The sequence below is a fragment of the Emydura macquarii genome, unplaced genomic scaffold (assembly GCF_026122565.2).
Source record: "Emydura macquarii macquarii isolate MOO-44397 ecotype Brisbane River unplaced genomic scaffold, CSIRO-AGI_Emac_v2 contig_1790, whole genome shotgun sequence".
Taxonomy (NCBI): domain Eukaryota; kingdom Metazoa; phylum Chordata; order Testudines; family Chelidae; genus Emydura; species Emydura macquarii.
In genome coordinates, this window is record NW_027131927.1 from 30906660 (window position 1) to 31050838 (window position 144179).

Here is a 144179-nt window from a genome sequence, read left to right on the forward strand (position 1 = left end):
TAGCTCTCCAATCACCATAGTGGAAAGTAGACAAAACCTGATTTTCTAATGTAAAAAACAAACAGAAAAATAAATTAAAAACCCAAACATCCACCACCACCAGCACCGTTTCAGACCTTATTTACACATCATAAAGAAGCAAAAAAGGGATCCCGTCCACTTTAGTTATTCCTTTGTAGGTCACCTTTAAAGGAAAGAGTCATCTGTATGTGCCTCAAGTCCCGGTGAAGTTCCTTTATTGTGGAGGTTGATTTTGAACTCAGGAAGAAAGCACTATTACAAGTAAATATGAATACACCCAGGAAACAGCCCCCACAGAAGTATTCATCCTGCTTCAAAGGAAACCTGACTAACATCTATGAGACTGACCTGCGGGTTGGTAGATTTTCCAGATTGAGAAGCCAAAGAACAGAGCTGTATCTGAGGTTCTCTGGAAGAGTCAGAGCAGCATAATTAGTTTACAGGGTAATTTCTGTCTCATCTAATATTTCTTCCGTGTTTGGTAACAAAGTTGAGCAGGTTAGCACTGACTTTTCAGAGCCATAAGAATAGCATGAAGAACTTTAATTTGCTCTTCTTTCATGGCTGCACTCAATTTGTCATGATGCCATCATAGCAATGCTCTCAAGAGTTTGCCTGACCACTTAAAAGTATCTTATCCTTTCCCTTATCATAGGTGTAAGCAGGGAAATGGGGGAAAGAGTGATGGCCCGTGCCCCTTTGCAAATATATATTTATTTATATGGCGTTCTTTCTTAAATGGGACTTGCAAAAGGGAAAAAAATTGGATGCAAGCCCTTCCTTGAGTTTCTGCAGTACAAAGAAGGAATGAAATGTTCTTCCCATTAGTGAAGTTGGAGAGAACTAGTAAATATGACACCACAAGAGTAAAGATAACAGAAGTAGAACAACAGTGGGGAGGTAATATTTTTTAGTCAGGCTGTTTAAAACTCTGTTGTTTGCATTCTGGTAACATATTTATAATGTAAATGTATAATGTAATGAACTCTGGAGAAAGGACATCTTTGTTAAGGATTCAACATACACTCCCCCGCAACCCACTAATGAAGTTAGAAAGCACCAATAAACATAAGAGGTCAGGAAAGACCAGACTTGATAGTCTTACTATTTCTAAGGGAAAAATGAGAAAAACTAAAAAATAATTAGGTTTTTATGTATCATAAAGAAGCAAAAAGGGCAAATTTCCAATTAAAAAAAAATCCTTTGCAGAAGTAACATGAGTTTTCAGAGGAGAATTGCTCTTTCTAATCCCAAACTGGCTGTTCTGATTCTCCAAATCTGGCCCAAGTGGCCCGACTGTCTGCCAATCTTCTATTTAAAAATTTTTGAGTGGCACACTTATCTTTTTATGGAATGAGAAATTAAGCCCTTCAACTGAATGCCAGACCACTGAGTGAAAATGCCACAAGATGGGGGGGGAGACAATCATTGGAGCAGGTCATAAACAGGATTGATAGAGAAAGAGGTGGAACAAACTCAAAGCCCTTTAACTAAAAATTGCTTGACGCTTACAAAAAAAATAAAAATAACACCACTTACAAATAAATAAAATAAAAAGATCTAAAGTGAGGAACCAATTTCCCACCTCCTTCTATACAGTGTCGTGTCAACATACTAGAACCGCAGGGCTTTGGTGATCCTGCCCCAGCTGCACGATATTACCCCCCGAGGGATTTAATATCATGGGAGGACAGGTACACCATGTGGATGGCACAGAACGTGTATGGCTAACGCAGGAATAGAACACAGATATCCTGATTCCCAGTTCTGTAATTGAATCACAAGGTTCCCTCTCTTAGTATCCCTGTAATAAAATATTGTTTTTTTAGAAACAGCAGTATCAGCATAGCTGGTTATTATTTTTTAATGTACTTTGTCCTAAACAATTCAGGTACTGTTGGGGAAGGGGTGAGAGCACAGGTTCACTCTCCTGAGAAATGCCACGGTGGAGTCTAAGACTGTGGGCCCAGTGGGAGAAAACGCCTGTCAACATGGTCCACTGGGATATAATCAAACAATGTATTTTAACCCAGTTGGACTTAAACCAATAGCAATTGTTAATAATTAGTGACAGGACTAAAGCGATTTCACTTTTGCCCCCAACACAATGAAGGGGAATTATATGACCATGACAAGCATGGAATAAACGCATCTAGCTATGGCACTCCCCACCTGCTGTGGGCACACACTTTGACAACAAAAAGGAACAGGGACGTTTTCCATGGTGTGGGTAATTATGCTTCTCTTGAACTGTACTGCATACCTCAGGCAAAGATATAAAAAGGAGGCGGCTTTTGGCTGACAATTTTCTGTAAGGGCCCCCCCTTCCCATGGGAAGTTACTGGTTTGGGAGGTATGCTGCGAAGTCCATCTAGTTGAGTCAGATGAAGATAGGATTTGTCGAGGGGAGAAGTGTGATGGGGTTTTAAAATTGCACTGGACACAAGACTAGTGATTAAATTATGTATGATCAGGCAAGGCCGTTTTAAGACCTTCGTAGGCCCTAAAATAACTAATTTGATTTTAAGCTATTAATTTAAGTACATTAATTGCGAGGTTCTGTGGCCCCTAGTTATGCCACTCTGAGCAAAATGTCAAATAAAAATGGTTTAAAATTGAAACCTGCATTGCTAATATTGTAACCATATTCCTTAAAAGCTTATAAAATGTTAAATCTTGTCACAGAATTAAATTTATAATGGATATATGTAATAATATAATAGTAATTTGTACCTTAGATAAATATATTTAATTTAAGAAGATATGAATTTTGATTTTATCGTTTGCTTTTCAAATTTTCGGATAAATTTTATTTTAGTTCACAACATTTTTCGTAGGCCCTGAAAGTTTCGTAGGCTCTAGGCACTGTGCCTATTGTGCCTAATGGATAATACGGCCCTGTGATCAGGTGGGGGGAAGAAGAGCTGTTGTATTATTTGGTTTTTACTTTGTATCGCCTGTGTTCTTTTCACTGGAAATACATTTCAGAGGCAGCTAGAGGTTAGGTCAGAGGGGCTCAATTTGATGTGGAGTCTGTGTAAGACTGAAATCTACATAGTGCCTTTTACTGTGAGGTAGAATTTCATCCTCTGTGTTCGTAACTTTAAACTTCTTAGCAAAATTTTAGCTAAAATGAGAGTGTCTATATGCAAGTGGTGTCCAGAGGCCAGCAACAGGAAAATGGGTTCCCATGCTATTATTTCTATTAGAGTCTGAATATTTAGGTCAGGAAGTGGGTGGGGACTAAGTCCAGCTGTTAAGGCTTTTAGGCATATATCCAGAAGTGTTATGTGCACCTGGTGCAGTTCTCAAATATTCCTTTAACATGTGGTCCCAGGCATGCTGCATGGAAATGTTGGGTGAGATTCTCTCCTGCATTTCAGCTGTGCTTAGTGCAGGGAAGGCAGGGTGATCCTAGTGTCAGACTGTGCCAACCTAGCTGCAGCTGTGCTAAGGCGGGCCCCAACTCATGGCAGTTTCACAGGGTCTCTAACGGACGCTGTGCCAGTGGATAAGTGTCATTCCACTCAGCACAGATCTCTGGGCTCTGCCAGCTTCACATCAGTGGGGAGTTCCCCACTTTCCACTTAAGACCAGAATTGAGGCCCTTTGCCTAGCATGAGCAACACAAAAAGTCTGGCTCCCAAGAGAGAACTGGCCCACATCGTTTAATAATGCAATAGCATTACTGAATGGCAGAAGGGACTCCTTCCCCAGCGTGTGCTGATCAGCAGCCTACATTTATTAGGTTGGTTCAGAAAACAGCTGGAAGACGGGCTAAAGTTTGAAAAGATGCTAAGTGTGGATGGTGCCTGGGAAGAGATTAATACTTATTACTAAGGTGAAAGAAAAACACATATCCATCTACCCTTCTTCAGCAGAGAGGGGGAGCAGGCACAGATGAGGTGAACTTAAGCCACTGGGTTGAACTGAAACGCAGAAGACACTTGTCAATATTTTCAGTTCTAATACTGGGCTCTTACTATTGATATTTGCAAGGAGAGAACACCCCTTTGTGTTTTGCTCATCTATGGGGACCTGTTATGGACTTTGTCCTGATTTCTTTCGACCCTGAATAACACAATCTTAAAAATGCTAACAATCCTTTCACTAAGACGACCAAGAATAGCGGGCTGTTTCTCTCACTACTCCGCTGCCACAGAGGCATGCAGAATGGGAGGAACTTGAGCAGCCTTTCTTCAGGAGGGAGTAGAACCTTACATCTCCCTGTTTTCCTCCCTCCATCTCACCTGAGATTCCTCTGGCAACCTCTGACGAGCAGATCACAGTGCTAGGACTCCAGTGTAGCTTGCGACTGGGAATGGGAAAGCTAGGTGGAGCGTTGCCCATGTGTGTCCTGGCTGTGTGCTGGTATTCCTCGGTATAACAGACTGCAAAAAGGGCATCCTTCTGTTGACCTACTTGATTCAAGCACTGGTCAGCTTAGACATGTGAGCTCTTTTCGGTTTCCGCTCAACGGTCAGTAGTGGGAAGTGACTACACATAAATGATCTCAGATGAAGGAGGAACTTGGATGACTAAGTATGGACCGACGGTAAAGAATGGCATCTGCTACTTTACAAAAGCCAACACACCAGCTTCTTGGGCCGGCTCCTATAAAGGGGGGAAAAATCATTTGGAAAACGGAGAATGCTGCATGAGGATAGAACGAGTGATAGGACTGTGCTGTGTTAAAAGACGTAATCAGTGGTCAGACATTATTTGAGCCAGATCAATAATAAAAAGCTTCACAACTCTCAAATCTTTATCATTCCTGAGTCCAGGGCCAGCATCTCCACAACACTCTGGGAAACACTTTGGCCCAACTGCCTTTTCTCTGTCTTCGTCACCCCATTAACAACCATTTCCTCATGGGGGATAACATTAGCATTATACTCATTTTCTGAATTCCCTGGCACAGGATGATTCTATGAGTCATACCCTAATGCCGTTACAAGGTCTGGAACAGCTACAGCACTGATGTGCCTCTGAGCCATTTTGAAATGTTACTCCCCATAAAGAACTATCTATTACTTATAGCCTAGCAACCATAACTTAACTACCAAACAAGCTACAGAATTATGCTCTCTGCCTACAGAGTGCACATATTGGGATTGTGGGAAAGAGCCGTTCTCGGAGAGTTCCTGTTAGAGAAGTTGGCACTGAGGCAGGAGTTGGCATTAATGCATGTTTCTTGCAGAATTCCCTTCATGCACAAGAGGACACTTCAGTGATATCCACTGTCAAACATCAAACAGCTGTTCCCCCTGCTTTAGCACAGCGGGAGCTATCACAAACGCACAGCTAGTACGGTCATGGAAGCACACATTACAAGGGATGAGAGAGATTCTGCAATGGAGGATAGTTCTATATGTCTCTGATATTTAGATACACACACAACAGGAGGAAGTATGATATTTAAAATAGCATCGCAAGTTAAGGGCCATTTGTGCTTCCTCTATTTACCTTTGGCTATGAATTAATAAATCCTGCAGGAGATCTTCTGCAGTTCAGGCTGTTCATTTAGTGCTGAGTCATGGTTTCATATTGCTCTGGCATGCTCCTGCATGCCTCCACTTCTGCCATATCTGCTGCTTTTCTGTCACTCCTAAGATTTGCCCAAGCTCAGACAGTTAAAAAAAACCCAAAAATTTGCAATTGTTTTCAGGCTTAATTGAAATGCTGCTTAAGAGAATCTACTTTAGCGCTCCCAATGTTGCCACCACAGATAGAGCTGGATCAGGGTTAGCAGTGGTGGGAAATTTTTCCAAATTCCTTTCATATAGAAAAGAGTGAAAAGTCTCTTTCTTAAGATTAAAGGGTGTTATAAAAGACATTAAGAAGGGTGATTCTGTGGCCAAGACACACAATTTGGACTCAGGAGGCCTGGGATCAGAATAAGATTTATTATTTTTAATACCTTGATCCTGCAAAAGATTTACCTGCGTGTAATTTCACAGAGTTAAGTTAAACACATGTATCAGTCTTCACAGAATCAGGGCCCAATGATGTAAGATACTTTACGCAGCCAATAAGTGGGGAACCCAATGAGTGTCTTCAGAGCACACAAATTACAATTACTCACTCTGGCTGCCAGAGGTTTTAAAACACACTAATTCTGCTGCAAAATCAGGGGCATACCCTCCCTTCTGAACAGAAAAGGAGAACTCCTCCCCCTTTGGATGCAGGAGACAATCTAGGCCATCATTAGGTTTCAACTACTTTGCTATATAGAACGAGGTCTTATTGCTGTGGTTCTCAACCAGAGGTACATGTACTCCTGGAGGTACACAGAGGTCTTCCGGGGGTAATTCAACTCAACTAGATATTTGCTTATTTTTACAACAGGCTACATAAAAAGGACCAGTGAAGTCAGTACCAACTAAAATTTCAGAGAGAAAATGACTTGTTTATACTGCTCCATACACTATTAAATACAATATTTATTTTCCAATTGATTTTATAATTATATGGTAAAAATGAGAAAGCAAGCAATTTTTCAGTAATAGTGTGCTGTGACACGTGTGTGTGTTTTAGGTCTGATTTTGTAAGCAAGTAGTTTTTAAGTCAGGTGAAACATGAGGGTACACAAGATAAATCAGACTCCTGAAAGGGATACAGTAGTCTGGAAAGGTAGAGAGCCACTGTCTTATTGGTTTCAGGGAAACCAAGTTATAGCTGGGTCCCTCTGGGTAAAGAAGCTTTAAGGATCTACTGCTATTATGCAAAGTGGCAGAACTGACACCTGTAGTTGATCCAAAGTACATCTGTGCTGAGCTAGAGAAGGGCGTAAAACAGAACATTTTAAACATGTACTTTGCTTAATAAACGTTATCATACGTTCCAAGTAAATTAAACCACAATCTTGCAAGCGTGGAGGAGGTAGGGGAGATCAGGGGCTACGTTTTCCCAGAATATGGTTAATAACGAACCTAATATGTCATGTCCTACAATCCAGAAAGCACTTTTATGTCAAGATTCTAAAAAACCTTCAAGGAATTGAGTACATTTTCTAATATACGCAGTATATTGGACCTGAAAAATAGGGTTTTACTCTACAATACAGATACAGTTGAAGGGTATGATATTTTGGTTGTAGACAAAAGAAAACCTACTGTTTCAATCCTGAATCTTAATGTGAAAGGACACAGCAAAGTACAGCATCCATAACAAGAGCTTACAAAAATTACTTCGGTGCACAGCTGCAGCCAGCTGATTTCTTAATCAGAGCAATCCCTCTGCTATCATCAGGGAGTGAGTCACACCATATACTGCCACAGAACAGCTGAACAAAAGGGAGAACAGTGCTACAGTATTTCTATTCACAGACATAAGTGAAGACAAAACCCCAAAACCCCCATAAAACACCCCGTTCCTACTTCTCTCTCCAGATCCTCACTATTCACTTATAAATGGCATCAAAGGATTTTGAATCTGCTGCCTGGAATATTTTCCAGTTAAAATCATATTTGATATTGTCTAATATACAGGGCAGTTATAAAGTACAGCATACAAGTTACTTTTTGCTCTTTTACTACAAAATCCCACTAAGTAAAATACATATCCAGTTCAATAAAAATAGTATATGTGAACCAAATTAATCCCTGGAGTCACGCCACTGGCATCAGTGAATGTTAATTTAGGGATACGAATTTGACCCTGTCTTTTAGAATTGCTTTTGCAATACATAGCCAAATTGGGGAGAGGAGCAGGGTGAGAATTAAATGGAATTTGAAAAAAGGGAAGTCGTTGGAGTTAAAAGCACTGGGATTCTGAATGTAAGGTAACTGGGATGAAGACAGGAATGGAAACTGATTATAAAGGAGTATTTACTTACACTACCATCAACTAAATTGGAATTGAAGGTGCTACCAGGAAGCATCTTTCAGGGTCAGACTAATATACAGGGAAACCCGTTCAAAAGAAAAATTGGGTTTTTTTTAAATAAACCAATCATTGCCCTTACCTGGACCTGGTACTGCAAAGAACATTATCTCCAATTTACAATCTCTTACATTGCTAAGGAAAAGCTCTGGGTTCATGTACTGAGAAAACCCCCAAACTTCCATTTACCTTCTCTTGTATATACAGGAAGGAGTTGCCTTAGCATAAGACTATACCATAATTATCAACTGGTCTTTCAGGAAGCTTCACTCTTCTTTCCTTACCCATTGATTTAGAGCACACCTGCTACCAGACTGGCTGGGGATGTTCCTCAGATTAATTAGGTAGCCAGTTCTGAAATGGACTCTAGGATAGATGTTGCAGTTCCAAAGAATGCTAACACCAGCATCTCTGTCACTTTGGGACCCTGTGAGATTATTATTCCTGGTTACACAGATTTTCCAGCTGGAAAACCTCTCATAACGGCATAAAAAATGTCACTGTTAAAAGATGCTAACCATTGGCTAAAAGACCATTAAAATTAAACAGTTGGAGTGCAGTAAATGTCTAGTCTACTATCTTACCTCTGCCAGCTACAGAGCAGGGCACACATCCTCCACAATGGCCAGTTATACAATATCATGCTGATGGGAGATGACCAAAGGGAATGGTGGATAGAACAGCCCATCCCCTCATTATTTTGTCCACCAATTAGGCCTAAATCCAACACACCAGCTTTGGTTCATTAATTTCCAGTTTCACATCTTCTGTGTTTAACCAAGCATGATTTCAACATAGTCCTTGAATTATATCAGCATGGCCTTCTTGTTTGGACTACTTTAATCTCTGCCTGGTTGTCTTGCACCTGTTTATAACCTTAGTTATAGAAAACAACTTGACCCATTTTCCAAAACATTTGTTATCACAGATTATTGTATCATCTTATATATTTTCCACACACTTTTTACAACTGAGATCACAGTTAGGACAAATCTGTCAGCCCAGTTATCACAGCAACGATTGAGGGAGACCTCTCTTCAAATCCTTTCTCCCCCATCAGGCAGAGAAGTAAACTGAACCCAGGTCTCTCACATCCCAGGTGAGTGCGCTAACTACTGGGCAAAAAGTGATAAGGTGATCATCACCTCCTCCTCTGATTTGTGTAAATGAGGCAAGTGCCTAAGCCTCCTGGACTCCAGTTGTGGACCACTAGCAGAGATAGGCACCTTCCTGCAGCCTGGTTTTAGGCACCTGACACTGTGAGAGGGGCAGGACTTAGACCCTCCCATCTGATTGACATCTCCCATTGGCTACCTGAGGGGGCTTGCTGCCTAGTATTCTGGCTTTTGTAGATCGTATTCTAAGGTGCCTCTCTTCTCCCCCCCTTCCCCCCCCAATTCATTTTTTAGGGAGACTAAGTCTTCAAATTGGGCTTTGTGAATCACTACACTGTTCTTGTGATTTTCTAGGCATTACGATGCTGAGTATTGCAACAACAGTTTGTGGATCTGGGCCAGCACCACTAATGATCCAGAATCCTCCCTCACATCCTTTACTGCAGTGTGAACACCGAATAGATATGAAACCACAGCTTCCCAACCGAAAGACAAGAGTTCTATCCAATCAGTTACATTGACAAACTGTTCTGCCAGAGAGGAGAAAAAGGGAATAATATAACTGCTTCTATTGAACAACTTCCACAGTCTTCAATTAATAACAAGGACAGGGAATTAGCTCATGGCAGGAACTGGAGCAGAGACACTGGCTTCAATGGAGCTATGCTGATTTCCATTAGTGAGAAATCTGGCCTTTTTGCTTTGAAGCTCCAAAGCAATAGTTTGAAATGTGTTTTAAACTGTTTTCTTGCTTTTGGTTTCATTTTGGGCCTGTTCTTCAGGTCAAGATTGGTGCCTGAGACATTCGGTGTAAAGAAAATAGACCTAAAAGGAAAAGAAATGCGAATAAACAATGTTTTTACTACAGCATCACAGACCACAAACCATCTTGCCAGACATCAAAAGTAATATACCCTTCAGTCAACTCTAAGCCCTCATTTAGAAGCTTATTAGAATCTAGCCACTCAAAAATTGATAACTTGCAGGCAGCAGTGACTCCTGTTGAAAACAAAGTAGAGAACATGAATTAACATCAAAGCATCTAAAATCTGAGTCAGTAGGGAAAGCAGGCTGAGAACAACATGGATTTAACTGAAGCTTAAGTGCAGCTGTTTAGATAATTTAGTCCCCAAAAATGAAGGAGGGACTTAAATATTTTGTTACATATAGTCCTGGATTTAGTGCTTAAAGTGGTCTGGAAAAAGTGGCAATTCTATCATAATCTGGGAACAGCAATTTGGTAAAACAGTACTTAGAGTGACCTTCAGCAGCACAGCTAAATTTTTTTCCTGTGTTTGTGACCCCTTGTAAAGCCTCCCCTCAACAAAATATACACACTCTCAACTTTAAACACCACCCAGATTACAGCTTAAAATTTCTTGAAAACCAGGTGAGGTCACACACGGTGTTTGAGTTCTTAGAATTCGCCAGGAGACGATCATGTCACTTTACTATGGTGAAATGCAATTGCTATTTTGCTCAGTAATAGGATTGTCTTACAGAATTGGAAATCAAGAGAGCTGAGCTCTAGCCTGTTTTGCTACAAACTACGATTCAATGTAAAATTTCCAGTATTGGGTGCATTGTCTCATAAAAAGAACATCAGTCTGTTTTCTGAGCTAAAGCCTGCCACAATGATCTGAGACACTCAAAGGAAGCAGATGTGCGGTTGGAGAAGATGCCCCAAGGACAGAATATTAAGCATTGTGTAGTCTGGGTTCCTGGGCTTATAACGTTTATGGGATCATCTGTTATGTGATCTCTGCTGTGGTCTTTATCTCCCTTTCTCCTTCCTCACGGATGATAATGTTCTGACATTTATGTGGTGATGGATATGCTCCCCGAAGCTGCTTCTTGTATGTACGTTTGAGAGCAATAATGTGTTTCTGCTATGTTCTGTTGCTGTATTTTGTTCTGTGCCATTTTAAACATTGCATGAAGTAGAATTTCAAATGTCTATTACATTTTTATTTTATTCTATTTTGCTCAGGCTTACTAGAATAAGGCAGCACTATATTTCATGCTGGATAACAATTTAGATGCGTTTATTGTTTGGAAATGATATGTAAATGCGTTTAATTCTTTTAATTAAGGTTGGGGAATTCAGAAGCAATTTTAAATTTAAAAAATATTGCATTACTTTTCTCCTTTCAGAATTGATATGGTTGTTTTATTGATCAGATGTTGCAGGGCAAGCATTCAAAGACTTCTGTTTACTAGTAATGGACTTTTGGGGGGTATATTACCGTTTTTAATGGTCACTTTTAGTTATATATTGTTAGGAGGCCAAAGGCCTTTCACTACACATAAATTAGGTCTACTAGGGGGAGAAATATCCTTCAGCTATGTGCTCTCAATCACCCTCCCCTCCTGCTCATATAGTGGACATATATATGCCACACACGTGCTTCTGCACATACCTGACTTAGCCACGTGCCCATGGGCAAAGGGCCGTCTATCTGCAGCCTCGACTTGCCACCCCACCACAGATGTTTATAGTGTGTGTGTAGCCAGGCATATTGCCAATTGAAAATATGCGACAGTGATATGCTTTAGTTACTCCACCCATCACTGTTCAAATACACAGTTATAGTAACTTGCCTTTGGAAGTAATTTACATGAATTAATTAGAGATGTGTCCAAGCAGCATACTTGTGTGCTACAGCTGAACTTTCTGCCTGTCTCACTGAATACACGGACTAATCAAGCCATCAACCACTTTGTTATATGGCACGTGAGAGGCGTTCAGTGAGACAGATTGACACTCACCTAAACAAACTTTATTGAATTAAATTAAACGTTATCGAATGAGGACTAATACCTTGGGGGTAACATTGTATTAAAATGCACTTATGTATGTGTTATTGTTGTGCCTTCTCTAGTAAAGTGGGGATGGTAATGTACTTCCTCTGTTATCAGCCCCTTCAAGCCAACTCTCTGGAGAGGAAGAAGTGTATTCGTTCAAGTGGATTCTGCAGGGACCATCAGACAAAAAAAAAAGTTTTCTTTTAACTAGCCTCATTTTAAACTGACTCAGGGCCTTCTTCCTGAGCTAGCAAACAGATACAAGCCCATGTCAGCACAGGGCCCCAATCCTTTAGGAAGGGTTGGAACAACTGGGCCTACAGAGGCTCCATAAGACTGTGCTTATTCTGAGCTGAAGCTGTGATGAACTTGTGGCCACAAAGAAAACATCATGAGTAGGATGTTGAAAGACTGCTTCTGCCAGAGGCCCTGTTGGAGTTGGGATAGTGTCTGATAAGCTTATTAACATGCATGTAGGTTTTTATTGTTTTTTCTGCAGTATTTTTTACCTGAAGAATAAAATAGGCTTGCACAGAAAGAACCGTGTGGTACTTTACTGTTGACAACCACTCGACTAACACTCTTTGAAGAGAAAGCAAGCAAGTGTACTCAGGCAGTTGCTCTTTTCTAGGAATAAAACAGTGAAAGCAGGAGGAAATGGTGCAGCCTGGAAATAGGATTGTCAGAAGGGAATGAAATGCGGGTCTCCACCCAAGAAAGGCAATGCGTGAGGAGATAGGAGCCTGAGAGTAAGTGCCCTTGCTGGCCCATTGACAGGTGCAGTTGACCTGAACTGAGACATTCAGCATCAGGATTTTGATTCAGGCCTTTGTAGACACACACTTAAGTTGCAATTTTTTTTTATTTTTCACCCTTTTAAAATCCAAATTCCAAGCTACTTCCCTCCCACCAAAAACTGCCCTTATTTACAAGTAGTTATGTTGAGGAATAGTGGTCAGTTTTCAAATGCTAACAACTAGATTGCTTTAAACAATAAATAAAATGGCACTTTTTGTATTCTATACTAATGCCCTGAAAATTTACATTTGAAAATGATTTGTTAGGACAGAAAGTCCAAAAGCATGATGCATCTGTGGGTGTGTTTTTTCTCTACATGATCATAAAAAGAAGGCTAAGTGGATTTTTTTTCTGTTTTAAAATGATTGCCCTCCGACTGCCCAGAATTTATAACTATGTTATATACCTCTGAAAAGAGAGGTTTGTAATAGAAAAGCTGAAAGACTTTTCTATAGATGTAGAAGGCAGCAGTGATATTTAATACTTTATTAATTTAATGGATATTAAAAGCTACAGCATTTCCTTATAGAATGATCCTAATGCTGTTACAAACTCCTAAAAACCATCAGCTGAAAGCTTTTAGTTTCTTCTCTGCTCTAAAATATTTTAAATTTGTTAAAGAAAATGGAGTTATAAAAAAAAAATAAAATCAGTCAACAAGAAGAGAATGGATGGCTCAAAGGTCTGGTAATGGAAGCCTTTCATCCCTAGGTCACTGGTTCAAATGTACCCCACATCAGGAGAGGGAGAAGGTGCTCTCTGCTGATGTTCTGTGATGAAATGAGACAGGATCTCAGCCCACTTCCTAGTGAATAAGTGCCAACTTACAAAACCACTTTCACATTCCATAACCATTGGCAACCTGTTTGCCCGTGAGACCAAGGTTTGAATGATCATCCAGGGTGAACTCTTTCCCCAGACCCGAGATAGTTGCTACAGAACAGTATTAAGTCAGATTGGTGAGCCGAGGAAGCTTGTGTTACCATTGCCTCCTGGTTACCTGATCAAAAGAGAAATGGAGGGTTCCACTTACCTTTTTTTTTTTTTTTAAATAGTCAACAAAATTGTCAGTGCTTTATAACTGGTATATAAATGTAGTTTTTGTTCATGGGTTTGCTTATTTTTCCTTATTGTATGGCCCTTCCTCTGTACTTTTGTTCACTTTACCCTAAGAAAAAATTGAAGTCAACTGCATTTGACAGCAGCTGGGCGTGAGCATGTGATAGTGTAGCTAAAAGAATGCTAAGTGAGACAGAGAGAGAGAACCAGATAGAATAGAAGGTGCTCAGAGTGGATTTCCATGGAGCTAGGAAGACAAACTTCACTGGCTCTCAGAAGATAATTTACAGAGAATCTTGCAATGAGGGCGTGGTAGAAATGTTAAATATAACAACTTGCATTTACAGTGTATAAAGATATTGCAGCTATTACCAATCACATAAAAGTGCTCATGGAATTAAACAGAGATTGTGAAAAATGGTGTATGGTGGGATTAGCCATGAGTGATCCCATCACATTCACCCTTTTGGTCAAAGAATTTTTGTGGAAAGGTAGGAGAGAGTTTCAAATGGTGGTCTGGTGAGCATTGACAGGATGAGATTGAGGCCCCATTGAGGTGTAGGCTTGACCACTGGCACAGAGGTCCTGACCAAGCCCTTCATGAATCTAACTTGCTGTTGGGTAGTCTACTAGAAGAAAGAAGACAGTGATTTCTGTGAGACGGACCAATAGTAAGCTAATGGAAAGACCCGAGTTCTTTAATGACAGGAGATAATCTAAAATTACTGGGCTATCTGCAGAGTCTGAGGAAGGCCGATTGCACTGTGTACAAAGTACAGAAACATCTCCATTTAGCTAAGTAGCAGCTCATAGTTGAATCTTTCTCACTTTGGGTAAGAATAGATTGGATGGCTTCTAAATTGAGTGTTCTAGATCTGATGCCCACCAAAACGTCAGGCAGTGAGGTAAAGAGGGTCAGGACTGGGTGTTTGATTTTGCCATCTTCCTGAGTTAGAAGGGATGGCTCCTGATAGGAGGATGGGTTGACATTCTCAGAAGTTCTGGGGACCAAAAAACTGTGTGGGTCAGTTGGATGCTATGAACATGACTCTGGCCCTGATGTATAGGATCTTTCTCAAGACCTACTGTAGCAGGGGACTGGGCAGAAAGGCATATCTGAGTTGGTCTGTCTATGACAGCAGGAAAGTGTCACCTTGAGAGTCATGGCCCATAGCTGCTTGGGAGCAGTACAAGGGAAGTTTCTTGTTTGTTTGGGACATAAAATGATTCCACTGAGGCGTTCTCCACGAAGTGACTACTTCACTCGGGACAGAGCTGTGTATTTCCCACTCATGGTCTGCACAGAAGTGCCTGTTTAGGTTGTCTGCGACAGAATTCTGAATAGGTGGTAAGTATATGGCTTGGATAGTGATGTGATCTCTGATGCACCATTTCCAAAGGCTGACTGCATCCAGACAGAGGGGAAGGGATCTTGCTGCACCCTGCTTGTTTTATGCTGAACATGGTCCAGCATTACTTAGATCTGGAGTGAATGTATGAGCAGGAGAAAGGCTCTGCATTCCAGGTGGACTGCTCTTAATTCCAGCAGGTAGATGTGCAGTCTGGCCTTGTGTGGAGTCATGTGGTCATACAAGTGAGTGGCCCAACCTAGAAGGGATGTGCTGTTACGATGGTGGCACTGGGGGTAGAAGTACTGAAGGAGACTCCCACTTGCACTCGTTCCAGGTTCGACCACCAGGTAAGAGAGGCAAATGTCGCTAGCAGGAGTGGCCACTCTGGTGTTCATGTGGTCATTGTCTGGCGAGTAGACAGATCGGAACCAGGCTTGTAGTCAGCGAAGATGAAGTCTAGTGAATGGTGTCACATATGTACACAAGCCCATGTGGCTTGGTAGAGAAAGATATACTTTGACTATAGTCTTTGGTCTGTGAATAACCTGTGTTATCTTGCTCATTAACTGAAATCTTTCTGTGGGGAGGAAAGCTCTTGCTAAAGTTGAGTCGAGTGTTGTGCCAATAAAGTTCATCCTCTGTGGGGGTCAAAACAGATTCTTCTTTGTTCACACAGACGCCCAGCACTGCCAGAAGATGGAGCAGGGACAAAGTCACCAACCTGACCTCAAGATTAGAGTGACCCACCAAGAGCCAATTATCCAAGTCTGGGAAAACTGTATCAGTGACACCTCATGTGGACTGTCACCATAGAGAAGGCCTTTGTGAATACCGTGGGCACTAATCTAGAAGGGAAGGACCCTGTACTGGTAGTGTTCCTGACCAACCAGAAACCAAAGGAACTTTCTGTGGGACAGATAGTCGAGAGCCACAAGCCACGCTTCCTCCTGTAGGGAGGGGATTATTGATGTTAGGGTAACCATCCTGCATTTTGACTTTTGAATAAAAACGTTCAGTTGTCAAAGGTCCAGAAAGGGTCTCCACCCCCCGTATTTCTTGGAGACTAAGAAGCACAGAGACTAGAATCCTCTCCTCCCTTGATATTGAGGTGGTACTTGTTCTATTGCCCTTCCCTGGAGAAAAGAATCTGCCTCCTGGCAAAGAATGGTCTCATGAGAGCAGTCCCTGAAGAGGAACTGGGAAGAGGATTTGTGAGAAGGGAGAGTAATTTGGTAGAGTAACCATGGTGAATAATTTCTAGAACCCAATTTTCTGATATGATAGAGTCCCAATTGTGGGCAAAAAGTGAGACACGGCCTCCAAAAATGTGGGGAGATAGAAGTACTTGTCATCAATAACCATGGTTGATTCTTGACAGAGGCATCAAAAGTATCCCTTAGTGGGTAGGTAGGAATGGATAGAGGTCATGGTAGTAGAGAGGGCTGAAATATTGAGGCTGCTGAATCCTCTGCCACCTGTGTGGATGCTTGGCTGGATGCTAATGGTAGAACATTTGTGGAGGAGATAATCTTGGCTTATATAACTGCCTGTGTGTTTTCTCTTTAGGGCTGGGATGTAAATTGCCAGGAAGCAGAAGCTTGATCTAGAGTCTTTCAATGAGGGTAGAGACTAATCAGTTCTCATTAAATAAAGTTGACTCTTGATTCTATGGTGTTCTGCACCTTCCTGGGGGACCCTGAAGTGTGAAACCAAGACTCAACTCATCTCTATATCAGTCACTAACCCTCCAGATGCCATGTCTGCTGCATCCTCTGCAGCTTGTAGGGATATTTTTGCCACTAATTTGCCTTCCTCAATGAAGGATTGAAATTGGGCTCTGTCCTCAAGGGGAAGTTTGTCCTTAAAGTCCGGCAGTCTAGAGAAGTTAAAATTGTATTTCACTAACAAGGCCTGATAGTTAGCAATATGCAATTGTAGAGGAGAATACCTTTCTTCCCAGAAGGTCCAACCTCTTCAAACCCTTGTCAGTTGGGAAGATCTTTGGACGTTGTAACCTTGCTCTCTCCACGGCTGCCTGCATCACAAGTGAGTCGGGCACTGGGTGGGTGAAAAGAAACTCAGCTCCTTTGACTGGGACAAAATAGCATCTCAGCAATTTAGGTTTAGGGGTGCAGGGGAGTGGGTTATGCCAGACCAATCCATAATGGCATCATTTACCAGGAGCACCACTTTGCTTGGACCCGTGGGTTGCAGAGCGTCAAAGAGCCTGTGTTGGGAATCCTAGATCTCCTCCAGTGGGATCTGAAGGTCATTCGTTATCCTCTGCAGTAGCTCCTTCTGGTACTGCCTATGATCATCTAGCAGAAAGGGTGAGGACAGAGTGATTGCTTCATCTGGAGACAAGGATGTCAGTACCTGTGGATCTGGATCAAATTCCTCCTCCTTATACTCCAATGGATCCAGCAGATGCCAAGTGGGAGAGGTGCGGTAGGACTTGTGGACACATCCAGAATGTCTGCCATATAGGTCCCATGGGCCCAAGGAGGGCCAATACGAGAGGTGGAATGGTTGAGGGGGATACCATGGCATCAGGTACCAGTAGTCCCTGCAAAGTCATATCTGGGTGGAGGGTAGCTGGATCTCCTCAACTCTTTCTCAGGACTCATCTTTCTGCAAGGAAATGAAGGACTGGTTGGAGCATCTGACTCATCCGAGTCAGAGACTTGCTCTCATTTCACTGGTGGGGTTTACAGTACCAGAGGGTGAACACCTCTGCCTCAGCATAAGAGAGGAGGGGGTTCCTGTGTTACTAAAACAGTTTCATCCTTCACCGTGGCAATGCCTCTCAGGAGGACCGGGCCTGAGAGGGAAGGGACAGAGGATAAGGCAGGAAGATATCTTCCAGCAAGACATAAGTGTCCATACAGCCTGGTATTTGTGGCATTCTGGTGGTTCAGACTGACTGTTCCAATGCATCCTGACACACTGCAGGTGGATGGTGTTTCAAATGATGGGCTGGTACCATGGATTATGGAGAGATTGTTGAGGATCATCTGGCCCTCTGACTATTACTCCATGCTACTCATCCATGTGGGCACGAATGATACTGCAAGGTATGACCCTGAGCAGATCAGAAGTGACTACAGGCCTCTGGGAATAAGGGTGAAAGAGTTGGGGGGCGCAGGTGGTAGTCTCTTTGATCTCTCCTGACAAGGGTAGGGGCCCGGGCAGAGACAGATGCATTCTGGAGGAGAATGCCTGGCTGTGAGAATTGTGTCACCATGAAATGCTGTTCCAGGAAGAAGCATTGCTAAGCAGAGAGGACCTATCGAGGAAGCACCTATCGAGGAAGGGGAAGAGCATATCTGGATACAGACTGGCTAACCTAGTAAGAAGGGCTTTAAATTAGGTTCGATGGGACAGGAGACAAAAGCTCACATGTAAGTAAAAAACATGAAGACCTGACAGAAGGGTTGGAATCTGGGGGGGAACATGGGTCATTATAGTAGGGATAAGGGAAAGATAAGAGAACATAAGGGGGAAATAAAATCAGTATCTTAGATATCTGTATACTAATGCGTGAAATATGGGAAGTAAGCAGAAAACTCTTGAAATGCCAGCTAATAATCACAACTATGGCATAGTTGGCATCACAGAGACTTGGTGGGATAAAATGCATGATTGGAATATTGGTATGGAAGGGTACAGCTTGCTCAGGAAGGACAGGCAGGGAAAAGGGGAGGTGTTGCCTTATATATTAAAAATGTATACACTTGGATGGGGGTTGAGATGGAAATCGGAGACAGACTTATTGAAAGTCTCTGGGTAAGAATACAAAGGGTAAAAAAATAAGGGTGCTGTCATGATAGGGGTCTAACTAGACCACCTAACTAGGAAAAAGAGGTAGATGAGGCAGTTTTTTAAAAACGAAAACAAAATCATTCAAAGCACAGGACCTGTGTCGTGATGGGAGACTTCAAATATACAGACATCTGTTGGAAAATAATACAACAGGGTACAGATTAGCCAACAATTTTTTAAAATGTATTGGAGACAATTTTTTATTTCAGAAGATGGAGAAAGCTAGTAAGGGAGAGGTTGTTCTAGATTTTATTTTGACAAATAGGGAGGAACTGGTTGAGAATCTGAAAGCGGAAGGTAGAGTGGGTGAAAGTGATAATGAAATGGTAGAGTTCATGATGCTAAGGAATGGGAGGAGGGAAAACAGCACAAAAAGATAACGGATTTCAAGAAGGCAGACTTTAGCAAACTCAGGAAGTTAGTAGGTAAGATCCCTTGGAAACCAAGTCTAAGGTGAGAAACAGTTCAAGAGAGTTGGCGGTTTTCCAAGGAGACATTACTAAGGGTACAAAAGCAAACTTCCCACTGCGTAGGAAAGATAGGAAGTATGGCAAGAGACCACCTTGGCTTAAATCAGGAGAGCTTCAATGATCTGAAATGCAAAAAAGAGCCCTACCAAAAGTGGAAACTAGGCCAAATTACAAAGGATGAATATAAACAAACACCAGAAATATGTAGGGACAAAATTAGAAAGACCAAGGTGCAAAATGAGATTCAACTAGCTAGAGACATAATGGGTAACAAGAAAACATTCTACAAATACATTAGATGCAAAAGGAAGACCTAAGACAGGATAGACCCATTACTCAATGAAAGGGGGGAACAGTAATAGAAAATGTTGAAATGGCAGAAGTGCTTATTGACTTTTTTGTTTCCGTTTTCACTGAAAAGGTTAGTAGCGATTGGATGTCTAACATAATGAATGTCCGTGAAAATAATGTAGGATATGAGCCTGAATTGGGGAAGAGGTTAGAAATGACTTAGACAAGTTAGATGTCAAGTCACCAGGGCCTGGTGAAATACATCTTAGAATACTCAAGGAGCGGACTGAGGAGCTATCGGAGTCATTAGTGATTATCTTTGAAAAGTCATGGAAGATGGGAGAGATTCCAGAAAACTGGAAAAGGACAAGTATACTGCCAATCTATAAAAAGGGAAATAAGGACAACCCGGGGATTACAGACCAGTCAGCTTAACTTCAGCACCCAGAAAGATAATGCAGCAAATAATTAAACAATCAATTTGCAAATACCTAGAACAGGGGTGGCCAACCAGTGAGAGACAAAGAGCCACAGTTACCTTGCCCTCAGGCAACATGTCAATTTCACTCCCCCTCCTCTCTCTACCCTGGACAGTTCGCACTGATCTGTCAATTTTGGCAGCAGCTCATCAATTTCACTCCCCCTCTTCTCCCGAGAGCCGCATTTGTCTGAGCAAAGAGCCACATGTGGTGGCCACCCCTGACCTAGAAGATAATAAGTTGATAAGTAACAGTCAGCATGGATTTAATCAAGAACAAATCATGTCAAACTAACCTGATAGCTTTCTCTGACAAGCTAACAAGCCTTGTGGATGTGGGGGGAGGGAGGAAGCGGTAGGTGAAATATAACTTGACTTTAGTAAGGCTTTTGATAGTGTCACATGACCACATAAACAAACTATGGAAATAAAACCTAGATGGAGCTACTGTAAAGTGGGTGTATAAATGGTTGAAAAACCATTCTCAGAGAGTTGGAAGGGCATACAGAGTGGGTCCCACAGGGAGCAGTTCTGGGTCTTGTTCTGTACAATATCTTCATCAATGATTTAGATAATGGCGTAGAGAGTACACTTATAAAGTTTGCAGATGATACCAAACTGGGAGGGGTTGCAAGTACTTTGGAGGATAGGATTAAAATTTAAAAATGATCTGGACAAACTGGAGAAATGATTTGAAGTAAATAGGATGAAATTAAAAAAGGACAAATTCAAAGTACTCCACTTAGGAAGGAACAAATCAGTTGCATACATACAAAATGGAAAATGACTCCGTAGAAAAGAGTACTGACTAGGGAAGTTGTTGAATCTCCATCACTGGAGATTTTTAAATGCAGACAAACATCTGTCAGGGATAATCTACATAATCCTTGGTCCTGCCATAAGTGTAGGGGACTGGACTAGAAGACCTCATGAGATCCCTTCCAGTCCTATGATTCTATGACCCTGAACTTAAAAATCAGATCAACCTAGCTATGTCGCTCAGGGCTGTGAAAAATTTTGCGGCTGCGTGCTGTAGTTATGTTGACCAACCTTTGGTGCAGATGCAGGTAGGTCGACTGAAGAATTCTTCCATCGACCTAGCTACCACATATCGGAGAGGCGGATTACCTATGTAGTTGGAAAAACCACTATAGTTTAGATAGACCCTAGAGCAATGGGCATGATTTAGGATAGATTGTGGTACACTTACACATGCAGAGTAATAATTTACTATGCATATAGTCCCGTTGATTTCAGTTAGACTACTTTCAGAGCAAGGTACTACTCAGTATGAATAGGAGTGGCAGAATTAGGACTCTAATGAGAAGCAAATTTGGGCACCACTAGCTATTAATGTAATTCTATTACTATATGCTTTAAGGTCCAGAAACCTTCAGAATTTGGGGAGTTTTAACGGAGTTGAGATTCAGGAATTAGAATCCGGCACAAATGGTATCATTAGTGAACACAATATTTTCATAATTAAATTTGATAGTTCATACTAATGTAAAATTACTTAACAGGGTTGCAGGATTGAAATTTTACAAAAAAGGTGAAACCATAAAACAAGGTTACTTACCAGTTCTTACCAGTAACTGATGTTCTTCGAGATGTGTTGCTCATGTCCATTCCACGATAGCTGAGTGCACGCCTCCATGTACAGTTCCCGGAACTTTTTTCTCTTTAGCAGGATCCTGTAGGGCCAGGCCCGGCGTCCCCTGGAGCCCTGCGCACATGCTGTGGTATATGTGGCACTTCCAGCCCTACACCCCCTCAATCCCTTCTTTCTGCCAACTCCGGCAGTAGAGAGGGGGGTGGGTTGTGGAATGGACACGAGCAACGCATCTTGAAGAATATCAGTTACTGGTAAGTAACCTTGTTTCATTCTTCAAGTGCTTGCTCATGTCCATTCCACTATAGGTGACTAACAAGCAATACACTTTGGAGGTGGGTAGGAGTTACTGGTGAGCTGCCCTCAACACCGCTCTGCCGAATCCTGCGTCCTCTCTCGCCTGCTGAACGATGGCGTAGTGGAACATGAAGGTATGCATCGACGACCAGGTGGCACCTTTGCAGATGTCCTGCAGGGGCACTCTCTCCAGAAAGGCTGTAGACGAGGCTTGAGCTCTGGTTGAGTGCGCTGTGATGGTTCCCGAAAGCGGCACCTTTGCCTGCTCGTAGCAGAACTTGATGCAAGATGTAATCCATGAGGAGATGTGCTCAGTGGAGACAGGTGAGCCTTTCATCTGGTCAGACACTGCAACGAAGAGCTGCGTTGATTTCCGGAATGGCTTTGTACACTCGATGTAGAAGGCCAGGGCTCGTCTCACATCCAGCAAATGCCATCTCCTCTCCTCCTCCAAATTGGGCGGTTTGGGAAAAAACACAGGGAGAAAAATATCTTGATTACAATGAAATTGGGAAACCACCTTGGGCAGGAAGGCTAGATGCAGCCTCAACTGCTCCTTATCCTTATAGAATACTCTATAAGGGGGCTCTGAGATCAAGGCCCTAATCTCGGAGACCCTCCTAACTGAGGTAATGGCCACCAGAAAGGCTACCTTACATGAAAGCATGAGCTGAGGGCATGAAGCCATGGGTTCAAAGCGGGGCACCTATGAGTCTCGAGAGAACCAGGCTGAGATCCCAGGGAGGCACCAGGTCATGGACCTGTGGATAAAGTCTCTCCACCCCCTTGATGAACCTGACCGACATGGGATGGGAGAACAGGGATCTCCCCTCTAGCTGCTGATGGAAGGCCGAAATGGCCGCCAGGTGGACCTTCAGCAAGGCCAACGCCAGACCCTGAAATTTTAGCTGAAGTACGTACTCCAGGATTGCCTGTACAGGCGAAAGGCTGGGCAGGATGCCCTGGGACTCCGCCCACGAGGTAAACCGTTTCCACTTAGCCCTGTACACGACCTGTATGGAAGGTTTCTTGCTACCAAGCAGGCCTGTTGGACCTACACCAAACAGGCTCTCTATCCCTTCATCAGCCACAGTACCTCCAGGCCTTGAGGTGCAGGGAGTCCAGGTCCGGGTGCAACAGGTGACCATGGTCCTCGGAGAGAAGGTCGTGTCGCCTCAGGAGCTCCATAGGTGGGGTGATCGAAAGGTCCAGCAGTATGCTGAACCAGTGCTGTCTCAGCCAGGCCAGAGCAATAAGTGCAACATCCGCCCTGTTCCTCTTTATTTTCAGCAGGACCTTGGGCAGGAGCGAAATGGGCAGGAACATGAGGGTCCAGTTGATAAGGAACGTGTCGGAAATCGACCCGGTCTCGCAACTCCGGAGCGAGCAGAACCTCGGGCACTTCATGTTCCAGGTCGACGTGAATAGGTCCAGTTGGGGAACGCCCCACTTCTAGAAGATCATAGCCACCATCTCTGGGTGCAGCGACCAGTCGTGGTGGGGTAGAAACGACCTGCTGAGGCGATCCACCTCGTCGTTCCTCACTCCCGTGAGGTGAGAAGCAGTCAAGTGGAAATCGTGCCTCATGGCAAAGTCCCACAAATGGATAACCTCCTTGCGGCAGGCTGAGGAGCATGCTCCCCGCTGCATGTTTATGTAAAGCATTTCTGTGGTGTTCTCTGTCAGCAGCTGCACCACTCTGCCTGTCAGGAATCAGAGGAACACCTTGCACGCTAGGCGAATGGCCCTCAACTCCTTCACGTTGATGTGCAGTAGTCTCTCCTTCCCCGACCAGAACCCCTAGGTTGGCATTGATGTGGACTTCCCATCCAATGGCCGAGGCGTTGGAAGTTAGGGTGACCGACGGGACCAGTTCCCTGAACGGAACGCCCTTCATCATTGCTCTGGGAGTCCACCACCAGTTTAGGGAGGCTAGGACAGGCAAGGGAACTGTGACCACCCAGTCCAATGGGTGTCTGCTCGGAACATATACCGAGGCCAACCATGCCTGAAGCGGTCTGAGCCTCAGGTGAACTAGTCTCACTACGTACATGCAGGCCGCCATGTGGCCTAACAGCTGTGGGCAGTGTCTGGCTGTTGTCGTGGGGCATTGGTGCAGCTGGGAAATGATAGAGACCATCGCCTCGAAACGTGGCTGAGGCAGGAAGGCTCTAGCATGGGAAGTGTCCAGGGTAGCCCCAATGAACTCTATTAGTTGCACGGGGGTTAGTGCGGACTTCTGTTCGTTTATGAGTAGTCCCAGCCTCCTGCACATGGAGCAAGTGAGGGTCACACTTTCCAGCACTTGGGACCTGGATGTGCCCCTAATCAGCCAATCGTCTAGGTAAGGAAAAATTTGTACACCCTTTCGTCTCAGGTGGGCAGCCACTACCGCCATGCACTTGGTAAGCACCCTTGGAGCCGAAGATAGGCCAAAGGTCAGGACTGTAAACTCGTAGTAGGAGTCAGCCACCGTGAAACAGAGAAAACGCCTGTGGCTGGGGAGGATAGACACATGAACATATGCGTCCTTGAGGTCGAGGGCGGCATACCAGTCTCCTGGATCCAGGGAAGGGATTATGGAGGCTAGGGAGACCATGCGAAACCAGAGTCATTTGACATATTTGTTTCAACGAGGCAGGTCTAATATGGGTCTCAGACTCCCCTTCGCCTTGGGGATGAGGAAGTATCTTGAATAGAACCACTTCCCCCCCTTCTGCCTTGAGGGACTGTTTCCACCGCTCCCAGGCTGAGGAGGATGTCCACTTCCTGCAAGAGAAGTTGCTCATGAGAGGGGTCCCTGAAGATGGATGTAGGGGGAGGGTTGTTGCAGGGAATAGATGTAAACTGTAGGGCATAGCCCCTGAGACTATCCCTAGGACCCAACGGTCCAAAGTGATCTTTGCCCATTCGGGATAGAAGGGCCTTAACCTGTTTAGGAAGGGGCAGGGCGGGTCAGATCTAGGAGAGCAGTCAGGGTGCCACCCTTGGGCACACCATCAAAACTGTCTCCTCTGGTTGCCCGACCCCCTAGGAGACCCCTTCTTGAGGGCTGAGAACAAGCTGGGGGTCTGATTTCTCATTCTAAACCCCCTATTCTTGTCCCTAATCCTATAGGTTGAAAAGGCCTGGGCAGCCTGCTACTGTGCCTGGGCCCGTGACTGATGCCTTGAAAACTGGGGCGTGTCCAGGCCTAGGGAGTAAAGCGTTGTCCTGGAATCCTTCAGACCATGCAACTTCTGGTCGGAGACTAGGGCTGACCCATCAAAGGGGAGGTCCTGAATAGACTGCTGCACCTCTTGAGACAGGCCCAAGGATTGCAGCCACGAGCACCTTCTCATACAGATGGCAGAGGCTAAGGCCCTGCCCGCCGAGTCAGCAGCATCACAGAAAGCTGGAGCACTGCCCTAGCTACTGTGGTTCCTTCCTCCACGATGGCGCTGAAGTCTGCAGCCTGGTCCTGGGGCAGGGCCTCAGCGAACCACCTGAGGGAGTCCCACAGGTTGAAGTTATACCTGCCCAGGAGGGCCTGATGGTTGGCAATCCTGAACTGCAGGCTTGCTGTGGAATAAACCTTTCTCCCATACAAGTCAAGCTTCTTATTGTCCTTATTCAGAGTGGACCCTGGCTGACCTTACCTTGACACTTAGCAACTACTTAACTAAAACTAACTAATATCAAACAAGTTCAAAGAAGGGGAATGGCACTTGTTGCAAGCAAGGCTAGTTCCAGCAACCGTCACGGGCGGAAAGAAGGAACTGAGGGGACGTAGGGCTGGCAGCGCCTCATATTCCGCAGCATGTGCGCAGGACTCCAGGGGGCACCGGAGCCGGCCCTATGGGATCTGCTAAGGGGAAAAATGTTCTGGGAACCGTGCATGGAGGCGTGCGCACACCTACAGTGGAATGGACATGAGCAAGCACTCGAAGAAAAACTGATAGTATCAAATGATGCTTGTATAGCTGTAATCTGCAGCATCTACCCTGTGCATCATCTCTATGTTTGAGCAATTCCCTTGCTTCAAAATCACTTACAGAATTCCTACTGCAGTAGCAAGTGCCAGATGGATGCAGTATTATTAGCAAAGCAGATTAGTGTGGGGGAGGGAAGTTAACACTACAGATATGTATAGAAAGTGTTAAATTGCATAGGAGCCATTCTCTCCCCATCTCATATTGTATCATACAACCATGCAGACCAAATCAGATTTTCTGTCCAAGAGCCAATAGCTGCATGTATCTTTGCAGATGGAACTGACCTGTAAATTACATGCGTACCTTTAAAATCCGTTTTGCACTTATCTTAAAACATAGCATAATCACATACAAACAATGGCATTTAGAAGCTACAATCTTTTGAAACAAGATTTCATAATCAGCTACCTCATCCGGTCAGGTGGGTATTCAAACTGCATAATTAAATTAGGTGTCGACAAGCCCTAACAAGGTAAGAGTTATGAAAAAAATTGAAAGGGAGGGCGAGTTTAAGGATTTGCAATATAAAGCAAGCCCTCTTCACATTGAGCTTACTGGGAGTTTGATTCACGGCTTGCAGAATAAGGCCCCATCTTCAAAGGACTATTAAAAGGCCATTCTTTCTTAACCAAGCCAATATTCTATTGAAAGATTTTGTCTCTCCCATCTATTCTTCCTAATGTTACTCTCCCTCTTCCCAGCATGTCATTAAGGAAGTGCAATATAATCTGGGCTCCTTATGAAAGCGTGAACACAAAAAGGCTATCATTTCCTGCAAGAAATATTTATTCCAACAGAAGGAAACTGAGGCTATGTCTACACTGACAGCGGCAAATTTGCTGCTGTCAGATCGATTTTTCTGATTCAACTGAGCGGCAGTGAAGTCACGCTCAGTTGATCCGGAAGTTGATTTAATAAAACCACCTCCCCAAAAAGCATAGCGCTGCATCAACAGGTCCACATTTCCCATCAGTGCAGCGGGGACAGTGCACTAAACAGAAGTTACAAAGTCGACGGGAGTTACACAAGCTACTCTGTGTAGCCTGCGTAACAACTCCCGTCAACTGCCGCTGAATTTCGCCAGCAGTATAGACCAGGCCTGAATAACCAGCTCCGCAGGAGCAATTAAATGGTGGAAGTTATTTGCTCTTGTGAGATAAGTCAGAATTGGCCTGAGATCTAGCCTTCACCTGTTTAAGTCAAGCCTTTAAAATTCAGCTGTCCTTTTTCTTCCAGGAAGAGGCTCCAAGAAAACAAACCACCCACTTCCATACATTCTTCTTCTCATTTCTTCCCTTACAGCTGCTCTCCCTTTCCCTTCCCTAAACCTTCACTTTGGATATCAAGTGCCAGCTGCTCAAGTCCACTATCATTGCTTTGAGCTTCTGCAATGTGACCTTAGATCCCCCTATCTATGTAATGCAAGTAAGTGAGCCATCACAGAGAGCACAATGATACTGCAGACACACAAAGCAAATAAAGAAGCAGAAAAGAGGAAAGATAAGATGAAGTAGACTAAAAGTAGTGTCATCTCTTTCTCCACTCACTAAAAATAAAACATTTGTTTTCAGGTCATAAAATGAACCCAATACATCCTCTGTGGGGATAAACAAAAAAACAAGGTTACTTACCAGTACTGATGTTCTTCGAGATGTGTTGCTCATGTCCATTCCATTATAGGTGAGTGCACACCACTGTGCATGGTTCCCAGAACTTTTTTCCCCTTAGCAGATCCCATAAGGCCGGCTCTGCTGCACCCTGGAGACCCACGCGTATGCCGCGGTATCTGAGGCACTGCCAGCCCTATGCCCCCTCACTCCCTTCTTTCTGCCAACTCCAGCAGCGGGGACAGGGGGTGGGATGTGGAATGGACATGAGCAACACATCTCAAAGACCATCAGTTACTGGTAAGTAACCTTGTTTTCTTCTTCGAGTGATCGTTCATGTGCATCCCATTTTAGGTGACTAACAAGCAATATCTTGGAGGTGGGTAGGAGTTACCGGTGAGCTGCCGTCAGCACGGCTCTGCTGAATCCCACGTCCTCTGTCGCCTGCCGGGCGATGGCACTTGAGCTCTAGTTGAGTGCTCTGTGATGGTTCCTGGAAGGGACACCCTTGCCTTCTGGTCACAGAATTTGATGTATGATGTAATCCGTGAGGAGATGACATCTCCTCTCCTCCTCCGAACTGTGCAGTTTGGGAAAAACATGGGAAGAAAATTATCTTGGTTACAATGAAATTGGGAAGCCACCTGGGGCAGGAATGCTGGATGCGGCCTCAACTGCACCTTACCCTTATAGAATACTGTATAAGGGGGCTCCGAGGTCAAGGCCCTAATCTCAGAAACCCTCCTAGCTAAGGTAATGGCCACCAGGAAGGCTTCTTTCCCTGAAGGCATGAGCAGAGGGCATGAAGCCATGGGTTCAAAGGGGGGCCCAGTGTGTCTCAAGAGGATCTGGTTGAGATCCCAGGGAGGCCTCGGGTCACAGACCTGTGGGTAAAGCCTCTCCACTCCCTTGAGGAACCTGACCGACATGGGATGGGAGAACAGCGGTCTCCCCTCTAGCGGCTGATGGAAGGCCGAAATGGCCACCAGGTGAATCTTCATCAAAGCCAGCACCAGACCCTGGAGCTGTAGCTGGAGCAGGTACTCCAGGGTTGCCTGTTAAGGCGATAGGCTGGGCAGACTGCCCCAGACTCCACCTAAGAGGTAAACCGTTTCCACTTAGCCTGATACACAACCTGTGTACAAGGTTTCCAGCTGCCAAGAAGGAATTGTTGGGCCTGCACTGAGCAGGCTCTCTCCCCCTCCCGCAGTCCCAGGGTCTCCAGGCCGTGAGGTGCAAGGAGTCGAGGTCCGGGTGCAACAGTTCATGAGGAACAAGTCGGAAATTGACCCAGTTATGCAACCCCAGATCGAACAGAACCTCGGACACTTCGCTTTCCAGGCCAACATGAATAGGTTCCAGTTCTGGAACATCATCGCTGCTGCCACCACCTCCTGGTGCAATGGCCAGTCATGGCGGAGTAGAAACGACTTGCTGAGGCTATCTGCCTCTTCGTTTCTCACTCCTAGGTCCTTGCAGTGGGCAAAGGGGTGCTCTCCCCCCTGCCTGTCTATGTAAACCATGGATGCAGTGTTGTCTGTCAGCACCTGCACCACTCTGGCTGCCAGGAATTAGAGGGACACCTTATACGCTAGGCGAAGGCCCTCAGCTCCTTCACGTTGCTGTGCAGGAGCTTCTCCTCCCCTGACCAGAGCCCCTGATTGCCTGTGTTGGCTCCCCATCCTACATCGGAAGCGTCAGAAATTAGGGTGACTGACTGGACCAGTTCCTCGAACAGAATACCTTTCATCACTGCCCGGGGAGTCCGCCACCAGCAGGTAGGCCAAAGAGCGGGGCTGTGAGCTGGTGGTGGGAGCCAGCCACCGTGAGATGGAGAAATACCTGTGGCTGGGGAGGATAGACACCTGAAGTGAGAGGGGTCCCTGAAGAGGGACGTAGAGAGAGGATTGTTGGGTGGGATAGATGCAAATCATTTAACTGTTTTCTGACCCACTGGGGGGCCCCTGTTGGGGGGCTAAGGATGAGCTGGGGTGTTGATTTCTACTTCTGAACCCTCCATTCCTGTCCCTATTTCTATAGGGTTGAAAGGGCCTAGATAGAGGCCTTGGCTGCTGCTGCGCCTGGGGCCATGCCTGCCGCCTGGAAGCCTGGGGCGTGTACAGGCCCAGGGAGCTAAGTATGGCCCTGGAGTCCTTCAGACCATGCAGCTTTGCATCAGTCTGATTGGAGAATAGGGCCGACCCATCGAAGGGAAGGTCCTGAATTGATTGCTGCACTTCCTGGGACAGGCCTGAGGATTGCAGCCATGAGCACCTTCTCATGGCAATGGCAGAGGCTATGGCCCTACCCACCGAGTCATCAGCATCACTGGATTCCTTCATCCAGGATGGTGGTAAGGTCTGTGGCCTGGTCCTTGGGCAGGGCCTCAGCAAACCACCTAAGGGAGTCCCACAAGTTACAATTGTATCTCCCCAGGAGGGCCTGATGGTTGGCATTCCTGAACTGCAGGACTGCCATTGAATAAATTTTTCTCCCAAACAAATCCAGCTTTTTACTGTCTTTGTTCTTGGGAGTAGAACCTGGCTGACCTTGCCCGTCCCGCTGGTTGGCCGCATCTACCACCAGGGTTCCTGGGGCCGGGTGAGTGAACAGCCGGGACATAATACTTCAGCCAGGACATAATACTTTTTCTCAGCCACCTTTGACGTAGGGGCGACCGAGGAAGGGGTTTGCCATCGGGCCTTTACAATTTTGAGGACCCTAGCGTGGACTGGTAACGCCACCCTCACTGGGGCAGCCACCGCCAGCACATTGAAGAGGGTCTCATCGGCCTCCTCTAAGTCCTTCACCTCCAGCCCCAAGTTAGAGGCCACCCTCTTGAACAGCTCCTATTCCACCATGAAATCATCCAGTGGCGCCATATGATCCCGAGAGATTGCCTCATCCGGTGAGGAGGAAGAGGACTGTTGAGGCGCATCCTGCAGGTGTTCTCTCACCTGACAAAGGGATGCACCCATAGAGGGTCCCTTCATCGGGTCCAACTCCTCGTCCGAGGAGTGGTTTCTATGGGCCTTCTCCTAAGCCAGAGGCACGGACTGAACCCCCAATCCATGGATTGTGTCCCCCTGTCCCATTTGGATGCCCCACGGGGCCTAATAAGGCCATTGCTGAGGCCATTGACCCTGGTGCCAACCTGGGGCTGACTGCGCTGCTGGCTGTGGCGCCTTGTGGGGGCATTAGCTGTCCCAACGACATTCCCCCCGTGAGACCCCGAGCCACTAGACCTGCGGTGCCGTGCACGGCCTCGGTCCCAGGTGCTGTCCGGTGCTGGGGACCGTCCTCTCAACACATCCGATGTGGAGGATGACAAGGACCGCCTCCGTTGCTGCGAACGGTGCCTGAAAATAGAAGTGCGCTCCGAGGAGCTTGAGGTACCAGAGCATTGTCTCGGCACCGACGACTTGCGGTGCTGCTTACCTTTTGGTAATCAAGACCGGCGCCGCTTTGAACTCCGCGGTGCCAAGCCTGTCTCCGGCTACTGGGTTCCGCGTCGGGGACTGTGCAATGCGACGTGTTCGTGTAGCGACTGGGTTCCACGCCGCTTCGGTGCAGGCGAACCCCTTGGTGCTGAGTCCTCCGACTGTGACTGGGTTCTGCAAAGCCTCGGTGCGGGCAAACTCGGTGCCGGGTATGCAGAGCAGGAGGTGTCTGAGCACTGCCTGGCAGACCTCGACCGGTGCCGCCTGTTGGCCTGTGCTGCCTCTGATGCCGGGAACTGACGTCGGCACCGAGAGGGAGACTCTGCATCCTGAGTGGAAGCAGGCTGGCTTAACGACGCCAACCTGGAGCGACTGCTAGGGGAGCGTCCTCGCTCTATCCCCGGTGGTCATCTGGCGGGAGATCTTCCTCCCTGTACCAGAGATCTCCACTGCCCTTCGGGGGGACCCAACATGGGCTTGCCCCGGGACACCACCCCCTTCTCCCTCGGCGGAGGGGGCAGAGGTGGCGTAGGCAAGGCCAACAAGGCTCTTGCCGCCTGAAAAGCCTCTGGTGTCGACGGTGTCAGCAGGGGCACTCTCCCACCTCCAAGAGTCGGGGGAGGCTCCCTGCTTGGAGATACAGGCACTGGAGAATACTCGACAGGCCGTGGCCGGTGCATCTCCGCACTCAACCTTGCCCGTACCGACGCTGCAAGGGAGTATCCATGCTCCGCGCGCGCTCTCTCTTTTTCGGCACTGGGGGATGTTGCTCGGTGCCAAGTTGAGCCTGGTGCCAGCAGTGCACTCTGCCCTGAGGAGACGCTCGGTGCCAAGGTGGAGTGGGACGGCTTGGATGCTGGGTGAAGCGCTGCCTCCATGAGCAGGGCTTTTAACCGGATTTCTCAGTCCTTCTGAGTCCACGGTTTAAAAGCCCTGCATATCTTACACTTGTCTTTCCTGTGCTCTTCCTCCAAGCACTTAAGGCACCAATCGTGAGGGTCGCTGAGTAGCGAAAACCTTCCCACAGAAGGCACACAGCTTAAATCCAGGTGATCAGGGCATGGCCCGGCCGCTCTAAGTCCCTCAGGGACTTCTTTATCTAACTATACTTAACAACTAACTAAAGTACTTTGAACAACAAAGAGTTCAAAGAAGGGGAATGGTACTTGCGGAGAGCAAGGCTAGTTCCAGCAACCGTCACGGGCAGAAAGGAGGAACTGGGGGGGGAAGGGGGGCGTAGGGCTGGCAGTGCCTTATATACTGCGGCATGCGCGTGGGACTCCAGGGGGCACCAGAGCCGGCCCTACGGGATCTGCTAAGGGGAAAAAGTTCCAGGAACCATGCACAGTGGCGTGCACTCACCTATAGTGGAATGGACATGAGCAAGCACTCGAAGAAGAACAGTCCATTTCCCTGAGAAAAGTGATGAGTCCTCCATTATGCCCTACAGATAGGACTTCTGTTTCAATGTGACCAGTGGGGGAAGAAAATCCAAGGTAGAGAGCTCTCCACTGAGAACACTCTGTCCCCCAAACATTTAAAGCTCTAGGCTCAAGTGTCCTACGTGATCTCAACTGACATGGCTGTTCAGATTCTCTGGTAACCAGGACCCAAATCGGCATATAGGCCTTGATTAGATCAACATTACTGATCTAAACATAAGAAAGTCTTTTCAATCTGACTGGTAAAAGCATAACAAGATCCAATAGGTGGAAGATGAAGTTAGATTAATTCAACCTTGAAATAAAATCAGTTTCTAGTAGTCAGGGCAATTAAACATTTAAACAGTTTACAAGGGGAGGTGGTGGACTCCCCATCCCTTGGAGTCTTTAAAATGACAATTGTTATCTTTCAGTCCAGCTTCAAGGAGAAATTCTACAGCCTGTGAGAGCAGAGGCCAGGCTGAATGGTCATGGTGGTCTCTTCTGGCCTTGGAATCGGTAAAGGAAGTGGGGGATTTGTGCGCCACAGGGAGAACAGTATTACTTACATTGCCCTCAACACGTTAATAACACCTCTCTACATTAAGACATGTATTACAATCATATCTTATGCTTCATGGCCTTAGTCAGTCACCTGCATCCTCCCATTGCTCCCTTCCCTCCAATGCACAATTGGTGAGATGTATTCTGGGTTTGATTTTTTTCTCCTTTTTCCAACTTCCTCTGAAGCATCAGATATTGGTCACAGCTCATGGAGTGGACCAAAGATCGGAGGCGGTACAGCTTTTTCTTAGATGCCTAACTTGCTCACATACTCTGGGTCAAACTGATGGCTAGATTTGGGATTGGAAAGGACATTTCCCCTAGGTCTCACACACTGGCAGGGACCTTGTTTTTCTTCATCTTCCTCTGCATGGATTGCCTAGTTTACCCAATCAATTCCCAGTCATTGCAGGGCTTGTGGCACCTCGGACTTTGTTCTCTGCCTATGGCAAATAGCAGCTGATAGTCTCCTAAAGACTGAACTGCTTTAATCAAATCAGTCATTGAACTTAACAGAGAGGTATCTGGGTGACACATAATGGCTTGTGATATACAGGAAGTCAGACTAGAGGATCTAATGGGTCCTTCTAGCCTTCAAGGCTATGAAAAAAGACTAACTTACCTAGTGCCATTGTTCTTTGAGATGTGTTGCTTGTGTCCATTCCATTCTAGGTTCGTACGCGCCTCCCATGCACAGTTATCAGAATTTTTTTCTCTTTAGCAGTAGCCATAGGGCTGGTTTCAGTACCCCCTGGAGTCCTGTGCACATGCTGTGGTATAACAAGTGCCACCAGCCCTATGCCCTGTTAGTTCCTTCTTGCCATCAACTCCGACAGTGGGGACGGGGGGTGAGGGAGTGTAATGGGATGGACATGAGAAACATCTCGAAGAACAACAGTTACAAGGTAAGTAACCATCTTTTCTTCTTTGAGTGCTTGCTCATGTCAATTCCATTCTAGGTGACTCACAAGCAATACCTTGGAGGTGGGCACAGAGTTCACAGATGAGCTGCGTGCAACACTGCTCTGCCGAAGTCAGCGTCATCCTGTGCCTGCTGGACAATAGCATAATGGGACGTGAAGGTGTGCACCAATGATCAAGTGGCTGCCCCACAGAAGTCTGCTTGCACTCTGGTGGAGTGGGCTGTGATGACACCCGGTAGAGGCACCTTTCGCCTGCTCGTAACAAAACTTCCAGCATCAAGTTATCCAGGAGGAAATGTGCTGGGCGGAGACAGGTAAGCCTTTCATCCTATCCACCACTGTAACAAAAAGTTGTGTAGTCTTCTGGAACGACTTAACTTTCTACATTGAATACGCTAATGCCTGCCTAATGTCAAGTGTGTGCCACCTCTGTTCTTTCTCCGAGCCATGGGGCTTGGGAAAGCACATTGGAAGAAATATATCCTGGTTACAGCTAAATTGAGATACTACCTTGGGTAAGAAAGCGGTAAGAGGCCACAACTGGATCTTGTCCTTATAGAAGGTTGTGTTTGGCAGTTCTGAGGGAAATGCCCTAATCTCAGAGACTGTTTTTGCTGAGGTAATCGCTACTAGGAAGGATACCTTCCAGGAGAGCAACAGCAAAGGACAGGTAGCCAGAGGCTTGAAGGGGGGACCCATGAGCCAGGACAACTAGGTTTAGATCCCAAGAGGGCACCAAGTCTTGAACCTGAGGGTAGAGCCTCTCTATACCTTTCAGGAACCTGACAGTCATGGAATGGGAAAAAAACAATTTCCCATCTATTGGAGAGTGAAAGACTGAGATGGCTGCCGGGTGAACCTTCAATGAGGCAATAGCTAGGTCTTGAAGTTTAAGGTGCAATAAGTAATCTAGAATAGCCTGAATGAATGAGTGCTTGGGCAGAATTTCATGGGAAGTTGCTCAGCAGGTGAACCGTTTCCACTTGGCTAGGTATGCAGCACGAGTGGAAGGCTTCCTTCTTCCCTAAAGAATCTGCTGAACCTGTGACAAACAGGCCTGTTCCCCCGTGTTCAGCCATGAAGTCTCCACATCATCAGATGTAGGGACTCTAAATCTGGGCGCAGCAAACAACCTTGGTCCTGGGAGAGAAGATCGTCCACTGCAGCAACTCCAGTGGGGGAAAGGGGTGACTCTCAGTTCTAGCAGCATGCTGAACCAATGCTAGCAGGGCCATGCCAGCATGACCAGGATAATATTCGCTCTGTCCCTCTTGATTTTCAGGAGGACTCTGTGCAGCAGTGGAATGGGTGGGAATGCGTACATCAGCACCCCCTTCCACTATAAGAGAAAGGCTTTGGACAGCAACCCCTCTTCGAGACCGCGGAGAGAACAGAACTAGACACACTTCTTGTTCTGTCTGGATGCAAACAGGTCCACTTGGGAAGAGCCCCACCTCTGGAAGACCAGAGCAGCTACCTTCAGGTGGAGCAACCACTCATGGCAGAGTAAAAAGGACCTGCTGAGGTGGTCTGTTGTTTTATTCTTGATGCCCGGAAGGTGAGAGGCTATAAAGGTGAAAGTCGTGGCTCACTGCAAAGTTCCAGAAAGACATACTGCCTCCCTGCAAGGGGATGAGGAGTGGGCTTCTCCTGTTGATATAGTACATGGTAGCAGTGTTGTCAGAACCTGCACTACACCTTGCCTGAGATGAAAGAAAGGAACACCCCCACAAGCTAGGCATATTGCCCATAGTTCCCACACATATATGTGCATCTCTCACTCCTCCCACAATCAAACCCCTTGAGTACTGTGACTGGAGCTGATATAGGCCCTCCTACCCCAAATCCGAAGCGTCCAACATCAACATGATCGAGGGGACTAGTTCCTTGAATGGCATGCCCTGTAGTACTGAGCAAGGGTCCTGCCGCCATCCCAGTGAGGCCAGGATGTCGGGGGGGAGGGGACGGGGGAAACCGTGACGTCTCAGTCCACGGAGTACCTGTTTGGGGTGTACACCGAGGCCAGCCACACCTGGAGCGGCTTGAGCCCTAGGCATGCAAACATTACTACATACTTGCAAGCCATCATATGGCCCAGCAGCTGTGGACAAGATCTGGCTGTTGTGATGGGGCATTCGTGAAAGCGAGTAATAATGTCTGATGTGGCTTCGAAACGAGGCTGGGGCAGAAACGCCTTGGCTTGTGTGGAGTCCAGAACTGCTCCAATGAATTCTATCCGCTGCACCAGCGTTAATGTTGATTTCTGTTTGTTTATTAACAGACCCAGACAGTGAGAGGTGATACATACAAGGTCTAGGCTGTTTCAGACCTGAGACTGAGACCCGCCCTTGATCAGCGGGTCATCCAGGTATGGGTAAATCTGCACACCTTGGCATCTTAAGTGCACAGCCACTACCGCCATGCATTATGTAAACACCCTCAGGGCAGAAGAGAGGCCAAAGGATAACGCCATGAACTGGTGGTGGGAGCAGGCCACAATGAATTGGAGAAATCATCTGTGGCCAGGGAAGATCGCGATGTGAAAGTATGCATCCTTTAGGCTGAGGGCAGCATACCAGCCTCCTGGATCCAAGAAAGGGATGACGGAGGCCAGGGAGACCATGCGGAACTTCAGTCTCTTGAGATATTTGTTGAGACGACGCAGGTCTGGAATGGGCCTTAGACCCCCTTTTGCCTTGGGAAAGAGGAAGCACTAGGAGTAAAATCCTTTACCCTTCATATCTAGTGGAGCTGCCTTTATAGCTCCTAGACTGAGAAAGTTCTCCACCTCTCGTATGAGAAGTTATTCATGAAAGAGTTCCTTGAAGAGGAACGGGGGAGAGAGGGTTGTGAGGAAGAAAACTGCAGGACATATCCCACCGAGATTATGCCAAGGACCCAACGGTCTGATGTTATCTTGGCCCATTCGGACAGGAAGGGAACAAACTGGTTGAGGAATGGACGGGAGGGAAGATTCTGTCCCAAGATTGGAATGCCATCCTCGGGTGCACCTTCAAAAGGATTGGTGCTGGCTGTTAAAGTGCCTGAAAGGCCCTGGCTGGGGAGCTGGGGCGGAACCCACGGTTGTCTGGAGCCTTCTAGACCCCCTATCTCTGTCCCTTTGTCTATAGGGGGCGAAACAAGGAGGCTGGTATCTCTGCAGTTGCTGTTGGGAGTTGAACTGCCACCTCGAGGCCTGTGGTGTAAAGGCCCAAGGAGCGTAGCATGGTCCTCAAATCCTTCAGACCATGCAACTTGGTATTGGTTTGATTGGAGAAAAGAGCAGACCCATCAAAAGGAAGGTCCTAAATGGACTGCTGCACCTCCTGTGACAGCCCAGAAAACTGCAGCCAAGAGCACCGATGTGTACAAATCTCCTGGCTGAGTCCGCCACATCGGAAGCCACCTGCAGGGCCGCTTTAGCCACTGATCTCTCCTCCTTGAGGATGGTAGTAAAGTCCGGTGTCTGTTGCTGGGGCAAGGTCTCCCCAAAACACTTGAGAGAGTGTCACAGGTTGTAATTACATCTGCCCAGGAGCGCCTGCTGATTTGCAATGTGAAACTGCAGGCTTGCTGTTGAATAAATTTTCTTCTTAAAAAGGTCCAGTTTTTTGTTATCTTTATTTTTGGGTGACGAGCTAGGTTGGCCCTGCCTATCATGCTCATTTGCAGCCGCCACCACCAGGGAACCTGTGGAGGGAAGAGTGAACAAATATTCAAATCCCTTGGCAGGAACGTAGTACTTTTTCTCAGCCCTTTTAGATAGGGGAGGCCATGGACGATGGCATCTGCCATAGGACCTTCACTACTTTGAGCACCCCTTCGTGTACAGGCAGAATGCCCCAGGTGGGTGCCCACCACTATGAGCGCATCAAAGAGGCCTCCTTGAGCTCCTCTGCCTCCAAACCTAAATTCGAGGCCACCCTTTTAAGGAACTCCTTGTGGGCCCAAAAATCATTCAGGGGCAGAGACGGCCCCGAAGCGATTGCCTCGTCTAAGACCACAGCCTTCTCTATGGACGGCACTGGGGGCATTGGAGAAGGCAGCAAAGGCAGGGCCATCAGGTTCCTCGCTGCCTAGAATGCCTCCGGCATCGATGGCACTGAAATCTGAAGAGGCCCCATTCCGCTCCCAGGAGTCAGGGGTGGCTCTCTTATGGGGGTCATACTTCTGGGCAGGGATCCCCTCTCCTGCTGACCCTCAGCTGGTCTGGGCCGGTCTGGATCCCATGTTCGACCCTGCTTCCTGGGGTTCCCTCGGTGCGGGGGAGTGGTCTCTATCCGGACGCTGCTTTCTCTGTTTCTTCCTTGATGAGGGGGAAGAAGAGGTCCAGTGCCGTGGCAGGGCCAGTGCCAACTGAGCGCTTTGCCCCAATGCGATGCTCAGCACTGAGGTAGACCATGCCGGCTCAGAAACTGGTCTTAGTGATGCCTCCATCAGCAAGGCCTTCAGGCGGATTTCCCTCTCTTTTTGGGTCCACGGCCTGAAGGCCTTACAGATCTTGCACTCCTCCTTTCTATGAGCTTCCCCCAGGCACTTTAGACAACTATCATGGAGGTCACTAAGCAAGAAGGACTTGCTGCAGGAGACACAGGGCTTGAAACCCAGATACCAGGACATGTTCTGCTCCCAGGCAAAGGTCCTAGCAGGGACTATTCCTAACTTAACTATTAACTATTTCAACTAGTTAGTTAGTTTATCATTCTTTGTTAGTTAAGTAACACTGCTGTAGGGTACTAAAGGAGCACTTTTGAAAGCAAACAGAAGAGTTTCAGCAACCGTCATGGGTGGAAAGAAGCAACTGGGGGGGCCAGCCCTACAGGTACTGCTAAAGGAAAAAAAATTCAGGTAACCATGCACGGAGGCGAGGATGCACCTAGAATGGAATCGACATGAGCAAGCACTCGAAGAAAACAAGGTTACTTACCAGTAACTGATGTTCTTCGAGATGTATTGCTCATGTCCATTCCACTATAGATGTGTGCACACTTCCGTGCAGTTACCCGGAACTTTTTTCCCCTTAGCAGATCCCATAGGGCCGGCTCCGGCGCCCCCTGGAGCTCCATGCACATGCCGTGATATATGAAGCGCTGCTGGACCTATGCCCTCTCAGTCCCTTCTTCCTGCCAACTCCAGCAGCGAGGACAGAGGTGCATTGTGGAATAGACATGAGCAACACATCTCGAAGAACATCAATTACTGGTAAGTAAATCTTCAAGTGCTTGCTCATGTCCATTCCGCTATAGGTGACTAACAAGCAATACTTTTGGAGGTGGGTCGGAGTTAACGGTGAGCTGCCCTCAGCACTGCTCTGCCGAATCGCGCATCCTCTTGCCTGCTGGACGATGGCGTAGTGGGACGAGCAGGCATGCACTGACGACCAAGTGGCAGCTCTGCAGAGGTTCTGCAGGGGCACTCTCTCCAGGAAGGCCATAGATGAGGCTTGAGCTCTGGTTGAGTGCGCTGTGATGGTTCCTGGAAGCGGCAACCTTGCCTGCTCGTAGCAAAACTTAATGCATGATGTAATCCACAAGGAGATGCGCTGGGTGGAGAAAGGTGAGCCTTTCATCCAGTCAGTCACTGTGACGAAGAGCTGCATTGATTTTTGGAACAGCTTTGTACGCTCAATGTAGAAGGCCAGGGCTCGTCTCACGTCCAGCGAATGCCATCTCCTCTCCTTTTCCGAACCGTGCGGTTTGGGAAAAAACACAGGGAGAAAAGTATCTCGACTACAATGAAACTGGGAAATCACCTTGGGCAGGAAGGCTGGATGCTGCCTCAACTGTACCTTATCCTTATAGAATACTGTATAAGGGGGCTCCAAGATCAAAGCCCTAATCTCGGAGACCCTCCTAGCTGAGGTAATGGCCACCAGAAAGGCTACCTTCCATGAAAGCATGAGCAGAGAGCATGAAGCCATGAGTTCAAAGGGGTGCCCCGTGAGTCTCGAGAGGACCAGGTTGAGATCCCAGGGAGGCACCAGATCATGGACCTGTGGATAAAGCCTCTCCACCCCCTTGACGAACCTGACTGACATGGGATGGGAGAACAGGGATCTCCCCTCTAGCAGCTGATGGAAGGCAGAAATGGCTGCCAGGTGAACCTTCAGAAAGGCCAGCACCAGACCCTGGAGCTTTAGCTGGAGCAGGTACTGCAGGATTGCCTGTGTAAGCAAGAGGCTGGGTGAAATACCCCGGGACTCCGCCCAACAGGTAAACCATCTCCACTTAGCCTGATCTACACAGGTTGTGTAGAAGGCTTCCTGCTGCCAAGCAGGACTTGTTGGACCTAGACCAAACAGGCTCTCTCCCCTTCCTTCAGGCACAGAGCCTCCAGGCCATGAGGTGCGGGGAGTCCAGGTCCAAGTACAACAGGCAATCATGGTCCTGGGATAGAAGGCTGTGCCGCCTCGGGAGCTCCAGGGTGGGGCAATAGAAAGGTTCAACAGCATGCTGAACCAGTGCTGTCTCGGCCAGGCCAGAGTAATAAGTGCAACGTCCGCCCTGTCCCTCTATTTTCAGCAGGACCTTGGGCAGGAGCGGAATGGACGGAAACACGTACAGGAGAGTCTCCATCCTATCGATGAGGAACTCATCGGAAATCAACCCGTCACGCGACCCCGGAGCAAGCAGAACCTCGGACACTTTGTGTTCCGGGCCAACGTGAACAGGTCCAGTTGGGGAACTCCCCACTTCTAGAAGATCATGGCCGCCACCTCTGGGTATAGCAACCAGCCAAGGCAGGGTAGAAACGACTTGCTGAGGTGATCCGCCTCATCGTTCCTCACTCCCGGGAGGTGAGAGGCCGTCAGGTGGAAATCGTGCCTCACAGCAAAGTCCCACAGACAGATAGCTTCCTTGCAGAGGGCTGAGGAGCATGCTCCCCCCTGCATGTTTATGCAAAGCATTTCTGCGGTGCTCTCTGTCAGCAGCTGCACTACTCTGCCGGTCAGGAATCGGAGGAACACCTTGCATGCTAGGCGAATGGCCCTCAGCTCCTTCACGTTGATGTGTAGGAGCCTCTGCTCCCCTGACCAGAGCCCCTAGGTTGGCGCTGATGTGGACTTCCCATCCAATGGCCGAGGCGTTGGAAGTTAGGGTGACCGACGGGACCAGTTCCCTGAACGGAACGCCCTTCATCATTGCTCTGGGAGTCCACCACCAGTTTAGGGAGGCTAGGACAGGCAAGGGAACTGTGACCACGCAGTCCAATGGGTGTCTGCTTGGAACATATACCGAGGCCAACCATGCCTGAAGTGGTCTGAGCCTCAGGCAAACTAGTCTCACTACGTACATGCAGGCCGCCATGTAGCCTAACAGCTGTGGGCAGTGCCTGGCTGTTGTTGTGGGGCATCGGTGCAGCTGGGAGATGATAGAGACCATTGCCTCAAAATGTGGCTGAAACTGTAAGGCTCTGGCTTAGGAAGCATCCAGGGTAGCCCCAATGAACTCTAATCATTGCACTAGGGTTAGTATGGACTTCTGTTCGTTTATGAGTAGTCCCAGCCTGCTGCACATGGAGCGAGGGTCATGCTCCCCTGCACTTGGGACCGGGACCTGCCCCTGATTAGCCAGTCGTCTAGGTAAGGAAAAATTTGCACACCCTTTAGTCTCAGGTAGGCTGTCACTACCACCATGCACTTGGTAAACACCCTTGTAGCTGAAGATAGACCAAAGGTCAGGGCTGTAAACTCATAGTGGGGGCCAGCCACCGTGAAATGGAGAAAACGCCTGTGGCTGGGGAAGATAGACACATGAAAGTATGCATCCTTAAGGTCGAGGGCAGCATACCAGTCTCCTGGATCCAGGGAAGGGATTATGGAGGCTAGGGTGACCATGCGAAACCTGAGTCGTTTGACATTTGTTTAGACAATGCAGGTATGATATGAGTCTCAGACCCCCCTTCGCCTTGGGGATGAGGAAGTACCTTGAATGAACCTCTTCCCCCGTCTGCCTGGAGGGACCGTTTACACCACTCCCAGATTGAGGAGGGTCTCCACCTCATGTAAGAGGAGTTGCTCGTAAGAGTGGTCCCTGAAGAGGGACGGAGGGGGAGAGTTGCGGGGAGGGGGTAGATGTAAACTATAGGGCATAGCCCTCAGAGACTATCCCAAGGACTCAATGATCCGAAGTGATTTTTGCCCATTTCGGATAGAAGGGCCTTAACCTGTTTAGGAACGGGCGGGTCGGATCAGGAAAGCAGTCAGGGTGCCACCCTCGGGCGCCCCATCAAAATTGTCTCCTTTCGTTGCCTGACCTCCTGGGGGGCCCCTGCTGGGGAGCTGAGGACGACCTAGGGGGTTGATTTCTTCTCGTAAGTTCCCTATTCCTATCCCTATTTTTATAGGGTTGAAAAGGCCTAGGCAGAGACTTTGGCTGCTGCTGTGCCTGGTGCCGTGACTGACACCTGGAAAACTGGGGCGTGTACAGGCCCAGGGAGCACAGCATGGCCCTGGAGTCCTTCAGACCATGAAGCTTCGCATCGGTCTGGTCTGAGAATAGGGTCAACCCATCAAAGCGGAGATCCTAAATAGCTTGCTGCACCTCCTGGGACAGGCCCGAGGATTGCAGCCACGAGCACCGTCTCATACACGTGGCAGAGGCTAGAGGTACTGGAGCGTCGTCTCGGTACCAATGATTTCCGGTGCTGCTTGCCTTGTGGCCCTGCAAACATCTTTGGTGACCAAGGTCGGCGCCACGCCGAACTCCTTGGTGCCAAGCCAGACTCCGGCAACCAGGTTCCGCGCCGCAAACTCTGAGGTGCCGGGTCTTCCTCCAGCAATGAGGTTCCACGCCACCTCAGTGCAGGCGAACTCATTGGTGCCGGGTCCTCCGACGGCGACCGGATTCTGTGCCGTCTGGGTACAGGTGACATCCTCGGTACTGGGGATCTGCAACGGGCGCTGTCCGAGCACCGCCTAGCAGACCTCGACTGGTGCCGCCTCCTGGTGTTCACTGCCTCCAGTGCTGGGGAGTGGCGTCGGCGCCGAGAGGGAGACTCCATGTACTGCGTCGGTGCAGGTCGGCTCGATGCCGCTGACCTGGAGCAACTACTAGGGGAGCGGCTCTGCTCTATCCTTGAAGACCATCCGGCGAGAGAGCTTCCTCCCAGTACTGGGAATCTCCTCCGCCATTCAGGAGGACCCAACGCAGGTTTCCCCTGTGACACCGGCCCCTTCTCCCTCAGCGGAGGGGGAGGAGGAGGTGGCGTAAGCAAGGCCAACAAGGCTCTTGCTGCCTGAAAAGCCTTCGGCGTCGGCAAGGGCACTCTCCCACTTCCAGGAGTTGGGGGAGGCTTTCTGACCAGAGCTGCAGGCACCGGAGAAGTCTTGACAGGCCGAGTCCGGTGCATCTCCATACTTGACGCTGCCCGTGCCGTCAACACAGGGGAGCATCCACGTTCCACGCGCTGCTTCTTCCTCTTCATTGCCGGCGATGTTGCATGGTGCCAAGTCGAGGGCAGTGTCGACGGTGCGCTCTGTACCAAGGTCATGCTTGGTACCGAGGTGGAATGGGTCAGCTCAGATGGCGGGCGGAGTGCTGCCTCCATCAACAGGGCTTTCAACCGGATTTCTTGATCCTTTTGAGTCCTCGGTTTGAAAGCCCTGCAGATCTTGCACTTCTCTTTTCTGTGGGCTTCCCCCAAGCACTTAAGGCAGCAGTCATGGGGGTCACTGAGCAGGAAGGCCTTCCTGCAGGAGGAGCATGGCTTGAAGCCTGGGACTTGCCTTATCTGTAACTACTCCTAAGAACTACTTAACTAAATAAAACTATACTTAGAATATCAAACAAGTCCAAACAAGGGGAATAGTATTTGTTGAAAGCAAGGCTAGTTCCAGCAACCATCACAGGCGGAAAGAAGGAACTGAGGGGGCATAAGGCCGGCTGCACATCATATACCCCGGCATGTGTGCAGGGCTCCAGGGGCCACCGGAGCCGGCCCTATGGGATCTGCTAAAGGGAAAAAAGTTCCGGGTAACCGTGCACAGAGGTGTGCACACACCTATAGTGAAATGGACATGAGCAAGCGCTCGAAGAACTATGCATTGCACTTAACAAGGAATCAGTTGAAGGAGTGGGGTAGTGTGATCCCTGCAGCAGGATTTTACACCAAACTAATTTCCAAATGATCTCTAGAAAAGGGCTCCACTATGCAGGCATGGGTTACACTTCAGTAATTCGATTTAGAGGTGTCTCACCTCACCCAAGTCACCACCTCCCCCACTTTGGAAAGATCAAATATTAAGAAAGCCTGCAGTCACCTGATCATTTCTAAAAGGGGGCAAGGGAAAGGGAGTGCTTTTTTGTCACCGTCACCTGAGAACCCAGGAACAACCACAGGTCCAAAAGCATCCACCCATTCTGTAGACCTCAAATGTAACACTGCACTGAAGGCCATGCAGCTTCTCTGAATATCTCAAGACACTGGAATGTTTTTACGTAACACTATGGAAGTTGTAAGAGATCTGGAAGAGCACTATAATCCTTTTGGGGAGGCAAAACACCAGCTGCATCCTAGCAAGCAGTAATACACCTAGTGAACCATCTCAACAGTCTCTGTGAAGAGATTGCAGACCCCTTTGATCTTTCTGTGATGGAGACAGCCTAGATGATTTCTGAAATTGCTTGGTCCTATCCACATAAAAGGCCAATGCCTGTCATACATCTAACATATGAAGGGAAGTCTCCTGTTGACATTTATGTGGTTTAAGAAAAAATACAAGCAGATGAATAGACTAGTTAAATTTATTGGAAATCAGACAGCACCTTAGGTAAACACTTTGGGTGCAGTTGTAGGGAGACCTTGACCTTGAAAAATATTCTAAGTAGGAGGTCTGCCATCAAGGCTCCAATTTCTCCAATCCCTTGGGCTGACATGATAGGTATTAGAAAGGACATCTTCACAGATAAGCGAAGCAAGAAGCAGGTTGTCATGGGTTCAAATGGAGGTAGCTAAGTACCAGGTTGAAATGCCCAAGTTGCAGTAGGATCCTTAACCCGGGGGGTAAAGATTCACCAGACCCTTAATAAATCTGGAGAAGACAGGGTGTGCAAAATAGAAAACCCTTCTAGTTGAGAATGAAAAGCTCATATCACACAGCAAGATGAACCTTAATGGAGCTAATTAATAAACCCTGTTTTTTTTAAATCCAGCAAATAATCCAAGATGGCTGAAAGCAGAGATGATTCAGGCACAAGGTGATGCTGGTGACACCAGCGGCTGAACCTCTTCAATTTTTGAAGGTCAATAATTCAAATTGACTCCTTTCTACAGTTTAATAATAGTCGAGCAGATGGATTCTAATCCTGTGAATGATCTAGGAGCCGGAGGCATGCTTAGAGATGGAGAACCCATAGGTTGGGGTGAAGCACACCACCTGCGTTCTGGGAGAGGAAATAAGGGATAGTTGGAAGCTTGAGCCCTGGTTGGACACCCAGGTGAAGTAGGTAAAGATACAACGCTTGCCTCGCTCAGGTTAATACTACGAATATAATTCTGGCCTTGTCCTGGCTGCTCTTGTTCATCACTTAAAATGGTGGTGTTAGAGGGAATGTGTAGAACAGGTCCTTTGTCCAAGGAAGGAGAAAGGCATCTCCCAAAGAGAGTCAACCTAGGCCTCCTTTTGAGCACAATGAGAGACACTTTGTGTTGCTGGATGTGGTGAATACTTCTACCTGTGAAAGTCCCCACCTCTAGAACACCCCATGAAAGATTTGAGAGTCCAACTCTCATTTATTGTCCTGTGAGGAGTGCCAACTGAGCATGTTGACAGACATTCTGGATTTGAAGGTTAACGACTAAAATCTGAATCTGATGGGCTAACACACCAGTTCCACAACTTTACAGCTTTGGCACACAAAGGGGGCTCTTGCTCCTCCCTCTCTGTTAATACAGAACATGCAAGCCACTTTGTCAGTCATAATTCTGATTGATTTGCCCTTGATGAGGGGTAGGAACTAATAGCAAGCATTCCTGATTACCCTGAGTTCCAACCAGTTGATAAGGAGACCGCTTTCCAAGCTGTAAGAGTGTGGGATGCTCTTTTCCTCTGGAAGCGGTCTTTTTCTAGTGGGTTCTGTGAAAACCAGAGAACTGAGCCAGGCGGGATCTCCGAGATGTTTGAGACCTGTTAAATATTCTCATTTTCTAGGGGTGTATATACCAAAAGAAGAGCTTCTGACCATCAAATGGGAGGTCCTCAACCGTATTCTGAACCTCTCGTGGGAATCCTGACAACCGAAGCCACAACACTCTGAGCATAACAATTGCTGTGGAGATGGCCCTAGCAGAAGTGTCTATGGCATCCAAAGATGCTTGGAGAAAAGGAGGGGCAATTATTAGCCAGAACCTATCAATGGCCGGGAAGTGTTATCTGTGCTCATGTGGAAGATATTCAATAAAGGATGCAAACTTGTAATTCGTGTAGTCATACTTGACCATGATCATTTACAATCTGAAGTTGGAGGGTCGCAGATAAGTAGGCCTTCTCTCCTAAAAGGTCTAACCATGTCATAAGGAGCAGACCTCGAGTAATGCTATCTACCCTGCTGGTTTATGGCATTCGCCAACAGAGAATGTCCATTCCATTCCATTATAGGTGACTAACAAGCAATACCATGGAGGTGGGCCGGAGTTACCGATGAGCTGCCTACAGCACAGCTCTGCTGAAGCACGCGTCTTCCCATGCCTGTTGGATAATGGCGTAGTGGGATGTGAAGTTATGTACCACCAACCAGGCGGCTGCTCTGCAGATGTCCTGCACTGGTACTCTCGCTAGGAAGGCTGTAGATGGGGCTTGGGGTCTGGTTGAGTGCACTGTGATGGTTCCCGGAAGCGGCACCTTCATCTGCTCGTAGCAGAACTTAATGCAGGAAGTTATCCACAAGGAAATGCACTGGGCAGAGACCGGTGAGTCTTTCATCTGGTCAGCCATTGCAACAAAGAGCTGCGTCGATCTGCACAATGGCTTTGTGCGCTTGATATAGAAAGCCAGGTCCATCTTACATCTAGCGAGTGACACCTTCTCTCCTCCTCCAACCCATGTGGTTTGGGAAAAAACATGGGGAGAAAAATATCTTGGTTATAATGAAATTGGGTAACTCCCCTGGGTGGGAAGGCCGGTGCAGCATCAACTTTATAGAATACAGTACATGGGGGGGCTCCGAAGTCAGTGCTCTAATCTTGGAGACCGTCCTTGCTGAGGTAGTAGCCACCAGGAAGGCCACCTTCCAGGAAGGAAGGAGTAGAGAGCATGATGCCATGGGTTCAAAGGGGGGCCCCGTGAGTTGTGAAAGGACCAGGTTGAGATTTCAGGAAGGCACCGGGTCACGGACCTATGGATAGAGCCTCTCCAGCCCTTTCAGGAACCTAATAGTCATCAGGAGGAGAAGGCGATCTCCCCTCCAGCGGCTGATGGAAAGCCGATATGGCTGCTAGCTGGGCCTTCAGGGAGGCCACAGCCAGTCCCTGGAGCTTTAGCTGTAGCAAGTACTCCAGGATTGCCTGCATTGGTGAGAGACTGGGCGGAATACCCCAGGACTCCGCCCAGCAGACAAAACCGCTTCCACTTCGCCCGGTATGTGAGCTGTGTGGAGGGCTTCCTGCTATCCAACAGGACTCGGACTTGTGCTGAACAGGCTCGCTCAACATCGCTCAGCCACCAAGCCTCCATGCCATGACATGTAGGGAGTCCAAGTCCGGGTGCCACAGGCGACTGATCTTGGGATCTGAGATCGTGCCATATTGGAGGCTCCAGAGGTCCAGCAGCATGCTGAATCCATGCTGGCACAGCCAGGCTGCAGTGATCGAGATGGCGTCTGCTTTGTCCCTCTTGATCTTTATCAGGACTCTATGCAGGAGGGGAATGAGCGGGAATGCAAAAATGAAGATCCCTGACTGCTACAGGAGGAAGACATTGACCACCAAGAGAGCAGTACTGTGGACACTTCCTGTTCCACACTAATGCGGACAGGTCCACCTGAGGAAAGCCCCTCCTCTGGAAAATTGTAGACACCCTTTGTGGGTGCAGCGACCCGTTGAGGCGGTCCACCTCATTGTTCCTCACTCCCGAAAGGTGAGAGACCATCAAATGAAAATCATGCCTCACTGCAAGGCCCCATGTACAGTTAGCTTCTCTTCATAAGGCTGAAGAATGGGCTCCCCCCTGCCTGTTGTAGTACATGGCCGCTGAATTGTCTGTCAGCACCTGCACCACCTTGCCCACAATAAAGCAGCTCGCAGGTCTTTCACATTGGTGTGCTAGCGCATCTCTTCCCTTGACCAGACCCTTTGGGTGCCGAGGTCAATGCTGATATGGCATTTCATCCTATGTCCGAGGCGTCTGATATCAGGGTAACTGAGGGAGCCAGCTCCTCAAACAGAACGCCCCCCTAACACTGCCTGAGGAGTCCTCCACCAGTCTAGGGAGGCTAGAGGAGGACCGTGGCCACCTGGTCCAAATGTTGCCTGCTCAGACATTACACCGAGGCCAGCAGTGATTGAAGCGGCCTGAGCTTCAGGCGAGCCAGCCTCATCACATAGGTGCAGGCTGCCATGTGACCTAACAGTTATAGGCAATGTTTGGCTGTTGTCATCGGGCATTGGTGCAGGTGGGCCATCCTGGGGGATGCTGTCCCAAAGTGCGGCTACGGCAGGAAGGCCTGGCCTGGGAAGCAACCAGGGTTGCGCCGATTAATTTCATACGCTGCATCGGAGTGACCGTAAACTTTTGTTTGTTTACCAGCACGCCCAGCCCACAGCAAGCAGTGCATTTCAGGCTCACACTGCTCTGGACTTGGGACCTGGACCTGCCTCTGATTATCCAATCATCCAGGTTGGGCAAAATTTGCACCCCCTTTCACCTCCGGTGCGCAGCTACCACCGCTGGGCATTTGGTAAACACCCTCGGGGCTGAGGACAGACCAAAGGGTAAAGCCATAAACTGTTAGTGGGAGTCGGCCACTATGAAGCGAAGGAAGCATCTGTGGTTGAGGTAGAATAGAGATACGAAAATGTGTCCTTGAGATCAAGGGCAGCATACTAGTCTCCTGGATCCAGGGATGGGATCATGGAAGTTAGGGAGACCATGCAAAACTAGAGTCTCTGAGGTATTTGTTGAGATGACAGGTCTAATATGGGCCTTAGACCCCCTTTTTTTTTGGGAATGAGGAAGTACCTCGAGTAGAACCCTCTTCATGCCATCTTCTGAGAGACCTTTTCCATTGCTCCCAGGCTGAGGAGGGCCTCTACCTCTAGAATGCAGAGTTGCCACTGAGAGGGGTCCCTGAAGAGGGACGGAGAGGGAGGGTTGCTGGGAGGGAAAGAAATTAACTGGAGGACATAGCCCGCCACAACTATGCCAAGGACCCAGTGGTCTGAAGTTATTTTGGCCCACACAGACCAGAAGGGAACTAAGCGGTTTAAAAAGGGTGGCTGAGATCCAGAATACAGGCTGGGACACCGCCCTTGGGTGCACCATCAAAAAGGGCCTCTGACTGCCCGACCGCCGAGATGACCCGTGCTGAGGGGCTGAGGAGGAACTCGGGGGCAGATGGCGTCACCTAGACTCACTATTTCTGTCTCATTGCCCGTAGGTCATGAACAGCCGTGGCTGATACCTCTGCTGCTGCTGTCCCTGGAAACATGTCTGACGCCTAGAGGTCTGTGGCATGTAAAGGCCCAGGGTGCGGAGCGTGGTCCTGGAGTCCTTCAGACCATGCAGCTTTGCATCTGTGTGATCCGAGGACAAGGCCCACCCATCAAAGGGAAGGTCCTGGCTGGAGTGTTGGACCTTTTGGGACAGCCCGGAGGATTGAAGCCACAAATATCTGAGCATGTCGATGGCAGGGGCTATGGCTCTACCTGCCAAATCAGCAGCATCTAGGGATGCCTGGAACGCTGCTCTAGCCCCCGGGGTACCCTCTTCCACATTGGTCTAAAAATTCAGTGCCTGATGCTGGGGCAGAGCCTCAGCAAAGCATCTCAGTGAGTCCCCAAGCGCTCAAATTATACGCTGGTTGGCCATCCTAAACTGTAGGCTTGGTGTTGAATAAATTTTCCTCCCAAACAAGTCTGGCTATTTAATTGCCCTTGATTTTTGGAGTAGAGCCCAGCTGCCCAGCCTATCCCTGTGGTTGGCAGCATCCACCACCAGGGACCCAGGGGAGAGGTGGGTGAACAAGTATTCAAACCCCTTGGGTGGAACGGTCGGGGCTAGAGTAGGGGGTTTGCCACGAGGCCCTCACTATCTTCAGCATTCCTTTGTAGACGGGGAAGGCTACCCATTCTGTGCGGCTTGCCGCTAGTACATTAAAGAGGCTGTCCAATGCCCCTTTAGCTCCTTTGCCTCCAGTCCCAAGTCAGGGGCCACCCTCTCAAGCAGCTCCTGATTCACCCTAAATTCATTCAGGGCGCTGAGTGGCCCTGGGAGAGTGCTTCATCCAGTGAAGAAGAGGATTGGAGAGGTGCAGCAGAAGGCAGCACCTCTTCCCATCGACAGAAGTCCCTTCCTGTGGGACAGAGTCATTGTCCGAGGGCAAATGGTGGCCCTTCCCCAGTACCGGTGGCAATGATAGCACACCTGAGGATGGACTGTGGTCCCAGCCCCCCCGGGATACCCCAGGGGTCCCAATACAGCCATTAGGGTGACGCCTGCCCTTGAGGCCATCCACGGGCTACCTGCACTGGGGCCTCTGGCACCTTCCGCTGATGGTGACTCACCCAGCGACTACCCCCAAAGGGAACACCAAGGCACCGTCAAAAGACCATGGCGGGGCTGTCTCAGAGGCTCCCGCTGTGTGGTACTGAGCGGGGGAGGGGGGGGGGGGAAGAATGGTGCTCCGATCCATGGATGCTCCGTTGCTCTGGAGAGCATCTTCTTGACATCGATGACCTCGACTACCAGATTCGACGCCGGTTTGGGCGTGTGGAAGCATGCTCCGATGAGCTGGGCCATCTGGAGCATGGCCTCAGTACCGAGGACTTTGTGGCACCATATGCCTCTCGGGGCCAAGGGGCCAAGTCGAACTCTGGCAACAGGGTTTGGCGCTGCCTCGGTGCTGGGGAACTCCTCAGTGCTGAGTCTGTCTCCAGTGACCGGGTGCAGCACCGCCTGGGCAAACTCCTCGGTGCCGAGTCTCTCTCCGCTGACTGGGTGTGTTGCCATGTCCGTGTGCCTCGGTGCTGGGGAACTCCTCAGTGCTGAGTCTGTCTCCAGTGACCGGGTGCAGCACCGCCTGGGCAAACTCCTCGGTGCCGAGTCTCTCTCCGCTGACTGGGTGTGTTGCCATGTCCGTGTGGGTGAACTCTTCCTGTGCCAGAGAGCAGGAATGGCGAGTTCCCTTTGGGGAACGGTGACCCTGCTGGCGACCAGGATCAGTGCCGCCTCTTGGGGTGGACCTCTTCCGGTGCCGGGGGTCGAGATAGGTGTCGGGAGGGTGAATTCGATCCCCGCCTCGATGCAGGTCTGTCTGGTGACCATGACCTGGAACGACTTCTAGGGGAGCAGCTCTGCTCCACCCTACGTAATCAAGTACTTGCGCTGCAAGCACAGGCAGTTACAGCAACCGTCAGAGACAGAAAGAAGGAAGTGAGGGGGTGTAGGGCCGGCAGCAACTTATATAACGTGGCATGCACGCAGGGCTCCAGGGGGCACTGGGGCCAGTCCTACGGGATCTGTTGGGGGTGGGGGAAGGGAAGAGTTCTGGTAACCGTGCACAAGGACATGCGCACACCTATAATGGAGTGGACATGAGTAAGCACTCTAAGAAGAAATAGTTAATAGTGTACTGACAGTGTTTATTAGTGTATTTTCACTAATTGCTCCAAGTTACACATTCAGAGGACAGTGATGTAATAAAACTATGTTTAGTCTGAAATATTCAGCTGAACTGCTAGTATCAAAAGAAATGACTGAGCCAGTATCCATATCTTTTTCCAAACTGTTCTTTGGAAATTGACATATATATCAATATGTTTTTAATTCCAAGTTCATGAAAGTGCCTGTGGATAAGAGATATATATATATATATATATATATATATATATATATATATATATATATATATATATATATAACACTCTCTCAAAACACACACAAGAGTCTTGCATCAGGATGTTATGAACACATGCCATATACACATCCTAAGCATTCATTTGACTGGCAGCCAGAAAGAATGCCAATATAATCCAAGGGTTGCAGTTCATCTTTTGTAAAAAGGACCAAACGTGCTGCAAAAGAGATCCTGCATTTATCACCATCATCAGGGGAGACTGTTCTAGTCACCAACAGAAAGTGACACACCTTGTGCAAACTATTTCCTAACCAACTCCAGAGACTGCAAAGATTAAACCATATTCTGTTCTGCTATGTTGACATGTAGGTGGAGCGGCCAGCCTGCTTTAAGATCAGAAACCAGACTTGGGTGACAGTCAGATAGGTCAAAGTCGCAGAAATTGCCTTCAACTAAGAAATCTCAGCAAAAAACCTCTTGGCCAATTTGGGGTATACCTCAGGCCAGCTCTTATCTGAAATTACAGCAAGTTGAACAGCTGATACTTTCCCCCTCTCCTGGTATTGGGGATACCAAAGTGTTCTGTCTTGCTTTGCTGATCAAGCAGCAAGCGAAGCAGCAAAACTTTTCCCACATTTTCTCATTTTTTAGCAGATGTTTCCAGATAGTAGATGTTTTGGGCCTCTGAAAAGTCTTCTGCTCTTTGTTCAGAGATTATCGGATAAATCAATCTTTTAACCACTAGCACAGTTACAACTTTATAACTGGTATACTGTTCTTTCAGCCATTCAGGAAAGAATCAGAAGGATTCTTCAAAGGTTATGTTTTTAGATCAATATTAATGCATTAGTGTTGTGATAGTAAGTCTGCATAATGGACTGGAATCTCTCCTGCCCTGCTGTGTCCCAGATTTGCAGCTTCACTTTTCTACCATTTATCTCCACAGTCTTAATCATAAAGTCAACCCTGAAAGTGGCTCCTTGACCTAGTGGGAAAAGCCCAAGTGCATTGTCAGACTAAGTAGGTTTTCCCCATACCAGCACTGCCAATTAAAACAATTTTGAACAGAAAATTATGATCTTCCATATCATTTACACAGCTGGGTTCAGTAATTTTTTCCCTCCATGCCCTGCAAGACCATAAAACAAGCCAATGCAGGATTTCAATCACCAGCAGGCTGTTTTTTTATTTTCAAAATGTACTTATTGGCAGCTTTTTTTTTTGTCAATACAAAAGGCCTGTCATCATCTTCGACAAATAATACAAAATATTGAGCTGATTAATGCCAAGTTACAATGTGTCACAGCCACAAAGTTAACAATTAACTTTGGGAAAAGAAAAAAATCTGAGTCCGCGGGATGGAACATAATATTTACAATGTAAATATTTACTTGTTATGTTTACAAGTTGGCCATATGGTGGTAGGAGTTTACCACAGAGGCTTTGGCACTTCATTAATGCAACCCTGGTAGATGTCATTGACTGCATGATGTCCAAGAGCTTGTGACGTGAGTCTTTAGCCTCAAAAGGTATCTGGTGGGCTTCCATCATCCTCTTCACAAGGTCCTGAAATTGACAAAAATAGTCAGCCATTGATGGTGGCAGAGGCATGACTGCCTCAGAGACGAAGATGAAATAGGGGTTTGAGAGGTAGCCCTTTTGTCCACCATAGCCTCCAGTTCCTCAAATGTCTCATTGAGTTCGGGGTTTGGTGGAAAACTGAGACCCTAGTTTCCTGGTGCAGTGAAGCTGGATGTCTAGCAAAATTGCTGCTAACGCCACCCAAGGAACCCAGGATGGCCATTGGGGAGGCCTATAAAGTAGACGGTGGTACCAGGACTGACCCCACCAACCCTAATGTAGGTGAGGGTCTCTGTCAAAGTATGGGTTCCTATAAGGATGTGAAGGGGAACCCCTCACTAACAAGGAGACTGATTGAATGTCTTCTTGATCCTCCTATGAGAAAGTCCCAGTAGAAAAGGGTGGAGAACCCTGTTGTACCCAGAAGCAATAGTAATCTGGAGAATGTGGTCTCAGTACCAAGAGATGTTGGGTACCCATAAGTAGTGTGGACTCTGGGTCATCTAACACTGACAAGTCTCTGGAGTAATGGAATTCTTGTGGTACCAAGGGGGATGGTATTTACACAGCAGTTGACTTGGGTTGTACCACTGGTTTGGGGCATGTAGGCACCAAGGCCAAAGGTATACGCTTTGATTTTGCTGGCACTGATGGAATAAAGTGGGAGGGGCTGTTGGTAAGTCTGAAGCAGATGATGCCTATCTGGATGTGGACGGTACTGGGGCCCTGCTGGCTCCATGTTTCTCCAAAGTGCTCTGGGATCTCCCAGTTCCGCCAGTACCGGAGGAAATGTCTTTTGCCTCTATGATACTGAGTGAAGAGGTTGAAGTCTCAGACACTGTAGATCTAGCAGGAGACTGAGACTTCTCAGGTGCTAGCTCCTTGTGGTTGGAGACTGAGCTTTTCTTCAAAGCCTTCCCTAAATCCTTCAAGACCTTCCCCTTCTTAGATGAGACCTTAAAAGTTGAAGGGAAGAAAGCTCTGTCTGGACACAGAAATACAGGGGGGAAGGGTCTCTTTACCTGATTTAGAAGTGGGTCAAAGGAAGCACTCCATCAGCAGCTATAATTTGATCTCCCAATTCTTCCAAGCTCCCGATTTTAAAGTCAGGCAAAAAGTTAAACTTCTGGGAGATATCTGACTCTCCCAAGCAATGGATAAAACTTAAAATGGCTGCTACTGATCACGATAGCATCCTGACAAGGAGCATTTGGAGTCTGGCAAGTCAGATTCGACATGCCCAGTCATGCCAAATAAGCTCTCCAGAAAAAAGTGGGTGAGAAGAAAGAAAAAACTGAACTACACAGTCTGACCTACACAGTCTGACTTCACAGACGAGAGGCAAAAGCACATGGCTTAGAATTTTAGAATCTGCAACTCTCAGTAGTTTCTGTTAAAGACACAAACCTTTTCTCCATATACTTCCTTTGTCACAGGGCATCTATGCATCAGGCTGATCTGGGAGGAGGCTGTGATACTGGGCCTCTCTAACCCCCGGCTCATAGCAGTGCTGCTTGACTTTCTCAACTGCTAGTCTGCCTGATGAATTGGCTCAGCCATCATAGCTCCATATTGAGGACCTCCATGAATGGATGCAAAAATCTGTCTGCAAAAGAATGCCTCTATCCCTCTACAAGTCAGAAGACCTTCTCCCCTCCCCTTCCTGAAATTGATGAGATCCACCAACTGCAAATCGCTCCCCTTCATCATACCCATTATTCTCAGCCCCGAAGCCACTGAAAACAGGAATATCCTCCACAGCATAAAGAAAACCTTAAGATTCGGTAGTGTCTGAAAAGTTGTGTTCTTATCCAGACCTTGCGATCAGACCATGTCAAGAGAGCTTTTAAAACAACTGCTTGCTTTCAATACTGATAAACAGATGTGTAATAAAGTGCAAGACAAATGTAACAATTCACAGAAGCAAATATACGCTCCAGGGAGACTGCAATGAATACCACATATCAATAAGTCAGATAAAACATCAGGGACCCTCTTTTTGCAGCACACATTAAGGCTTTGCTGTCAAATGATGACATTTGCAAACAGCCTCTTTTGAAGAGACGAAGTTCTCCTCCCATGAGGAAGAAGAGCATTTTAGAGTTTCTTGCAACCTAACATACAATTTCAGATGTAGTTCTTCAAACAATCCTGATATTTGGTGACTAGGGACAATTTTACTGTTTACTTTAATCAAGCTGCTTTCAATGTGGTAAACGCTCTTGATACTTTCATAAATTAAATGTTATTCCAACAACATTAAACATACATCTTAGACAAAACACAAGTCATGTCATACAGAGAAGGCAAAATACAAATTACAGTGCTGGATTTTCTCTTAGCATAGAATAGGATAGGCACTTAAAAAAAAATCATTCAGCTCTTTAAGGTAGATAATGAAAATCCAACATTCCTATCATTCACTTTGCCTCTCCCCTTCACTTTTAAATGAGACCTCCAAGCACCACATGTATATATCCTCCAGAAGAATACTGTAATTTCCCCTCTCACCCCCTACTTTTTAGGTCATCTTAATCATCTCTTCACATCCACAGATTCTTTTCTATGAAGGTATTCTTTCAATTTGTGATTAGTTTATGTTGTGATCAATTTTTCAAGTTAAAAACTGTAATCCCCAAATTTATCTTCTCACAAAAGATTTCACAAAGGGAGAAGAAAGTCTGAAGAGGCTGCTTCTTTTAGTGACATTCTGCAAGAAGCCTATAAAGAAGGAAGTAACAATTCAGAAGCACTCTACCACTCTTAAAAAGATGGTGCAAAGCCAGAATAGGTGTCATTGTTAATCTTACATTACAATATTGGAAAGCAAATATGTAAGTGACAAACTACAATGTTTTTCATCGCTAGTAGTTTAAAAGTAATTTTTTTCAAATGAAAGTTAAAATCAGATTTACTTTAAATTAAGTTGATTAAGTTCTTAATTACCTCACATCTTTTGTTCACAAAACAGCCACCATCAGGATATCTGACAAACTTTACATGTTACAGAAACACTTAAAGAGAAAAAAATGATTATTGCAGAAGGGCTCGGTTAAGTAGTCCTTGGCCTGAACTCCTTGGTGAAGGCACTGCTCTCTTTTGTTTGGAAAGCATGTATTATATCATGGATACTAACAGAAATTAAAAAGAAGAGTTTTACATTCCCAATTGGAGATAACCAGGTTCATGGTCACTTGTTTCTTCAGGCAGCAAGTTCAACCCATGGAATAATTGAGGAAAATATCTTTCTTGCATTCGTAAGTTTCATTCTTAAGGAGGAAGTTCAGTTGTTCAAGGTGAGTTTAACGGTTGTGCAAGATCAAGATCACAGGGTAAAGAAGTGCCTTTAGAATACTCATGGAAATTTCATTGAGGGTTTTGAAGATTAGGATGGAAATCTTTTCAGTCTGCTAGAACAATGCTGAAGGTATGAATTATAAAAACTGCTGGTAATATTTAAGACCCAATAATTTTCTGTGAGGACTTTAATTACATTTTGGGACTAAACTCTCTAATTTACTGACTAATCCTACTCAACATTAAGGATTTATGAGATAGCTACTGCTCAACTATTGAGGAAAAAGCACAGCATCTTATTTACACATCTTATTTACAAACGTAAGCTTTGCTCATCCTTTAACAGTCTTGAAAGATTCCCATGGTAACACACTCCCGACAGCTATAGTGATACCTTTCAGCACTCCTGTCCCCATCCAACATACAAATTGAAACACCAAATTAGGAAATTTTACATAGTCTGCATTGACTAAAAACAGTACATAATCACTATCCTGGGTTGTGCACCATAATGTCACACGTTTTAGAAGCTTTTAAAACACTTAACAAGTAATACTACCCAACTCTTGTACAGCATTTATCAGACTTCAAAGCACTCTACAAAGGTGATTCAGATTATCTACATTTTCACATTTACCTTCCTTACTTTAGTAAACCTGGCTCTGATGCCTCAAACTTAACTGCATGTTTTCTAAAATAAGATTAAATACATTTCTAACTAGGGAAGGATACATTGGGGTGGGGAGTTTTTATGTTACAACTATTCTCTAAATATATGCTTTTACTAGGCTCAGGATGCATAATTAAAATGACAAAGCACATTTAGTAAAAAGCACAATTAACCATCTATGACAGTTTATGGTCAAACCAGCATTAAACAGTATCCATTTTAAACATCATAAACAAAGGAAACTTGAAGGAGTAGCAAAACTTACTTTCATAAGCAGACCTGAATAACTGAGCAGATAAGTTGAATATGAAGTGGCCTGTATGATAATAAAACCTTGTCAGAGAAAAAAGGAACAACAATTTAAATACAAGGAGCTCCACAAAAAAAGGTTAATGTCAATCTCCCCTCTTAAAATGTGTACTATAGAATCAAATTATGAATTTGCAGTCACACTGCAGTCCTTGTATAGCCCTGCACAAATGCGAGTGGATTGTCTTTCCCACTCAAGACGTTTTCTCTGCTTAGTGACATTACAGGTAGAATGTCACTAAACTGACAGTTCAGGATTTCATTAGAGAGGTGTCTGCTCCGTTAAAGGTACATTAAGTTTTTATTGCCATAACACTAAAATAAATCAAATTGTTTCCAGTCATTGATTTTAATATAAGTAATGATTCTATCATTTCCACTTAAGAGAAAAATTGTCCAGATTATAAAGACATGATCCCATTTATTGTAAATTATGTAGGGAGTTTGAGTTCACCCTAAGTGTAAGTGTGGGTAAGCATTGTTTACTTTAGGGTAACCAGATAGTAAGTGGGAGAAATTGGGACACGGATGGAAGGTAACAAGCATCTATATAAAACAGAGCACCAAATATTGGAACTGTCCCTATAAAATTGGGATATCTGCTCACACTAGCATTGTTCCCCATTCTGACAGTATTTTGTCAGAAGGAGGCAGATTTCAATATTAATATAACAAGTTCTACAAAACAAAAATGAAAAGAACCCCTTAGTGAAAACTTGAGACAAACTGCAGAATAAAAGTTTGCCTCATTTTCAATTCACTTACAAGTATCACATACATAGGCCAGCAGGATCTTCACGTGTTTATTAAATGGTAAGAATTTAAGGGACTAATCTAACTGCACAGCACTCATTAAACTTAAGTTATGTTGTATTTTGGGAATGGTAAGAAGAGAGATTTGTTACGACGTATCCCTTCCCCCCCTTTAAATGGTTGTAGAAGTTTACATTCTAGCCACCTCTAAGATTCTCTCTCACCAGCCCATAAAGTCAGTTCAACCTCCAGCATCCCTGCCCAGACATCTGCACCAACTTTTCCCCAGGCAAAAGGAAATTTACCATTGGTATGGAAGGCATAACAACAGATTGTTTAGTAGATACATTTTACTCCCTTATAGCAATTTCTCTTTAGTGAGTTTTATTGGTACTTCTCATGTACCTACAGTACAGTAGCGACGTGATTTTAAGCAGAATCATTCACTTCAGTGCTCTTGAAAGGCACAACATGGCCTAATGGATAGAACACCAGAGTGGGACTCAGGAAACCTGGGATCAATTCTTGGCTCTGCCACTGGCCTGCTGAGTGACCTTGAGCAAGTCACCTTCCCCCTCCATGGCTCATTATCCTCATCTGTAAAATGTGGAGAATACCACCATCAACCTTTGGTAGCATGTTCTTAGATCTATTGAGGAAAAGTGCTATATCAGAGGTAGGTATGTTGCTGTAGCTGCCACCTAAATCCAAATGGCTTTCACCTTGTGTCCCTTCCAACTTTTCCCTTGAATTCTGTGCACAGTGACCAAGAAGCTGCACCACACACTATGATCAGTTAGACTGACCATTTTTAAGAAAAACAATAGCCACATCAATATAATTCCACTTTGGAATATGGTGCTATCTATTAGATTTATTAAAATTTTTAATAACCATAGTAATAAACTATAGCTCCAGACTTAATCTCTCTTGGAAGACACACTACAATAGAAGCCACAGTAGAGACTGCCTTGTCACAAGAAGTACAAATATATGCTGTAAAGATGGAGGAAATAAAAGGACAAATCTAGTTGTCTAAAAGACAATTCACTGTACACATTTTATTTACAGTTTTGTACACTGTCTTAATATGAATGGGACTGCTTGTCTACTTGAGCCATTTTTAACCAAATATAACCTAAGTAATACAAAGTGTTAAAATACAGCATAAGATACAAAAACAGACATACTATTTCTAGTAAGGAATGTAAATTTATGGTGTTACATTTAAAAAAATCCACAATTATGTTTAGGAAATCACACAAACATAGATCACTGATTTGACTGAAATGCATAAATCTGTAGCAAAGCTTTGATATTACAAAAAACAAAAAGTTACCAAAGAATGCACAAAATTAATGTTTATTCCACCTTTGTCATATTCCGAGATCCTTCACCAATGTTACATGAGCAAAAACAACTGAAATCAGAATATCACTAATGTTATCAATTAGGGAAACAAATAAATTAAGTCTAGCAGCCATCAGCATAGGTTACAGCAAAGACAATGCTGTATTAAGAAAATTGCTAGAAAACTATGCACCATACTTTTTTTCAAACCAGCAAAATATGTTACTGCATACAATGCAAATGTAAAACAGAAGTAAATTTTCTGTAACGTATAGAGATGCAGTGTCTTTTCTGAATATTGTGGATAAACAAATGTTTTTGTAATAGTAATGTCCTACTAAGCTATTACAGAGTGGGCCAGGAAAACATTTATGGATTCTGGGGGTACTTGAAATCCTTTGATTGAATAATGGTTACCTTCAGCCAAAATAGAAAAAAAAATTGAACACAGAAGTACAAGACAAAGGTGAATGAGACTTCTCACAAATCTTAGCAACATTTAGATGGAAATCAAATTTAAATGCAGTCCACTCTGCTTTTGAAGAGGCTTTGGTTCAGCTCCCAAATCTCGATTGCTTGACGCAGTCTCCTATGAAAGAATACTCAGAAGGTGTCTTCTTAAACAACAAACCTATTTTTAGTGGTGGAGCCGCTCTTAGTAGCTGTGTCTGCATGGGACTGATAGCCAATCACTATCTTTGGAGGAAGTCCTAATCTTTCTTTGTATACTCTCCTGAAGAAACAAAACAAAAAAATCCAAAACACCAACAGTTTTTAAATAACACTCTTTAGAAGGGTAATAGTATGTCAAGCTATTTCCTTTCAGACCTGCTGATATCTTAATGTACAAAGACAACTTTATATTTAGAAACAATTCTGCCTAAAGATTTCTGTACTTACGTATACTTGTAGAAAAGTAGGATTTTTTTTTAAATCAAAATTCAAATGCTCCTACTAGTTACATTTCTCACTTCAAGTCATAAATCTAAATTATATAATTTTTTTTGCAGAGACAAGTTATCTTAGCCAGGATACGGAGGACTTGGAAAAATAAGCAGGAGGATCAGATTCATTTTAGAAACCAAAGATCCACCTATCATGTGGATATGCAGGCAAAAATATACATAAGCAGGTTTTTTTTTGTTTTTTTAAAGTTTAAGATTTCTATGAAGCACATATCAGCATTTCTGTTATTGGTTTCAGAATGGATCGATTATATGATTTGATATAATCTGAATGATTAAAATATTGATCAGAATATGATAAAGCTCAAGAAACAAACTATATCAGCAAGTACACACTATTCATTATCACAGGAACTCTATGTATTATCTTTTGAACGGGTTTTCTAAAAGCTATAATGTTATGGCAAAACTAGTCAATGAGCCTACTGACGACAGTTTTGGGGGCACAAGGGAAGATGCTGATCCTAGAACTTTGGTTCACTTCTAGCCAAAAGGGATGATCACAATCTAAATATACTCCCTTAAATTTTCCTTGACAGGAAGTACTCAATTCAAACATTAACTGCCTTTAACTTGTGAGCTCTGACCAAATCATAGAACAAAGTAGTATAACTATACGCCATTATCAGAAACTATATGAAATTCTATTGATATAAATTGCAATTTAATTGATATTTAGAGTAAGTGATTTATGGAATCATAACTAGCCAATTTTATTCTGACTTCTTTACGTTTGAGTGAAATATATTTTCAGTGGCAGCAATGACAGAGCACAATGATAGTATGCTATTACTGGATGGGAAATATAGGCAATGTAAATGAGGTCACATAAAATCATTGGGGGTACATTGCGCCATCTTCCCTGCTACCTTGTGTCTGGTTTTCCATTTTGGTGATCTTAAGCTATGTCCAGACTGACGGCGGCAAAATAGCCACCACCAGATCGATCTTTCTTGATCGATTGAGCGATCAGTGAGACCTGCTCAATCAATCAGGAAGTCGACTAAGTCCACCCCCTCAAGTAGCGTAGCGCTCAGCGCAGTGAGAACAGCATGCAGAAGGGAAGCAGAGCAGTCGAAGTCAGTTACACAAACTACTCTGCGCAGTTTGGGTAACTCCCGTCGACTACCGCCAAATCGCGTGGTAAGTGTGAACCAGACCTTAGACATTCTTCAAATTTAAGTTCATGTTTGTTAATACCATTCTGATGCATACTTTTGTTTTAGTTACTCTGGGGTGAAGTCCTGGACAACCAAAACATCTGCACCAAAGTTCAGTAAATCACTGAAGGCTTGCCTCCAACATCAGAGAAAGAGATGAAACTGTGCATCATTAGAAGTTAGAAAAAAATCTAGCCAGGAAAAAGAAATGCTTGTCCATCAAGGCAACACAAGTGGAGCACTGAAAAATATTCAAGTAGCCTCAATTATTTTGACTAACAGCAAGAGTGTCAATTCTATTTGTGACACTGTCTGCAATATAAGTGATCATTTATAATATTATTGGTATCAACATTGCAAAATTACAATGAATCTTTCCAATGGTACTGACACAGCATATTTTGTAAGGTTACACTTTGATAAATATAATATTGTTTATATCTCTGTATCAGTTTAGTATTGAGTTCTTCTAAATATGTATGGTATATTTGTATTTCAAACTTGTGCTGTGTTTCTGGGTGACACCCCCAGATGGAAGGCACCAGCACTAAGTCTGCTTAAGGGCCAATCAAGGGAACTCAAATGTACAATGAATCCAGAGAAAGATTCATGAATCCAGAGTCTACACCTTATGAGTCACTAGGACAATTAAGAACATGCTTCTGGATAGGGGACTCTGAGGCTTTTCCTTTCCATGCCATGTGCTGTATGGCTGTGTTTGGGACAAAGGAAGTACAAGTCTCATAGCAGAAACTATAAAATGCAGCTGCACCATCTCCATCTTGTCTTCATCCCTGTTTCCTATCTCTGGATCAACTCATCTACAACTGAAACTGTGAAACAAAGGATTGAGACCCATCCAGGTACTGGATGTACACCAGAGGAACTGTACAAGCCTGCAAACTCCACCATTCTGCTTAGAATCTGATATAGATGGACTTTAAAGTCATTTGTATATATCTGATTTCTTTGATCATTTAACATCTCTCTTCTTGTTTGTTTCTTTCCTTTTATAATAAACCTTTAGTATTAGTTACTAAAGGATTGGCTGGTATTTTGGGTAAGATCCAAACATATTCTGATCTGGTATGTGGCTGGCCCTTTGGTGATCAGAACATTTTGGTAAAGGGAATAGAGTTTTAAATAATTTCTCTCTTTACTGGACCCAGTTGCTAATTGGGAGCCAGAGACTGAAACGCAATTAAGGGGGCCATGTATTTCTTGTTGTAGATTCTTGACAACCAGTGAGGAAAATCAGAAGCACTGTTTGTGACTGGTTGGGGAATCTAACTTCAGTGTTACCCACCAGTTCTGGGAGAATCTGCTCTCTTTTTGCAGCCTGCCCTGCCCTTAGCATTTTCAGGTGGGCTACCCTAGGCAAGGACAGGTCACACCATTATTCTAAGACCATGACTCAATTTGAGTTTTCTTGAATCCACTAAAGAGTTCCATGACTAATCAGATTGGAAAAATATGCAATTTCCTTTTCTGAAAATATTGCAATTAGTTTTCTTTCAGAAGAGAATTTTTTTTTTATTTAAGTCTAGTTTTTTTTAAGCTAACCAGTGATAAAAACAATTTGTATTTTAAATGTAAACTGCAAGAAGTTATAAGAATTTCACCCATGTCAGCAATATTTTCTAATAAGATGAGGACAACATTCTGTGTATTACTTAAAAATCAACTCTTTGAGCTCCAGGACATTTATTCCTGCCATGGCTTCAGCTCCCAGCCTGCTGTGATGTCCCTTGCCCAGAACCATGCATGGTAGATGACATTACATCTGCCATGGAAACCCACTGAAACACATCAGTGATTTTCTCTTTTGAGTTGTGTGTATAGGGTGAGACAGGATGGGGGAAGAAGCTTTAAAGTAATATATGAAGTTTTTCAGTGTGTGTTTTTTAAAAACGCATACCCCTTCACCCCCTGTCCCCCAAGGGCATCAGATGATGTACATTTTTTCATTTTACTGAAAGTGACCCTTAGACCTCTGCTTCAGAAAAGCTCTGTGGTGGCTGGGACATCATCAACCTAGTGCATGCCACTGTACTGTAGTGGAGCTTGAGTTAGTGAGCTACAGTGCCCCACTCAGAAGAGCTAATGAAGCTTTCACCACATATCTGCTTCCCACTCATTAAATACTTATTTCCAAAAGGCACAAGGAAGGACAGTCAAGTAGTTCAGACAACGTATTGTAAGTCTATCCTTCAAATCTGTGCAAGATTCATGCTCTGTAAGTGCAAGTGACAATGTATGCACAACTTATTTTGTATTGAATTTCTTTAACTTCAGACCAATTTATGAGTAGGCCATACCACAAAAATACATTTTGCAGACTGTACACACTGATCTCAAAATAAAGATCAGCATTAGCGTGACATCTACTGAATTACCGAAATTTAAAAATGGTATTTAGTGTTAGACTTGATACATGTCCATAATCTCTAAGGCATTGAATAGCAAACATCACTTACCCTATATGCGTAACAGCATCCTTGTTTTCACATTCAGTTGTCCATATTGCTATTTTGTCACCTTTAGCTCTAACATTAACAACAGCACCACATACATCATCACTGTAGTCATCAAAGGACTCCCCGATAAGGCACAGCAACTACAAAATAAGGACTGAATATTAAAGGGAGGTAAATAATATGAAATAAAAAATTCTGTTTTATACTGAAATCTTCAATTTTTATAATGGAGTTTTATATTAGACAATATAGTATTAAATTTTTGGTACACTGAAAACCTCAAACATGGAGACAAACCATTTTCATTCTGAATGATCAGAACACTAAATATCAATGACTAAATATATGCTACGTCAACTAAATATGCACTAAAAATTAACATAAAAAAGGTTTAGTTGCATAGCAATGGATTTCACTTATTTCTTTTCAGATGGGAAGTTTTGTTTTAGGTTTTCCATCTCTCTACGGACTTGATAGTTGAAACCTTTAAAGTACAAATCTCTTTCATTAAAAGAAATGTGCTCCTCTCTGCCATGCCCTCCACCCATACCACAATCACACTCTTCATCTCCTCCAAATCTTTTGTACTGTTTCTCCACATAGCTGCCAGATGAACCTTCAGTGAACTAATAGAGTCCCAGTTTCTTTAAAGTCAACAGGTAGTCTAGGGTAACTGGTAGGGGTGACACTTGGGCTGGCACCAGATCTGGAACCTCATCTATATCTGAAGGTAGGTATGATTCTCTACTGTGTAACCCCTCCTGTACCTCCTCAGAGCAAGATGTCTCTATGTGTGAGAACCATGGAGCCATGCTTTGAGTTGCAGAATTTGCAAATTGAAATATACAGTCTCTCGTTCTGCGACAGGAGGTAAGGAGTGATTGGGAGTCATTGGTGGACATAACATGAGCTGTGACAGGTAGGGGTGCCACGTCTGTCTGAGCCAGGTGGGAGAAATCAGTGTGCTTTCTCTCTTCTTATTTTCAACAGAACCTTCAGTAATAGAGGGAATGGGGGGAAAGGCATAAGGCAGTCCTTGTCCCAAAAAAGGATGAGAGCATGTCCCATGGAGTATCCTCTGATCCCTGCTCTGGACCAGTATTGTGGACATTTCTTGTTCTGGTAAATAGTGGAGAGGACTATTACCAGTGTCCCCTCTTGTCGGAATATGTCATGTAATATCACTGACTATCTTCCATTCCTGGTCATGTGGGAATTTGCAGCTGAGACTGTCAGCCATCGTGTTGTGTGTTTCCGGTATGTAGGCTGCTGATATTAGGACGTTGTGGGACATGCACAAGTTCCATAGTTTTAGTGCTTCTACGCACAGGGAATGAAATCTGGCACCTCACTGTCAGCTAATGTAATACATACAGGCCATACTGTCTGTCATGACCCTTTTGTTCGTATCTGATCAGTGGGAGGAAGTGAGCACTCACATTTCTGACCACTCTGAGCTCAAACAGGTTGATGTGAAGGCATGTCTGTTGGGGACCATTTGCCCTGTGTTGTGCAACCATTGAGATGAGGGCCCCATATTATGGGGGATACATCGATAGTCAGGAGTAGAGATGGGAAAGCCACAGCAAACGGGATTCCCATACAGACGTTTGCTGGGTCCTTCCACCAGTCCAAGGATCACTTGAGCCTGGTGGGTATCGATGGAAGTTTATGTTGACTTTGTTTGGCCTGTAATCTGGCATGAGCAATAACTGATGTGCCAGTGACCATGTGCCCCAGAAGCTGGAGGCAATGTCTGGCTGAAATCTGTGGGCTGAATTGTACTGTATCTACGAGGCGAGACTGAGAAATCTATGATGAGGCAACAGCGCATGTGCCTGAATGGTGTTGAGATCAGCTCCTATGAATTCTAGCCTCTCTTGCCAGTGTTAAGGTAGAATTTTGTTAATTCATCTGTAGACCTAGATTCAGAAGCAGGTCCCATGTGGCCTGAGTGACTCATTGGGCCTCTGTGAAGGACCATGCCTTGAGAAGGCAATTGTCTGGATAAGGATAGACTATGATGCCTTAAGAGCGTTAAATGGGCCGTCACTACCAAAAGGGCCTTAAAAAATACGTGGGGGCCTATGAGAGGCCAAAAGGGAGTAATCTGTTACTAGTACTGGTCCTGGTCCAGTGTAAATTTGAGGTAACACCTGTGCTTTGGTATGATGGAAATATGGAAGTATGCATCTTGAAGGTCAAGGGCAGAGAAGAAATCTCCTTCCTCTAATGCAGGAATGATCGTTGATGGGGTACCATCTTGAATTTCTGCACACTGAGGTATCTATTGAGTGTTCTGAGGTCCAGTGTGGGTCCCAACCTCCCTTTATCTTTGGTATCAGGAAGTAGCAAGAGTAGAAGCCTTTGCGTCTGAGATGTACGGGAACAGGTTCTATAGTTCCGATGCCGAGGAGACGGTTTACCTCTTGACATAGTGGACTCTCGTGAGAAGAGTCGGGGAAAGGTGTTTGGGAGGCAGGAAGAAGAAATGGATGGCATGTCTATTCTGGATAATTTCCAATACCCACTTATTTACAGGTGCTGCAGAATGGGGTAAGACGGTCTCTGAAAGGATTGTCAAGGTCTTCTAGTGTGAGGTTGCAAAGAGTGTTCTATCAGTGCCTTGCCCACCCCGTCAAAACTGATGCTTCAAGGTGAGAGGGCTGAGATGCAGTTGGTTGGGGTCCTGATTGCTTTTGCCTAGGAAACCTCAGTTCGTCCTCTGCAGCTTGTAAGCTCTTTGTGGTGAGTTCTGAGATGTGTATTGTGATGACCGGGGCTTAAACAGTGGCTGAAGACTATTTTCTCTTGTAGGCCAGCGCATATATACCTAGGGATTGAAGCATTGCCCATGAATCCTCCAATATGTGAAGACACACATCAGTCTTCTCAATGAATAACTTCATCCCCTCAAAAGGAAGGTCCTCCATCGTGGTTTAGACCTCTTTAGGGAAGCCAGACAAATGCAGCCACAAAGCCCACCTCATAACAATGGCCATGGAAATTGAGCATGCCACCGTGTGTCGGTCACATCTAATGCAGACTGAAGAGATGTTTTAGCCACCAACTGGTCCTCGTTGATTATAGCCTTGAATTGGTTTTTATGGGAGTTCAGAAGCTGTTCAGTAAAGGAACCGAGTTTCGTATAATTCTGGAAGTCTTATTTTGCCAGCAAGACCTGGTAATTTGTTATGTGGACCTGAAGGGTGGCTAATGAATATGCCTTCCTGCCAAATAGGTCCAGATGTTTCCCGTCTCGGTCATATGGGGTGGATTTAAACTGGTGCTAGAGGCCCCTAGAATTAACTGCATCCACAATGATGGAATTGGGAGGTGGGTGGGAAAATAGAAATTCTGTGTCCTTTTTCAGCACGTAATACTTTTTGTCTGCCCTCTTGCATGTTGGAGGGATGGATGCATGGGGTCTGCCATATGACTTTGGCAGGGTCCCAGAGTGCCTCATTAACCAGGAGGGCCACTCTGGCAGAGGTGAAAGAGTGTAAAATGTCCATCAATTTGTGGTGAGGCTCAGTCACTTTCTGAAACTGTGTTTGCAGGGCTTCTGCCATCCTCTGAGCTAGGTCTTAGAATGATTTAAAATCAGCCATAGATGGCGGACGTGGCATCATTGCCTCATCTGGTGAAGACAAGAAATGAGTTAGAGAAGCGTCTTCCTGCTCTACCCCAACCTCTTCTCCTGGTTGTTCAGGGGGTTCCGAAGCCTTCGAAACCACAGCTGAAGGAGGGTGCCTCCTTGCCTGCTGGTATGCCACACAAGGGGCCTGGGAGGCTTGCTGCCTCTGAACCTGCTAAAGGTCCAAATATGGCCATTGAGGGTAGGGGACTGATAGCTGGTACCATGGTTGGCCAAGCATGGAAGCTGAAGGTTGGATGGATGATACACCAGGTGCCCATAGTGAAATTGAATCCCATAAGGCAGATGAGAAGAATGGTGGGAACCAAAGTGCTCTCGCTCACTTTCCGACTCAGATGATGAAAAAGGCGGTGCGTGTCAGGGAGATGCCAGCTAATCCAATGTTTCGAGAAAACTTGGTGCTGGGGCCCCAGTACTGAGTAGTGGTGAGTCCAGTGTATCAGAGATAAAGAGATCCGGCGTGCACCGGAAATCTGATGATGTAGATAGCTTCAGTACCCGTGGTCAATGTCAGTAGACACAGGTCTGCACTGATGGAGTCAAAGATGTGGACCTGGGCCATACAGTCCGTCAGTGTCACGTACACCAGAGTTGGTGCCAGTGTTGATGTCTGTGCCAACGTAGCCTTCCCCGGGACAGATCTTCTATGCCTTTTGCACTCTCGTGCTACTAGTACTTCTTTGCCTGTGCCCATCAGGTCTGTGGGCAGATCAGCTTGCACTGTGGCTTGGTACTGCACATGCCCTGGGTACCTGCATTCAGCGGCTTCAGCACAGTCGGTACCGATGGAGCCGGAGATCATTCCAGCTCCATCGGGGCTCGCTGCAGGGACTCACAGACCTTTTCTTAGTGGTCTTAAGTGAGTGGCTTGTCTCTTTGGGATCACCTGCCTTCAAAGTAGAAGGTTGCAATGAGAGTTCTCACCAGGACTCTGGGGACTGAAGTGTCAACTCCATGAGCAGGGGTCTGAGACTTAACTGTCTTTCCTGGACCTGGGTTTTAATTGCTGGCATCAATCACACCTTTGTGGATTGTGCTTTTCTCCCAGGCAGTGAATGCACTGCAAGTGTCCACCAGTCACTGGGATAGATTCCTTGCAACTAAGGTACTTTCTGAAGCATGGAGAGCCAGTCATAGCCTTATCCAGGGGGTGCCCCCTCCCTACTAGGGCTGGTGGGAAAATTACAAGTTTGATTGATAAATGTAATAGTGTTGATGTAATAGACTTCTTTGAGGCATTTGACTTGGTACTGCAAAACATTTTGATTAAAACTAGAATGATACAAAATTAACATGGCACACATTAAATGGATTAAAAATGGCTAACTGATGGGTCTTCAATATGAAACTGTAAATGGGGAATCCTCATGAAGTGTGTGTTTCTAGACTGGGCAGAGAGAGATTAATAACTAAGGGGCAGGCACTAGATTCAGTGATCTGAACTGTTTGGTAAGCTGGGCTCAAGCAAACAATGTGCATTTTAATATTGCTAAATGTAAACCTGTACCTCTAGGAATAAAAATGTAGACCATACTTACAGGATTGGGGACTCTCTCTGAAACAGACTCCGAAAAAAATTTGGGGGTCATGGTGGAATAATCAACTAAACATGAGCTCCCAGTCCAATGCTATAGCCAAAATGGCTGAAGCTATCTTTGGATGCTAAACATGAAATCCCAAGTAGGAGTAGAGAGGTTATTTTACCTCTGTATTTGGCACTGGAGCAGCAGAACTATGTCCAGTTCTGTGTCCATAATTCAAAAAGGACACTGAAAAATTGGAGCTCAGAGAAGAGCCACAAGAATGATTAAAGGATTAGAAAACGTGCTTATTGTTACAGAATCAAGGAATTCAATCTATTTACCTTAACAAAGAGAGGGTTGACTTGTTTACAGGCTATATAAGTACCTACCTTAGGAAAAAATATTTAATAATGGGCTCTTCAATCTCGCTCAGAAAGGTATAACATGACCTGACCCAATGGCTGGAAATTGAAGCTAGACAAGTTCAGACTGGAAATAAGACACACATTTTTAACAGTGAGAGTAATTAACTATTGAAATAATTTACTAAGGGTCATGGTGGAGTCTCCATCGCTGAGAATTTTTAAATCAAGTTTAAGTGTTTTTCTAAAAGGTATGTTCTAGGAATTATTTTGGAGAGTTTGATGGCCTGTGTTATACAGGAGGTCAGATTAGGTGATCACCAACAGTCTGTTCTTGCCTTGGAATCTATGTACGAGTAAGAAAGATTCTATTCATGGTTTTGCAAATGACTTGTGTGTGACCTAGGGCTAATGACTTAAGCCACTTACACTAGGAAAAAAGTACATTTTTAAAATGTGACAACGTTTTAAAATCCTAGTGTAGACAATGAAAACTGTAGTTTTAACATATGTTCACCCTGATAAGCTAACATGTTAAAACTTCAGCTTGCCCTGTCCATACTAGGGTTTTAAAATGCATTAGCTACCATGTTTTAAAAAACACACTATTTTCTAGTGTACTGACTCTCATTTGTGAAGTGTTTTAAGATCTAAATGAAGAGTGCCATCAATATAAATGGTATTATTACTGATCACCCAAATCAGGAAACTTCTGAGCACTCTCTCCATGGACCAGGAGAGCAAAAACTGATCAGAGATGCACAAGTTGCACTCCTATTTGTTGGTCTTCGTGTACCTAGGTAAACACTCTGAAGAAACAGCAGCCCATGCTAGATTCAGAGAGGAAAGTTTTGAAGATGGCAAAAGTAGAGGATCACAGGAATCGCTGATCAAATTCAATTCTCTAAAGTATACACATGCTACCCTGAAAGTGGTGGTTAGACAAAATTAACTTGAGTCTTTGGATTCACTTTTGCTTTTCATTTTTAATCATTAAATTTCTAGATATTCTAGCAATATTTAGTTTTCTGCACCTTTACACTTCAAAATGCCTTTCCTGTATCAAGGCAAGAGTTTTATTACAAAATGGGCTGGAGAAGTTCACCTGTGCAGATGAATACAGCCATCAATGGAAGTTTGCTCGCTTTGTTTGTATCTTAGATGTTATGTACTGACCATTATGTTAGGATAAAAATTTTCAAAATCATTTTAAAAGTTTTAAAATTAAAAACACTCTGTTCAAACAACTAAAGCAAGTATTTTAAAGATTCATCAGCAACTACAAAGAAAAAATAACATGGCCACAATGTGCTAGTAAATGAATCCAACATGTTAAAAAAACCTTTTTATAGAAGCTACACAACTGCAAAGTAAACACATTTATATTCACTTGAATACAGTGGAAGCTCTAAACCTTTAGGTTCATGCCACACCAAAACATCCAAAGCATCACTATTTAACTATTTAGTATTAGTTGATAAAAGGCTACCATGCTGGTTAAACAACAAAAGCACCGATAAGATGTGAAAAGTATACCATTTATAGATATGTTATTGCTATTAGACAAAGAAAAAATTAAACGCTGTTGTATAACTATCTTAAGTAAAAAAGTTTATAGTTATATTTCAAACTTGGTCAACCTAACAGAAGTTTGTGGTACATGGTGACACATCCAGAGGACAGATGGAAAAGGAAAGTTTTCTTATTTTGTTTTGAGTGAGCTAATTGTGAAAAAATATTGGAAATATTAATAGAGCTGCTCCCTGATATGTGAATGCACAATCACCCATCCATCTGCCTGTGTGCTTAGGACATGTGCAATTAGTTACTAGCAACTGAACAGTTCACTTGTCTAACCTTTGTTTTCATGATGAAATAAGATCACTAAATGCTTTGTATTTTCTGTTTATAAAATGTTTGAAAGCAATGTCATGTTTCCTGGATTTTTCATAATTTTTCAAACTGTGGTCTTGGCTGATCAGGGTGGTGTGATTACATTGGAAAATAATATACTGCCTCCCTGTAGTTTTTAAACTACATCTCTTGGGACTTAAAAGTTTCTCTCCCCAATGTTTATAATGGTGTATTAGAAATAGCAATTAGCCTGAAGATACTAACCTTGAGACTCTGCAATTGCATAATGTATCACAAGACTTTTGTGGTGTCCATGGATCTGACAGATGTCACATCCCTACCCCATCCTCCCACCCTCAAGTTTCACTTAAAGCTGTGTGTAGGTGCAAAACAGAGTATATGCACCAGAGCCACTTGGATCTCTTCTTGTCTTTCTAAGCAGCAGGAAGATGAAGGAATAAGAAGTGATATCAGGAGCATTCAGCATAGACTTACAACTATCAGTTGACTTTTTAAGAAACATTTGCTAGTCACCTTTAAATGTAATATATAGCCTAATGTTTGTGTGTTTGTATTACTTCAAATGACATGTTTGAGCTTCATTGGTGTACCTCGTGTTTCACTACAATCTATTTTTGAAAGGAAAAAATCATGAAGGATTTTAGTACTGTCAAAGAATGGATAGCTGAATGTAATTTTCAGCATGCTGAAAGAAAAAAACTCCTTTGCAGTTAGCTATTAAACAAAAGAATCTTAAGTTGTAACAATGCAATGTCATAGAGCTTACTGTCTCTAGCCAGAAGCGATCAAGGTCATTTCGTCTCTGCTGTTTAGTTAGTGTAATTAGCCATCGTCCTCCTCGTTTATTTTTCTCATCTTCCCACATAGGTTCAATCCCATCCTACAAAACGTACAGCATGACATTAAACAGCAAAATACCTTATTTGTATTTTATTATAAAACAGAAAAGGGGAAGTAACATTTAAATCAAAACACAAGAACAGAATTTACAGTTTTAGAATTGCAATGATTTTTCCCACAAAGTAACTTATTATATGGTAAAAATTCTGAAGACTAAGAGCAACACTAGTTTCATGGTAAGCAGTAATGGAGAAATTTAAGAACTAGAAATGTAATATTTCTCCAATAGTTGAATTCTGATTTGTATAGCAAAGCCATGAAGTAAACCAAAGTCTGCTACACAATGTTCCATGTAAATCGATTCAAATACAGCCCAGGATAGACATTGGTTTTGGCCTATATGAAACTGGGCAACATAACCAATCATTAAAACAAGGGTTATGCCTATAATGCAAACTAAAACCTGCACCGAGTCTTAGAGTCTGGATCAAGTGACTAAGGCTCGCAGGGCTCAGGCTGCGGGCTCAAAATAGTAGTGTAAATGTTTGGTCTTGGGCTGGAGCCCAGACTCCTAAACCTGGCAAGGAGGGAGGGTTCAACCGCCCAGCTTGCAGCCTAAGCAGCAACATCCACACACCTATTTTTAGCACTGCAACCCCAACCCAAGTCAACTGACCTCAGGATCTAAGACTTAGAGCCATGGCTTTTTCTTTGCAGTGCAGACATATCCAAGAACTCCTGAGTTATATTCCCAGTTTGGCCACCAAAATGGTGTGATTCTGGCCAGGTTACTAAATCTTCGTGCTTCAGTTTACTCAGGTGCGAAGTGGGAAATTTGCTTACCATCAAAGAGTGACTTAGTAAAAGTGTCATCATGGGGGTCACTGTTTACTACCTCAATGAATTCCAGAACAAAAATATGCAGGATTTGCACATTTGTCCTTGTAAAAAACACCAACCTACCATTTAAAAGGCAAACTGTGTTTTCTGATTCATGCATCACCAACAATGAAGGCTTTGCAATTGGAACTTATTTAACACTTGATGCACTTGTCAGAAATGAACCAAGCTCCCACTCCCATAGTGCTGCAGTATTCAATAATAAAATCAATCAAAAAAAGACACATGACTAAATACACAAAGGAAGTAGGTGTAAAAAAAATCTCTAGTAGTAAGTTCTCAGAGAAGAGCTACAATTAAATATTTGTGCTTTACAGAACTTTGGATGAAAGCTGAAAGTGAAAAGGCAGTTAATGAGGTCAAATCACTTTCCCACATTTGTTACCCTTACTGGCAGCCACAAAGAGATCAAACTACTTCATCACCCTGAGAGGCAATTCCTGTAGATCAATTGAAAGCCACTGGCAGGATCATGTGGGAAAGCCTAGAAAGCTGTTGCCAGTGATGTACCTGTTACATATATTATAGAGGATTTCATTCTTGCTGGCATTTGTTTGACATCTTTAATAAACACTATGTTAACCTAAAATAATATAGGAAAGCATATTGGAGGAGCCTAGTAGTGTTATGTATAAAATACCAGTTAAACAGCCATGTCAACTTTGTTGAATCCCAAAATCACATTATATAAAGTAATGAATGGAAGATATTTTCCCCTATTAAAAACAACTTTGAAGCTTGATCGTATCAAGTAGCTGGGTGCACATTTTCTAAAATTGTTACAAAGCAGGCACACACAAGGTACAAGATGATGAATACCAATATATTAGTAGGGTCATGGGCCTCAATTTTCAAAACAACCAATGATTCCGAGTGCCCAACCTGAGTCATCTTAGAAGAGCCTGATTTTCAGAGGGCAGTTGCTCAGCACTTTCTGAAAGTTAGGCCCCTTGAAAACATCTCTACCAGCTGTGCTCCCAATATTACTAGTCACTTTAAAAGTGTTGACCATGGTATCTTAACTACCTACTCAAGAAAACATTTATATAATATGATTTACATTAATAATTTAAAAAAGGTTACCGGGCATACCTTAAAGAGAGAGTAGTCACAGCCAGGCATTAAATTACTAGAGAGCTGGATATGGTTGTATAAACTATTTGAAAACAAAGATAAAACACAATTATAAGAAATACATTTTAAAAGTTCAGCAGCATTTGAAGATACAGTATTAGTCTGGAAGGCTTAAAAAAAGCTGAATCCATATAGCTCAGTCATGATTAACAATTTGACAAAACATGCTTAAATCAAACTGAACGGTACATTAAAATCAAGTTATTAAAACTGATATTTCTGAAACTACCCTAACTTCAACGGTATAGAAACCCAATATAAAAATGCATACCAATTTATATTCTGATGTCAAACCAGTTTTTAGCAGAGAAATTATTTAGCTCTCTAAAATGTACTGGGCTCTATCAAGCAAGACAGAAACTGGTTTACATCCACTCACTGGGCTCCATTGCTCCCAACTGTCATTTTTCAAAAATATTCCCTTTTTTCCACCTATACTCAAGTTTTGACTTAAGATAACACAAGTTAACATTTCATACAAGTTTATCACCTTAACTTCCAGGACAACCCAATGAATAAAATTGTTATGTATATTGTAATTAAAACATAAAGGCTTAGTCTTCTGTGGTTCTTCTGTCCAGAAGATGTGTTTAAAGAAGCGTTTTCTTCCTCATGAACATCTACTACATTACTCTAGCAGTGGGGACTGTAGGCAAAGTATATGAAATCCAAATAAGGATGGAAAAGAGACAAGTGTGCAATACTCAGAGAAGTGAAGCGTATACTATGAAAAAAGGAAGCACTCACCACGAAGCAACACACAGGAAAAAACAAATTTTGAAAATGGAGTGGGACCACTGAGGTAGTGGCGAGGGGCTTACTGCACTCTAAACTGGAGGGATGTGGGGAGGAAAGGATGCTGTAACAGATATTGCAATCACACACAATATCTTTGGGAATCATAAATCTATAAATCATTTATGTACGACTGTTCTACTCCATTGGGGAGGGGTTACCACAGCTCCTACAGGAACTAAAAAGAGTGGGGGGTGATTTTGGCAAATCACTCGAGGTACCATACCCTGGAGTGGTTTGCATATACTAATTCAAGTTGGGTATTCTGGAGTCAAAGAAATGGCTTCTGATATGAAAGGATGAGCCTGAACTGACACAGGGTCCTCCTTCTGATTCAGCAAACAGACAGGACCTTCTGTCCAATGGGGGCCCCAACCCTTGCAAAAAAGAGTTTGAAAGCCTTTGGCCTACTAGGACCCCATAAGACTGATGGGTGACCATTAGTAAGAGTTTTGCATGCATATAGTAACTTTTGTTGTTTTGTACATTTCTCTGTAATGCTTTTACCTTAATAAAAGTGCTTGTTTGGAAAGAGCTGTGTGGTAACTTTTCACTGCTGGCAATACACTGTTCATAGCCCTCAGAGAGAAAGCAAAGCAAAGCACAGGTGCCGGCCTTTAGGCAGACTGGCTTGCTGAGGATATCACAGTGTAAAGCAAGTAGCTGTGCAGCCTTAAAACACTCTGGTCAGAAGGGAGTGAGACAAGGGTTCCTACCCAGAGACAGTGATGGCTGGAGACCTGACCGGGAACTCCAGGAGTGCATTTCGGGGGGACTCCTTGAAACTGTGACAGCTGTTTCCACATTCTCTACTGTTGGGATCAGTGCAGAGTTTAGAACAGGGAATGAAAACTTCACTAATGTGTGGTCCATGACTACCTATATTCAGTCCTGGTCCAGCATCAAAAAGCACTGCTAGATTGAGGGACCAGTGACAATCTGAAAACTTGAAATCCTCCTAACAGCTAATGGCTAGAAACCAATGCCTTCTTCCATCAGAAAGCTAAATTCCCAGTGGAAGCCGTGGCAGGTCACAGACTGACTACCAACCTATTCACTCTCCACCTGATGTTTCGACTTTATTTTAGTAGCTGCTGTCAAATTACCACTGAGTTTGAGTAGTTTTGTACAGCAAGTGAAAAGAGCAAAATATCTTGGATGTACCCAATCCCTGACTATAGACATCTGGGTTAGTAAGTTTTCTGATAGTTCATGAAACCAGGTCTTGATAACATGCATGCCCAAATTCATCCATGAACAATTTTATTAGCATGTGATCAAGCATTAACAGCATGAATCAGGACTAGGTTTCCATCTGCCAAAAACAGCTTCCCCATACATGGTGAGACTAGTGGGACCCTTGGTCTTCCTCTGCCTGCCACAACAGTGATTGAGAAGCCATAGCTCACACAACTGATCTACACACCTCATCCAAGATCTCCAGGTTCCAAGTTTGTTCACTCAGTCTTGACAGCCATCCTATATGCTACTTCCAAAGCTGATTGCTTGAACAAAACCCCAAAGCAGATCACCTGTGCACACTGATTTTTCCCATGCTATCTATACAAAAACTCTTGTTTAACAATCAATAATTGTGTTTAACACAATTGCTCTAGCATCCCAGTAACTATTATTTCCACTTGTTACTCCCATGTGTCTCCCACACTAACATAAAGAACATCTTTTCCACCTAATGTTACCACTTTCCTGTTTCACTGGCTCTCACACATCCAGAAGGCAGAAGCCAATAAAATACTCAGTGACCACGTCACCCAGAATGTGGTGAGTCAGAATTTTAAAAAGGTTAAGCACCAGTATGATTTTTCTCCCTCAACCACATTCCACATACTCTTCTCCTCCCCTTTCCCAATGCACTGTCTGTATTTACATCACAATATGTAAGACATTTAAAGCCACTCCCTTCAATTTCAGTAAAAGCAACCCATAGGAATTATAATGGTTGAAGCGCTCATGCCTTTGGCTCAGGTGCTGCTGTTGAAGCCTGGCTGCTAACGAACTTTGGGTATATTCATTATAAGGAGTTTCCCTTCTACTCTCTTCTGAAATGCTCTACAACTTCTTGTTTTGCTTAATTCCTATGGGACTCATGATATCAGCCGTGTTATAGAATGATATACCTTTGGATAGCTAAGACAATTTCACAAGGGAAGGAAATGTGGCGCTGTTAGGGATGTTTAGTTGGTTTTCAAATATCTGGTTTCCCCAGTATCACTGAGATCTATGGTAATCTGCCGAGTATCTGTCTGTTACACAGGTAAGAGCTTTAACATACATCTGCAATTCACAATATCCCAGGCACTCGAGAATACAGTACATACAGCTTACTTGGTTATTTGTTACTCACTCTGCCTGATAAACAGAAAAGGTGTTTTCAAAATGTGTATAACAAGGCAAATACATTCAGAAGTAACTAGTGATTTTTGGGCGCCCAACCTGAGGCACCTTAAAGGGTTCCTGTTTTTTAGAAAACATCAGGCACCTGCCCTCTGAAAAACAGGCCACTCTAAAGTGCCTCAAACTGGACACCAAAAGTCACTATTCATTTCTGGCCAAAGTTTTCAGGTACAGGATACTAAACGTAAGAAAAACAGAACAGCCATACTGGGTCAGACCAATTGTCCATCTAGCCATTATCTTGTCTTCCAACAGTGGCCAATTCCAGGTACTTCAGAGGGAATAAACAGAACAGGTAATCAAGTGACCCATCCCATCAACCAGTCCCAGCATCTGGCAAACAGCAATCCCTGCCTATCCTGGCTAATAGCCATGGATGGACCTATCCTCCATGAACTCATTAGCTCTTTTTTAAACCCCGTTATAGTTTTGGCCTTCACAACATCCTCTGGCAAGGAGCTCCACAGGTTGACTGTGCATTGTGTGAAGAAATACTTCCTTTTGTTCGTTTTAAACCTGCTGCCTATTAAATTCATTTGGTGACCCCTAGTTTTTGTGTTATGAGAAGGAGTAAACAACACTTCATTATTTACTTTCTCCACACGAGTCTTGATTTTATAGTCCTCTATCATATCCCCCTTCTATCCCCCCTTCGTCATCTCTTTTCCAAGCAGAAAAGTCTATCTTATTAATCTCTCCTCATATGGAAGCTTTTCCATATCCTTAATCATTTTAGTTGCTCTTTTCTGTACCCTTTCCAATTCCAATATCTTTTTTGAGAAGAGGCGACCAGATCTGCACATAGTATTCAAGATGTGGACATACCATGGATTTATAAAGCGGCAATACGATATTTTCTGTCTTTTTATATATCCCTTTCCTAATGATTTCCAACATTGTTAGCTTTTTTGACTGCCGCTGTACACTAAGTGGATATTTTCAGAGAACTATCCTCTATGACCCCAAGATCTTTTTGAGTAATAATTTAGACCCCATCATTTTATATGTATAGTCGGGATTATGTTTTCCAGTGTGCATTACTTTTCATTTATCAACATTGAATTTCATCTGCCATTTTGTTGTCCAGTCATCCAGTTCTGAGAGATCCCTTTGTAACTCTTAGTCTGCTTTGGACTTAACTATCTTGAGTAGTTTTGCGTCAACTGCAAATTTTGCCACCTCATTGTTTACCACTTTTCCCAGATCATTGATTAATAAGTTGAATGGTACTGGCCCCAATACAGACCCCTGGGGCACACCACTATTTACCTCTCTCCATTCTGAAAATTAACCATTTATTCCTACCCTTTGTTTCCCATCTTTTAACCAGTTACTGATCCAGGAGAGGATGTTCCTCATTCCTGTTTATCCCATGACTGCTTACTCTGCTTAAGAGCCTTTTGTGAGGGACTTTGTCAAAGGCTTTCTGAAAACCTAAGTACACTATATCCACTATCTATACAGTGTGTCAGTCTTGTACACCAAAAGCAGAATTCAGGCTTCAATTGAATTCTGTTTATGACTGCCATGCGGACACTGAAAATCTAGTCTACATGTAATAAGCCAATATTTGAATCTTAAGGTTACATGTGGCAATATCAGGCTGCAAAACAGAAAAATCTGTGTTATCAATACAATTACAATAATTGTAATATAATTAAGCAGTAATGTAATATTTGATAGATTTAAACCACCAAAAAAAACCCCAAAAATAGTTACAGTTTTTTGTAAAAGCTTCTTATATTACGAAGATTAAGACATCTTAATACAATAACGTCTGCCCCAAACAGTTGAAATTAATTCTAATGTACACTTTAGAAATCCGTATTTAGTTAGTTAATGAGCACCTTTTTGCTAATAGAGAGGAAATTCAGGCCATTTCCCCAATATTCAATAAGATTAATATGTAGATGAAAAGTTTTACTTACGCCCAAAAGTCTTCAACAGTATCAAACTTTGAAATCAAACGAAGGTTTGCTTGCCAGGTTTTGCTTTTGTCATTTTTAAAGAACCAGAGTGCCCACCTAAAGATAAAATTATAACACTGTATATTAAAAATAAGTCAGCACTGAAGACGTTTAAGTACATTTATCAAACCATAAATCCAGAGAAGATGAGAGATGGCCACTGAAATAATAGCATGAAACTCAAAACCAGTTCCTGGTTGCAAAAGAAATTCAGAAGAGAAACAGGCTTGAATTCTAATTCTGGATTTTGGGCATGACACCGAGTCTCAACAGAGATGAGTTGTTAGGAGGCTTAACCAGCCATTTTTGTGCAGTAATTTAAAATCCTTTCTGAAAGGTTTTATATATGTGATCAGTGTTCTATTCATGACAGCATGACCATTTGCTTGAGCTTCACAAGACACTTCAGTTGTGCCTACTGGTAAGCTGCAGGCTTGTACATCAAAGTAGACTCTAGGTTGTAGTCTGCAAAAGACTGCTGACTGTTCATATTAGGAGTACTCTATGTTAGTGGTTCCCAAACTCACAGGGTCATGTAATACCTTCTTTTAAAACTGTTGTGAAGTGATGAACTATCAAGGTCACATACAGTTTGGGAACCCCTTCTTTAGGTGATCAGTGTCATTTATCCCCTTCACCTATGCATCTCTCTTTCAGATATATTCTTATGAAAGATTAGACAAAAACTAACTATTTTGTCTCAGCACCCATGCCAAGACACATCCCCCATCAAGTATATATACTGTAATGATTAGAGTTTAAAAAATGAAGCTGACTTTTAAGCTTATTGATGACAACAACCTTTAATGAGAAATCTTAAAGGTAATTTGTAAATATTTGCCTTATTTTATTGTTCTTCAAATTCTCATTCGTTTGCTCTTCCTGTACTCTTCAGACTTAAAAGCACACAAACATGAAACCTTTCATCAGAGTTCTACTGTGGTAAATGCAACCTCATAAGTAGAATATATGCTGAAACATCAAACCAGGAGGGAACCCAGCAATACTGAAGATGCTTTTCGCAAACAGAAATCCATGTTAAAGAAATATGCTTAAACAAACTCCTACTTTGCTAAATGCTCCTAGCCAAAACAGCCCAGCTTTAAGATGAACATTTTTCTGAATACTGTAGACATCCTGGTTATTACCAAGCAGGTATGTATTACGCTGTATTTATAATGCATCACAAAAGCTCCTGTGACAGTAAGAAGCTACTGATTCAGCATCTCAAAGCACTTAATGATCTGGTGCTGTCGAGTGGTGCAGTTAGTGTAATTTTATTTACTAGTCCTCTCAAAAGTCTCCTGTACCTTCAATAAAGGTTTCACTGATACAACTTTTCAGAAAGAAGACCACGAAGGGTGTAATAAGAGAAAGAAGAGAAGAATGAAAAAGGGGAAATGGACCACACGAAGTATAAAAGGGACCTTGTCAATACATACTTGTCAATACATGTCCATCTTTTCCTAGTTCTTGCCCAGAACTACAAAAGAAATTTAGTGCAGGACAGACAGCCCAATGCTGAGCCATATTTGCAGATTGTTAATGAGTGTGTAATACTGAAAAAAAATCAGTTCTCTTAGGTTTTGCAACTTATTACAATTTGGAGACAAGTATTGTTTCTGTAATTTCAGTTCACTTAAGAAATAAATGTCTACACCCTAAGAGTGGGTCTACGGAACATATAAAAGTATTTCTCCTCTAAATCTTAAAACTTGCATTGTAAAATTGTAGTCTTAGTAAGTTACTGTGAATCTCTGTCCCTGAAAATGTTCTTCATTCTGTGTAGAGCTCAATCAAAAAGCAGAACAGCTCCTCCCTAATTGTAAGCAGCTCTTTCCTGGCTTTATGTACTGAAAATGGAATATGCAATTAGGTTTGTAAAATGACTTGTTTAACTTTAATAAAATAAACACAAGGTATCAGCGTAAACTACACTTCTTTAAAGTTCCTATCAGGGTGGCTCAAAATAGATTTTTTTGAAAAAAATGTTTTATTTAAATTGAACTTTTTTTTGTTGTTGTTTAAATTATAATATGTTTTTCTTTTTAAAAAATAAACCTGTTTAAAATTAAATCTAATTTTAATACAAAATAGAGTAAGGCCAAAATTTATTATAATTTCTTATAATATTTAAATAAATATGCTGAATCCATGAACCTCTATCAAAAACTTAGAATGCACTGATTTGCCAAGTAAACTACCAGCCCTTGCTTCTGGATGATCATGAGCACTTCAGATAAATGGCCTTGCTCTGTCTCCTTGCATATGCATACAGACAAGGACACAAACAAACAGAGGCAGTTGAGAAATGTTGTGAAATGTTTATCTCTAAACAAAAAATACCGCAGTGCAAAAGGCATATGGGATATATGAACTGAAATCTTTGTTAGTTCTTTTGTTTTTCTGGAGTTGGGATGGGGAAGTTACCAAAGAAGAAGCAGAGTGAGCTACCAGAAAGGAGCAACACTGGTATCTAAGCAGGACATTGTGGGAAGAAGGGACAACACTCTTCAGAATGCAGCCTTTAGCATTAATTTCAACACCCTGGAACTGGAGGAAAAAACTGCTATGCTACAGGACATAAAAAGACCCTATTTGGGAATATTTTCAAGAAATTCCTGTACCTCTGGGTAAAAAATGAACACGTACCACACAAACAGTGCAACAAAGAGATGCAATGCCTGGTTATCAGAATGAAACATGAAAAATGCTCCTCAGAAGGCAATGACTTTGAACATGATGTAGAGACGTCTGAAGAATCTTGATCAAACTGGTTAGCAAACCTATTTTGCACCATCCTTATGGATTGCCTACAATGTCTTACTATGCTACTAAAAGACAATTTAGATTGCCATAAATTTTTGTTTTGGATGGATTTACTTCTGAATTTCAAAACGTTTGTGTCCAAAATGTAACAACTGGTATGCTTGTTGTAAGAGTATTTATTAATTACATTTTTATTGTTACTACTGGACTAATGAAATGATTTTTTTTATTGCTCAGAATAATCAAACATCTGAGGTGGAGACCTCCTGTTTAAAAGTACAGTTTTATTAGCACATATGAATTTTAACATGAACATTTTTTTCCAAGCTCATTGGTAGGTGGCTAGAAATAAGGGTTTAAATAGATTTAGATAATCCTTGTAATTTGTTTTAAAACTGGTTTAGACTAAATCATATCATTTAAACAGTGGTACAAACAGTTGCAGTATGAGGAATCTTTCGTTCACAACCTCATTTTTTCAAAGCAGTGCACTGAGTAATACTCAGAGGGTTTTTTTTTTTTTTTTTTTTAAACACACTATTTTGTTTCAGTGTCTAACTTAGACATAATTGGTTATGACCTGCAATATCTATAACACCAGAGTCATCTGCTGGTACCACCAGCAGTGCTGCAATTAAACATACGTCAGAGAGCAAATTACCTGTATCAAAAAAACAAAACAAAACAAAAAACTGAAAAAAATCTTCAACATCCTGTAAAACCATGGATGAGTTTGCAACCTGGATCAGCCAATTCCAGCAAGATTTCATAGACGAGAAGATTACTTGGTTCATTTATACAACACATTCTCCCGTTCATCTTGTTCAGTACACACATTTCATCGCCATGGTTCAATCATTACAACCAGGATACATTCAACTCAGCAGAGCAAACATTGCTGGATACAATGTATGAGGAGGAAATTGAACAGTGTGCAAAAAACATTGATCAGAAATTCATTAACTGAGTCTTGATTGGTGGAGCAATGTACACAATAATCTAGTACAGGGGTGGCCAACCTGCGGCTCTCGAGCCACATGCGGCTCTTTGCTCATACAAATGCAGCTCTCTTGCGGAAAATGGAGGGAGTTCCCGTCCCTGGTGGCACGTGCGGCAGTTGCCCAGCTCGGCGCTGTGCCCCGCTGAGCCCAGCCGCCGCCACGCTGCTGCTGCAGGCCCAGCTGCCGCCATGGCCTCCAGGGCCCTGCGCAGCTTCCTCTTCGAATACGACACCCCCCGCATCGTGCTGATCCGGAGCCGCGAAGTGGGGCTGGTGAACCGGGCGGTGCAGCTGGCCATCCTGGCCTACGTCATCGGGTGAGCGCAAGCAGGGCTGGCGCAGGCAGCGGGTCCCTGGCCAGCCCCGAGGCTGGGTGCGACTGAGCAGCCCCTCCCCGGGCACCGCTGGGACAGGGGAGCCCAGCACCCCACAGTGCGATCCGCCCCCCCTACAGGGACTATAACTTTCATCTGTGAGGCCTCCGCTGGAGAAACGGGAAATTCCCACTCCCCTCCCCCATCCCAGCTGTGTCTTGCAAAGGGGATTCCAGGGGAGCACGTCCCCTCCCCCAGGCCTGATGGGGGGCTTCTGACCTAGACAGGAGGAGGAAGAAGGGTGCGCACTGTCCTGGCTCCCCCTGCCCAGGGGGGTCAAGTGATGGCTGGAGGCAGTGAGGGTGTGGGACAGGAGAAGCTGATACACCCTTGTGTAGTTGCCAAGTTTCTATGTTCGTGTCTGCCACCCCTTTGTACGGGGGGCTGCCTGGGGCAGAGAGTGGGCCTGGCCTCTGTTTGTTTGTGCAGCTCCTGGGCAGGGTCTGTGGGGCGTGTGGTAATAGTAGTAGTACCCCAGGGCTGCCCCCAGAATACTTGCACTCAATGCTTTAGGTGCCAGGACGCTGCTGGAGCAAGGAAAGTTGAAAGTCAGGATTGCCAAAAGTCCCACTGAGTCAAAAATCGCAACATAGAAGGTAATAAACAAACATTTTGATTGCTTTGTCTTATTGTAAAATGTTTCAATGTATGTGTCCAGTACGTATGTGTGTGTTTATACTGTACTTTATATATACACACATACATAAAAGGTAAATGTGGCTCTTTGCGGTATCTATAGCTATTTTTTGGCTCTTAGACTCTGACTGGTTGGCCACCCCTGATCTAGTAGAAAGAGTGCGTCTGTGAGAGTCAACAGAAGATGGGGTTGTTTATCTTACAGAACCAATCCATACATCAGGATATACTCCTACAGCAGAATTCTTAAAAACAACAATAAAAGCTATAACAAGCTGAACAAAAATTCAAGTATTAAGTGTGTAGCTTTGTCATGGAAGATGCTGTAAATGTAGTGAAGATGAGAAGAAATCTAGAAGAAAATCAGGAAGGGGATCTAAAATGCATATGGGTGCAGTGCTCATTTGCTGCATCTTTTAGCCAAAGACTTAACTGCAACTCCAGGAATAAAGGAAAATGTTAAAACTGCAAAATATTTCTGTAACAACTGAGACAAAGTGGGAATTTTTGGGTACTAATTTATAAATCTTATGTGTGCCTCAGTTTCTCCTATAGTTTGCACTGCTACCCAGTGAGGGAAAAAAAGGATTATGTTTGTTCTCAGGACAGGATAAGAGACATAGGTTTGTGTGTGTGTCACCTACCTGTCTGAGCAGACTAAGTGGGTCATTAGAAAGGACTGGCGCATGCCGATCCGTATTGATGGAAAATCCGAGAAGACACTGGAAGCCCAATCATCAGGACATTGACATCTAGCAACACAAGACCCAGAGGGGAAAGGATTTCCCCACCTCTCAGCAGGGAAGCTGAGCAGAGACCCCATCTTGAGAAGAAAGGACTGAAAGGTGTGAGGTAGAAGAATAAGAGTGGGCTCTGAAAGAAGCCTGAACCCTGACCTGGGTATGGACTAGTCAGAGTGTCACAGAGCCTGAAAATGGACTTCACTTCAGCTTGTGGTAAACTGCTCTGGGCTGACCAGAATGGTCTGTACTTTAACCTTTATTTCTCTAGGCTAACCTAAGGACTTCCAAAGCTATATTCCAGTTGACTAATAAACCCTACTATTTTGAAAACATGTTTTGAGTGTCATTGCAAATATGGGTGAGGTGCACTGGTCCCTGAAGAGCGAGCAAGTCTCTAGCCAGAAGTCTAGCTCAGCTGGACTCACTGAGCAGAGCTCATGGTATGAAGCAGGAGTGCTGAAGCTCCAGAGATTCAGTCTAAAAAGACGGTGAGGCAACATGGCCTACCCTGAAGGAGAGACCTCTTTGGGGTTCTAGCATACCGAAGGGGTTCCTCCAAGAGACCGCTGCAAAGCTCCACACAGCATTGATCTTGTAAATCAGTGACAATCATTTTCACTTCAACTGCACTGCAGAAAGCAGGAGGATCCAAACTAATTCTCCCCCAAGATGCATGATGGAATTCAGTGGTTGAATGTTCTGAGGTATATTAAAAATTGGCCTGAAGAAAACTAAGAAAAACAGATGGAACTATCACAGCCAAAGCAGTCAACATTGGACTAAGGAGAAAGGTAGAATATATACTAAAGCTATTTCCATACCCTGGGACAAATGGCAGAAAGATTGCTGCTGCATTGCCAACGCTGCTGAAATTTGGAAAGAACTTCAAGAGATACAGAAGAAAGAAATACTCAGTGTAAAGTTAAATTGCAGGCAGTAAAAAAGTAGATGTATCAAGCACTTACTGACTCATTTTCTTGCAAATATTCTCAACCCAAACTAACAGGGCAGATGCCTAACTGCTGAAGATGCTGCTGCTATGAAACAGGCAAATAATAACAACTCAATCAATCATGCCAGCCATAAAAAAATGAATGGCTGGAGGTGAACCATTTAAGCGGTACATGTTTGCTGATGATATTTTAAAGGAAGTCACCACTGAACTGGAGGAAATCACTAGCTAAGCACTGGGAACCAGGGTTTGTTGCAGTGCTAAACCAGCTTTTGACAGCAGTAGCCTCTTCTGCAGGCACAGAAGCAGTGTTTTCTTCATTTGGACTAATTCATTCAAAGTTGAGAAACTGATCAGGAGTTGAAAAAGCAGGAACACTTGCCACTCCCGGTCTATGAATAAAAATGAAGAGGGAGGGGATGAGATCTACTAGTTCTAAAAATTTGAAGGACAGCCTAAATCAGTGGCTCTCAACCTTTCCAGACTACTATACCCCTTTCAGGTTTGTCTTGCATACCCTCAAGTTTCACTTCACTTAAAAACTACTTGGTTACAAAAATCAGACAAAAATTTTAAAAATGTCACAGCACATTACTGAAAAATTGCTTTCTTTCTTGTTTTTACCATATAATTATAGAATAAATCAAACTGGAATATAAATATTGTACTTACATTTCAGTGTATAATATACAGAGCAGTATAAACAAGTCGTCATCTGTATGAAATTTTAGTTTGTATTGACTTCGCTAATGCTTTTCATGTAGCCTGTTGTAAAACTACGCAAATATCTAGATGAGCTAGAAATCCTCTGCATATCCCCAGGGGTACATGTACCCCGACTGAGAACCACAGACCTAAGTAACTTAAATTCCAGTCATTTTCATTTAGACCCATTTGAAAATTCTCCCAGACCAACCTGCAATAATCAGTTTAATTCACTGGCTACTGTTAATCCCTCTATTCCTTTAAATAAATCATTTAGTTGTAAACAAAGTATGTTTTGGTGAGAAAAGTTCATGTATCCAAAACATTTAAGGTTTTTTTGTTTAATAAAAATAAACTGTATATGTGTTTTGTTTCTTTAAATTCCAGTTACCATCCTAATGCAGTTTGATACAAATCATGAGCAAAAAGTTAATCATCTAGTAAATAAGCAATCTCATTCACCATTTTCTAACACTAAATGTACAATTAAAAATCTGAAAATTTTGAGCTATGTAATTACTTAAATAAATATAGTTGTACTGTACACTCCTAGGTAGCAAAAAGATGTACCTAATTTAGTGTAATGGCTCTATTTAAAATGTAAATCAACATGTTTTAATGGTTATATCAATCAATGAGAATGCATCCCTCTTTAAAAAATAACTGAAATACAAACGGAAAAGTTGATTAAAATCGATTATTTAAATCAATTTTCTCTGATTCCTATCCTACATTTCAAGTATTTTACTCAAAACTAACATTTTCACAAGTGGTCTTGTTAAATATTTAAAATATATTCAGAACTGTGCATAGCATTTTAATTGTTGCTCGCAATGTTTTACAGATTTAACCAAAGAAAACACCTATATACTCACTTTCTTTGAATTTTGCACCATTGCACTGCTATTGTTAATAGCAAAGTGGGAGACTGCAGACTGACCAGTAGAGTTTTACCACCCTGGTGTCCAACCCTGGTAAAAACAGCTCATCAGTTGGACTACCACTAATGCTTCCATCAATAGTAGTACAACAATGAAAACTTTCTGAAAAATACATGAAAGATGAGGGTGTAGGACTCCCTAGTGACATCTAGGGCTAACATCCTATGTGATGCCCAGATCCTTGGCACTTAGGCTCAAATAATGCATTCCATGGTTTTTATCAGAGTGAACTTCTGGACCCTGCTTAGGAGAGGCTCAGTTTTTGATCCGATGTCAGATACACGTGCAGCTCCACCTGCCTGACTGATGGAAGAAAGAGCTTTGCTTCTCCTCACCACCTTCAGAGCCTCCTGGCTGCAAACAAAGAATATGCAGAGCGACAAGATCTAAGCTACTATATCCCTATCATTAGTATAAATAAAAAGTTTCAATTACAACAGAAGATGAATTCTGAATCAGTATAATTGGGTTTTTCTCTCTTCATCTTTAAAAGTTTAGTAAGGAGAGGTCACTGAAAAAAATTATCAGAAGGCTGAAAACTTATGAAGTGAAAAATGAAGCTTTTCTCTGTTAAATAAATAATTATTTTGACAAAAGATCAACTATCAGAATTTTGTGATGGAATATTTACCTGTAGAATCACAAAGCCTGGTGGCAGAAGAACATGGCTCACCTGTTTTGTAGTGGATGCTTAATGTACTGTTCAGGGCTGGCAACCTCCTGACTTGGTGCTGTTTCAGTTTTCTCTTCTTCTGCAGTCTGAGGATTGGGAGTGGTTTCCTGTATAAAGGAAAGTAAAATTATTAGTGTGTGTCTTCTACTGTATTCTGAAAACACTTAGCTTCCACCCTCTTAAGTTTGCTTCAGAAAATTAGCTTCCTCTACTCCTTTTCTCCGATTAGAAGTCCAGGATCACAGCACAATAACGCATATGGCCCTGAAAATGTGTGTGTCCATCTATTAAACATATTCGTAAACCCTAGCAGGTCACAAGATACTGGACCAGGAAGATGCATATAATTTTGCTTACTGTTTTGCTTCTCCCAGCTCCAATTTGATTCCAGTGTGGTTTATGCAGCTTATTTTACAAACTACCAGAGGAGGACACAAAAGTCTGCTGCTATGTATAAGAATTGGGAGTTCTAGGAATTAAATCTGTGCACTTTAGTTTTAGAACCACTAGCATGCTACAGATTTCCATAATCAGTGTTTCTTGAGGAGGCAGCCACTAAATGTTAGAATTGCAAGGAGAAATGATAATTAAAATGATTATTTTAGGTCTAGTATTCAATGAACTATCACTGGAAAGTAGAGATCCCCCAGCCTTTCAATTCATTTGCATAACTTGATTCTAACCCTAAGGGTATGAGAGATACTTGACTCTAAAGCTGCTGGGGCCAAGACTTAACATTACAAGTACTAAATTTCAAACACTGTAATTTCCAATGTCTGTACTCCCAATGTCAGTATCTGCAGAAACATGTGCCCTAAATGGCAACGTAGTCTTTACTCAAAATAATTCTCAGATTTAAGTTAACCTTTCCCACTGAGTTTAAGGTACTCATTACCCCTTGCTACTACAACAGGCACCTTTATTCAAATCACCATCTTACATGGGCTTTAGAGAAAGTGCTACTGACCTCAAATATACATTGAGATTATTAAATTTAAAACAGAATATGGAAGAAACCTGGGCAGGGAAGAGAATTCAGGTTATGTGGTGCTCTTCAAGCTTATCTGCCATTTAATTCTATAATTCAAATACGACATTGTGGTTTTTAATGTTATTCTTTAAGAACTTTAGGAAGCATAATGTTTATGGTCAGGCCAAGTGTTTCCAGCAGTATTGCCATCTCTCCCCTATCTGCAATCCTTGCTGTAACACTGAAGAGATGAGGAATGAAAGACAACTCATTCCCTACATTTATGGCAAACAAAGCTGTGCACAGCTGATTCTGCACAATAACTAGCACTTTACTTACACTCCACGCACAAAGCAAACCCTACCCACAATATGTCAAAATATTCTAGACATTCCTAAATCCAGTGGCTCTAAAACAGTATTTAAAAACAGGGTAAAAGTTTAGACTTTGTGGTCTTGATGGGACAGAAGCAGTGGGGAAATAGATTAAATTCAGTTATGACAAGTCAAAAGGATTTAGGCACCTGAAGTGGGAGCTATGCACCACTGAGATCCTCAAAACCCCTCCTAAGTGAAACTATGGAAGCACCTAAAATTCCTTGGTGCATAAATTTTCACTGTAGAAGTCCTGTAGGTGCCAAAATTTCTGCCTCTGAGCATGTATGCAATGCATGACACCTAAGTGCAATTCCCAAAGCATGTGAAAGTAGATGTTCCATTCCATTGCCATCTTGCCTGTGGGGTCAGATCCAGTATACGTTCTCAAAGCACACCTGATTCCATGCAAAACAGTCATGGGGTGGGGGAAGCAGCAGCATCCTCACTTACAGCCTTTAACTCAGTGAATAGGGTACTCACTCAGACACAACCGGGTTCAATTCCTACCACAACCCAACCCATCTGCCTGAAGAGAAGTGTTTTGAACATGGATTTCCCACCTCTCAAAGTTATTCATAGTCCAGCAACTTCTGAGCTACTGGAACACTAAAGAGAATGGAGTGGATCTTAAGGGGTAACATGAAGATGCACTTATGAGCTTTAGTGCCAAGTGGCAGCATTTTGTGATGGCAAATGAATACCCAGTCCAATAAGCAGGCATTTTCCTACATACCACCATCACCCCCACCTAAATATATAGATCATGAGCTAAACGGATGTATGTTTTACTTAGGATTTAGTTACATTACAACTAAGTTTACACAATCACGATACATTTTAGTTCAACAATAAGTTTCACAAGTAGTACTTCAGTTTAAAGCATTATGAGACTATGTTAGTACCACATCTTGCCTAGAATGTTCTTTGAACAACAACATAGAATAAACAGAAAGCCATTACTGAGGCACTGATATTTGGGACATCTCTTCTGATTCAAATACAGCATTATAGATAGCACGTTTTTGTGTCTTTATTTAGAAAGTATTTTACTAAGAAATTATTCATATGCTAATAGACTTCATTACAAAATCCAAAGTTGTGTTGTATTTTAGATTCTGTTGCCAGATCTGGTTCATATGACAATTTCTTTTAAAAAGGGGCATACTCCATTAAATCATGTAAAAATTCAAGTGTTAGTAGTTTCAGGTACTAATCAAATCCAGAATGTATGCATGTGCTAGAAATCTTTCACTTGCTAGTTGCATTTATGGATACTAAATATAGGGACCAAACCTGAACGGAAGTCATCCCACTCCACCCAACAGCCCATCAAATCACATACTTCTAGTTGGAGCAATTGTGATACCAAGAGACTTAAGTAGATATGTTTAAAAGTTAATTTTAGTAATAATGCAACCCAGCCCATCTCAAGATGCCATCCACAAGTGTCCTAATGACTCACTCACTTCAAAGGCTCTGCAATAACCAGCTTTTGGCACAGGACTACATGACTCCCTCAAAAACTAATCAAGTGAACTAGACATATTTATGCAATTCTAGAGATATTTATGCAATACATGACACCAGGTCTAAGCATACACAACAGTGCTATCTCTTGCAAAAGTTTATTTATTCCATGAAATTGGAAGCAGTGTTTTGCTAGTGTCCTAAAATGTTATTTTTATTAAAATTACCATTAGCAGTAGTAGTTTTCAAAATACCAAATTTAAAATGAGATTTTTTAAACATTTTAGTATTATCAATTTCTAAATGCATTTCTCAAACCCAAATTTAAGTTTTTGGCCTATAAGTGGGTGTAAGCTTGCTTATAAATATCTTGCCTTCCCTAGTGGTTTTTTTTTAGTTTTTCCCCACAGATGTACAGACAAGGGAGGATAGAAAATCCAAACCTGGTTGCCTGCTAAACTGAAAGCCTACTGTAGGGCCAAACCTATTCCTTTTATATGCACTGTAGTAGATAGCTCAATTATATCATGTACTCACTACCTATATTACAGTTTCTGAACTTATAATTAGATTTATCAACAGCTCCCAGTAAACTTGGCAGAAAGGTCCCATTCAGGATTTTAAAAAGATAGTAAGTACTGTACATATGCATGTAACTGGATTCTATATCTTGGGTGTTTCTTCTGCACCTACTACTCTTTTTAGTACAGATATGGTAAAAATTCGCAGGGACCACACTCAGGCAATTAAGACCTCCACAGCAGAAGACTGGGAAATCCACTTGATATTCAGTGGAAAGGGCTATAACTTTTATCCCAAAAGGCCATAATTACAGTCCCTATTACGCATGTCTGGGAATAAACTGGTGGCATAAGAATTTCCCATATTAAGTGGGTTTTCTAGTTAAGTGTACAGCATCTGATTAAAACAGACTGGATTCCACCATCTCCACAGGCTGCTACCATCACATGAAAAACCTACAGCTAGGTGTCAACACAGTCCTTTGAGCCAGGGAATGTAATGACACGCATATCAGAACACAGACATCAGCAAAAGCTTTTACCATAACAAAATGGGAAGACAAACAACAAGATGCATAAGATAATTACTACTGACACAATAACTTCTAAAAAGTTCTGTTAAAAACTACTTAGCTGTAAATAAAAAATAAATAAAAATCTCTGAACCATATAAAGAATTCCCTTAAACCCATACACAGCAAAACTCACTATGCTGAGATTAAAAGAACCAAGATTCAACTATGTATATGTTGGATTAGAACAGATGCCAGGACTAAATTTTTAAGAATAAGTGAAGTGTGACTAAGCAGAGAATGCAACATATTTAAGTTTCCATTTTAAATACTTCTGGGGGCCTACACCCTGGAAACAAACAAACAATAAAGACTGCAGACAAAAGATAACACCAATATTTTAAGATGTGTTTACATGTAGTGTTAGAATCCTTTAAAGTAAAAGGATTGGATCTTTCAGACACTGAATTCTTCTTTTAAAACTAGCTGTTAACTAGAATCGCTGGTTCTGATTATATATGATCATTTGCCATCTTTCCATAGCTATTCATTTGGACACTAAAGCTTGAACCAAATACCATCACAGGCCAAATTTTATTAAAATGTTTAAATTAACTGGATAGTCAAGGAGTTTAACAGCGATATGCTAAAAATCAAGAGAAGTTGTGCAATTATTCAAGCACTAGAAAGAAAAAAGGAAGTGGCTTGAGGCTACTGAACTAAGGGAATGACTATACTAACCATATATATTTTCTTAAACCATAGACCTTTGGAAAGCAACTAGCAGTAACAACATGAATAGATTACCTGAAGCCCATGTGAGGTGCTGGAAGAAGTTAGATAGCAAGAAAGCTCATAAACAGAAAGGCGGCCTTTATTTAGTCCTGGAAGGTATACTAAAAATCTGAATGAAGATCAACATGCCATTTCCCTCAAGAACTTTTAAGAAACCAACTATTTTTGGCTTCCATCCAGCAACATTTGTAACAGCTTTCATATCTTTTTTTTAAAAAGATATTTGGGTCTACCTGAAAGTGAGCCTCTCTTTTTCCAATACTGAAGTTGCAATCTTCTTAAAGCTAAAAGATGCAAGTTACAAAGTATTTAAAATTGTTTTAAAGTTAATACCTTTGTGGATGTTTCTAGTTGCACAAAGTGGTTGCCCTGTGATACCAAACTTCCTGCTTACACCAGACGTGCCAGCATGTGATGTGCTGGTGCCTTTAATACTGGAACATGGAATCTGCATATGGGGATAAGGTAAGTTTCTTCAATAGTCAATATGTATAAAAGGGTTCCAAATGATCTTGTTTATTAGTACCAACATCACCAATGGTGTTTGCTGGAAGTCTCATGAGTTGGAGGACAGGGATTACTGAGTGCTTCACTTTAGATATAGTGTCAAGCCACTGCCAACATAATGGTTTTTCTTGATGTGAACTTCTGATGTTTCCAAATAGATGTAAATTCATGAATTTGATTAAAGTATTAAAGCTGCCAATTAAACAATTAGATAATGCAACATTCCAACCAATGCCCAAAACTCATCTTTGTGTCAATCTCTTCTTTGCCGACTCACTAGTCTAGTTACCACGAACAGTTACAGCATTTAATTTAAAGTAACGAAACAAGGCTCATGAAACAATTTTCAAATTGATTCTAATCATGAACATGTATCATTTCAAAATTAAGCCAACGTGTGAGCCAAAATCAAAAATCAAAAAGTTTAGGACTTCCAAGGAACAGAGTACTATATTTAAAGCACAGGATAGCTTTTGTCACTAAGTTCATTCGTGCTACATCTAAGCAGCATAATTATCTGTTTAATTCAAATAAGGTCTGAAAAATACAATATCCCTAACTATCAAAAGGCTGAAATATTTAAACAGAATTGATAAATTGAAGTTGATGCTAGATTTTTCACCCCGTGAATATGAAATCAGCAGAGTTTATTAACTAACAACACAAGGTTATTAGTTTGAAGTTAAAAACAAATAAGCTTCATGATTTATACTTAAAAGAATGTTTATGGCTTACATTTTTATAACCACATAAAAAATGACCCATTAGATGCCAAACTAGTCATCTCAGTATGTAATTTCCATAATGTATCCAATTTGTGCAAATTACGCATGAGCACAATTACTACAAGTTGGGCTCTATGAAGCAGTGATAAAATAATGCAATTTAAAGAAAGTGCATTTTAAATATTATGTTATGAGCATGTGATACAAAAAGTTGTTCAAATGGTAAGCATTTTTTAAATCTACCTCTTGTATCTTTGTATAATTTTGCATTATATATACTATATAAAATCCAAGGCTGCAACCATTTGTAAGTGCCTTGAAATCAGTTTTTAAACACTGCAAGGCCTAAGGAACTTAATCAAATATGCACAGACTACATGGAACTTCAAGTTCTTACCATCTCCAAAGTTAGCAACTCAACCTGAAAAAACCAAGTCCTATGCACTACGATGTCACGAGAGAAATGAACAATACATTTTGAATTTATAAAACGGTAACTTCTGTATTAATGTTTTTAAAAAATGGAAGTTTCAAGAAATGAAAACTCAGTTTAGAAATTTTTCCTTTCCAAGTGAGAAATGATTCAGGAATAAAAGAAGAGGGTTTTGTTTAACTGAGTAAAGAGAAAATTTTAAAATAACTAGGGCATGAAGGTAAAGTGATATTTCTCTGACAATGTAATCCTACTTACAAACACTCTTAAATTGCTTACAACTTTCACTATACCACTCCTAGAGCTTATGATATTTAGGGAGATCTTCATGAGGCTCCCCAGTAGTTCATATTGTTTGATCTAATAACTTCAAAGTTTTGCACTTGATGTTTACAATACATAACATGTAAAAACGCTGTAAGACCCAGCATCGATAGCTTGTCCTATGCACTACTACTCACTGAGAATTAATGGATACAATAAATTTGAAGTTTAGACCATGCTGTCTGGGACATTGTTTTAAAAAAACCTTTAGAAGACTTAACATTAAAAACATCCCAATTCTTTCCAAGGTTCTATAACTATCTCATGCCACCTGGCTGATTATCTAAAATTGACCAGAACTTTTCCTCTAATCTAAAAGAGAAATATGACATAGATACGTTTCTGACTCAACTTTTTCAGAAAGTTACCGTGGAAATTTTTTTTTCCCAAGTGAGCTTATGATGGAAACTCTTCTACAACCATAGTATCTTCACATTATTAAACAACTGCATTTGAGACTGATCCCCAGCTGGGAGATGATAGCAATACTTAGGCAAAATGTAAGGAACAAGCAACTGCCTAATTCATCACGCTATGCCTGAATACTGCAGGTCACCAATCACCGTACACTAGAAATACCTAATCAGAGAGAGATTAAGGCCAATTTCTGTACTAAAGTACTTCAGATTTAAGAACAAAAGTGAAAGCTTTTTTTGCCATTTAATTTTATTTTCTATAGATTAAGAGGAATGTCAAAATTATGAAAAAGCTTTAAATGTATCATACACACTAACTTTAACCCCTAACTCAGCTGCATATTTTTTAAATTCAAGTAACTCGTTACAAGCACTGCCATTTCAATTAGAAAGGGCCAATGTGGGTCATGATCCTACAGACTGGTGTTTAACTATGCATGGAATCAAGTGTAGGGCTGGAAGGGACCTCAGGAAGTCATCAAGTCCACTCCCCTGAGCTGAGGTAGGACAAAATAAACCTAGACTATCCCTGGCAGATATTTGATCAACCTGTTTCTAAAAGCCTCCAATAAGAGGGATTCCATCACCTCTATTGGAAGCCTATTCCAGGGACCCTTACAGAATCTGACTTATATCATGTGACTAGCCAACTTCAAAATGACAGAACAGTTATGAAAGATTCAACTAAGACATTCAGAGTTTCACTCAAGACGGGATCTTTTAAATGTGGAATTTATTAATTATACAAATGCAACTGTTAAGAATATACACACATGTAAGTGCACTGAATAAGCACAAAATTATAAAGGAAAAATCCCACAGTGAAACCTGCTTGCAATTTGGGAGATGGAAAGATACAAGTTTATGTAAGTTACCTTCTTATGCTATTTATCCAAACCATTCCTAAATTTAGCATGGCAACATTTTATTTTTAAAGTTACTTTCTGTAAGTTGTTGTTGAACCCCCTGAAATATAGCCAAAGCATTAACATGGGGGCTTTCTTTTTTAAGTGTTCTGTATAAATAGTCCTTTTCTTATTGAAAACAACATGCTGAGACAGTGCACCAAATGTCCATAACTTCATTCTACAGCTGTATTCTAGTCAACTAAGTGCCACAAGGTTATTATTGATCTGGTATAGCCATGTTAACTGCAGATGACCATGTGGCTGCCAGCAGTCCATGGCCAGGCAATGTTCCCTCCTGACCTTAAATCCGATCTTCAGAGCTTGATGTGTGCAGACTTTATCTCTGTGGTCATGTAGACTGCTTCAGAGAGCCAGCCAGAGGTGACCAAAGAGGACTTCATTCCTCTCGAGATCAGTTCTCAACAATACATCCCATATTACTGATTAAAAAAACCCCAACAACATGAACTATTTTATGTCCAACAGTAGCTGCTCGCACTGCATATGAAGTGCCTCCTGATGTCCTATTTAAGCCATGTCCATGATTCAGATCCATATAAGATGATCAAAAGTACAAAGGTTTCATAGATCGGTACTTTTCTTATTGATACAATTTAACTCTAAGTCCCAAAACAGGACTTAAGATTTTCTTGAAGTGCTTAAGGGACATGCCAAAACAGTATGTCTCACTTTCTATATTTTGAGAGATGCAATACATTACCCTTATTTGATATTTAACTTACCACTAAATTCATTGGATTTTGGAGCAAGAAGAACAAGTAAAATGAGTAATCTCCCAGTGTCACCTCAGTACGAAACCAAGTACATATGCCATAGTTTGAATCATTAACATGATTCTATGAACTTAAAATGCTTATAAAAATGAATACCAATTCATATAGGCTCATTAACCCTAAAATAAAATTCATTTGACATATACAAGTGCAAAACTGTCAAGTAAATATACTGATTTCCATTACAAACCTTAACTTGCATGGATGTATGAAGCTTGGAAATGATCTTTATAGTTAGCAAGAAAAGCATTTTAAATGTTGTGGTAAACTCTTTAGATATTTTCTGAGAAATCTACATCAAAGTACGTGCGTTTTAATGTCTACTAGAGATGGCTGAAAATTTTCAAACATGAGACCCAAACTAAAGTTTTGTGAAAAAACTTGCTATTTAACTCTCCCATTTTTCTTTTTCTTCCCTTTTCAATAGCAAACATTTAAGTGGGGAGAGACATCTAATTTCTGGAAATTTGAAAACTTATAAACAAACACGTTTCTGGAATTTGTGGTTTTTTTGTTTTAACACTAACTTTAGAGATTTTAATTCATAGAATTATTAACTTTAGTAGGAGCTAAATTTTGTTTATAAAAGGCAACCATTTAAACTATTAAAATCATAGCAGTTAACCTTTTAACCAACATAATTTTGTCTCCCCCACACCCTTCCTATAGCCCCCAGGTAGCGACCACAGCCCGGCTTTGCAGCGGACCCTCCACTTCGGATCCATGGTCCCGTGTTCTGCAGCAGGGTGCTTCTCAATGCCTGCACCAGAGCCTTAGCCTCCCTGGACAGCAACACAGCCACCTCCATCATGCCCCAATGCTGTCTCCATGGAGACCAAGAGCCCACAATGCTGGTTAGCCAATAAGTATTCATCTTCATGGTAAGACTAATATTTATCGGTTACATCCCTAATAGGAGCATGCATTCATAACAGATGTTTTCACTGAATAAACTTTAATGTTTTGCATTGCACCTCAAGTGCTTTCAGCCTGAAGAAAGGTCTCCAAAGTTTTTTTTTTTTTTTAAACCAGATAGCACAATTGCTTTAGCTTTGTGTCTCCTTTAATACATTTCCCCCTGCAGAGCATTGTCCTTCTTCTCACATGACCTTCCCTGACACAACTATAGAAGGCTCTCAGAGAAAGTAAGGTGGTACTGCCAGCTTCATAAAATGCTTCTGTGTTACACTGGAAAGGGAAATACAGAAACTACAGAAAAATGAAGGATTTGTGCACATAGTCCCAGAGTTTGAAATCCCAATGCCAGAAGGGCGTTCTATCTGCTCAACAAGTAGTTTCTTCTTTTTTAACTGTACAACAGTAAATAGCATTTTAATTCTGTGCAAATAGTCAAGTATCACCCTAGAAAGACAAGGTGAGTCAGGCAATATCTTTTCTGGCCCAAATTCTGTTGGGGAGAGAGAAGCTTTCCAACCTATACAGAGCTTATACAGACCCAGACCTGAAAAACAGCTTTGTGTAAACTCGAAAGCTTGTCTCTCTCACCTGCAGAAGTTGGTCCAGTAAAAGATATTACCTCATCCACCTGGGACCGACATGGCTACAACACCACAGCATACAAGTATAACCCTAATCATTTTATAAACTTCATGTATTATGATTATGTACAGAAATATGCTGGTTAGACTTAGAAAATAGAAAAAATGTGAGGACAGACAGGAGACTGATGATGAGACATGGAACCTTTAATTTTAGATTACCTTTGAGTTCAGTTGTAACCAAGAGTAGTTCCCATTTGATAGCTATTTGGTTTCTCCCGCAAAGCATGCTTTTAGTTTCAATTCAGTCACAAGTGGACAGCTGCACACATCACAGCAATTAGTGGTTTTGGTGGCTGTCACAGAGAACTGAATGAATATGGAAACACCTATCCTCTCACCCCAGAAATTGCTCCTCCTTCACTCAAGTGATTAGAAAACTGGACAATGTGGGGAAGCTGATGCTGTTACTGCTCAGACTGCTCCTGTTCTGTGGATAAGTCAGGTACTTTCTTTCTAGGGCTATTTAACAGAAACTGTTTATAAACATTAAATTCCCTCATCTTTTGCTTATATTTAAAGTGCAAAGAGCCATTAACTGGAAGGGTATGCCAATATTGTTTTCAGCTCATTTACTTTACCACAAAACAGTAAGATAACTTCAATGAATAGGACATGCAGTAGTATTTCTGTTTCTCTAGGAAAGTTAGTTAAGTTTATTTGCAATTAGGCCAAATGAGACAGTAAACTCAGTAAATACATTTATTTGATTTTTAAAAAGTAGTGGGTATGTTTAGCAAATTTAAAATTATATTTCAATACTTAATAGAGTAAATCACACAACCTGCCCCCCCCCCCCCCAAAAAGAGACTAATTTACCTTCTTTTCCAGACCCCAATACCCAATCTTGCAGATGCCCATGATCCTGAGATGCCATTTTGATATATATGCTGATATATCACATGAACCATGGAGAATGGCTGGAGGGCCCCACAGAAATAAAAAAGGGCAGGTAGAAAGAATATCTAAGAAATAATACTCTGTGGAGTTATAGTACTTAAATGTGAAACAAGGACATCAAAATATTTAGTAAATACGTGCAAAGTCACATGATGTCTCATAGAGAAGCATGAGTTCACCCCAGTCAGGTGGCATCAGCTTGGTAAGTGAAACCTACTTGCCTACTGTGCTGCAGCTTGTCAGGGAACAAGACAAATTAAGTTTGGATGCGTCAAGCGGAAGGGAAGAGCGATCCCTTTACTAGCACAACTCCAGGGTGGCGGATGGCTCAGCACTCTTTCCCTGCCAGACCGTCTGAATGCAGGCTGTCAATCCAGTGCTTTACTAACGCTGAAGTGGCACCAGCCTCTTCCGTGGGTCACCTTCCGGCTCCGCAGCTTCCATTCGGGCCCCTCCGCCCGCGCCACGCGGCGCCCCCCGCAGTACGAGCAGGACAGGCAGGCCGCGGAAGGGGCGCCAAGGTCACTCGCAGGGGCGCGCTGGGAGCCCCCCCGGCCGGGAGGCAGCGCGGTTAGCTCCCCAAAGGGGTGCGGCGGCCCGGCCTCTCGGCTTCGCCTCCGTCCGGCGGGGCAGAAGCGCACGTGTGAGAGGCGCCGGGCCTCCCCCGCACGCACCGCGCAGCTGGCACAATAGGAGCCGCCGCCCGGTGTCTGGCCCCAGCACAGCAGCAACGCGCCGCTCCCCCCCCCCAATTCTCCCTCTTCATCACGCGCCGGCTTCCCCCTCTTCCCCTCCCACCTCACGCACGCGCCGCCCCCCTCATGCCCCCCCTCTTTCCAAGCCTCGCGCCAGGCGGGCCCCAGGTGGTGACGGCACAATCCCCACCTCGCGCCTAACTCACGGGCTCGGAATCCCCCCCCTCCCCGCCCCCATTCGCCGCTCCAGGCCGGCGCGTCTCCCTTTCCCCCCTCGGCGCGTGCGCTACTCACAGAGCTTCGCCGATCTACTCTCACCCCCTGTCCCGCCCTAGCTGGGATCACCCCTCTTCGGGTCCCCCTTGGGGAGCGCCCCCCGCCTTTCCCGTCGCCTCCTCCCCTGCCCGGGCTCAGGGGCGCGGGGATCTGGGCGCCGGGGAAAGGGAATGAAACACTCACCGGTTCCACAGTCGCCATCTTAGATCGATCTGATCGCACAAGCGCTGCGAAGAGGGGAGGAGCGGATAAAAAATCAGATTCAAACCCGATTGGCTACCAGCAGGTCACGTGAGGCTCACGGCCGTTTGAAGGGGCTCGGCGCCTGCGCAGGACGGGGAAAGTTTGGAGAGCGGCGCTTTCTGGGAACTGTAGGACTCGCTGGGGCGGGGAATTGAGAATGGAGGAGGCTTGTGTCCCTCCCCCTCCCAGCCTTCCTTTCGCAGGAGAGACAGTCACGTGGGGGAGGGGGAGGCAGACAGGGGCGCGTCAGGCTGTGTCTGACGAGAAGGGACCCCTAGCGGCCAGACCCGGTCACTGCAGGAGGTTGAAGTCGCCTCTGCCTCCCTGTCAGGCGCTGCGCTGCTGTCTGGCCTGACACTGCCCCCTGTCTGCACTCACAATGCATGATGCAACCCTCTTCCCTCCTCCCGCCCCACCCCCCCCCCCCCGCATCCTCAGTCAAGGGAGACTGAGACTCCCTTCTCAATGGGCAGTCAGTCTGTCTTACATAGACAGAGTCTGTCTAACCGAACGCTCATTAGAAAATTAATTGGGATTAACTCTGTCGCTCAGGGGTGTGAAAAGTCCCAGGGTGGTGGGTCACCTGCACCGATGGGAGAACCCCTCCTGTCAGTGTGGGCAGTGTCGGCACTGAAGTGCTACAGCAGCACCGCTATAGCATTTTAAGTGTAGACACACCCTTCCAGAGACAAGGTGGGCAGCGACTCCTGTTGGTGAGAGAGACAAGCTTTTGAGCCGGACAGAGCTCTTCTTCAGGTCTGGGACAAGAACTCCCTGCATCACAGCAAAACACACGGTGGAACAGATTGTTTCGCATAAGTACTTAGTACATATTAAAAGGGACCATTCCCAGACCGGCCTCTCTCACCAATAGAAGGTGGTCCAATAAAAGATATTACTTCACCCACCTTGCCTTTCTGATATCCTGGGACCAATATGGCTACATCTATATTGCGTACCCTCAGACAGATAGACAATCTGTGTAAAATCAGACAGACAATCTAATCCATGGGTAAAATTAGACTGTCTATCATATCTGTCTGTCTCACTTTCTGTCTATCCAACTATGATATTTCTAAGATGCTTATCAAGAGAAAGGAGTAATCTGTCAATGTGATAGATTCTCTTCTTTCTGGGATGGGGAAGAGTTTTGCTTTCTGTAGTTCATTGGGAAATACTTAGAAGCTCACTCAGAATTTGGTTTTTAAAATCTCCTCACATATATATTGTTGCTGTGGCTAGTGATGCAGCATCCCTGCCCCACACAAAATCTCTATTTTAAAGGTTTACATAGTGGCTGTGTAAGAATTTGTTTGAAGCTAAACCGTCATCCTTCATGTTTCAATGTTGTCTGCACTTCCCTCATAATCCCCTAACCTGCTCTGTGAGGATTCTGGTAAAATATTGTGCTATTGAGGTCCTCCTGAAGGGTGTATTGGGGAACAGCAGCAAGCAGGAGATCACCTGGCAGCATGGCTCCTGTGGCTGAAGCTGGTGGGGATATGGGAGCATGCTGGTACAGAGTCAGTAAGAGTCTGGAGCAAGTGGGGAGAGGTGACACATTGTTTGCTGCATAGATAGTCCTGGCCTTTGGCAGAAGTGTAGATTTTGGGGCAGAACCTCCTGGTTATTTCACAGATGGACAAACCCCACCTCCCTCGAATAAATAATCCAGTGGAAACTCAATAAGAAGAACGCTTATATGGTTTTTCCTCATCAGAGGATGATCTAGGAGTAGGATTTAAGTCATACAATACACTGTTTTGAAGTATTTCAGATTATCTCATGATTTGTGTGTGCAATCTCAATATAATTATGGGAATGGTTCCATTGAAATTGTATCAGGATTGAAAGAACAGTAACATATTAACAGAAGATTTTAAAACCCCACCTTAAAATATATGCCTGGTGCTCCGAGGATGCAGACATGCAAATCCTCAAAGCATTCCAATGATATTTTTGGATGAAATGTAAACAATTACATTTATATATATGAAAGAACTGAATGCAGAAGAATGTAAAGTCAATATTTCAGCTAACACTGCCATCTTCCAAATTTACTGCATGCAATTAATATAGTAAGAATTTAAACCCCATATCAAATGCAACCATTAAACTCTGTCTCATATTAGAAATGATGTAATTAAATCATATCTGTAATTCAACAATATTATGTGTTATTTATTATGAGCTAAGAGTTGATCATAAAATTAGGTTTTGTCAATAAATCATGTGTATGAAATCATATTTCTGCACTTTAGTTTCCAGACAGTTACAGAGTATTTGTGTGTTTAGCTGATGTGCCTTTCCACATCCACGGGGCCAGTTTAAGAGTTGTTGCTCTTAACTTATTATTAATGGCAAGAAAATCAAATGCTATCTGCTTTGCTCAAAATAAGGAATAAAAACTAAAAATTTCCACTTTCTAAATGTCACTTGCATTATTTTGCTAAGAGAACTCTTAATCATGCAAGTTACATGAAATAAATAAAATGTTTCTTATTCATGCCAATCAGTCACATGTTGGATGACTTGATAAACCAAGTCCACTTTTGACATCTGTCATGAGCTTGACACTGGCATGAAAAATCACTTCAGTAGGAACAACATTTTTCAGAGGAGAATTGGACAAATGAGAATTGTATTATAAGGGTATCTTATTCACCAGAAAAAGTTATATTTCCAGGTATCACTCAACTATTTACAAATAATGATATGGCAGCCAAAAAAGCCAATGAAATTTTAGATTAAATACACAATGGCCTCATGTCACCAGAAACATCATAGTCCTTCTTTATACAGTACTGGTGAGACTTCACCAATAATACACACAGTTCTGAGTACCATGAAGATGTTGACAAATTGGAGAAAGTACAGAGTAAACCAACAAAAAGAATGAAGGGATTGGAAATACCGACTTTTTAAGAAAGAATAAAATAATTAAATCTGTATACTTTGGCACAATGACAAACGAAATTATGACAAATGTCACAGAAGTTTCCTACAGACTCAAATGAATTATGCTACCAGTATAAACTCTTATGTTATTTTTATCAGTTCTCAGGATTAAGGTTTGTCTCTCTGATCCAGATATAATAGGGACAGTAGCATGTTTTGAGGGAAGTGACATTAGGTGTCCTTTCTTCTATTTCATTACTGTTCCTTAGGGCTGGTCTATACACAATATGAGCCCTGATTTAACTTAAGCTGTGTCTACACTACCACCCATGTTGGCAAAACTTATGTTGCTCACGGGTGTGAATATTACACTGACATAAGCGCTAGTGTGAACAGCACTATGTCATCGGGAGAGCTTCTCCTGCCGACATATCTTATGCCGCTTGCAGGGGTGGTTTTTTTATGCCAACGGGAAAGCTCTCTCCCATGAGCATACAGTGTCTTCATCACATGTGCTACAGAGGCGTAGCTGTAGCATGTACATGCAGACATGGCCTAAATCATTGCTGCCTTCTGGCATGGATACCTATTTTGGGTTGAGTGTCTTATTTCAATTTTGTTTATATTGATTTTGTATTGATTCTAAATTAATTTAGTTAAATTGGTGCTCAAAATGTGGATAGTCAGGAGTTATATTCAGCAGATGAATAGTGAGGGGGAAATTAGCATATTTCTTAAATCTAACGTAAGAGCTACAATCCAGGAGTATACAAGAAAAACAAATAATTGTAAACTAGCGTTGAACTAACAATTAAACAGGGGGGGATATTTTTATTTACAGGAAAACTACTCCAAAACCAGCTTTTATAAATATAAAATTATCATTAGTCTTTACGTGTATCTGTTGTTACAAGATGCTTCTTTCTGAGATCCACTGTGCCTAGGAGACAATCTCTAGACAATATTCCACTGGTAACTCCTTTAGTCTACCAGGAAGCAGAGACATTTTGTAAGGACTCCACCCTTGAATAAAGTTGTTCCAGATGTTCCCACTTCCTTTTTCTCCTAACTGGATTTCAGAGAGACAGAGTAACCAAATACCTTTCAATGTGGCATCCGGCTCTGGAGCCCCAGCAAATATGCATCTTTGCATTGTAGTTTCCACCTCCAGTCTAACTTTGGAAGCATTTTGATTCCAAACAAAAGTTGTCTAGAATGTGCAGATAGTACCTGGGTTGCCCTGGAGATGCCATGTTTACATGTTTCCAAGTTCTAATGGACCTGGCAGAGTACTCTTAAATCATAGTAAACATCTATAAACACCAGTGAATTAAGGGAATTGTTTAATCTGGTCCAAGCAGTATAATAATGAGATAAAACCCAGCAAAAGAAAATTTAGGCTGATTATGAGATTAAAAAAAAGTTCTTAACAGTGAAGTCCATTAGGTCTTGAAATAATCTGTTAAGGAAAGAGCTGAAAACCCTACCTAAAATTATAGTAAAGCAAAGTGCTTTATTGCACTTTGGAAACAATCCAAAACTGGTAGGTGATGGATGGTCTAATGGTCTAATAGATGTTTTCCTTCTCTTATTTCTGTGATTCTATGAATAAAGTGTCATTGACAATGGAAAACAAAACTATTTTTTAAATCAAAATTGCCTAGTGTCAGTCTATCACATAAACAATGCCATGCTCATATGTGATCCATAATCGTATGTTGTATGAGCAGTTTTATTTGGTAAACCGTTGAATAAATTTCAGTGAAGTCTTGAAGTCCTGGGATGGGAATAATAGAGGACAGGAACCCAATGATAATACTGCAGATAACACACAAAAAGCAGACCAATGAACTCTCAGTGAATGTGGTAATTCCCTAAAGGGCCATATGATACTCCCTCACCCTTGTAAAAAAAAATGCAGCCCAGATTCTCAGCTGTACCCAATAAGCCCTAGACACATGACGAGAGTGAATGCACAGGAGCCATTTGTTGTTTCCTGATCCTGGGGCTGATTCTGCACCGCAGGGCTGCTATAAACAATTCATAGCCAATGGCCCCACAAGGTCGATTCTTGTAGCTCATGCTTACCTATGGGCACAAGACCTGCATTATGCCCCCTTTCTATTGGCTGTGCCCCTTTGCCTTGGCCAGAGCATCCATATCTGGGGCTGGGAAAGGGGATGGTGCACAGTTGATTATGTTAGCTCTATAGGCTGGTTCTGATTGCTTGCTTGCTCAAATCCTCTCCCTCTCTCTCACTGTCTCTTCTCTTTAGCTTTACTCCACACCTGCACCATCCGTCCTCTTCTACCCTATCACCCGCTTTCCCTGTCCCTTCCCTTTTTTTTTCTGTTTAGTTTTTCCCTCCCAAACCCACCCAAAGTAAAAATTGTGGATCTAACATGACATTTGTTGCTGCCATCACATTGTTTGCTCTGCTTGTGTGTTATACCCCTTTTCCCAGCCTGCATGTCTTGTCTATTTAGATTGTAAACTCTTCAGGGGAAGGACCATCTCCTGCTCTGTCTTTGTACAGCACTTAGCACAATGGGGCACCATTCTTGACTGGTCCTTAGGCATTGCCAATGTGAATAATAAAAATATTAATATGGCACCCATGCCAGGGAAGCTTCCACTGACCAATGAGCTTGCCTTACTGCTCTTGTGCACTACCAGAACAGTATAAAGGAGCAATATTGGGGCTGAGAATCTGGCTGATATATTTGTAATGTTGAGAACTTAGATGGCTTTATAAATATATCTATATCGACATCTGTTTACTATTATCACAGCACTATACATTCTTGCTTTGGGCATTAAAATATTAAAAATGGTTATTTTTGATTCAACTGATTTTTTTCAAACTATATTTCCATTATCTTCATTCTTGTCCTCAGAGCCACCCAGGACTTTTCCAAAACACTGCCATGACAAAACCCAGCTCTACCTGTTAGTGTTCATTGGAGTTATGGTCGTAAAGCCCCAGTCTGGAGTAGGCGCTTAAAAGGAAAGCAGAACACAGGACACTTGTTGGCAGAGCAGTGAAGAAAACAGACCTCTGAGAAAAAGGCTGACTCAAGGTGGGTGCTTCCCAGATAACCACTGCCTGAATGCCCCTCCCTGAGGTAGATAGGGCCAAATTCTGATGCACCCCAAGAGGGAATCATTTCCCTCTATTTCTTATTAATTCCGTTTATTTGTGTTAATTCCCCTTGCTTTTTGTTCATTGACTACCCTGGGGCCCCGGTCACCGCAGAAACAGAGCAAGCAGCTGTGGACAAGAGACTTCCAGAACTGCTATGCCATGCCTGGCTACAAGGAGGTGCCAGTGGTGAGTCAGCCCCTTCACAAAACCCTACAGAGGTACAGCTGCAACTATCCTGCTGTAGCATAGAAAATTACTGCAGCAATAGAAGGATTTTTTTCCATCACTGTCAAAATCCATCCCGTTGAGAGGCATTAGATAGGGAGATGGAAGAATTGACTTAGTTGTATCTACAGTAGGGGTTAAGTTGACTTAAATACACACACGGGGCATGACATTTTTCACAGCCTTGAGTGATGTAGCTAGGTTGACCTGTTTTATGTATAGACCAGGCCTAAGTTGAGTAGTACTTTACTGTTGACATCAATAGGACCGTGCATGGACTATGACAGTATTCAACATGAGTAAGAGTATAAGAATCGGGCCCTGTGTCGAGAACAAACTCCCAATCACAGGTTTTTATATTTCCTGTGGCTTTCAGGATTGGTTTGAACTAGAAGTGCCTCAGTGGTCTCTAGAGACACAAACAACTTTAAAGGTAAGTAACATTGTGGGTCTAAAAGCTGATGTGTCCTTTTAAATATGAGTGGCTAGTTTAACATAGGAATGTGTTATCATCTTGATGCATCTGGACATACATGAATAAATCTCTATGTACTATGGCGGCAGTATATACCTATGGGACTCTTGCGTTTTAAACAAAATCTTGTGAGCATATCTCCATACTTATTTCTCCATACTCCATACTTATTTCTTATTCATCCATTCCCGTTCACCTCATTTAGTTTGGGTCTAGTCTAGATAGCTACATCTTCAATCAACTTCCATGAGCTATTATGACTGATCATCCATGCCTCCTGTTTTTTCTTCTTGTATTTGGTGAGCTTGTAACAATTTCCCAAAACATTTATATAGTCATGTCCAGTATTTGGAAGTGATTCTGAAAGCCTACCTTACCTGAAAGCTTTCTCCTTAAAGAATGAATTGCATTTTGGCATAATCACTCTTTTGAAAAGATTTAAATGCTTTCTTAAAAAAATTTAAGAGCTCTTTGTTACTGCACCGATGTTGTGATTACTTCCCTATATTCATGGAGATAACTTGATACAATCTTAGATACAGAAGTAGATTGCCAGTCATCGTGCAGTTAGGACAATTGAACTGATTACTTTTTCTCCATTTTAATTTTTTTATTCTATGTACATGCATCTTTCTTCAATTTGAGATGCATTTTTACTTTTTACCAATTTTTGCATTCAGATCAATATGATTATATTAGGGCTGATTCTCCAGTGCCTTGCACCATATGTAATTATTGCAAAGCTAGTGAAAAGATAACTATTCTGATTTTTGTGTCATTTTACACCTTCTTTGCATCTATATAATTGACTGTGCAAGGCAGTGAAGATTAATGCCCATTGTATTTGGAAAAAGTCTTAAAAATGCTGTATAAAGTGATGTAGAAGGCATTCTTTTGTCACCAGAGTGCTTATTTTGTTAATGGATAGTATAAGAAAATGGACTTTTTCAGGATTATTATTTGATAATTTCCACATAGTAATCCTGAGCTAATCAAGTTTAACTTGGACATGGAAATTAATATTCTAGGAGGGTAAATAAGGATGTTTCTTTCTGAATGCCTGTCATCACTTCCTGATTCCTCAGTAGTAATACATACATGAATGACAGGTGAACTACTCATTGTTGTTAAATCTTATCTTGTCACTACCAGCTCATCTGAATGTCTTAATTTCTAGGGTAATTACAATATCCCTCATAATAGATGATTTTCTTTGATATTTTGCCTATTTTGTATATGTCTAAAAATGTATTTATATATTGTACATAGATTTTCACAAGATGCATGTATGTTTTCTTTTCTTTTGGGCCTTTCTAATACAAATCACAGTTTTCGGATTCAGAAATTTTGCTTATTTAGTTAACAACATTAACTGTTTTACAGTTGCAATAATAATAATACAAAGATGTGTATAGCACTTTATAGACAAACAAAAATGACACGGCCCCACCCCTAGGAATCCAATCTTTCACACATCACTTGAATGATCTTTAGTCATGTGAGCAGTCCAATTAAATTCAAGACTTGAAGAATGAGGTCCTTCTCTGGCACCTGTGGGGCGGACTGCATCCCTAATGATTTGAAGGACTGTGGACTTAACCCAATAAAGAACCCCCAGGGTCTCCAATATGACCATTGATGAAGCCACTGCCCTTGAGGCCACCACAGGGCCACCTGCAACGAAGGGTATTCCGGCAGCCTATGCTAGTGGCACATACTCGCCCGGTGGCCGCCCTCCCAAGAGGACATCGACTCACTGTCCAATGACCACAGTGGGGCTGCCTTGTACACTCATGTTGTCCGGTGCCGAGTGTTGGAGGAGTGATGACCTGATCTGCGGGTGCTCCAGTGCTCTGGAGAACGGTTCTTCGGCATTGTTGAACGTGAACACAATGACATCCGGTGCCTGTGCCACGACCAGTACTGACATGGAGTGTCATGCTCCAACTACGAGCTGGAACATCTGGAATGTTGCCTGGGCATCGATGACTTGCGCTGCCGCTTCCCTCTTGGTGCCGAGTCAGCCTCTGGCAACCGAGTTCTGTGCCACCTCATTGTGGGCAAACACCTCAGTGCCAGGGAACGGGAGCGGTGCTGACTTTCCTCAGGAGAGTGACTTAGTGCAGGCGACCCCGACAGGCGCCGCCTCCTCGTGTGAACTTTATTCAGTGCCGGGGATTGTGACTGGTGCTGGGAGGGCGACCTTGCTGCATACCCTGCCGATGTGGAGTGCTCCGATGACCGCGACTTGGAGCAACTTCTTGGGGAGCGGCGGTGTGTCAAGCCTTCCCCCCAAGCAACTGGGCTCGTGGGGATCTTCCTCCCCGCTTCAGGGATCACCTGAGCCAACTGAGGGGGCCCAAAACGGGCTTCCCTGGGACACCGGCCCCTTCTCTCTGGGTGGAGGCTGGGGCGGGGACGGCTGGGGCAAGGCCAACAAGGTCCTTGCTGCCTGAAACACCTCCGCCGTCAATGGTGCCAGCAGGTGCAGAGATGCCCCCCCACTCCCCGGAGTCAGGGGTGGCTCTCTGACCAGAGACATAGGCTCTAGCGGTGGCAAGCAAGTTTCCGCTGCCTGGCCTCAGTGCCCCATGCTCGACCCCGCTTTCTTAGATGGTGTGGGGGAGTGTCCTCGCTCCATGAGCTGTTTATGTCACCTCTTCTTTGGCAGCGACAAAGACGTCCGGTGCTAGGCTGGGACCAGTGCCAACAGTGTGCTCTGCATTGATGCCACACTCAGTACCGAGGCCGAGCAGGTCGGTTCGGAGGCCGGTCTAAGTGCTGCCTCCATCAGTAAAGCTTTCAGATGGATTTCTCTGTCCTTTTGAGTCCGAGATCTGAAAGCCTTACAAATCTTGCACTTGTCCTTACTATGAGCTTCCCGCAGGCACTTTCGGCAATTATCATGGGAAAGGCCTTCCCGCAGGAGGCATGCAGTTTGAAGCCCGGTGACCGGGGAATACCCCGCTACTGGCTAAATCCTAGCCAGGACTATCCTAAAATGACTAACTAACACTATTACCACACTTAAGGTCTAATCTACCTAACTAGAACAAACAACGAACAATCAAGGGAGAGCAAAAGGGATTGAGCACTTGCGATTTGCAAGTTGAAGCAGTTCCAGCAATGGTCACAGGTGGAAAGAAGGAAATGAGGGGGCGTAGGGCTGGCAGCACTTCATATACCGTAGCATGTGCGCGGGCTTCATGGAGGCCAGAGCCAGCCCTACGGGAACTGCTAAAGGGAAAAAAGTTCTGGTAACTGTGCACACACCTGCAAAGGAACGGACATGAGCAAGCACTCAAAGAAGAATCTATATTTGCAAATGTGTAGCTTGAGTTCTGCAAGCGATCAGTCATACATTTTTGTTTCCTTGGCACTGTTTGTGAAAGTCTTTTTCTAGTTCTTGTATCCAGTGTTTATGAACTGCAGGATTAAGGTCTGGGGTGGAGGACACACTCTACCCTCTTTCAGGGTCTGCCTCATGGTAATCAGGCCTAGTGGTTGGATTAGAAGTCAAAGCCGGACATAGGTCAGGACTAGAAAAAAGGGTGGTGCTGGCATCAAGATCTGGGGACAGGTAGGAGGCAGAACTGAGATCAGAGTTCATAGACAAACCAGAAACAGCACCATAGCCGGAGTCCAGATGCAAGCCAGCAGTCTAAGTCAGGTTGTAAGAGTCCAGGGACAAACCAAGTCAGTACTGTAGCCGGGGTCCAGGTACAATGTAATTAGTTGACCCCTGGAAGAGGAACAGGAGGAGTTCGGCAGGTGGGGGAGCGTTGTAGAGCTTCAGGCATATGGTTGCAGCCTGTTCTGGAATATAGCCTGGGTCAGATGACCACCCAGGCACAGGTATTTCCCCACCCACCCAAAGCTGCAGATCAGTCTGTGCAACAGCACTACTCAGCCAGGAGCTCTCCTGCAGTGTATCAGACTCTTGAGACTCCCAGCATGCTCTTGATCCTATTCCTGCCCCAGCCTTGTTCCAGTCTTATCCTTGTCCTATTCTGATCTTGCTCCAGTCTGGTTACTGACTCGCACCAGCCTTGCCTCACTTCCTGACCATCCTTGGACCCTAACTCCCCAACTTCAACCTTTGGCCGGTATCTAGGGTTACCAATTTCAGTTGGACATATTCCTGGAGGTTTCATCACATTACAGTTTTTAATTCGAGATGAATCTTTAATTCCTGGAGACTCCAGGACAATCCTGGAGGATTGGCAACCCTATGAAGGGAATTTAGTCCTTTTCCAGCCCCCTCCAGTAAATTCGAATACCCCGTCTAATTTCAATTAATGGGGAAAACACTGCTGAGTCACTGCAGGCTCTGTGGGAAGAATATGTTAGTGCAGCTGGGCTGTTGCTGCATGCCTGAGTGGTGCCTCACCTCAGTTGGAGGGGCTGCTGAGTGAGCAGCCCTGGGTTGGCTGTGTGTTTGCCTTACACTCTCCTCAGAATTATGTAGTTTTATCCATTTACTACTTGGGAGACTACATAAACTGTTAGCCAGATTTATGTATGGTAAAATATTTCAAATATTCATGCTCAGAGTAAACCACAATAAAATTGTTTCTGTCTGCAATATGAGGGGCATACTAGCAAAATCACGTAATAAAAATATCGCATACAAAAGAAGTACCAAGCTTCATCCAGCAGTCAAAGTGATGATTTTATTCAGACTAAAATTTATAAAACTGTATTTCTTAAATTAATTTAGTGCTCGTGGAAGGTGCCTGACTGGCAGCCGTAGAGAATTAAATCCTATCAGTCTATCCACAGGACAGCAGCACCAGCGTGTCTAAGTTCTGACCTATAGGGGCCCCAGGTGATGAGGTCACTTTATAAGGGGAGGGTAGTTAATTCTGTATCTTCATTCAGTCATTAGCTTCTCTGTTGGGATTGACAAGAAGGAAGGTGAGTTTTCTATTGTGTTCACCTTCATATTAGGAACTAGACTATGGCAGCCACCTATTATATTTAAATATAGGCCATTAAATATTTAACTTTTGATTATTATCAAACTGGTGTGGGGTTGAACCCATGACCTAGAAGTGAAAGGCTTTGTAGTATTCTCCCCTCTCCCACCACATGGAGAATTTAGATGATTAATTTTACAAGTCAATATTTATTTTATAAGAAGGGTGAGTACTCACTGCAGTGAAATTTTCTCCACCCTGCTTTAATTTTAAAAAGGCATAACAAAATTCACTAACATATATGTCTTTAAGCCTTTTATAATATTATTTTCAAGACAGCATGCCTTAGAAACTGTAAATACATTTTTAAAATAAAAATAATTTGGATACATTTTGGCAATGATATAACAAAAAATAAAGTATTGAGTTTAATTAATGAACTCCTTTGCTCCTTTACCCTCTCCTTGTGTCATGTAACTTAAAAATCACATTATGATGATAAAATAATATTTTATTAATTTTGCACAGCTAGTGAGTCTGCCAATAATTTTAAAAGTATCACTGTTTATCTTGTGACACTTTTTTCATTACTTGCTGTTGCTTTTTATTTATTTCTTTATTTCTTTATTTTTATTTACTTCATTGTAGCTGTTTCATTACAGATTTTGGTTTATATGAAATCATAAGGTATATTACATACTTACATTTTAAGTTGCAAAGTGGATCTGATATTCCATTATATTGGCTTGGCAAGCATGTATATTCTTTTATGACCTCTGTATTAATCCTGCTTTTAAATCTCTTGACCTACATAAAGATAATCCATTCAAAATCCTCTTCTTTGGGTTCGTTTTCTCTCGATCTTCCTTTGTGTTTCAATTTATATTTGTATACTGTCTGAATATGATAGTGAGGATAGCTGCATTCTAAAAGTTTAAATAGAAGACTTATGTACCTTTTTATTGCACATAATTACTTATGTCTTGCTCAGATGTATTGAGTGAAAAATGTACAAAATCTTTAAGGATGCCTCTCAGAAGTTAATCAAAAACATGTAATTAAATATGGCCAGAGAAGATTGAGTCTTATTAATCTTTTCTCTGACTCTTGTAATGGAAATACATTAGAGCCAGATCCTCTGAAGCAGTGTAGCCACTTTGTACACCACCACCAATATGGCCCTGAAACTGGCCCAAGGAAGATTACATCAGTCTCAAGGTGATCCTCCAATAACATAGTGACAACATAGGAATTTTTATACCATTTACTTGGTGGCGTAGCAAGAGAAGGAGGGAGTCTGAAGGAAAGAATATGTTACTGAGGTCCCCTTGTTCAACTCAGTCCTCTGCTGACTTTAGTGCTTCTCTCCCATTCAGTGTAAATTAGAGCAGCTGTGTAGTGCGGTAGCGGTCACACCTCCCTCACTGACTTGGAGGGAGGCCACACCGTGTCACTATGTTACTTGGTTTACAATCTGTTGTGAGGGGGAATTAGCAAATAGGCAGTTCATGGAAGCTCTGGCCCTCAGGCAGGGCTAAGCAACTAAACAATTTATGGCCTCAGGTCCTCCGGCAGGGCAGGGCCAATAGGCAGTCTATAGTCTCTGGCCCTCAGGCAAGGCAGAGCAAATAAGCAGTCTATGCAGCTCGGGATCTTAGGCAGGGCAAAGCAACAACCAGTTAGGGAGCTCAGGCCCACAGGCAGGGCAGAACAAAGAAGAAGTTTAAAGGGGGTCTGATCTTGGGGCAGGGTACAGCCAGTGATTAGACCTCCTGGAGTCAAACTACAGTGGGGTAGCTGCTGCCCTGGGGGGGGGCGGCGGCAGAGGATAGGGGGACCCAGGCTCACCCTATTCCACTGGGTCCCAGTCCAGGGCCTTAACAGTGATGGAAGGTACTGCCACTGGGTCAGCGGGATGCCAAGCGAAAAACACTGACACAAACGCCCACACCAAGAACTGGGCCACAATTTGGTTCCCTGGGCTACTTCCTATCACAGTTCAGGAAGGGGTGCCGTTGTTTAGGGGTCCTCTGCCTCATCGGGGTATTTGGCTACTGGCAAACTCAGCAGCTCCTTTCCAACCTCAGTCTCCTCTGGGGTCAGGGTGGCACTCAGCTTGGTAGCAGAACCAGAGGCCTGCAGCAAGCAGGACATGTGTCCTTCCTGGCTCTGCAACAACCGGCTGGAGGCTGCGTCTTTTATGCTTCCTGCCTCTCAACTTCCAGTGGACAGGACGGGACAGGCCCAGCCTGGTTTCACCCACCCGGGCACAGACAGGGAACCCTACCCCTCTGGCTCAGGGGGAGGCCACATCGCCTCACTACAAGCCGTTAGGGAAATTTGAGAAGTACCAGAATCAGGGGCATGCAAAGGTGAGCTTTAAATCAATGTGTACACTGACAATTCTGGCCACTAACTACAATTAGCATAAGTAAATCCTAACATCAGCAAGAAAAGAGACCCTATTTGGATCAGAGTACTTTTATATGTTTAATTTTACATAACTAAAATATGTTCATCTCAGTTGTTCTATCTAGAATCATCCTGTTTTTAAAACCAATTAAAAGAAAATAAACTGTTAGATTTTAAAATGTTGAAAAACTTACCTTTACATAGCTTTGTCTGTGATCTTTAAGGTAGAAAGAAAAGAGATACAGTTAATATGGTACTATGGTTAAGGCTGTATGTTTGTAATGGCCATGAATTTAAAGACAAAAAACATGCCTGAAATCATGGGTCCACTGAAATCAATGGCAAAATTCCCACTGAGTTCAAAGGCGCTAAGATTTTTTGCCCCATGACTTCTAGGGTATCTTAATAAAAAAATCACGATCTTTCTCACCCAGGCCACTATGCCCAGGCCAAGACTCATCTGCTAATTCTTACAAATGCATAGTCCTGTGCAGTGAAGTTTGCATCTTTTAATGTTTTTAACCTGTCAGTTAAATATTCATAAATAGTTTACAACATTTTAATCATAAAATGATGTTTTGCTTAAAATAAGTTAAGTCATGAGTTCTTTGCATTTTTTTACTCTGATAAACAACCAGTCTTTACTATGCCACTGCTTTAGAATGGACACACTGAAAGAAGTGCATTACTCAGTCCCAATACACCCCATACTTCAAAATATATTCAGTAGCAGGCAATCATATGGAAAAAAGGCCCAGAGACATTTACAGAATCTTGGAAGATTTTTAACTGTGGGTACATAAAATGATTGAAATAAATCTACTTCCCTCTGAATTGTGGATGTGGTAGTGCTGAAACAAGCTTTGAATGGTTTGGTTTGCATTGCTGCTGATAGAAGTAGAAGTATATAGTATATGGTTACCTCTTTTGATCTGAGCAGCTAGCCAAAATTTGGAGTCTTGCAGGTTGTTTCCATTAGGAGGAGAAAATTGATGATGGAGTCAGATATTTCTTAGATGCAAACCTGTGTATTTACAAAGAATGTTTTCCTAACACAACAGGAGACAGTTTCTGTGCTCACAGCTCCAAGTCTCTTTCCAGCCAGCACTCTACCCAAAATCCTCCTTTTTTAGCTTTTTCTCAGGGTCACGCTACAAGTGTGTCCCTGGGGCTTCCTTGCTGCCTTCTGTCACTCTGTGTGCTTCTGTGGTGTTTTGGCCGCTTCTTTGTCTCGGACACAGAGCTCCAATCAGATCAATCCCCCACCCCTACATTTTTATCAGACCCTTGAAAAGCCCCTTGGACTATATACCCCACCCATTGCCCAGGCTTGCATGCAGTCTAGACCTTGGGCAGAGGTTTTCCATTGTTTCATCTATCACTGAACAAAGGGGCATTTAACCGTTCATTCATTTAGCCTGAACTGAAGGCAGCTATCATGCCCAACAATTTCAATAAGGTGGCATGATTGCTGAGCCTCCAACCATAACAAAATATAGCTGCATGGGACATGAAATTTAAGTCACTCTCTTGATCAAGTACCATCATGTTTATAGTGGCTTTTTTCATTGTATCCAGAAGCTGTCTTGGTTACCAGCTGCACTGGTCTTTCCCAGAGCAGTTAACTGACCCTTGATACACAGTTGACCTCTCCTTCAGGCCTTTTTTGCTAATCTCTGTCATTCCCACCTCCTGCATCGCTTTAGAGAAACTGGGAGCAGAGCAGGAATGGAGCATTGACATAAATCAGGGACCATGAATGAACTATAAAGTTTCTGATTAATATCTGCCTTTCTGTGTGTTTGTCTGTGTGAGAGGAGGTCAGCAAGCTAGAGAATGACAAGAAAAAGCATGACAGAGAAAAAGAGCTCTGCTCAGGGAAGGTCATAGCAAAGGTCCAGGAACTTCCCCTGTGAGAATGAGTGTGCCACCAGATAATGGCAACAGCAGTAGATGGACGTTCAAGAAATTTGATTCATTTCACTTATCAAATAAGAACACAAGAAAACAAAACCCTTTTAAGATCACACAATCCTAATTTTTACTGTGAGCATGTTGTAGGGCTGTATTAACAAGCCCTCTGTCAAGTCTTACACAATTTATGGTGATATATTGTTCTGCGGTCACAAAACTTCTCTAATGATTACTATTTGCTTATTTGCTTATTTCCGCAATATGACTAGCAGACAGCTAGGTTTAATTTGGGAACTTTTATTAATTGATTAGTTAAAAATTGTATAACAAGTATAACAGTGAAATCACATGCTATGTTTTCCTCTCAGAATGTAGCAACCAACAACTAAAATTGAGTAATATATAAAGAGGGAGCATAGTTTAACAATTAGAACAGGGGGCTCAGTCCTCAGTTTCTTCAGTCCTGCCTCCTTTTCATGTTATAAAATGGGCATGATAATGTTCAGTACTACTGTACCTCACAGGGGTGTTGCAAGATTTAATTAATTTATGTCTGTGAAGTTCTTTGAAATTCTTAGATGGATGATACTAAAGACTGCAGAATATTATTATTATGTGGAAATTTCTACAAAAAGCAGAGGACAGCATTCAAAGCTGAGAACTTTGGACTAGATTAACCAGTGCATTTAGTCTTTTTGCACCACTCCAGCGATTCGAAGTAGTTGTAAACCTAGCTTAAACAGATGGGTACATTAGATTTACAGCTCCTTAGTGTTCCTGAAGTGGCACAAAACAACCAGAAAGTACCGGTGAATCTGACCTACAATGTATAATTGTTTTATTGGCTGTGTAGTAAGCAGCAATGTGCTTGTACATGGCACAATTATGGTACCTGCAAGCAACATGGATCAGCTGCAAATGATTCTGCCCATCCAATAGCAGCCTGTTTTAGAAACACAAAAAATGAATAAAGTTATGGTTTAGACTTTTGAATGGGCAGACTCTCACTCTAAGAATATGTCCCTTAAACTTCTTTGTGATGTGGATTGATAGTCTTTTGCAAGTCAAAGGAATTTTTGGATTTCAGTGCTATGCAAATATGAACGAAATCAGTATACATATATTTTTATTTGGTGAAGATAAAAAAAAAAGGATAAGGCTCCTTACATTTTCAAAGCACTGCAGTAGCATTGACTAATGAATCTTGAGAACACCCCAGGGGAGTATGTGGGTAAATACTATTATCCCTAGGGGATAGATGAGGACACAAGCATACAGAAGCTGGGATTTTCAAAAGAACCTGTGGGTGTCAGATGCCCACCTCCAATTGAATTTCAGTGGAATTTGGGTAACTAGCTCCCTTAGGTTCCTTTGAAAATCCCAGACAGAGTTTAAGTGACTTGTGCAAGAACACAAATCAAGACAGTGTCAAAGCAACATTAACATTATTATCAATCATGTTTGTTACATTAGTGCCTAAGGGCCAACCAAGAATGGTGCCCCATTGTGCTAGGTACTGTACAAACTCTGTAGCAGGCTGTCTCTATCCCAAAGAGATTATAATCTAAATATACATGACAGATACAGAGTAGGGGAAGAGGTATAAACACAAGCAGGGTGAACAATGTGATAAGAGCAAATGTCATGTTAGTTTCGCAATTTTATTGATTTATTTATTTATGAGAGGGTTTAGTTAGGAGAGGATGAGCTAAATGGAAAGAAAAGTGAAGGGAGAAGGGATGCTGAAGGGAAGGGGGTGAGAAGGACAGAGCAGGGGAGAAAAGGGCAAGAGGGGTAGATGTGGAGTGAACCTGTGGGTGGAGAGAGAGTTGGAGCACACAGCCAGTTGGCATAGGGCACCTGTGCGGAGGAGGCACAGTGTGGGCCCTAGGTTTCCCAAAATGTGGAAGGGTCTCCCCTGTACAATTTTGGATCTGAAATAGTGCTGGAAGGGAAGGGGTTGCGACATCTGGGCCCCATTTTATATCCCCCCCACCCAGCACAGCACTCCTTGGTTTGGCTGCTTCTGCAACTGCTGCTGGCTAGCGAGATCTGGTGCCCTGATCCTGCAAACCTTTACATCGTGTCTACATGGGAAAATTTTACCAGTTATACCAATATAGTTATGAAGGTATAGTTATACAGGTGTAGCCCCCTGTGTGGACACACTTATTCCAGTGTAAGAGTGGCTTTCCCCCCACAGTTTATCATCGTTAAATATAAATGTTTGAAGATGGATCGGGATCTAAGTCTGTGATCTCCCCGTGGTACACAGTTGTGAGCAGTGTTAGCATGAAGCAGTCTTGTCTGTGCCTGCTGTGGATCAGCTCCTGAAACCGACAGCCTCTGGCAACACAAGACCTGCCTTCCAGGCTCCCACAGGCCTTGCTCTCTCTGTACAGGTAGTGATAGGCACACACCAACTCCCAAATACTTGGAATGTTCCCTACAATGTCCAGCCCCTGGTCCATGATCACTTGCAGAATTATCAGGCTTGCTGTTCAGAAAGAAACAGTACACACCAGCTTGTAAGATTCAACTCAGGAACATCACGTTGCTTAACACCCTGGCACCTAGATATTTTTACAGTGAAAACAAGATATATTTATAGTGAAAGCAAAAATAAGTTTATTATCAAAGAACAGATTAAAGTAATAAAGGATATGAATTTTAGAAACAAATGGTTATATATAAAACAAAATCAGAGACTAAACTTTAACTAACAAGTTACTCTCTTGTTTAAAGAAGTGGATCTCATCCAAAGTTCTCTCCAGTGTTTTCAACCAAGTCTGTTTGAAGCCTCTTTTTCATGAAGCAAAATTGCTGTCCTTTTACTTCCTCAGTGAAGGTGCTCGGGTGTCTTCTCTGCCCCCCTCTCCAAAAAAAAATATAGTAAGCAAACCTTTGAAATGCATCCTGAGATCAGGTTTTCTCCACAATACTGTGTTTGTCTTCCTGTTAGTGTCTTTCTGAAGTTCTTTCTTACAATTCTTCATTTGCATTCAGTTCAGACTGGTGATAGAAGATCCACTATGAACAAGACAATACTCAGTTTACATGTAAACAGATAGCGACTAAACATTGCTTGTCTGACAGAAACCTGATTTTTCACCTTTGCTAGTGACCAACTCCCATACACAGAGCTTAAGAACATATTTTCATTATATGTAGATAACTCCAATCTGTATATATGTTTCACAATGATATTGATGACCAGTGTGACACTAGCTTTCATTTGAGGTTTCACATGACATTCTTCGGTGAACAAGAAAATACATACCAGGATCAGGAGATTCCTGGAACCCCTCTGCACCCCTGGGCCAGTTGGCATTAAGATATTCTTGGGTCCCAGAGTCCTAACCTTGCAGCCTTATGTCAGTCCTTGGAGCATGTGCAGGACCTTTCTAATCTACTAGCTTAGCACACCTCATCGTAGTACAAACTGAAGATTCAGGCAGTTTTGTTATATAGGGTTGAGTTAAAATTCTAGGGTGAGCAGAAGATGCTAATATGTAGTTGCAAGGAGTACTGAAGCAGCATGTTAGATTTTGATTTAGGGAGCCATTTGGATGTCAGAGGCTAAGAATGACACAAGTACTGAGACCATCAGCTGGTGTAAATTGGAATAGCTCCACTGAAGTCAACAGGACTGCACTCATTTACACTAACTGAGAATCTGGCCCATGAAAAATTTTAGTCCAATGGACACTGGAAAAATACACTGTGGCTGCCAGCTGATGGCAATGCAGTAGCGCATACTTAAACAATGAGTGGAATCCCTATTCTAGCGTCTGTACCTATCAAATGTGAACTCTGTAAGTTTCTTACAGGTTAGTACCTGGTGATTTTTAGGCAGCAATTTTACCTTGTAAGCCAATAGAGCCTCTCCCTGACCCCTAAGCCATTAGGAAATGTTCTACACTTATTTCAGATGGAAGGTGTTCCAGTATATATTAGGTCATGTAGATTTTTATATGATGGGTACAGATTATGTCCATTACTTCTTGTCCTACCTTCAGTGGACATGGTGAACAATCAATCACTGTCCTTTTTATAACAGCCCTTAATACTGAGGGTATGCAGAGGTCTTCCAGGGTTATGTCAACTCATCTTATTTCCCTAGTTTTACAACAGGCACTAGAGCCCTGGAGCAGGACTGGGATCCCACGGGCCTGTAGGACTCACTGCCATAACAATGGGAGAGGGATAAAAATTCAATAAACAATGCAGGAATGGGTGGGTGTCGGTATTGCAGAGCAGGATTAAAAAAATAGCCCTCCCACACCGCAGACAACATGAATGCCCCAGCCAGCAGCCACTGTTCTCCAGCCGCCCAGCTCTGAAGGCAGCACCGCTGCCAGCAGTAGGACAAAAGAAAGGGTGGCATGGTACGGTGTTGCCACCCTTACTTCTGCCTTTCCAACTGGGCAGCCAGAGAGTTTTTAAGTGAGGTGGAACTTGGGGAACATGAGACAAATCAGACTCCTGAAAGGGGTGTAGTAGTCTGGAAAGGTTGAGAACCACACATATCTGAAGACTGTTATCAGTTCCCCCCCTCAGTCTTCTTTTCTCAAGACTAAACATCCCTTTTTTTTTTTTAACATATCCTAATAGGTCAGGTTTTCTAAAACTTTTACCATTTTTGTTGTTCTCTTTGGACTTTCTCCTGTTGGTCCACATCTTTCCTAAAGAGTGGTGGCCAGAACTGGACACAGTACATCAGCTGAGGCCTCACCAGTGCTAGTGCTTACCTCACGTGTCTTACATATGACACTCCTGTTAATACACCCTAGAATATTAACCTTTTTTGCAACTGAATCACACTGTTGATTCATATTCAGTTTATAATCCACTGTAACTTCCAGATCCTTTTCAGCAGTACTACTGCCCATCCAGTTATTCCCCATTTTTATTTTTGCATTTGAGTTTTCCTTCCTGAGTCTAGTATTTTGCACTTGTCTTTATTGAATTTCATCTGATTGATGATTTCAGACCAACTCTCCAGTTTGTCTAGGTTATTTTGAATTCTACTCCTGTCCTCCAAAGTGCTTTCAACACCTCCTGTCTTGGTGCCATCCACACATTTTATAAGCACTCCCTTATCCAAGTCTCCATTCCCTTATCCAAGTCATTAATGAAAACACTGAATAGTATCAGACCCAGGACAGATCCCTCTGGGACCCCAGTAGACATGTTCTCCCAGTTTGACAGTGTACTGTTGATTACTACTCTTTGAGTACAGTCTTTCACCCAATTGTGCACCCACCTTATAGTCATTTCATCTATACCACATTTCCCTAGTTTGTGAGAATGTCACATCAGACTGTCAAAAGCCTTATTAAAAGCAAATGTACAGTTTCTCCCCTCTCCACTAGGCCCGTAACCCTGTGAAAGATGGAAATCAGGTTGGTTTGGCATGATTTGTTCTTGACAAATCCTTGCTGGCTATTCCTTATAACCATATTATCCTCTAGATACTTACAAATTGATTGTTTAATAATTTGTCCCAGTATCTCTCCAGATATTGAAGTTAGACTGACTGGTCTATAATTCCCCAAGTCCTTTTTGTTCCCCGTTTTAAAGATAGGCACTATGTTTGCCCTTCTCCGGTTTTCTGGGACCTCACCTCTCCATGTCTTCTTGAAGATTATCACTAATGATTCTGAGATTGCTTCAGCTAGTTCCTTCAGTACTCTAGGGTACATTTCATCAGGTCCTACTGACTTTAATACATATAATATCTCTAAATATTCTTTAACCTGTCCTTATCTGGCTTGTATTCATTCCCCCTTGCAGTTATTGTATTAAGTATTTGGTCACAATTAACCTTATTAATGAAGACAGAAGCAAAACAGGCATTAAATACCTCAGCCTTCCTGATGTTATCAGCAGATTAGTGGACATACATTTTCCTTCATCTGTCTCTTGCTTCTAATGTATTTAAAGAACTTCCTCTTCTTGCCTTTCATGTCCCTTGCTAGGTGTAACTGATTTTGTGCTGTGCCTTTCTGAGATTGTCTCTCCATGCTTGTGCTATTCTTTTGTACCCATCCTTAGCAATTTGTCCATGTTTCCGCTTTTTGTAGGATTCCTTTTTGATTTTCATACCATTAAAGAGCTCTTGATGGAGCCATTTTGGCCTCTTACTTTTCTTCCTATCTTTCCTTAGCATCAAATAGTTTGTTGTTGTGCCTTTAATATTGTCTCTTTGAGAAAATGCCAGCTGTCCTGAACTCCTTTTTCCCTTCGGCTTTCTTCACATATCATTGAGAGTCAGGACAGCCTAAAGGGGATGTAGAAGGGATTACTATTTAGCATGCCCCTAGTTCTCCTCTGCTAACTCCTCCAACACTCCATAAGCGCCTCCAAGGCACAGCACAACTGCAAAGCCAGACTGGGAACATAATTCCCAGCATCCCCGCCTCCCAGGCACAATGGCAAACCTAAATAGCATAAACTGCATAGATAAAATTCCCAATCTAGCCCTCCTCATGCACATTTCTGAGGTTCCCCAAAGGCTGGGAAAAATCTCATGGAGGAGAAATCAGAAATATACATAAAAAGTGCTCATAGCCTCTCTGGAATATAAACAATAACCACTGGGTTTTTTTCTCTCTACTTCTCCACCCCTGGCACCTACAGCAGCCAGATTCTCCAGGACAGGGTCTCTGTCAGAGGCTAAGCAGCTGGTTAACCTGAGGGGAAAGAAGTAGAAAACTCAGGATAAATTGTTTGCAGACTTCACTGCAGCCTCCCCATAAAACTCCCAAAACAATGGAGAGGTGAAGGTTGTATTTGAGGTGGGAGAGGGAAAAAGAAATGGAGCTCTCCAGGGACAGTGTTGCAATGGCAAAAGATGCTGTGGAGAAAGACAGGGACATGCAGAGGCAACTCCTGGAGGCACTAAAGAAGCAAAATGCTCTGCTGCAGAGCATGCTGCCATTGGGTCTACAGATAATCTCGTGTCCTAAACCAGGATCAAAACATGTTCTGTAGCCCCTGACTGTACAGGGTACAAACAACACCAGCATCTGCTTCCCGCTGTATCCCTGCAGCTGTGCTCCCAGAGGCTATTTTCTTCCCTCTCCCAGGCCAAAGCTAGGGGCAGCAAGTACATGGGGCCGGATGCAATGCACCCGAGGGTGCTGAGGGAGTTGGCTGAGGTGATTTCAGAGCCATTGGCTATTATCTTTGAAAGCTCGTGGCAACAGGGGAGGTCCCTGAGGACTGGAAAAAAGCAAATATAGTGCCCATCTTCAAAAAAGGGAGGAAAGAGGATCCAGGGAACAACAGACCGGTCAGCCTCACCTCAATCCCTGGAAAAATCATGGAGCAGGTCCTTAAGGAATCCATTTTAAGGCACTTGGAGGAGAGGAAGGTGATCAGGAACAGTCAACACGGATTCACTAAGGGAAAGTCATGCCTGACCAACCTGATTGCTTTCTATGATGAGGTGACTGGCTCTGTGGATGTAGGGAAGGCGGTGGATGTGATATACCTTGACTTTAGCAAAGCTTTTGATACTGTCTCTCACAGTATTCTTATCAGCAAGTTAAAGAAGTATGGGTTGGATGAATGGACTATAAAATGGATAGAGAACTGGCTAGAGCATAGGGCTCAACGAGTAGTGATCAATGGCTCCATGTCTAGCTGGCAACCGGTCACAAGCGGAGTTCCCCAGGGGTCGGTCCTGGGGCCGGTTTTGTTCAACATCTTTATTAATGATCTGGAGGATGCGGTAGATTGCACCCTCAGCAAGTTTGCGGACGACACTAAGCTGGGGGGAGTGGTAGATACCCTGGAGGGTAGGGATAAGATACAGAGTGACCTAAACAAACTGGAGGATTGGGCCAAAAGAAATCTAATGAGGTTCAACAAGGACAAGTGCAGAGTCCTCCACTTAGGAAGGAAGAATCCCATGCACAGCTATAGACTGGGGACCGACGAGCTGGGCAGCAGCTCTGCAGAAAAGGACCTGGGGGTAACAGTGGATAAGAAGCTGGATATGAGTCAGCAGTGTGCCCTGGTTGTCAAGAAGGCTAATGGCATATTGGGCTGCATTAGGAGGGGCTTTGCCAGCAGGTCACAGGAAGTGATTATTCCCCTCTATTCGGCATTGGTGAGGCCGCATTTAGAATATTGTGTCCAGTTTTGGGCCCCCCACTACAAAAAGGATGTGGACAAGTTAGAGAGAGTGCAGCGGAGGGCATCCAAAATGATTAGGGGGCTGGAGCACAGGACTTATGAGGAGAGGCTGAGGGAACTGGGCTTGTTTAGTCTGCAAAAGAGAAGAGTGAGGGGGGATTTGATAGCGGCCTTTAACTACCTGAAAGGGGGTTCCAGGGAGGATGGGGCTAGGCTGTTCTCGGTGGTGGCAGATGACAGAACAAGGAGCAACGGTCTCAAGTTGCAGGGCAGGAGGTCTAGGTTGGACATTAGGAAAAAGTTTTTTACTAGGAGGGTGGTGAAGCACTGGAATGGGTTACCTAGGGAGGTGGTGGAATCTCCATCCTTAGAGGTTTTTAAGCTGAGGCTTGACAAAGCCCTGGTTGGGATGATATAGCTGAGGTTAGTCCTGCTTTGAGCAGGGGGTTGGACTAGATGACCTCCTGAGGTGCCTTCCAACTCTAATATTCTATGATTCTATGATTCTAAGAACAATTGTATCTGGAAGCCCAGCTCATTTGAGCCATCCAACACCCCAGATAAGTTCGAGTCCCACCACTCAACACCACAAGGCCCAAGAAGACGTGGAGGCAAGGCACATGCTTGTCTGTGAATTGGAGTCCTTCCATTGTTGTGTGCTGCCATACTCTGCACTGCACTTTAAAGCTGTTTCATTATTGACTTAATCAAAGGCTTATTTCTGGTTGTTACATAATTGTTTAATAATATAAACACTTAAAAATTCCTTTATAAAAAGCTGGCAGTGCATTTTACACAGAATATCCTCAATTTTTGCATGTCACAGGCTTTTACAAAGGTATCAAGAGACTTACAGAGCTAAAATAGGGAGAGCCACGACATGCTACTTCTACCACCTATCAAAGACTGCACTGCTCATAATCCACCCTTCATCCCCTCCCTCGGAGAACAGCTGGATGTTGCACATTTTCAAGTATGAGACTCCAAGTAAGAGTCATAGCATCGCTGACAGTATTGCCATGGCTATTTCCATTTTCTACTAGACACCTGCAGACTGCTCAGACTGCTGAGCAAGTCTCTGCACCTCATCCTCCCACCCATCAAGTCCATCTCTCTTTCTCTCATAAATATTGTGCAAAATACAGCATGCAGCTATCACATCAATGTGACAAATATACCCGTGTGACACAATACCCTGCATGCTATTATAATAATTTTTGTACAAGGCATGTCTTGTGAGGTATCATTTAAAAACTCATTATTTGCTGATCCATAATATCATGGCAAAATGCCACTGCTGATCATCCAAGTTCTGTGGAAAGATCATTTCCCACCAATCAGTGCTGGTTTCTGAAGCCCAGAAACAGCACTGCACCATGTGATGGTGCTTCAGGAACAGCTCCTGTAGTAGTTGCTTTGTGTCATCCACTTTTCCTCATCCTGCTTCCTCAACTATCATGGAAGCTGTTGCTGCAGCCATTTCATCTGCTTGGTGATGCGGCAGGCAAAGTCCAAAACGGAACCCACCCAACTGTGAGAGCTGAAATAAAGCCCAAACAGTCCCTGAGTATTCACGGGTGCCAAGATAGCAGCACGGAGCATGCTGGCACACAGCAGTTCAGAAGGGGTGGTAGCCTCCCCAGAAAGGAAGCATGGGACAGAGAGAATGGAATCATAGGGTTTTTTAAAATTTGAGCCTGACTGACTTCCACTGTGCATCTCGCAATGTGCAGTGAGAAAAATCCCAGAACGTTCACTGCTTAGCAAAGGATCTTGGGATACCCTCCAAGAGTGATGTAAATGCTTGGGCTAAGGGGCAGTTAAACAGCCCCTTAGCCCAAGCCCTGCAAGCCCCAGTCCACTGGCACAGGCCAGCTGGGTTTTTAGTGGCAGTGTACACATACCCTCAGCTGCCTCTAGCCTATTTTAAAAAAAAAAAGCACTGCTCTCACTTCAGAAAGTCCTTCTAGAAATCAGGTGCTAACTTGCCTAACTGAAGGGCAGTTTAGCCCAGACAGTCAGCAACCAAGCCTAGATTTCAAACACAGCAATCCAGAAGCTGGGAATGGCCCCTGTGATGGATCACTCGATGACTACTGGTTCTGTTCATTCCCTCTGAAGCACCTGACATTGGCCCCTGTCGGATGTATAGATGGCTAGATGGACCATTGGTCTGACCCAGAATGGCCGATCTTTTGTTCTAATAAACCAGCCCAAAGTCCTACTAAACTTGATGGCAAGTTTCCAACACAAAAAAGTCCCCCTATTTTGTCCCCCCCAAGTTAATCAATAGCAATAAACCAGAAATGTCCCAGAAATACTCACCAGCTGGCTAACTCCCTGCCGGTACCTCTACATAGGAATAAAAGACCATGGCTGTGGCTGACTTGGGTCAACTGACTCAGGTGTGTAGGGTTCGGGCTTTGGGGCTAAAAATTGCTGTGTAGATTTTTGGGCTCAGGCTGGAGCCTGGGCTCTGGGACCTTCCCCCTTTGTGGAGTCTCAGAGCCTGGGCTCTAGCCCCACATGGAATAACAATTTTGCAGCCTGAGCCCTGTGAACTCAAGTCAGCTGAGCTGGATCAGCTATGGATGTTTAATTGCTGTGCGGATGTGCCCTTAGTTTCCCAGCCTCACCAGCCTTGTGTCATGTTTTACTCAGTCTGAGTAGCCACACTGAGTAGCAGGCAGTTTGCTAAGAGTCTTTCAAATGAAATCTTATGAAAGTATATCCTCTCTGCTGTACCTGGACATTAAGATCACATGGAGAATAAGATCAATACAAAAATTCTTTATATCTTCAAAGCAACTTACAAAAACAATTTAATTGATAGCGTGTCTCATAGTTAGAGGATGAGGCTGGGAATCAGGAGTCCTGGATGCTATTCCTGGCTCTGCCGCTGCATGCTATGTGATCTTGGTCAAGTCCCCATCTCCTGGGCCTTGTCTTCACTATGAAAATAAGGCGTTTGTGTGAGGTAACTCGAATTAAGTACCTCCAGGTAAAAACCCAGTGAAGACATGGCAGTTAGTAATTTTCACATGAATTAGCAAGCTGAGACTATGTGGGAGCCTACCTTTTAACTTGACCTGCTAACTTGTGTGAAAACTACATACTACCTTGTCTTCCCTAGGATTTTACTTTGAGTTAGCTAACTTGAATTAGGAACGCATCTTTTTTCATGGTGAAGACGCGGCCCCCTGTGTCTCAGTTTCCCTATCAGGTCAAATTCAATAATTACACTTTGTACAACTTACATAAAGGGCTTTGGGATCCTTGGACAGAAAGGGCTGTATAAAGTGCCAAGTATTACTATTTAACTTTTCATAGGAGTAGGGAGATGCTCCAGTGTCCTAGCTCCATTTTCCCCTCCCCATGTTGTGCTGATGCCCACTAGCAATGTTTCAGCAAGGCCAATTCCAACCACGCTAGGGAACCCTGTGACACCTTTTGATAGCGTCCCACACTGCTTGGCCCAAGGTAAGAGGCTATGAATGTCCCCCTTCCCCTCTGCCCTTTGTAAGTGTGCCATGGCAGTGGGAGAGCAGGTGGACGCGCCCAGAACTGGTGTATGGCTTGTGGAGTGACCCAAGAGAACAGGCCATCGAGGTTCCCTGTTGTGCAGGAGGAAGAGCGGGACCCAGAAAAAGTCAGACCACAGGAGAGTCCCCCGGGGCTCCAAGATCTTGTCAGGACAGCGTCCGCAGGCCAGGGGCCGAGCACTCCGCATCGCCCTGCAGACGGGGCGGGGGCCTGGGGCTCGGCGCTGCAGCTCTGGCAGTGCTCAGGCTAGAGGCGCAGCTATGGCTGTGTACAGACAGGCAGAGCAGGGCAGCGCCCCCGAGCGGGGCTCCTCTGCCACATGCACGTCGTGACCGGGCCATGCACAGCAGCGCCAGACAGTCACGCCCGCCCTTGAGCCCAAGCTCCAGCCAACCAACCAAGCACGCTCCCCGCGCGCGGCATTGGCCGCCCGGCCGGCCCTCCTACGTGAGCGGCGAGGGGGCGGCGCGGCGCGGCGCGGCGGGGTCTGTGGGCTCCTCCCCGTTTCAGTCAGAAGCCGAGGGCCCTGCCGGCCCCGGCTCCTCCCTCCGGTTGCTGCTGAGTCTGTCCGTCCGTCGGTCGCTCCGGTGGCTGGCCTGGCAGGAAGCAGCATGGCGGCCGTGGAGACCCGAGTGTGCGAGACGGAGGGTTGCAGCCGCGAGGCCAAGCTGCAGTGCCCGACCTGCCTCAAGCTGGGCATCCAGGGCTCCTACTTCTGCTCGCAGGTGAGCCCCTGCCGCGCCGCCCTTGGCCCCGCCGCGCTCCCCTCCCCGGCCCCCGCCTGGGCTCACGCGGCGGCTGCGGGCAGGGCTCCGCGGCTTCCTGTCCGGACACCCCTGGGCCGCCAGGCTCCCACTGCGGCGGCTGCTTTTCTTTCCCCTGCTCCCCCACTTGGGGAGTGGGGAGCCGCCCGGCCTGCTGGGCGCGGATCAGCCGCCTGCCGCGGCCCCCCGGCATCTCCCTGCCTTCCTCCGGCGCTCGCGCGGCTTGCGGGTGGCCGGCAGAGTCCTGCCTTGGCGGCAGTGCCCCCCGGCTGCTTTCAGGTGGGGAGCAGGGGGCAGGTGTGCGCGCCCCTGGGGGAGGGCGAGGAGCCGACGGGCCTTGCAACGAGGCTTTCAACTTTGCCTCCTTTCACTCTCTCGTTCTCTCTTCCTGTGAGATCAGCCTTCACCGTGGACGGGCAAAGACGCTCCCCGGCTTTGTATAGGCTTCTCTCTCTGCCGGGGGCTGGATGGCGTGTTCCCTTTGCACAGGAGGAGGAGTGGGGGAAAGATAGTACTTGAACCGCAGAGGAAAGTTCACACTAGGAAATTAGGACGGTGACCTACTAGAAAGGGCCATGCTTCTGGGCTGGATGCAAGCATGTGGTGGAAATGCTGAAACAGTTCTCCTTTTGTGTCTTTCACTACTACAGAGTAGTGGCTACCTCTCTTTTCAGCTGTATCATCCATTTCCCTTCTCCCCAAAGCCCCAATCCTTTTTTGCTGGCTTTAATTAAGTGCAAGTTAATTTGCAGTTCAACTTGCTCTACCAGTCAGTGTCTCTGTGAATTTTAGAAAGAAGGGAATGAGGCATTTCAGTGGGGAGGCTGTGTTTATATTTTCACAGAAATCACATTGTTGTTGTAGGAAGTTAGATGCTGTGGACTGGATTTTGTCTGTGTAAATCACTGTCTCTGTTATCACATACATGTACATAACATTCCAATCTTGTGTAGACAGAGTAATTGCAGCATGAGTGTTTTTCTCCATGTCTCACATTTATTGTGTTCTCTTTTAAAATAGAAATTGATAATCAAATTGTTTATGTGCCTGGGGTAGCTCACTTTGGTGCTATTGGATTAATTACTTTTGCTATAGCATGGACTTGTTGCTTTGAAAATACGGCTTTTCTGTTTTCTGGGTACATTAATTAAACAAACTCTTGGAAAAATGTTATAGGCTTTGCAGGGTTTTTTTTTTTTTTTTTTTTTTTTTTTTTTTAAGGTAAAATAACTATAATTCAGGGGTGGCTAATCATCTTTGCTTTTTTTTTTTTTTTAAAAAAAGCAAACCTGATAGGCCTCGGGTATCCTATCTACTATCACTGTTGTAATATTTTTTTCTAACTTAGAAAAAAAAGTAAAATAAATAATAAAACAGTTTAATCCTTACCCATTGGCCTCAGTGAACAAATACTAATATTTTGGTGCATAATGAACTGCTGGAATTAATTGTCAAAAGTATCATCGAGGACAGGAGCAATAAGGATTATGATACCTTTACTTATATGTTACGTGAATCTTTCTGCTTCAGGGTATAAACCAACCACTAACTGCTTGGGGTTGGGAAGAAACTTCCCAAATGGATAGGTGAATCCATATTTAACCATTACAGAATCCTGTATCTTCCTTTGAAGCATCTGGTACTGTCCATTGTCAGAGACTGAATGCTAGATTAGATGGACCAGTAGTCTGAACTGGTATGGCATTTCTGATTCTCAAATCACAAATTTGTGAAATCTGATTCACAAATTTTCTGATTTGTGTATAGAGGATTTGTAGGATTGACTCAACAGTCTCTACCCGTGGTGACTTGTTGTCCTATGCAAAACAGGCAATACATATTCAGTATGTATATAGATATTACTTGGTGAATACAATGTATAGTAAGTTAGTAGCCAATTCAATAAAAATCTGTGGAGAAATTCTTACAGTATCTGCAGGTTGTTTTTTTTTCTCTCTTTCAAATCTGCAGAATGTCTGTAGAGGTGGGGGGATTCTTTGTCTGTTATACTTGGATCTACTCTTATACTGGAATACCAAGAACTGTTGTAAAATACAAGGAAAGTTACTCAAAATGATTGAGGTTTTGAAAATAAGCTGCTGCATTATCATGTGACACAGAAAAGCAGTGTGGCCTAATGGACAGAGCACTGGACTGGGGCTCGGGAGACCTGGTTTCTGTTCTTGGCTCTGTCCCTAGATGGCTAGGTAACTCTTAGGCGAGTCACTTCACTGCTCTGTGCCTTAGTTTCCCTATCAGTAAAATAGGGATAATGACACTTACCTCCTTTGAACTGCACTTCGAAAGCTATGGATGTAAAACGCTATAGAAAACCTAGGTATTAAAAGCCAGAAAACCCTGCAAGGAGCTACAGCGTCACAGCCATTGCACTACAGCTGTGCCTCTATAGTGCTGTAATGTAGATGCTTCCTACAGCAACAAAAGGGGTTTTCCTGTTGCTGTAGTAGTTAATCCATCTCCCTCAGTGGCGGTAGTTAGTTCAACAGAAGAGTTCTTCCATCAGACTAGCCGCATCTGCACCCAGGGTTAGGTTGGTTTAACTAAATCACTCAAGGATGTGAAAAATTCACAAGCCTGAGGTTCAAGAGAAAACAATAAATTCCATAGAAAGATTTTTGAATCCATTCATACTCAGTACACATTTCCACACTCAAAAATTGTTCCTGGTAATTAGTTTGCTCTTGGCATAGGCTGGCATGGATATTTGGTGTATCCTGATATAGAAATCCATGTACCTATTTATAGAACTGCCCAATACGGAAAATGTCTAAAAATATAAGTAGTAATATATAATTCAATACAAAAAGTTAAATTTATGCAATATTAGGGCTGAGTGTTTAAATGCAGAGTAGTGAGGAAATTAAACATTTTACCTCTTTAGGGTTTTCTATAGTGCCCATAGTCATAGTATTTAAGTTTCCAGGTAAATTATATCTGGATGGCGAGGTCCCAGTGGACTATAGTTATCTTCATTTCTCTTTTCCCTGGTAAAGGTCACTTTTCTTGTAGGTGAAATTTTTTCTCTTCTCTTTCTCAGAGAGAGGTTTTAGCAATGTTGTCTAAAAATGGTTACTCTGAATTTGTCTGATCTTCTCTTGAATTTTGTTTCATGGTGTTAGCCCTCTTTAGTCTATCTAAAATTAATCTTTCACTTTCAATTGAATACAAATATTCCTCTTCACTTCTTGTCCTAAACTGTTGTGTAACATCCATCTATATTGTTACCCAGCTACTCTGTTCTATCCCAGAGATTGCTTCATTTTAATGGTGGGTAAATTCAAGTTACATATTCATTACTTTTTCACAAGCTTATTGTGAGGATTAACTTTAGGTTATAAAGCTCTTTGAGACCTGTGAATGAGAGTTGCTAAAAGTACAAAGCATTTTTACTGTTAATTGTGTTTAATGAATGATTATCCTTATTTGTGATTAATCCTTTCCACTAGCAAATTGAAACAGGTGTCTCTGTATCCCAAAACAGAAGGTTGATATACTGAGCTGAAGGAGGATCTGTTTTTTCTGTTAGTAATAGCAAAGGCCTCTTTAAGGTATGTGACTAATAGGTGCACAAAGAGTACACACATTCCATAGACTTCTTGTTCCTGTGGCATTTCCCATCTAAGTAACGGCCAAGCTCAGCACTAGTTAGATTTAAAAACCATATGAAATTCAGCTATTATATATTCAACTAAGTTCTCTGTTTCTCCTAACTCATTTATCACATTTGAAAACTTTTGGTTTTGAAATTAAACTTTTAAAAGCTCACACTCATGAATTGCCTAGGGAGGTAGTGGAATTCTCATCATTGGAGGTTTTTAAGAACCGGTTAGACAAAAATCTATCAGGGATGATCTAGGTCTGAATTGTCCAACCCATGGCCCGCAGGCCAGACTCTGGCCTGCCAAAGGTTGCTATCTGGCCCACCGGGCCAGCACAGCCCCCCGAGCTCTGTGCCAGCTGGCCAAGCGCAGCAACAGGCCCCCACCCCCTCAGCCAGCCGGAGCAGAGGAGCAGCCCTGTGCCGGCCGGCTGGGTACAGCAGCAGCACCCTGAGGAGGCAGTGGGGGCAGAGATCACTACAGTGTTAAGGTGGGAGTGGTCTTATCATTTGAAGCTTGTTCATAAAAATGCACATTTTTTGTTTAATAGTAAAATACATTTCTGATGCCTTATCTATCCTAAATTTCCTCACTGGCCCTCTGAGTGAGAAAAAAATTGCAATGTGGCCCCTCATGTGAAAAGGTTGGACACCCTGGTCTAGATGTAGTTAATCTTGTTTCAGCATGGAGGTGGACCAGATAACCTCTTGAGGTCCCTTCCAGACCTATGTTTCTATGATTCTGTGACTGTACAAGGGCTATGTATTTGAGTGTGAAATTTTAAGGCTAAACTGTGTTGTGTTGTGCTTATAAAAAAGTTAATTCTCACATTTGTGCATTTAAACATTTTTTTTTTCATGTTCACATACCTAAAAGTTGGTTTAAATGCCCTCAATCCTCCCCAGTTTTGGGGAAAGTCCCATGGGCAATTTTTTAATACTGTGAGCAGCACAAATAGGGTTTTAAAATGGAATGTGCAGTTTTACTATTGTACTATCATACTGGTATGGTATAATGTACAACTCCACAGTAGGATAAAATGGACAATACATTTCTGGGCCAGTTCCTTGACTTGTGCAACAGAGAAGTTGAGCAAGTCACTTGAAGCAGAGTTGGCAATGGAACCTAGATCTCTTATATGGCAGATCTAAGTCTTAACTACTAGCCACAATGTCTTTCAGATTGAATTAATGTGTCAAATACATGTGCTTAGATTTTACCTATAACTACAACACCACACTTGTCCCTGCCTTTCTACCTGCCTCCCCGAGTCTGGGTTAGATGCTAGGATTCCTGATCTGTATATTTAAATAATTATGTAATCCACTGGCCAAGTGTGTGCCAAGTTCCTCTTAAACATTGGTTACAGAGAGGATAACAATTGCTCCTGTAGTTTTAGCATTAATGCGGTATGCTGGGGATTTTAAGAACAAGAGGTCAAACCTGCTGATCACCCCTACTGGGGTTTATGGTTTCATGTGGCAAATTTGTTTTTCCAGTTTCCTTGTTGAATACTAAACTGTTTTCTTTAATTAATACAGTGAGAAACATTGTTTAAAACAGGGTTCATTGTTGAAACCTTTATAATCTGTCCACTGTTATGTGACATGCAGCAAGATACAGGGGTTCCATATTTTGATTTTGTCATGCATTTTGGTTGGTAGTGTGACCTGTCAGGTTTTTAAAGTTGAGAGCTATGCTGTCTTCTGTAGTGCCAGCCATGGTAATAAGAAATGGGAATATTTTTTTTGTGACCTCCTTTCTGAGCAACTATAGGCCTGATCCTGCAATCATTTACTCCACAGCATAGTGCTTAATACTGTGAGTGCTCTCATCAAAATCAATGGGACTGCTCAAAACCCCTGGATGGTTGATAGCACAGAGCAGTATTGCTTGTCTACGTGAAGTATTTTAAAAATCTTGAAAAGCATCACTGAAGACAGCACCTTGTAATAGAGGTGGCAGAGCTAGCTCTGCTATATAGGCAAAAGCTGACAATGACTGTTCTCGTTGTGTGGCTGCGGGCTGTTTCTGGTAAGCACCATTATGTCTTAGGGCTAGTCTATACTAGAAAGTTAGGTCAGTCTAGCTCTGTTGCTCAGGACACCCCTAAGAGGCGTAGTTAAGATGATCTAAGCCCCAATGTAGACAATAGGCTGATGGAAAAATTCCTCCCCCAACCTAGTTACCACCTCTTAGAGAGGTGGATTTACTACAGCAATGGAAGAATCTCTTTCGTCGTTGTAGTAACTGTCTCCGCTACAACACTAAAACGGCACAGCTGTAGCATTTCTAGTAGGGCCTTAATTCCCTCCTATGACTTGCATTCTTTTTGATTGAATGAATTCAAGTTTCAGAAGGCAAGAAATGATTTTATGACTATTAAAAGGAGGTGTAGGGTTTCTTTTAATAAAGATCGCGAAAGGAAACATGGTCCAGTTTCAGATCTCTGCTTCACCACGGCCTATCTCTGTGACCCTGGACACATCACTTAGTATCTCCTTGCCTCAGTTCCTCATGTGTAAAGTGGAGATAATAGTGCTTTTCTACCTCACAAGTTTTTTGTGAGACTAAATCCACAAAAGATTGAGGTCCTCAGGTACTGTAGAAATAGGGACCATTAAAGTATAATAGAGAGAAGCCTCCTGAATGATCACTGCATCAAGAGCTAACCTGATATTTGCTGTGTGAAGAGCTGGCCGGTGAATATGTTGTAGAATTGTCTGTTGCATAGCTTTTCTTGTGAATAAGCAGTAAACAGAGTATGTAACAGAACATTTAATCATCATTTGTAGTATCCATGTGCTAGAAAATGCTGTTGACAGCAAAGCAAATTATGCTACAATGCATACCTATATCAACATTTCAGTCAGCAGATGCTGGGCTGGCTCCCTAAAGTAGAAGGTGGATTGATTGACAGAAATGATATCCCTGAAAGGGAGATAATCCCACAGATTTAATATTGATTGTATTTGCTTACCTTTTTGGATTCAAGTGATGCTCATAATGAGCATCAGGTTGAGCTCATATCTAGTACAGAATTACTGTAATTGTTTGTTTGCAGAGTATTTTGAAGCCAAAGCAAACGTGTACATTTGAAAGGGGCAACATCAAATTAAAATTACAGTTCTGTTTTTCTTGCTACTGTTTCAAGTTACATCTAAAATTATCATAGCTGAGAGTTAAGGACAGTTTTTCCTCAGTTTTTCAGTTTACTTTGTATGTAGTACTGTTCACCGTTTCCTCTACAAGTCATTTTCCCCTTTGTGTGGCTCTCTGACACAGCAACAGAGGAGAGAAATACATATGAAAAAATAGATGCATATGACTGTAAACCACAAAAATTATAAGGAAAGAGTCATGGAAAATGCTATTTGAAATGCCTTTTAACTTTTAAAAATATGATTATATTTCAGGTTGATAGTGACCCTTTTAAGTCACTTTTTCCATTGAAGTCAATCATTGTTTTCAAGCATAGCTATGCTTCTTAAAATTTGTGAGTCCATGTGTCTTGTGTCTCATCTCTTCCACCACACTTCACCACCCAGGAAGAGAGAGGCTAATTGTATCTCTCTCTCTCTCTTTTTTTATTTGGTAGCAGTCAGGGGTTGAGTATATGCACACACTGGTTTTAATCAGTTGCTGGCTATGGCTAGCAGTTTAAAATTATGATGATTCATCAGTAGCAACTAGGTTTTCCTTATAAAGGAGAACGTTTCTTGTCTGCCTATTTTTTCTTGGAAATTTCAGCTGTTGATGTAAATCAGTGGAATTATCCTCTTCCAAACAGTTAATGTGATTAAATACAACCAAAAAATGTTCAAATGAATTAGACTTTCATCTACAAGAACAGAAGGTTTAGAGTTAAGAACAGAACACCATCTATAATTAGGCTTTAGGGTGGTATATGGAGAAAGACTAAATAGCTGTTGTTTAGAGATGTGGGATGCTTAGCACAATGGGAAAAGTCAATGACTTTCCACCAAGGCCTGGACTGGGAGATTCGGGCAGCCTGGGCAAGCTCTTTAGGCAGCTCACCAAAGTGTGACTGAATGAACAACTTGAAAGATATTGTGTGATACTCTCTGTATGCATGTGTGTATGCATATTATGCATGCATTTTATATGTGTGGCTATGTCTACACTTATGGTGGCATGTAGAGCACTTGCAGTGCATGCCCTTGCCTGGGTATAAAATAGCAGGGTAGATGGCGAGGCACTGCGTAGAGAGTAAAAACATGCCAGAACCTTAGGGTATGTACTTTAGACAGCTCTCTAGACACACAAGGAGGCCTCCCAGGCCTACACTACTACTTTTAGCAGTGTAGTGTCCTGCTGCCAGAGCCTTTCCCTGCCACACTGAAAGGCTCTGGTGGTGGGGAAAGGCTTTGGCAGGCAGGAGGCAGCGGGGAAGGCTCTAGCAGCTCCCCACTTCTGAAGCCTTTTCCCACTACAGGGAGCTGCTGGAGCTTTACCCCACTGCCTCCCCCTTGCCAGAGCCTTTTACTATTATGTGTAGATACATACTGCATTGTGGACACAGTTTGTTTTTCACTGTGGCATGTAGCTTACATGTACCCTACATTCTGTCGCAAATGGAGATGAGGCCTGGGTGTATGTCGAAAATCACACACACAGCCCATTGCTGTCATATCCATCTCTCTCTTACGCTACCCACAGAAATCCATCTGAAGTTCTAACAAGAATGATCTGTTTCAGCTTTCAACTTGTCTTCTTCCCAAGTACTAGCGCCATTTAGAAATGTGTATGTTGGCCTGCCAGTGAGGGCTGAAGGGGGTTCCTTTTCCACACCTTATTCATCCACCCTTCTATTTTAATCTCTTCTTCCGTCACACTTTTTTACCTTAATCTATTGCTTGCCCCATATCCCTTCCTTATCCCCTGTTGCTTTTCTTCTTCAACTCTAATCCATTCTGTCTTTCCCCACCATTCACTGTACTGCCCCCTAGTGTTGATTCCGTCCTTTGCTTTTTTCTATTTCCATGAAGTCCTTTATTCCAGTGCTTCTCAAACTTATATGATCGCACCCCCCTCTTCTTTGTGTCTGGAGTAGTTTACGCCCCCTCCCCCACCACACAATTACATATATCTATAAAGAAAAACCACCATGCAACTCTCACTAAATATGAAAAGCAGCAAGGCATTGATTGAAACAGAACCCATGATCCATTACAATAAGAGCAAAAGCAAAACTGCCCTGGTGATTGATGCTTGCAATTAAATGAGCACACCGTGTCATAGCAAAGGGATTAAAGTACAGATGGCAATGACTTTGTATAATGCTATGCAAGCTTAACAGAAATCCGTCCAAATGCACAGCGCCCTCTCGAGTCCAATTCACAGCGCCAGCTGATGACCTGGTCTGTCTGTCTGGAGGGATCAGCTTGGCTAGTTATTCATGGCGGTGGGTAAAATGTGCACAGTAAGGTTTGTTCTCCCCTGAAGCTTCTCATGTCCCCATCAGAATACGCTCCCCACCCACCCCCCACTTTGAGAGCCTCTGCTCTATTCGGTCTTCTTTCCATCTAATTTTTCTCTCTTCTCCCCATTCACACATATTCTTGCCGTGCTTTAGCTTCAGGCTCTCTATCTCCATTCATTTTTCTCCATTTCCTATTTCCATTTTTTTCTATCTGTGTCACACCCATATATTTTTCATTTGAGCCCACATAATTGTGCCAGTTGAACCGTGTTGCTACCCCTACAGAGGTGCCCAGGCACAGGCTGGCAGAATGTGTGCTGCAGGAGGAAGTAGCCTGCCTCAGCAGTCCACAGAAGGTACCAGCATGGTCTGAGGCTTAGTTCCCAAACATTTTCATATGGTGAATCACTTCCTATGCTAGAGAACCTGTCCTGTGCACCTCCCCTTCTGGCTGAACACTAGGAAATGTGGTTAAGCACCAAGCATGCTTTGGCAGGGAGGTGGACTACATGATCTACTAAGCCTTTTCACCCCTGACTGCTGTTACTCTATGAACTACCCGATACTACATCATCCTTATGGCAACCATAGTGCTTGGTTACACAGACAAGTAATATTGGGACAATATCAACGAGATGAGATTAAATCATCTTGCTCTAATGGGATGGTTGCAGCTGTTTGGCTAGGTTCCTTCCCTTTTGGATTATAAACTTGTTGAATGTAGTATTTTCCTGTCTTAACACTGATAGTTAAAAAAGCTTTCTTGAGCGTTGCTACAGTGGATAATAAAATCTTTATTTTGGTTTCCTTTTAAAATATAGTTTGTCACCCATTTTGTGGAGGTCACATGTTCTGTCCCAGACAACACTGATTTTTATATTATTTGCTCTTTCAGGAATGTTTTAAAGGAAGCTGGGCCACTCACAAGTTACTACACAAGAAAGCAAGTAAGTAAACTTTTTATCCAGTCTTTATTCCATTTTGAATTTGTATATGTAGATCAATTATTCATGCTATTACAAGTGTTTGTTTTTCACCCTAGTTTCTAAATTCAAAATAAGGGTTATATTCTAAGCTAAATTGTACAATGTACACTACTTTGTATCTTCACTAATGTGCATGCATGTGTAAGCACATGTGGTCGTGGATTTTTCTAAGATAACTGGCAGCGTGCACTGCATATCTGAGATTCAGCGTAGGCCCTGAATTGTTACTCTAGATCTAGGTAAAACTTTAGAGTTTTGGCATAGAAATCTCTTTATTTCTATTCATGCCACACCCATGTGTGACTGAAATATTTCTGAGAGCTAAATTGCCAGAGTTGTGAACAAAGAAAGAACAAGTTATGGCAGTGAGACATTGCCAGACATTTGCATTGCGTGGTTTTAATCCCTGAGGTTTAAAAAAAAAAGAAATTGAATGGTTTGGTTATACTAAAATGGAAGTGTTCCAGACAGCCAACTGGAATGCAGAAATGCTGGACCTCTAGTGCTTATCTATTTATAAAAGCTTTATAACATCTTTTTACAATAGCGCTACCAGTGGGTGAAGATGTAGTGTAACCAGGTTGTGCTATTTTTAGTAGGTGGCACAATAGTAGAAATGCATGCGCTCGGTCTACACTACAGCTTCTGCAATTGGTAGCACTTGTGTAGGAAAATTGGTGCTGGCAAATTTTCCCTAGTGTAATGTCATCTGTATGATCTACAACTGTAAAGTTTTTTGTGTGTATGCAGTTCCTTAAACTCTGATTATGGATCTCTAATTTACATGCCTGTGTAGTTCTCTCTTTCTAATTTCTTATTTGGCTGTTATAATCCACCTGCTCTGACTGGATCCACTTCTTATAAAAGTCTGACATTTAGAAGAATGTGGGGAAGAAAAAATACCCAACAACAAAGAAATAGATGAAAGGGGAATGAAGATTAAAAAAATAAGTGAGGGATAAAAGCCAAACTCTTGACTCATTTCCTTCCTTCCTTCCTTCTGTCTTCCCTTCCTGTAAGACTCTTGTTCCCAGAATAACATGTCATGTGTTTTTATTGTTTTTATTGGGAGCAGTACAGACAAATACAAATGAAATTTTCTAGTTTAGACTCTCCCCAAGCAACTCTTGCCACTGTGGTATTCAGTACTGGATCACTTTGCACCATTGCAATGGGAGTATAGACCAGAAATGCAAGTATTTTAGATGCAGTGGTACAATTAATCCTCCCAGTGCAATCCCCCAGAGCTCCTGTCCACTTGTCAGTGACAGCTCTGACAACTCAGTGTGAAGGTACTCATTTAACAGCAGCATAAAGGTCTGAGAGCACTTAAGCACTTCTTCACTGGTCCCGGCTTTTCCAGTTCCCCTTCCCCCTGATGCCGCTAACTCCTGAGTTCTAACGGAGTACGCCAAGATAATTCAAAATACTACTTTTTTTTTTTATTGTCCCATGTGGAACTCCTCTAAAGAAGCAAAATCCTATCATGCTGGTAGATGCTCAGACACTAGACACGCAGACTCTGAAGAACTTAGATCATTGGGGCTGCTATGGCAGTCTGTTCTCTCATTCCTGGGATCTCAAAATGGGAAAGCAGAAATAAGTAATCATGTCATTAGTTAAAGATGATGAAGCACAGCATCCCTAACCCCTTACTCCCCAGGTACATTCACTTATCTCTCCATGGTACTCTAGTACTCCAGTCGTCTCCTCCAGCACCCTTGGAAGATTGGTACAGGACTCTATTGCATTAAGTTATTCATGAAGGAGGGAACTTACTATACTACTCTGAAAGGCATGGTGGGATGGATGGCCTCTCACCAGTCCCAAGTCACTTCTCTCTTTGAAAGAAAGATACTTTCAGCTGCAAAACAAAAGAAGACTCTCTTAACTGAAGGGGCAGATTTATTTTCTCCAAGAGTTAATAACAACAAACACAGAACACAGTATTCGTGAGTCTGAATGAACATCACTTCCCCTCAGTAATTAAGTTTCACTTGTTTGTTGTCACTCCAATATCATTGTCCTACAAATCCTTGCATTTTCCTTAGAGTAAAAACAAGGTAGACAAGACCTACATTTCTAATGTAAAAAAAACAAACAGGGACAATAAAGTTGAGAACAAACAAATACACTTTCAGAATTGTCTTTGTAAATATTGTAAAGAAGCAAAGAAAAGGGTGTAAAACAAAAATCTCAACCTGAGATTTTTGTTTATTTTTCAAACTTTTCCCTTTTTTTGGAATAGCTGGTTAGTTTGTCCCAATATCATGACATTTAGTTTTATTTTTTATTTTGCAGAAGATGAAAAAGCTAAACGTGAAGTTTCTTCTTGGACTGTGGAAGGTGACATTAACACAGATCCCTGGGCTGGTTATCGATATACTGGTAAACTCAGGCCACATTATCCACTAGTAAGTGGCTACATTATCCACTACAAGTGCCTGAAATAATATCAGATTTTTTTCAAATGCTTTCAGTAACAAAATCAGAACAGGGAAATTCCTTGGCAACTGAGCCATTCTAAGCCCACTCAGAGAAAATGGTTACATATATGTATTATTTCATATTGCATATGTATATATATATTTTTTAAGATAAAAAGTATGCTCCTTCCATTCATGGATGTCTGGTATGGGATGTTTTATGATCAAAAATGGGAAGGAGTAATCATGAATGCAACAATTAAAATAATATTAGAAGTTGGAAATTAATCCCACTTCAGGAGAGTAAGGGGAGCAAGGAGAATAATAAAAAAATTCCCAAATAAACAAACAAACACAACCTAGATTTGCTAGGAATTTGTGAAATGATATTGGGGTAGATTTTCAAAGTTAGGCACCTCAATCCCATTGAAAATTATTGATTTATGATGCATCCCTGCTGTGTGCTCCTGTAGCAGTATTGCTGCCAACACCATACTGTTCCCATAGCCACAAAGCATTAAAAAAAACTAAGCTTCTGATCCTGGAAAAACTTGCATACGTGTTTGACTTTATGCACTGTGAGTACAGTAGTCCCATCAAAGTCAGTGGTACTACTCATGGTGTGTGAAGTTATACTTGTATGTAATGGATGGTCTACATGAGAGACTGGCTTAATTTAAATCAGTTTAAAAACTGGTTTAGTTAAACCAGCACAAAAAGTGACGTAGACACTCGTGTTTTGGTTTGAGTGGCTTATTTTGATTTATCTTAAATTGGTAACGAATGAATTGACACTAAATCTTCATAGGCCATTCTTAAACTGAAATAAGATGGCCTACACAGGATTTTGAGCTGGTTTTACAAAATCATTTAAAACACACACGCCTTTAGTAAAACTGATGTAAATTTGTGGGTAGACAAGGCCTAAGCCTTTGTAGGATTGGGGCCTAAACTATGGAAAAGACAGAAGAAATAAGTACTCTAAGACACACTAATTACAGTTATATCCAGGCTTGGTGGCCTATTGGCATTTTATTCGTGCATCTGTCTCTCTACTTTACTTGCAGTGTAGCCCACAGCACCAAAGTATCCTCCTCACATTTTTCTCGATGTGCTGCAGGTAGGTAGAACAGCCTAGTAGAGCCTGATCACATCCCAAATCCAGTGCATTTATTGGGATGGGAGAACGGAGAATATTGAACCTACCACTAGCTAGCGCAGCACAACATTCCCATAATTGGGTCCTTCCCTTTTTGGCCACTGGCTGCTCGACGATTGAATGGTGTAAAATCCCAGTAAAGAGTGATAAGAAATGGGATGTTTAAACAAAACAGTAAAATCTCACTAATTCGTACTAATAGCTGGAGGATCCATCAGCAATTAATGAATTTTGGAAGTTGGAGTAAGTGAATAAACACTATAAAACAGCAGGGATACATCCCAAAATTGACACATGAAGTTTGATTTTTTATGAAGCTTCACATTAGACTACTAAAGGTTCTGTACTCTAAAAGCAGTGAGGACTTAGTAATAGGAGACTTCAGAAAAGTGCCCTAGTGTTATATCTTTGCTGAGAAATGAGGCGAGAGCAATTTTTTGTGTGTAGATTATAGGGCGTGGGGATTAGTAATGAGTGTGATTTGCCACATTTAACTGTATTACATTTTATGTATGGGTCTTTGCTTGTTTTTATGACAATAAGTGCTTTTACAATCTAACTTTGATTGTGATTCGTTTAGATGCCAACGAGGCCTGTGCCAAGTTATATTCAGAGACCGGATTATGCTGATCACCCCCTAGGTAAACTTGAAACACATCACAGTTTAAAATTTTTACTTTTGTTGATGTAAACTGCATGTATTCTTAGAACTTCTTATAGCAAAGTAACTGGAGAGGAATTTGTTTTTAACAGTCCTTCAGTGACACATTCCTTTCAGCAATAAGGTTGCAAATGTTTCATAACTATTCCAGAACTTGAGAGTTGTCATCCAAAGATCAAAATACAGCACTAGGTATGTGCCTTATTGCATAACAAAATACACATAAAAGGGTTATTTCAAAAGTTGATTCACAT

At 43.3% G+C, this 144179-nt stretch overlaps 2 protein-coding genes and 1 pseudogene across 2 annotated transcripts in view; 1 reads left to right on the forward strand and 2 right to left on the reverse strand.

Annotated features, from left to right (window-relative positions):
- Positions 1 to 52064: 52064 nt before the first annotated feature.
- LOC137159224 (ras-related protein Rab-30 pseudogene) lies at positions 52065 to 53281 on the reverse strand (annotated as a pseudogene).
- Positions 53282 to 59590: 6309 nt separating this feature from the next.
- On the reverse strand, positions 59591 to 101163 carry EIF4E (eukaryotic translation initiation factor 4E). Its single transcript, XM_067557227.1, has 7 exons — positions 101131 to 101163; positions 88769 to 88875; positions 79937 to 80032; positions 74757 to 74820; positions 72691 to 72804; positions 64507 to 64646; positions 59591 to 60637 (listed from the first exon to the last, which is right to left on the reverse strand). Exons 1-7 carry the CDS (start codon positions 101146 to 101148, stop codon positions 60523 to 60525), a joined length of 654 nt encoding a protein of 217 aa, XP_067413328.1. The 5' UTR covers positions 101149 to 101163; the 3' UTR covers positions 59591 to 60522.
- Positions 101164 to 129340: 28177 nt separating this feature from the next.
- The window catches only part of METAP1 (methionyl aminopeptidase 1), a 27432-nt gene continuing 12593 nt past the window's right edge, over positions 129341 to 144179 (forward strand). The window contains exons 1-4 of the mRNA XM_067557228.1: positions 129341 to 129591; positions 139589 to 139640; positions 141981 to 142093; positions 143845 to 143905. Of these exons, the coding sequence (XP_067413329.1) occupies positions 129478 to 129591; positions 139589 to 139640; positions 141981 to 142093; positions 143845 to 143905 (340 nt within the window). The 5' untranslated portion in view covers positions 129341 to 129477. The remainder of the gene's footprint in view (positions 129592 to 139588; positions 139641 to 141980; positions 142094 to 143844; positions 143906 to 144179) is intronic.

Excerpts from the sequence above, each read along its gene's own strand:
- EIF4E (XM_067557227.1), bottom strand. Across the intron at positions 80,033-88,768 it reads AAGCATCCACTACAAAACAG|GTGGGCACTCTGGTTCTTTA; the intron begins GTGAGCCATGTT and ends TTTTATCTTTAG. Across the intron at positions 74,821-79,936 it reads ACTGTTGAAGACTTTTGGGC|TTTATACAACCATATCCAGC; the intron begins GTAAGTAAAACT and ends GTTTTCAAATAG.